The sequence below is a fragment of the Eleutherodactylus coqui genome, chromosome 3 (genome assembly GCF_035609145.1).
Source record: "Eleutherodactylus coqui strain aEleCoq1 chromosome 3, aEleCoq1.hap1, whole genome shotgun sequence".
Lineage (NCBI taxonomy): Eukaryota > Metazoa > Chordata > Amphibia > Anura > Eleutherodactylidae > Eleutherodactylus > Eleutherodactylus coqui.
Genome location: NC_089839.1, coordinates 254,110,580 through 254,217,340, shown reverse-complemented (window position 1 = coordinate 254,217,340; position 106,761 = coordinate 254,110,580). Strand labels below are relative to the sequence as shown.

Sequence of the window (106,761 nt, the reverse complement as noted above, 5' to 3'; positions counted from 1 at the left end):
AAACACATGAGCTGGATCCACCAAGAGAGCAGTTAGTTTACAAAACTCTTCTGAACTGTCACCTGAGGTCTCAACCCGTACCGATCCATCTGGTGAGAATTTGATGGATGCAGATAAGGCTTGTAAGATATCAGTACAAATAACAGAGACATGAATTACAACAAGGCAGAATAATCCACAAACATCTATCCACATTGGAATATTATATTCTTTGAGCAAATTCATTATTAATCTGATCCTGCCTGCAATGTCTCATTAAATTTGAGAAGAAAAAACTTTTACTAACTGCCCAAGCTTCTCACCCCCCCCTCCTTTCGGAGAAGAGAGGGATGAAGCATGGCGTACTTTTACATCATCTAGCTCCACCCCTTCGATGCTGGTCGTTTGCATGTCTCTCCTACAGAACATTCTCTCAGAGACAGTACAATACTAACAGCATTTAGCAGTGATACAGACGTCCAACCAATCACAGAACTGACATTTACCCAGAAAGCAAAAATATACCTTAAAATCCTTATATGTTTTCTATTTTTAAGACCGTATAATTCACGTAGTTCATTACAAGTTTCTTATTTAATCGTTTGTCTTCCTTTCTATGACACTGAATTTTATCTCTCTATGAAACAGAACAATAGCTAAGATTTTAGAAAGCAGCCAGAACATTCAGACTTTAAACAGCATTAATCATTAGTAATTATAAGAGGTATATTTCTCTAAGGATATAAATAGTTAAACACATAGAAAAGAAAACATGCTAAGCGCTTCTAACAGCGCAACATTTTCCGCATTTTTAACCCTTGTATTCTTAAAAGCCCCCACAGATGTGAGTGGGGTATAACTCCCTTACACTTGTATGAAGAAGACTAAGACGTACAACAAAGATTAGATTACATAACGTCAAGACATACAAGACAAACAATAATGGTTATTTGTCACATAATTGTCCACAGATTCTGCATGAACTTACTTCATGTCACAGGGGGACATAGACTATAAAATTCTGACAGACTGATAACCCATTACTACCGTATCCACACTTGCCTTAATCCATCTGTTTAACATACTTTTATCCAACCTTTTGTCTATCTCTGAATCTTTCCCAAACTTCTGGTCTTAGACTCTATTCTCCCAAAAATTCTAAACACCTTACTACATTCTTTTTTCACAGCTAACATGCCTTCTCTGTCTTCTACTATTTCTCTAGCTGATTTCCATATAGGCATACTCTTAGAGCCCTCTTATCCCTTCCCTGACTCTATTTTTCCTCTTCTACAAAAGAAGATTTCCCCAGGAGTTACTATTTAAAGTTAGTCCTGTTCTACCCAGGCTTCTCGCAACCTAAAAGTTGTACCTGTATAGAGGTCAGTAGGGGGATTCCAGGGCTCACTACTGCCCCTTTAGACGCTTTCTGCAAACCTGTCCCTCTTTCTAAACCGGTGTCTCTGATATCTCCTTCCAATTTTTATCATGATACTGAGACCAAAATTCATAATTAAATGTTCCTGCCTTTTTAAGGCCTATTTGTTTGTATATCTTATACGCTTGTCTGCATATATCTCCCCCTTCCCTCTCCTTAATTATCTCTATAGGGGTCAGGTAAGCTTTAGACTGTTCAGACCCCATTTCCAAACCACGAAGGTAATCTACTCCCACTATTCATCACTAAGTATACAGGACCTTATTTCACACAGTTGCACTAAGGACACTTAGTCCCTGGTCCTGGAATAGTTTTACGGAACTACTACAGCAATCACTTAGACTACTTAGGGGGGTTCAGGGGAGACCAGACCTCTCTTCTAAGGGAACTTTTGGTGATATTATAACAGATTCAGTATAAGTAAATTATGGCTAAAATGACACAGACTATTAAAGGGGTTGTCCCGCGCCGAAACGGGTTTTTTTTTTTTTCAACCCCCCCCCCGTTCGGCGCGAGACAACCCCGATGCAGGGAGGTAAAGAAAGCTCACCGGAGCGCTTACCTTAATCCCCGCGCTCCGGTGACTTCTCTACTCACCGCTGAAGATGGCCTCTTCCTCCGTGGACCGCAGCTCTTCTGTGCGGTCCATTGCCGATTCCAGCCTCCTGATTGGCTGGAATCGGCACGTGACGGGGCGGAGCTACACGGAGCTACACGGAGCCCCATAGAAGACTGCAGAAGACCCGGACTGCGCAAGCGCGGCTAATTTGGCCATCGGAGGCCGAAAATTAGTCGGCACCATGGAGACGAGGACGCCAGCAACGGAGCAGGTAAGTATAAAACTTTTGATAACTTCTGCATGGCTCATAATTAATGCACAATGTACATTACAAAGTGCATTATTATGGCCATGCAGAAGTGTATAGACCCACTTGCTGCCTCGGGACATCTCCTTTAACGTACAGATTTCAACAATTACTACAGGCAACATGGCATGAAAATATCCCAGTAGTGAGTTCTTCCGTCTAATACAGTTTCATGAACAAACTACACAAAGAGGCGGGGAACCTGAAAGTAACACATGCAGCCACTAACCTTCTGTCAACAGTAGACACAAGGCAGGGGAGCCCAGAGCTGAAAATGGCAAGTCAAAGGCTTGCCATACACCGGTGTTTTGTAGATCTGGGGTCCCGTGATCCTGGTCCTGGATTGTTGGCAGTTGGTGTCGTCAGGTATTGGCTGCAGGTGAAGAGGAGTCCCCGCCCCACAATGGGCGCCAAGTAACTGTAGGGGGTCTTCAATGGAGACCAGTGCTGATGTTGCCTGAGTCCAAATTCAAAGGAAAGTTATAACGAGTACCCGGAGAACCATGAGAACCCACTACACACACAACATAGTGGGTCAAAATGAATTCTGCTTTATTAGGAGAAACACACAGCTTATATAGGCCGTCGCCCGCACAGGGTGTAACGTTGAAGAATTACTTAATCAGGTGATTAGTTTGAAAACAGGAATATTAGCACATTTCATTCTTGCAAAAACAACTTACCTTAAAAAAGCACTACTGCTGCGTTCGGGTGCAGTTCGGGCGTATCCGGCCACAACCTTGAAATATCAGTAGAAAACTTATCTATTTAGTTCCTTGTGACTTATCACAATGTCTGTAATGCAAGGTCCGGACAAAATGAGCAACTTCTAAGTTCCTTATTTTTCTTATGTCATGTCAGCATTAGGAGTTACTTTAGAAACAAGATTAACCCTTAACAATATGCACATTGAGGTCAGTTATATTCTCCTCAGTATATACACATACAAGTCAGTTATATTCTCCTCAGTATATACACATAGAGGTTAGTTAGACTGTTCTCAGTATATACACATAGAGGTCAGTTAGATTGTTCTCAGTATATACACATAGAGGTCAGTTAGATTGTTCACAGTATATACACAAAGAGTTCAGTTAGATTGTTCTCAGTATATACACATTGAGGTCAGTTAGATTGTTCTCAGTATATACACATAGAGGTCAGTTAGATTGTTTTCAGTATATACACATAGAGGTCAGTTAGATTCTCTTCAGTATATACACATAGAGGTTGGTTAGATTGCTCTCAGTATACACACATAGAGGTCAGTTAGATTGTTCTCAGTATATACACATTGAGGTCAGTTATATTCTCAGTATATAAACATAGAGGTCAGTTAGATTGTTCTCAATATATACGCATAGAGGTCAGTTAGATTCTCAGTATATAAACATAGAGGTCAGTTAGATTGTTCTCAGTATATACACATTGAGGTCAGTTATATTCTCAGTATATACACATAGAGGTCAGTTAGATTGTTCTCAGTGTATACACATAGAGGTCAGTTAGATTGTTCTCAGTATATACACATAGAGGTCAGTTAGATTGTTCTCAGTATATACACATAGAGGTCAGTTAGATTGTTCTCAGTATATACACATAGAGCTCAGTTAGATTGTTCTCAGTATATACACATAGAGGTCAGTTATATTCTCAGTATATACACATAGAGGTCAGTTAGATTGTTCTCAGTATATACACATAGAGGTCAGTTAGATTGTTCTCAGTATATACACATAGAGGTCAGTTAGATTGTTCTCAGTATATAAACATAGAGGTCAGTTAGATTGTTTGCAGTATATACACATAGAGGTCAGTTAGATTGTTTTCAGTACATACACATAGAGGTCAGTTAGATTGTTCTCAGTATATAAACATAGAGGTCAGTTAGATTGTTTGCAGTATATACACATAGAGGTCAGTTAGATTGTTTTCAGTACATACACATAGAGGTCAGTTAGATTGTTCTCAGTATATAAACATAGAGGTCAGTTAGATTGTTCTCAGTATATACACATAGAGGTCAGTTATATTCTCAGTATATAAACATAGAGGTCAGTTAGATTGTTCTCAGTATATACACAGAGGTCAGTTAGATTGTTCTCAGTATATACACATAGAGGTCAGTTATATTCTCAGTATATACACATAGAGGTCAGTTAGATTGTTCTCATTAAATACACATTGAGGTCAGTTAGATTGTTCTCAGTATATACACATAGAGGTCAGTTAGATTGTTCTCAGTATATACACATAGAGGTGAGGTATTACTTCTATATTTTATTTTGGCCAAAAATTCTGGAGAATAATATAACTTGTTTTATATTAAATTGAAGTAAATCGGAGGTAGCTGCAATATCAAACTGGGCAACTGCGCTACAGACAGCGGTTTAAGTCATTCGTAGCAGAATGTCAACAGCTGATAGGCTAGTGTCCAAAGCTGCAGACCCTCACTGATCTGCTACCTGAGAATAGGTCACCAATGCTTATGTTCCTGGAAAACCTGTTTGATACTATTACTGAAATCTTTCTTTAACCCTTTCCCATCCAGTGCCGGACCTCTCTCCTGCATACTGTATACATATGCAGAAGACAGGCTGGATGTCGGACCTATCTCCTGCATACTGTAATATGCATATATAATAATAATATACATACATATTAACTCACCTTTAATTTTCAAAACATTGCTAACCATCCTGAGACATCATTTTTATGTGTTTCTGTTGAGTAAATTCAAGTAATCCACAACAGGCTTTCCCACACAAAATAAATAAGAGCTGGGGAGTGTGCAGGTGGCAGGGAAATTGGATTGGGAAGGGTTAAATGGTGGAGCTATTGCTCACTTACCCCATCTTGTGGTCAAGAGATAGTATTAAAGACTGTGGTAATACAAATGGACAGTGAGGACCTCTAGTGTCAAAACATGGAAACAGTGACCTTTAACATAAGTGGAGGTTTTTGATGGTTAACAGTAGTATCAATAAATCAAGGTAATACAGAAAGGGAGACCTCTAGTGGCAGTTCTTATTATTGATGTAGGAAAATAATAAGAAAAAGATTTGCTTTCCTAGGGCTGAGTGTTTTAGGTTTCCATAGTTATGAAAACAAAAGACCTGGAGTTTTTGTATTACATTTTAACAAGATTGTATTCCTATTTATGTAATTATTTATGGCACTGATTTGTCTAGGCCTTTTTTCAGGTAAATTGCTTTTTATTAACATACATTTTAACATCAGAAACATTATACAAGTATAAATTCCACCAAAGAAAAAGTACAAAAGAACTCAGCTGATGAGTACTGGAAGTCTGCCTGCACTCAATTACAGCAAGGTACAAACTGCAACCAGTGGCAGATTAAGTGGACCGCACAACTTTCCACCCTCCCACCCCCATGCGACACACAACTCTCCCTCCTCAATAGAATAGTTTCCTGAAAAAAAAAAATGCAGAAGAGAATCTCATAAAAACACCTCAGCTGCTTCGGAACGTCATGATACATAGCATAGCTACTACAAAAACACATAAGCACATTTTTACTGCTGCAAACTCTCATAATACACACTTCCGCCGTGGCTGTCCATTGTAATACACACTCCTGCAGCTGCAGACTATCATACTACACAGCTCTGTTGTAGATTTATGTGTCAAATAAAAAATGTTATATTTCTCTACTGAGGAAAAGGTCCTGTTGTGTTCCAATTCCAATTGAGCAATGAAGGGTCTGTGTGATCCTATGAGCCTTCATTGGCATTTTTGTTTTAAATGTCCTGTTGTGCGATAAGTGTATGCAACAACTTAGCTGAGGAAGGCTCACGTACTGATCTGAAACATGTTGTCCTGTTGTCTTCTGTACTGCTGAGTGTAAATCAAAGTTATTTGTATGTTTTTACTGTTCTAGATCTTATGGGAAGCACTACTTGCAGAGGTGAGTTTTACCATTTGCATACTGTTCACAAGTGAGAATATAGATTGTGAGAATATGTTTCACCAGGGCAGCCTGATGGCACTATATCCGGATCAGGTACATTAGGCTGCCTGTCCACGGGCGAGCCGCCGCCTGGGAGCAGGGGAGAGCTGACGGTTCTCCGAACTGAGCCTATCTGACAGATAGGCTCACCGCAGAGAATCACGGCAAATCACATTCTGCGATTTGCCGCCCGCGAGCGGAGAATCACGATGATTCTCCACTCGTGGACAGGGGGGCTGCGCTTTCCATAGCGACGCTATGGAAAGCATTCACTGCGTTTCCTGCGGCCTGATTATCGCCGCGGGGCAGGCAATGAAAATCCGCCCGTGGACAGGCAGCCTTAGAGTTGTATTATATGTGGCAGAACCCACTGAAGTGAGCACATTATGATCTGGTACTTTCCCATTCGTTTTGACGATCCTGCACATCATGATCTGTTTTGATTTCCATTTACAAGTGTATATATTCAACAAATCCATTAAAGTCCTCTTATGTGCCTGACCAGACAGAAATATTGACCACAAAGAAGGGGGTTCTTTACTGTAAGAGAAGTGAGCCTATGGAACTCGCTGCCTGAGGACGTGGTGATGGCAAACGCACTAAAAGAGGTTGAGACCTGGATGCCTTTCTTCAGTGTTACAATATTATATGTTGCAGTCACTGATTAGTTTAGAAGGGTCGGTGATCCAGGGATTATTCTGATTGCCAGATTGGAGTTGGGAAGAAATATTTTTCCTTAAAATGAGGAAAATTGGCTTCTAGCTCATGGAGTTTTTTGCCTTCCTATGAATCAGCGTTGCAGGATAATAGGCTGAACAGACTGAACATGTGTCTTTTTTCTGCCTTAGATATTATGTTGTTATGCTACACTACCGTTCAAAAGTTTGGGGTCACCCAAACAATTTTGTGTTTTCCATGAAAAGTCACACTTATTCACCACCATGCGTTGTGAAATGAATAGAAAATAGAGTCAAGACATTGACAAGGTTAGAAATAATTTGTATTTGAAATAACATTGTTTTTGCATCAAACTTTGCTTTCGTCAAAGAATCCTCCTTTTGCAGCAATTACAGCATTGCACACCTTTGACATTCTAGCTGTTAATTTGTTGAGGTAAGCTTGTGAAATTGCACCCCACGCTTCTAGAAGCATCTCCCACAAGTTGGATTGGTTGGATGGGCACTTCTGGCGTACCATACGGTCAAGCTGCTCCCACAACAGCTCAATGGGGTTCAGATCTGGTGACTGTGCTGGCCACTCCATTACCGATAGAATACCAGCTGCCTGCTTCTGCTGTAAATAGTTCTTGCACAATTTGGAGGTGTGTTTAGGGTCATTGTCCTGTTGTAGGATGAAATTGATTCCAATCAAGCGCTGTCCACTGGGTATGGCATGGCGTTGCAAAATGGAGTGATAGCCTTCCTTATTCAGAATCCCTTTTACCCTGTACAAATCTCCCACCTTACCAGCACCAAAGCAACCCCAGACCATCACATTACCTCCACCATGCTTAACAGATGGCGTCAGGCATTCTTCCAGCATCTTTTCATTTGTTCTGCGTCTCACAAACGTTCTTCTTTGTGATCCAAACACCTCAAACTTGGATTCATCCGTCCACAACACTTTTTTCCAGTCTTCCTCTGTCCAATGTCTGTGTTCTTTTGCCCAACTTAATCTTTTTCTTTTATTGGCCAGTCTCAGATATGGCTTTTTCTTTGCCACTCTGCCCTGAAGCCCAAAATCCCGCAGCCGCCTCTTCACTGTAGATGTTGACACTGGTGTTTTGCGGGTAATATTTAATGAAGATGCCAGTTGGGTACCTGTGAGGCGTCTGTTTCTCAAACTAGAGACTCTAATGTGCTTATCTTCTTGCTTAGTTTTGCAACGCGGCCTCCCACTTCTTTTTCTACTCTGGTTAGAGCCTGTTTGTGCTGTCCTCTGAAGGGAGTAGTACACACCGTTGTAGGAAATCTTCAATTTCTTAGCAATTTCTCGCATGGAATAGCCTTCATTTCTAAGAACAAGAATAGACTGTCGAGTTTCAGATGAAAGTTCTCTTTTTCTGGCCATTTTGAGCGTTTAATTGAACCCACAAATGTGATGCTCCAGAAACTCAATCTGCTCACAGGAAGGTCAGTTTTGTAGCTTCTGTAACAAGCTAGACTGTTTTCAGATGTGTGAACATGATTGCACAAGGGTTTTCTAATCATCAATTAGCCTTCTGAGCCAATGAGCAAACACATTGTACCATTAGAACACTGGAGTGATAGTTGCTGGAAATGGGCCTCTATTCACCTTTGTAGATATTGCACAAAAAAACAGGCATTTGCAGCTAGAATAGTCATTTACCACATTAGCAATGTATAGAGTGCATTTGTTTAAAGTTAGGACTAGTTTAAAGTTATCTTCATTGAAAAGTACAGTGCTTTTCCTTCAAAAATAAGGACATTTCAATGTGACCCCAAACTTTTGAACGGTAGTGTATGTTATGTCTTAAAAATAATTTTATATAAGAGTGAAAGGATTGTTCACAGTAGAAAAAAACTGGTGTCGTAGTCTATGTTGTCTCTTGTCCATGCGGACGTTTCTACATAGGTAAGACCATACATTGCCTGCATGTAAGCCGTGTACAGGGGTGGGCTCCCCAGGATACAGCGAAGTCACAGACAAGGAAAACGTCTCTGACACCAGTTCAGGGGCAAACCGAATTTTACTAAAGCACTGTGGCCCACGTGACCACAAACAATGGGTAACCCACCAACCTCACACACACTCAGCCAGATGGCTGAGGCCCTTGTGCTGTACAGCGCTGGACTCCCCAAAGGGTGCTACTATAATAGACTATGCTTTTACCTAATGGGCAGGCCTAAATAAACCGGCCCCTTGTTACCTATTAATACCGCTTCTAAGGAACAAAGGAAAGGGAGAGTGATCTGAGTACCGGCCGTGCAGCACAACAGCTTACAAACTTACCCACACTGACTCTATCCCCCCAGACCCAATACAATATGGAACATGTATAAAGAACAGCGGCTATATAGCCAGGTGAATGTTCTCCAGAAGGTTCTTACTGACGGCTGGATGTGGTCTGCCAGCCACTATGCCGATCCCGCTGAAGTGTGGCCTGACACGGTCCATAACCCTACCTAATCTAACTATAGGCCAAAACGCAGTCCCAAGTAACTTGGCACCAAAATATGGTATCTTGCGTGCACGTAGACCAGTCTGCTGTATGATCAGCCACAAAGTCTAGACAGATGAGGGGCTCCTCCAGAAAAGTGTGCGGTACCGCAAAATAGCCGTTACTCACTTCCTCAGCGGCATCCAGTATTGTACACACAATAGCCAGTGTCGCTCCGGTTGTTCAGCAACATCCCCGGCACCCAGTCTTCTCCTATCCAGCGGGCATCTGGTCAAAATCTGAATCCGCTGCAGCTCCGGTCCCTACAGGATACAACCTCCTTCGCTCTTTCGGAGCTCCACTCAGATGGCTCCCTCGACCAACTGTCCCCTCACAGTGTACGCACGCTTTTTATTTTTTCTCTTCCCATACGCACGCTGTAACCAGGCAACAGGTGCTCCAATCACAGGCTACCATGGTCCTGTCACCTCACAGCTTGACCAAAATCTTTTCTGTAGAACAGCGACCTCTTGTGGACAAATAATAAAACACAGTGGTGGACTACATACAGTAACAAGAACAATGTACACATATTGGAGGCTGCCTCACCCTCTCACATGTATAAGGGATTCCATTAGCACTGCAGAACTATTGAGACAGGCATCAGTTCACCCACACTGATTGAACATATCAGAGAAGAGCATGTAGCCAATACAGATGTCTTGCGCTTGAACACATGGGCTTCCTGAAAGCTGGGGACAATAGACATCAATCCCTTTTACAAAAGGAAGCAAGGTAGTTTATGTTTACAAATGCCTTAGGTCCATTGGGTCTCAATGACCGCTACAATTTAAGGGCAGCTTTAGACGAGTGGGGTTCTCAATACGCTCACTCCTGCGCAATTATTTGCGCAGTGAACGAGTGTATTTGTATGCGTGCTTGAACAAATAATTAGTGTATTTGTGCTGACACTGCTCGTTCCCACACGTAGGGGAATCACCCCACGCCCTGATTTAAAAGGCTAATTAGGTGCAGGTATATGCAGCGTTTTTCTCGTACCCGCGCTTGCAGACATGCATGTTTGCTCACCTCCTGTAAACCTTTATGGAGATCTTTGGAGTCGCAAAACACAGAAAGATAGGTCAGTACCTGTAATATAGAGAATGGTGGCTTATCAGCCATTTTGCTGTACATATCAGCCATTTTGTGTGTAATTAGATTGCATTTGTAGTTTTAGTTCACCCTTTTCACCCATTTCCTCATTCCTGCCTGTTAAATATTCGCATTTAGAAAGGCAACTGGGCTCACCTTACCTTGGATAAGAGCTGTGATGTAAATAAGCCCTTCCTTTCTTCTTTGCTCCTATCTCCAGCTGTCTGTTTGGTTTAGTATTAGCATGAGGAAACCACATGGTGTGAGCATTTACTTGTGAAAGTCTAAGGAAAATTATTCAATTAGGAGCTGGATTCTCATAGACATGCTGGTTCAAATTGGGGAAAAATCTTTTGATGAGGATTATTGGTCGTGTGAAGCTCCTAGCCCAATATGAATTATATTTTCAGAATTGGGCAGGCCAGCTGAACAAAATGCATCTAAACTCATCCGCATACCTGGTAATAATTTATGTGTCACATTTCATATTGCTGATTAGATAAAATCATGACCGGAAATATGCCAGCTATATATTCCCGATCTGAGGATCTCCTGCGGAGATATGGCTGAAATAGGGAATTGTGTTTTTTCACAGGTATGGATAATGTCAGAGGGGGATGTGTTCTGGGAAAACTTTTAAAACTAGGGGCTCAGAGAAGCTGGATGTCAGACCTTTCGGAGATATGCCACAGCGTAAGGACTTTCCCGTTAACTTCCTGTGACTCTGCACAAACAGAACCTTGGGCCAAACATTCCAAATCTGGTACCTTTATTTTATTTTCTCCATGTTTTATTTTAAGTACTGCCTGTTGTGAATACCTGTAAACCTTATCTCCACTGTAAAAGACTATAAGCAAAATAGTCCTGCGCTCCTGGATTGTGAAGCATAAACCATAAGTGTACTCGGAAGGAGGGGGTTAGGACAAGCAAAAAGCCCCCTCCTGGAAGTGTCAACTCCTTGTGTCAATTGATAGTAATCACATCCCAAGTGCATCAGCATAGATAAACACAAGTCCTTTATTCCAGTGATATTGGACGGTACAGTGGCAACGTTTTTCTGTGCTCCAGAGCACCTTCTTCTAGCCAATACAGCCAAAATAGAGCTTATTGCATATTTCAAGTTGCTATGTTCTAAAAGGTGTGACTCAGCATGCAGGTAGCAAACTGCCAAATGGAGGGGAAGATTACACCTGTGAGGGACACCAATCTCCCTGTTCTCAGAGGATGTGATTTGTTCAGCAGACAACCGATTGGTGAACCCTGAGGCACTCTCTGATCTTTATCCCTGTTTTAATTATCTCCACTGTAGCATTCTTTTCTGTATATTTTATGTGTGTGTGTGTGTATATATATATATATGAGTATATGTGTATATATATATATATATATATATATATATATATATATATATATATATATATATAAAATGTAGCACTGCTAGTCTTTTTTTAGAATAAATCTGCAATTTATTAGTCAAAACGTATCCGTTTTAAAATAAACCATAGCTCCAAAAGATTGTGTTAATAATTCATAATTGTGGGTTCCAGCTTACCTGTAATATAAAAGCTGGTGGTGGCAGCCAGTGTGTGTGGGTATTGTAGAGTGTTGGAGCCATTATACTGGATCAGGTGGTGATTTGAGCTTTCAGTTTGCATGTGTGCAGAAGCCTGGGAAAGCTGGGTACAAATCTGCCTGTATTCTAACAACTCCATGCTTGCAATTACGCTAGAGTGAACAATCTAGGCTTTGCCGTGACATGTGTTTGCATTCGGTGATAGAGGTGGGATCTGTCAGGTCCCCCTATCCATGACAAATTGGTGGCAGCAGTTGGATTTAAAACGATTAAAGCAGTGGGTTATTAAAATGATTGTGCCATAATTAAGCAATTAATCCTTGTACAAAGAAAGTTAGACTCTCTGCGAAGACCACCGCAAAACGTTTACAAGGTTTTGACTCTGTGCTCATACATAATTTTTCTTTGGAGTAAGGATATACTGTGTGTACCTTTAAACAGCCCCCCCCCCCCCCCTATTGCTTTTCTATTATATTTTTTTTTTGGCAAGCGACTGTGGAGATAGCAGCCACTTATAAGATGCAGCACAAGGAGGTGCTGATGACCCACTGTTCGGATAGAGGTCTGCATGAGAACGGAAAGTTGCTGGTGGAGGATGATGCCTGGCAGCAACTTGCAGCAATTCCCATGCAAGGGATGGATGTCTCCCCAGCAGAGGCAGTGGCACAACAAGCCCTAGTAGTCCCAGGCAACACCAGCTCTCAGCAGGACTTGGATTTCTTTACCCAGAGGGCCCTACAGCAGTACCATGGACCCTAATTGGTACGTGCAGCTCCTTCTCCAACTGCGAGAGGCCGTAGCATGCAAGGCTGAGCACCAGGCTGAGCAAGAGTCTGCAGAGCACTGGGCTGAACGAGAGTCTGCAGAGCACTGGGCTGAACGAGAGGCTGCAGAGCGCTGGGCTGAACAAGAGGCTGCAGAGCGCTGTTCTGAGCGAGAGGCTGCAGAGCGTTGGGCTGAGCGAGAGGCTGCAGAGCGCTGGGCTGAGCGAAAGGGCTGCAGAGCACTGGGCTGAGTTAGAGGCTGCAGAGCGCTGGGCTGAGCGTGAGGCTGCAGAGCGCTAGGCTGAGCATGAGGCTGCAGAGCGCTGGGCTGAGCGTGAGGCTGCAGAGCGTTGGGCTGAGCGTGAGGCTGCAGAGCGCTGGGCTGAGCGAGAGGCTGCAGAGCGCTGGGCTGAGCGAGAGGCTGCAGAGCGCTGGGCTGAGCAAGAGGCTGCAGAGCGCTGGGCTGAGCGAGAGGCTGCAGAGCGCTGGGCTGAGCGAGAGGCTGCAGAGCCCGGGCTGAGCGAGAGGCTGCGGAACGCTGGGCTGAGCGAGAGGCTGCAGAGTGCTGGGCTGAGCGTGAGGCTGCAGAGCGCTGGGCTGAGCGTGAGGCTGCAGAGCGCTGGGCTGAGCGTGAGGCTGCAGAGCGCTGGGCTGAGCGTGAGGCTGCAGAGCGCTGGGCTGAGCGTGAGGCTGCAGACCACTAGGCTGAGCATGAAGCTGCAGAGCGCTAGGCTGAGCGTGAGGCTGCAGATCACCAGGCTGAGCGTGAGGCTGCAGAGCCCCAGGCTGAGCGTGAGCACCAACTGCAAATCGAGAGCCAGGCCTCCTCTTCACAGATCCGTGGGTCCCATGACACGACCTCCTTGGAACCCCAAGTCAAATGACTTCCCTGTGATGGAGCCAGACGGAGACCTGGACACTTTTTTGGGGCTATTTGAAAAGGCGTGCGCCAGTGCCAGATACCCCCCCTCTCTTTTCCCCAGGGAAATGGGCTAAGTTCCTAACCCTAAGGCAGAATAGCAACGACAAGGCCCTCAAAGCAGCCTCACTCTGGAGGTGTATCGCCAAAAGTTCTGGGCTCTATGGCTCAGACTCAAAGACAGTCATACCACTACGCGAAGTGACTTGGCTACCTCCTTCTAGCAATGGTCCCAAGGACTATCCATCACTACATTGGAGTATATGAAGGACTTAATGATAAAAGAACAGTTGCTAGAGATCTGCTCAGAGGATGCACAACAGTTTGTCAAGGACCGTGAGCCTGAGATTTCGGTTGAGGCAGCTGAGATCGGCGACGAGTACATTGCCAACAGGACAGCAATAGCATGGAAGGCTGTGAACAGCTAGAGAGGGGGTAAGCTGAAACTTGACTCTTCCAGCTCCTCTTCCCCAGCCAACAGATCCTCCAGAGGGTCTTTTCCCTCTCTCCCCTCCATGGATACCTGCAGATGTTTTTTTCTGCAACAAAGTGGGCCAAGTCAGCACCACCTGCCTTGACAGGAAGAAGAAGGTTCCTTTCTTCAAGCCCCATGGGTCTGCTGCAGGTATTCTCCTGGTGGATGTGGGTGGTCGAAGGAAACTGACAACCTGCAGGCAGTCACTGTGGGAAAGACTGTGACTGTGGGGTTGTGTGACACTGATGCAGAAATGACCCTCATCTGCCTTGAACTTGTGTTCCCTGAGGATATCATCCCTGGGAAACCCCAGACCATTAAAGGAGTGGGGGGGTCCATCCCTGCTCTGCCCATGGGGGTGCAGGGAGGGGTTTTTGGGAGGTGGGGGTATATGATGACCTGTCTACAAATGTATTGTTGGGGACGGATCTTGGGCGTTTAGTAGCTCAATATGATTCAGCTGACTGCCCAAGATCTGATGAAGTGTACAAGGGTAATGTCACTGTTGAAAGTGTTAAGAATGTCATATGCGTTCCTGTGGTGGTGGGTGGTGCTTTGGAAAGGTAAAGCAGTGACAGCGATGATGCGGTGTGCACCCCTCTCAAGTTCACTGGACTGATGCAGCCTGAGAATGGTAAGACAACCCGTGACTTGGTGGAGCTCAGTGATGGCACTCCCGTTAGTGATGTCACTGAGGACCTTCCAATGCCTCCGATGGCTAGGGCTGACACACAAGCAGCATGTGGTGATGATGTGGGGTTCACAGCAGCAAAGCCTGTTCGTATTACCGCAGGGGGTGGTGTAAAAGGCAGAGGCCCACCAGTACTGAACCCCAGTCTAGAAGAATGTCTGACTGGATAGGGAGAGGTGGTATCTCCCCACGGTCCAGCTGGCATACTGGCTGTCACCTGCAGCCAGTGTGTCCGGAACACAACCCTCTGCCTTCCGGACCCACTCTCTTCCCATCCAGGGGGCAAGTGATACAGGGGACAGCTTAGAGCTGGGGTCCCAGCTTTAACCCCCCTCCTGGCTGCCCCTAGCCAGGAGTTCCAAGTGGCTGTGCATTCTGATGCCAGCCTGGGGATGTTAAGGGACCGCACAGAAGAACCCCCCCCCCCCCCCCTCTGCGTCTGACAAAGAAAGTTTCTTCTGGGACCAGGGGAGGTTATACCGGGTAACCCTGGGCAGGAATATCTGAGAGAGCAGCATCTGGTAGTGCCCTACCCATTCAGAGAGGAGCTGCTACGGGTGGCTCATGAGATCCTGCTGACAAAACACTTAGGGGTTGGTAAGACCAAAGCCCAGCTAGCCCACCATTTCTACCGGCCTAAGATGGGTACTGACGTAGCCAATTACTGTCGGTCCTGCGTGACCTACCAAAGGATGGGGAAGTCTGGGCCTGGCCCAAAGCCTCCCATAGTTGCTTTGCCAATCTTTGAGGAGCCTTTCCAGAGGGTCACTGTGGTCCTGATCGTGCCTCTGGCCATTCCAAGCAGCTTTAGGAAATGCTACATCTTGACCGTAGTTGACAATGCCACCCGATACCCTGAGGCCATGGCCTTGTCCTCCATGTGGGCCGAGAAGGTGGCTGATGCCCTGATAGCCAAATTTACCTGTGTAACATTTCCCAGGGAGATGCTTACCGATCAGGACTCCAGTTTATGTCCAGCCTTATGCAGTGCCTCTGTAACATCTGGTAGCCAGCCCGTAAGAACCCCAGACTAATGGTCTGTGTGAGTGGTTTAATGGCACCCTAAAGCAGATGCTTAAGATGTTGGTCAAGTCCCACGGACGCGACTGGGAGCAGTTTCTCCCACACCTGTTATTTGCTTACAGAGAGGCACCTCACGCCTCAATGGGGTTCTTCCCCTTCGAGCTTCTGTACAGGAGGACTCTTGGCATTAGTAAGAGAATCCTGGGAAGGAGAACTGGGAAGTGTCGGTCATCGAGTATGTCATGCGGCTCTGTGACAAGATGCAGACATTGACACAGCTGGTGCGTGGGAACATGGAGCAGGCCCAAGCCAGCCAAAGGCAATGGAACGACCGTAATGTGAGAGAAAGGACTTATGAGGTTAGTCAAAAGATGTAGGTCCTAGTCCCACTGACCTAGAATAAGCTTCAGGCTGCTTGGGAGAGCCCATTTCGCATTCACCAGCGGCTCAATGATGTCAACCACATTGTCACGATCTACCACGCCGCGGAAGAGACAAAGGGGCTTCCATGTGAACATGATGAAGACTCATGTGCCTTGCAAGTGTGTAGCCTTCTTAAAGAAGGCAAGGCAGCCATCCCAGTGGATCTGCTAGCCACCGCTCAGGCGAATGGATCTATTGAGGATGCAGATTTCAACCTGCAACTCTCTGGGAAGGAGAGGTCCCAGCTGCAGGAGGTCCTGCTTCCCTTCCTACCCATCTTCACTGGGAAACCAGAGAAAACACAGTTGAGAGTTCACCTGGTGACCACTGGGAGCCAATCCCCAGTTAGGTAGTTGACCTACAGAGTCTCCCTAGAAGTGCAGGCGGATATGAAGTGGGAGATTGAGGAGATGTTGCATCTGGGAGTCATCCAAAAGTCCCAGAGTACATGGGCTTCTCCTGTAGTCCTCGTGCCCAAGAAGGACCGGACTAATAGCTCATTGATGCCTTGCATCGATGAGCTATTAGACAGGCTAGCCAATGCCCAGTACATCACCATTATAGATCTGAGTTAGGGGTATTGGCAGATCCTGACCAAGGAGGCACAAGAGAGGTCTGCTTTCAACACCCCCTTCAGACTTTATTAGTCCAGGATGATGCCTTTCGGCATGAAAAATGCTTTGATCACCTTCCAGTGCTTGGTGAATCTTTGAGGAGCTTGAAGAGTGTACAGTAGCATACTTGGATGACACTGCCATCTTCAGCTCCACTTGGCAGGAACACCTGAAACACCTACCAAAGGTGCTAGGGCAGATACAGGCTCCGACCCAGGGAGGTGGCCTATGCCACCATAGAAAAGGAATGCCTGGCCATTGCATGGGCTCGACAGAAGCTGCAGCCATATCTCAACAGGCGCAACTTCACTTATGACGGATCACAAATCCCTCAGCTGGTTACACCAGGTTGCGGGGCAAAATGGCAAACTCCACCGATGGAGTCTGGCCCTTCAATAATATGATTTTTCCATTCGGCACCGAAAAGGGACTGAGCATGGAAATGCAGACAGACTATTTCGTCAGGGGGAGGCAGCGGAGAGGGAGTAGTAGGTGCCATGGGGGACCAACCTACAATGCCCATTCAAAAGGGGAAGGTGTGATATAGAGACTGGTGGGTCATCAGCCATTTTGCTGTATGAATCATCCATTGTGTGTGTAATTAGATTGCATTTGTAGTTTTAGTCGACCTTTTCCACCCATTTCCTCACTCCTGCCTGTTGAATATTTGCATTTAGAAAGGCAACTGGGCTCACCTTTCCTTGGACAAGAGCTGTAATGTAAATAAGCCCTTCCTTTCTTCTTTGCTCCTGTCTCCACCTGTCTGTTTAGTATTAGCATGAGAAAACCACATGGTGTGATCATTTACTTGTGAAAGTCTAAGGAAAATTATTCAATTAGGAGCTGGATTTTGGCAGACAGACTGGCACTGACATTCAAATGAAGGAAACATCTTTTAATAAGGATTATTGGTCGTGTGAAATTCCTATTCCAATATGGATTATATTTTCTGAATCGGTCGGACCAGCTGAACACATCTAAACTCATTGGGGTGCGGTGCTCAGAACAACCCCAACTGGCATATCCACATACCTGGTAATAATTTATGTGCCGTGTGTGATATCGTTGATTAGATAAAATCATGTCTGGAAATATCCTGCAGAGATATGGCCGAAATGGGGAATTGTGTTTTTTCACAGGCACGATACATTTACCCCTCTCTTCTCTGAATGACCTCAGAGGGGGCGGGGGGAGGTTTGTTTTGGGGAAACTTATAAAGTGGCTCAGAGAGGCAGGGCGTCAGACCTTCGGAGATATGCCACAGCATAAGGACTTTCCCGTTTGCTTCCCATGACTCCGCACAAACAGAACCTCGCGCTGAACATCCCAAATCTGATATCTTTATTTTCTCCTTGTTTTATTTTAAGTACTGCCTGTTGTATATACCTGTAAACCTCCACTGTAGCATCCTTTTCTGTATATATATATACATACATACATACTAACTCTGCCAGTCTTTTTTTAGAATAAGGCCCCCTGCACAAGGGCGGAAATTTGCATGCGTGCAGAAGCCTGGGAGAGCTGGGTACACATCCGCCTGTATTCTAATGACTCCACTCTTGCAATTCTGCTAGGGTGATCGATCGAGGCTCTGCTGTGACATGTGTTTGCAGCGGTGAGAGCGCTTGGAATAGTCGATCTGTGACAAATCTGTGATAGAGGTGGGATCTGTCAGGTCCCCCCTTTCCCATCCGTGACAGTACCTTTTTTTTGTGCCTGCGAAAACAGGCACAAAAAAGTGAGATTGAAACCGTCCTAAGTGTTTTTTTTGTAACTTTTTAGTTACAGGCACTGCACTGTTTATATGTTGTTATGGAGACCACGCCTGATTCATTTAAATGGGCGGGATGACGTGACCTTTGTATGTAGGAGTAGAGGAAGCATGCATGGCTCTGCATGACTCCACCTGAAATGGCTGTTGTTTTTTTCTTCCACTTGTATTCACCTGCCATGTGAATATGGATTAAAGCAAGTCTTTAAGGAACAGTGAGTGCTGTTTGGTTCTTCTTTTCCTTTTTATGAACTCTCTTTAGGCCTCCTGCACACGGGCGGACTCCGCAGCAAATACATTCCCATAGCATTCAATGGCAAAACGCCATTTCATCTCCACGAGCAGAAATCAATTGCGATTTTCCCCTCACGGAGAAGAAATCGCAGCATGCTGCGATTTTGTGCAGGTTACGCATGGTCGGTTTCCATTGAAGTCAATGGAAGTCGTCCGTCCCATGGCACTTCCGCAGTGAGCACTGCGAAAGTATTGCAGGATACACGTCACCCCCCAGCGCCGGTGGCTACTGCGTATGCTCGCAGACGCCGCCGGACAGGTACGTAGGGGTCACCGGCCAGGCACCGGGTCGAACTCCGCTATGGGAATCCCACATGCGGGGTCCGACCCGCCCATGTGCAGGAGGCCTTAGTTGTATCTTTTCTCTCCATACTCCTGATCTCACAAGCTCTCCTCCTCTCTGTTTTGCTCTGTTCCATAGGAGAAAGGTACTCCTACATCTGAATTCACACGCCTCTGCTAAGTTGATTTTGTTCCTTCAGGAAATACAGGAAATCTGCACTTCATAAAAATTGTGACAAACACTGAAACATGACAGAGCATGTGAAGATAGCATTAGGTCGGTCTCAGACAACCCGGATTTGAATTGCGGATTCCACGAATGGTGTTTGTGCGGACGATGTGCGGTACGGTGAATGCCGTAAAATTATTTATCTTACATGGTGAATGCTGTAAAAATAATTTTTAAACGTAATGTAAGAATTGCTATTTTTCTTTTGTTTGCCTCCCAAAAAACGTAATAAAAAGCAATCCAGAATCACATGTAGCCTAAAATCGCACCGATAAAAATTACAACTCTTCCAGACCTCACAGAGCTCTGTTGCTGAAAAAATAAAACTGCTAAGAATCTTAGAATGTGGCGATGCAGATTCAATTGTTTTTCTTTAAAACATGCTTTTATTGTGCTAAAGTAGTCAAAATTTTAAAAAAATCTATATAAGCTCAGTATTGCAGCAATCGTGCTGATCCAGATAGGAAAGTTATTGTGCTGTTTTTACCAAATGGTGAACACTGTAAAAACAAAACCCAAAGAACAGTGGCAAAATTTCTGGACGTTTTTGCCGTCAGCACCCCCCAAAATGTAATAAAAGTTATATAACACATTGTATATACCCCAGAGTGGTGCCATTAAAAAATACAAGTTATCAAAAAAACACCACCAGCCCTCATATGTCATGGCTCTTGCAATGTGACAATGAAAATTGCTTTGTCCTGTCAGCAAAAAAAAATAAAATTATACTTGCCTCCATCCTGCCCTGCATCACTTTATAGTCTAACCTGTGGAAACAGAGAAGTTAAAAAAAACAAAGCATACTCACCTAATCCCGTTGTATTTCTTCCCTTTCTTGTTTACTTGCCGTGTGAGGGGTCAACTCCTATGGCACCTGCACGCCGAACCTTCTATCTGTCTGGTCTCTCAGCGCTGACATACTTCCTGGTCTCCGAGCGATGTAGCCCCGCCCACAGCAAGTCAGTGTAGCGGGGCGCATATTAGTAGTTTACACTGCGGTTATTCCTGCTGCCGATTCCAGCCAATGAGGTGGCTGGAATCGGCACCATGTGACCTCCCATTGTGCACGAGCAGTACAGTTCAGCTGCTGTGCACGATGAGAGCTGTGCCCGCGCCTCACGTGACCGGTGACGTCACCGGTACTTGAATTTGCCCGCGAATTCCGAGCCTACAGAGGAAGCTGATGGTTGGAGCCTTTTATACTACTTTCAACGTGGGAGAGGAAGATTTCTGCGCTGTGTGGTGAGTACCTACCTGAGATTAATGCGCTGTGTGCTGAGTACCTACCTGAGATTAATGCGCTGTGTGCTGAGTACCTACCTGAGATTAATGCGCTGTGTGCTGAGTACCTACCTGAGATTAATGCGCTGTGTGCTGAGTACCTACCTGAGATTAATGCGCTGTGTGCTGAGTACCTACCTGTGATTAATGCGCTGTGTGGTGAGTACCTACCTGAGATTTCTGCGCTGTGTGGTGAGTACCTACCTGAGATTAATGCGCTGTGTGCTGAGTACCTACCTGAGATTAATGCGCTGTGTGCTGAGTACCTACCTGAGATTAATGCGCTGTGTGGTGAGTACCTACCTGAGATTAATGCGCTGTGTGCTGAGTACCTACCTGAGATTAATGCGCTGTGTGCTGAGTACCTACCTGAGATTAATGCGCTGTGTGGTGAGTACCTACCTGAGATTAATGCGCTGTGTGGTGAGTACCTACCTGAGATTAATGCGCTGTGTGGTGAGTACCTACCTGAGATTAATGCGCTGTGTGGTGAGTACCTACCTGAGATTAATGCGCTGTGTGTGGTGAGTACCTACCTGAGATTAATGCGCTGTGTGTGGTGAGTACCTACCTGAGATTAATGCGCTGTGTGCTACGTGTGGTGAGTACCTACCTGAGATTAATGCGCTGTGTGGTGAGTACCTACCTGAGATTAATGCGCTGTGCGCTACGTGTGGTGAGTACGTCACCTGAGATTTGCGCGACGCCACCTGACGCAACCTGTCTTTTTTGCAGATTTGTGCGCTACGTGGGGAGACGCGGCCACCCGAGATTTGTGCGCTTTTTTTTGCAAACTTACGTGTGGAGATGATCCTGACGTTTGGACGCGTTTTGAGAAGAATTTCGCTTCGCTTGCACACAAGCTGACATAACTCGTCGAGGTAAGCTGCTGCATCTGCTAAAATTTTCATTGCGTGCATCTGCTCATACGTGCTTATTTTGCGCATATTTGCAGGTTTTCGTGTGTACGTGTAGATATAATATATGATTCTTCTGACCAGGTTGGGGGAGTAGTGGTCAATGTAAGTGGGTAGAGCGGATCTAGGGATCAGTAATACTGGTGTGATGTGACTGTTAACCTGCTGATTTTTCGTTATTTCCTGCAGATCTGACGTCCTTGAGAATGGGAAGGCTGGCGGACAGTGAAGAGACCCTCAACGTTCAGCAATCTTGAAACCCTTCGTTTTATGGACTACTTTTTGCCGGTGACTCACCTTTTTTTTTTTTTTTGGTATTTTTGGATAGACTAAGCTTTTATTTATTTTCTTGCAAACTTTTTTCCTTCTTCTTTACAGGTGAGCTGATAAGTAATTTCAAGATTAGCACACTGGGTTTGCTCACAATCGTTGTTGAAGCAACAGAGAGACTGACGGTCCTAGATGTTGGCTCAGTAGGACGCTTTCAAGATGGGCATGTTTGCAAATCGAAGTGATTCTTACATTGTATTTTCTGTGCCTTGTTGTACTTCGTTTAAGTGGTAAAAATGGGCAGTTAGAAGTTGTGTATATTAATTAAAATTAAGAATATTGACAGTTTTGAAGACATTGTAATTTTTTAACATTTGCAAATGTTATATCTCATATGTGCAAGCATACTCTACAAATCCTTGCCAACATATTTCCATCTGTTCACTTTATTCTGGACGCACATTTGCAAAAACATCTTTTGTTTGGAACCATTTTGGAGACATTCAAGTTGAACCTCATTTTTCCTCATTTTGCTAAATCCTTTTTCCTCCACCGAGCCAAGATTGCAAAGGCTCGTGGGTGTCAGAATACATACCCCCTAAAATGACCCTATTTTACAAAGTACACCCCTTAATGTGTTCACTGAGTGGTGTGAGGAGTATTTAGATCCCACATTTTCAGGAATTAATGGAATTATGATAAAAAAAAATTATAATAAGGCTTTATTTCGGCTAATGTGCTATTCTAAATTTTTTTCCACCAAAAATCATCATTTTCATGTGCACTGACACCCCAAAATGGATACCCCTGTTTGTATTGTTTTCAGAAATGTACCCATTGTGGCCCTAATGTTATGTTAGTATGCACAAATGGGACCCAAAATGTAATCAGTACTATGTGGCTTTCTGAACAGACTGTTATGATCGTGTGGGCAGATTTAGCAGACTGCCAACACCATCGTGACCAAAGGACTAGTAGTCTAGTAGTATATATGCACACAGGAAACACAGGAGATACACATGGAATGCATGCAACTAACCCTGTGCTAAAGAGGGGGGGGGGGGGTGTCGAGAGTGGCCCAACCTAAGCATATACATCCCCAAATAAGAGGGCGGCCCAGCGGTCTTCGGAACTGGGCCATAGCTGATCCTAGGAGCCACAGAACAGGACACACGCATGGCATATAACAGAGACGGAACAGAATACACAGAGATAGAAAACACTGCATACAGAAGCCAAAAATGCAACCACTACTAACAGGCTGATTATAAAGAACAGGTATTACTTGACATTGTAGACAAAACGTGAAGCTAGCGGGCGAACTTCTAAGCTCCTGGTTATACCGCTAGTCCCTACACTAACCATGAGTCCAGGAGACCCGGACAATACTGCCCACTTGGCCTGTAGCAGCAGCCACAATGCATACTCGAGTATAGCCGATCCCAGTGTTAGCCGAGGTACCTAATATTACCCCTTGCCTTATACTCAAGTCAATAATTGACCCCAGGTTTTTGGGGTAAAAGTTGGTACCTTGGCTTATACTCAGGTTGGCTTAGACTGAAGTATATCTGATTTACATACAAAAACCTAATGAAATAAGAGCAATCGTTGCATGCAAAGCATTAACCCTTTCCAATCCACTTATTATTTCTCACCCATTCTCCCCAGCTCCAAATAAATTGGTTCTGGGGAGAATGGGTGAGAAAAAATACACTTTCCCTGCACCCTCCTGAGCTGACAGAGTTCAGGAGGGTGCAGGGAGGGACCTGCTTACCTGTCCGGCGTCTTCAGTACTCTCCTTCTGCCTCCCGGTTCGGCGATCATGTGACTGCTGGGGTCAGGTAACACCGGCGGTCACATGATCGCCGGCCAGAATCTATGCATTACATAGCGCTAAGTAATGTGTAAAGGAGAAGGCAGAAAGGATTAAAATCCCTTTCTGCCTTCTCCTCGGGGGTCTTCGATGAGGACCAGTGCAGGAGTGCATCTGCACCCGATGTGCCTGACGATCGGTTGCAGATCCACTCCTGCACTGCAGTGTCGGGCCTGCCCCGACATTGGAGGGAAATTATGATGTCGGGGCAGGCCCGACATTGGACTGGAAAGGGTTAACAGCGGGAATCTGTTGTCTCACCCATCCCCTCTGTGGCTGCGGGAGGCCAACTGTCATTAGCAACAGTCTTCAGCAGTAGATGGTGTGGGCTCAGATCTGTAGGATGTAGATGCAAGTCCATCCCAGAAAACTGCTTCCTAACATATACATACATTCACGTGCTGCGGTGGCAAGGGGTTAAAAGTGTTCCCTGGGACTCCAGTACTGATGATCTATGCGCAGTGAAGTGGTGATCTGCCTCCCAGAATCCCTGCCAATCAGCTGATGACGAGTGCGCACCGCTGCCACTTCAGTCTATGCCAGACGCAGCACCGTACATTTCCGGCTGTACACGCCTGCATAGGATTGCATTTCAATACGCAATCCTATGCAGAAGGCCGTGGTTTGTCTACGCAAAATCACGCGCAGAAAACAAACCGCGCCATGCTCTGATTCTGTGCGGGGTTCGCAGAGCCCCGTACAGAAACGCCACTCGCTGGCTGCCGGCTCTGCGCATGTGGCGTCTGCTGGCACATGAGACAGAGCTGCGGAAGCGGGCGAATTCCGCACTGCTCTCTGCAGGCGCTCAGGTCGGGTCCCGTTGCGAGCAGCTGGATGCGACACGGCCGTCTGCAGGCGGACTTAGGCCTCATGTCCACTGGAAAAATACAATCCGCGTAGAATCAGCTTTCAATTGTATAATTTTCATGCAGATATCCGCACACATTGCTGTCAATGTGATAGCAATGTGGCCGATCCGCGGTAAAATGGAGCATGCCGGGTTTTTTCTCCCACGCATGAAAAACGCAATTCTATTAAAATTCCATCCGCGGGTGCAAAAATCAGTTTAATGGACGGGATGGCCAATGATTCCCTAGGGGCAAATCTGCTGCGGAAACCGCAATTCCATTTTGCTAGTGGACATGAGGCCTTAAGGCTCCTTCCCACAGACGGATCTACCGTGTTTCCCCGAAAGTAAGACCGTGTCTTACTTTCTTTTTATCCCCAAAAGCCCCACTATGTCTTACTTTCGGGGTATGTCTTATATTGGAAAATGGAGCATGAAAAAATCTGGACCATGCTCCATTTTCATGCGGGTCTCCCGGGACACAAAAATCAAATTGTACTCACACGCTCTGGTTCTTCTCTTCGCTGCGGCGCCATCTTCTCTCAGTCGCAGCCGGATCATTTTGCTTCGGCCCGGCGCATGTGCGGGGCACGTCACCGACGTCATCATGCACATCCGCCGAGCCGAAGAAAGAAGATCCGGCCGCGACGAGAGAAGATGACGCCGCAGCGAAGGAAGTATCCGGAGCGTGTGAGAGGTAAGTTAATTCTGATTTATTCCTATTTTCAGCGCTCATGTCCGCGGGGCAGGAGGGACCCGCTGCAGATTCTACATGGAGAATCCGTAGCGGGCCTGATTTTCCCCGTGGACATGAGGCCAAAGGCGGCAGACGCGGTGACGTATGGAGGGGGGGGGCGGCGCGGAAGTGGGCAGGAGGCGGCGCGCAGCTACCGTAGATGAGAGGGAGGCGGCAATACCCCCGTGTTTCCCCGAAAGTAAGACATATGTCTTACTTTCGGGGTACGGCTTACATTGGCCGACCCCCCTGAAACCCCCGAAACGTCTTACAATCGGGGGGTGTCTTACTATCGGGGAAACACGGTATTCAACCTAATAGCTCAATGCTTACGGTGCGTAATTTCACAGCGGAATTCCGCACCGTAAAATGCCGCGGGTATACGCGCGGACGGCTTCCATTGCAGTCTGTGGAAGCCGTCCATTCACGCTATTTTCCGCTGTAGCACAGCGGAAAATAGCGTGAAACCGCCTCTACGCCTACCGCCAGCCGCGTCACATGCCGCTGCGGTGCGTCTCACGCTCTATTACCCACGCGCACTGAGGCGTCATGCGGGACTCTGGAACCAGAGTTAAGTATTGGGGTCTCTTGGGGCTGCCGTGATGGGCTCCGCCCCGGAATTCCATGGCGGAGCTCGTCGCAGCCAGCTTTACAGCGTGGGTAATCAGGAGTTAAAAACATAAATAAGGTAAAACAAAAAAACAAATTCAAATCACGTTTTATTATTTATTAAAAATGTGGATTTTACACCAAGTGTCATTCCCTGATAAACCAAAGGCCGCTGTGTTTGGGGATCTTTTCTGTTTACTCAATCGGTGTAAAATATTGCGCAGTTTTTCAGGATACTCCAAAAAGCTTATAAAAAAAAAAAAAAAAAAGGTGAGTCACCGGCAAAAAGTAGTCCATAAAACGAAGGGTTTCAAGATTGCTGAACGTCGAGGGTCTCTTCACTGTCGGACAGCCTTCCCATTCTCAAGGACGTCAGATCTGCAGGAAATAACGAAAAATCAGCAGGTTAACAGTCACATCACACCAGTATTACTGATCCCTAGATCCGCTCCACCCACTTACATTGACCACTACTCCCCCAACCTGGTCAGAAGAATCATATATTATATATACGTACACACACGCGCGTGCGTGCGTACACACACACGCAAGCGAAAACCTGCAAATATGCGCAAAATAAGCACGTATGAGCAGATGCACGCAATGAAAATTTTAGCAGATGCAGCAGCTTACCTCGACGAGTTATGTCAGCTTGTGTGCAAGCGAAGCGAAATTCTTCTCAAAACGCGTCCAAACGTCAGGATCATCTCCACACGTAAGTTTGCAAAAAAAAGCGCACAAATCTCGGGTGGCCGCGTCTCCCCACGTAGCGCACAAATCTGCAAAAAAAGACAGGTTGCGTCAGGTGGCGTCGAGCAAATTTCAGGTGACGTACTCACCAGACGTAGCGCACAGCGAATTAATCTCAGGTAGGTACTCACCAGACGTAGCGCACAGCGAATTAATCTCAGGTAGGTACTCGCCACACGTAGCGCACAGCGCATTAATCTCAGGTAGGTACTCACCACACACAGCGCATTAATCTCAGGTAGGTACTCACCACACACAGCGCATTAATCTCAGGTAGGTACTCACCACACACAGCGCATTAATCTCAGGTAGGTACTCACCACACACAGCGCATTAATCTCAGGTAGGTACTCACCACACACAGCGCATTAATCTCAGGTAGGTACTCACCACACACAGCGCATTAATCTCAGGTAGGTACTCACCACACACAGCGCATTAATCTCAGGTAGGTACTCACCACACACAGCGCATTAATCTCAGGTAGGTACTCACCACACACAGCGCATTAATCTCAGGTAGGTACTCACCACACAGCGCATTAATCTCAGGTAGGTACTCAGCACACAGCGCATTAATCTCAGGTAGGTACTCAGCACACAGCGCATTAATCACAGGTAGGTACTCAGCACACAGCGCATTAATCACAGGTAGGTACTCAGCACACAGCGCATTAATCTCAGGTAGGTACTCAGCACACAGCGCATTAATCTCAGGTAGGTACTCAGCACACAGCGCATTAATCTCAGGTAGGTACTCAGCACACAGCGCATTAATCTCAGGTAGGTACTCACCACACAGCGCAGAAATCTTCCTCTCCCACGTTGAAAGTAGTATAAAAGGCTCCAACCATCAGCTTCCTCTGTAGGCTCGGAATTCGCGGGCAAATTCAAGTACCGGTGACGTCACCGGTCACGTGAGGCGCGGGCACAGCTCTCATCGTGCACGGCAGCTGAACTGTACTGCTCGTGCACAATGGGAGGTCACATGGTGCCGATTCCAGCCACCTCATTGGCTGGAATCGGCAGCAGGAATAACCGCAGTGTAAACTACTAATATGCTAGCGGGGCTGCATAGCCTTACCTCACATGAAGACAGGGAGAACTACAGTATCAAAATTTACTAAAGAAATGGTAAAAAATAGACATCTTCTTATAAGTATACTCATATGTATATGTGTGTATGTATATAGGTGTGAGTGCATTTATATATATCTATATATATATATCTATATATATAAAATTGAATGTATGTCTGTCTGCGTGCGTGCGTGCGTGTCTGCGTGCGTGTCTGTTTGTCCTTTATGCGCTACTACACCATTCATCCGATCGCCATGAAACTTTGGGAAGTTGTTAAGTACACTCCTGGGAAGATTATAGGCATAGTACAAATATCCTACGATAAATGGCGCGCGAGCTTCGTCGAAAGTTACGCCCCCCCCCCCACGTAGATCGAATAAGTAAGCCACCTGCTATTGTGATGTCATCACTGATGTCATCAACATCGGACGCCCTTGAACATGCCCCAACATGTTCTATAAAGCTGCATTGTGATGTCATTAAGGCTGTCAGTTCTATGGCGACATGTAAAGAAATTGACTTTGAAAACCAATATGCGTGTTCAACTACAAAATGATGCATCCGCCGAACGCTTCGCAAAACAATTGCTGGATATTGGAAATGGGAAAATGCCTATCGACAGATCTACACAATGTATCACATTGCCAACAAACTTTGGAAAGATGACATCAACCAAAGACGAATTGATCCAAAAGGTGTTCCCAAATATTGCGCGGAATTACCAAAATCATCAGTGGCTCAGCGCATGTGCTATATTAGCAGCTACCAACAACGATGTCAATGCCATCAATTTCAGCATTCAAAACGGAATACCAGGCGAAGCGACAACGTAGAAGTCCATCGATACTGTGATGAATCAAGATGAAGCTGTCAATTACCCAATGGAATTCTTGAATTCACTCGATTTTCCAGGTATGCCACCGCATATTTTAACATTGAAAATAGGCGTGCCTATCATTCTTCTCCGAAACATCCATCCACCAGACTTTGCAACGGTACAAGACTTTCAGTGAAAAAGATGATGAACAATGTCACCGAAGCTACAATTCTGAATGGGAAATTCAAGGGGAAGATGTTCTGTTGCCACGGATTCCAATCATCCCAACAGATATGCCATTTGAATTCAAACGTTTACCGTTTCCGGTGCGACTCACTTTTGCAATGACCATCAACAGAGCACAAGGACAATCGCTGCAAGTGTGTGGGCTAGATTTGGAGAGTCTTCGCAGCAACGCGCGACGGGTACGCTATTATGACACGTACAGCTTGGAACCACTAGAGCACGCCAGCCAATTACCATTGGAGTTGGAAGTGGGTAAACAAGTACTAGGATATCTTCCTAAGAAGCCACAGTAGCTGGATAAATTGGATGTTCCACCCAATGGCTATTTTATTCAGCCCGCAAGGGGGAAGCAGCGGCCTACAAAATCTCATTCAGGTAGGTAGGTTCAGTTCTTGGAGGTTGGGGAATGCTTATGGGCAAGGCCTTATGTCTCATCCCAACTCGATTATTCAATTCTAAGCGCAAAAGAATTAGCATCCAAATTTTATGTACGGAATTTAATTCTCTCATTTCCTGATGTCATAGATAGATAGACTGTATGCAATAACCCTGATAGATAGATAGATAGATAGATAGATAGATAGATAGATAGATAGATAGACTGTATGCAATAACCTAGATAGATAGATAGATAGATAGATAGATAGATAGATAGATAGATAGATAGATAGATAGATAGATAGATAGATAGATAGACTGTATGCAATAACCCTGATAGATAGATAGATAGATAGATAGATAGATAGATAGATAGATAGATAGATAGATAGATAGATAGACTGTATGCAATAACCCTGATAGATAAATAGATAGATAGATAGATAGACTGTATGCAATAACCCTGATAGATAGATAGATAGATAGATAGATAGATAGATAGACTGTATGCAATAACCCAGACAGATAGATAGATAGATAGATAGACTGTATGCAATAACCCTGATAGATAGATAGATAGATAGATAGATAGACTGTATGCAATAACCCTGATAGATAGATAGATAGATAGATAGATAGATAGATAGATAGATAGATAGATAGATAGATAGATAGATAGACTGTATGCAATGACACGTACAGCTTGGAACCATAAATACTAGAGCACGCCAGCCATTTACAGTCAGTCTCCATTGGAGTTGGAAGTGGGCAAACATGTACTAGGCTATCTTCCCAAGAAGCCACAGCAGCCGGATAAATTGGATGTTCCACACAACGGCTATTTTATTCAGCCTGCAAGGGGGAAGCAGCGGCCTACAAAACCTCAGTGGTCGCTGCTGCCGTCATCTAGATATATAAAAACGAATGTATGTATGTATGTCTGTCTTCGCAGCAACGCGCGACGGGTACGCTAGTATATATATATAGACACATGCATACATATGTATGTATATTTATATATATGTGTATATATATATGGAAACGCAGCTATATGCTACTGTATACATATATACACGCAGCCAGGCATGCATATATATATATATATATATATATATATATATATATATATATATATATATATATATATATATATTTATATGTACTTAGACACATGTTTATAAAGTGGTATGCCTGTACATATGCATATACATAAATTTAGATATGCATATATATATAACAAACACACATACATATGTATATAAACATGTATGTGTGTGTGTGTGTGTGTGTATACGCTCCCAGCATCTTCCTTCTCTTCACTATGTGCCAGAGCCGGCCCGTCACTAGTGACGTTTCTGTGCGGGCCTCAGCGATTAATAGATTAATTCAAATATAGATTCACATATGCATATATGTATATAAATGCATGTACGTATTCATATATATATGTGTATATATATATATATATATATATATATATATATATATATACATGTATATATATGCATACATATATATCTGCTTATTTTTTTCTGTTTATTTTACACTTGGTTCTACAATACAAACCTTTTAAAGTAGGTAAAAAAAAGTTGCAAGTTTAAAATTTATTGTTTGACGGCTTACCTAGCAGCAAGCGTACATTTATATTGGCACTTCTTTTTTAAATGTGCCCGCCTCTTCCCAGCGTGCATGCGCATTCCAGCCAGGCAATTCTGCGTCACCAGTGATGTCTCTCGCATTGCCCCGAGTCGATAGCGAGTGCGCATGCGCGACGGGAAGGGGAACGCATGCGCACGCGGCAGCGGCTCCTGAGGTTAGATACGGCCGGTGTAGAAGTGACGCATTACGTGTCACATGCTAACCGCTGACCTGGGCGGAATTGTTTGCCGGTCGGCATGGTCGAGGCAGTTGCAGAAGCTGGAACTTTGCCAGCTTGCACACTGCCTTATACAGCCTGCAGAGGGACATCGGAAGAAGAGGAGGTTTCTGGTGCACAGCCCGGCAAGGTTCAGGTGAGTATAGAATTTTTTTTTTGCTGACAGAACCCCTTTAAGGCTGGTCACCTAGGTGTTAATAAATATACCAATGCAGAGGAGTGAGGGTGTTAGTGTAATATAGCGCTACAGGAATATTATTGTGTCCCAAATTAAGGATTAAAATTCGAGCAGCTAGGAGAATGACTGACACTTAAAACAGCACTTGTGTAAAAGGCCCATTTACACAGGACAAGTGTCGGGCATCGTTTGCCCGACACTCGTCCTGTGTAAATGGGCCTTAAGTCACAAATTATTCCCTTTATCAGCTAAACAGCTAAAGAATTTATAGTCCTTCAGGAAAAATACATTGGGAGCGAGACTAAGGCCTCATGCACAAAGGTGGATTTGATTTGCGGAACCTGCAGAGCAGGAAGACATGGGCACCCGCAGAACAGCTAAAGGCATGCGGATGTGTTTTTTTTCTCGGCGTGGGGATCGCACGCACGAGAAGAAATTGCAGAATGCTCTATTTTTCTGCGAATCCAATAGGGACTGCTTCCATTGAAGTCAATGGAAGCCATCCAATTCGCGGCACACCCGCAGCTGTCACTGCAAACATACCATAGATCTGCGGGAAAGCAGGAGATAAAAAAAAGAAAAAAAACATTGCGCATGAGCCAGGCGCGTCAGCTGGCGTGTCCAGACACATCCACCATGCTGAAGAAAGAAGATGCGGCCACGCTGGATCCGGAGGGGTAAGAAACTGTATTTTAATGCCTATGTGTGAGGGCATGGGCGGACTCCGCTGCGGGATTCAGCAGTGGAATCCGTTCATGCCCGTGTGCATGAGGCCTGAAGGTCACCTGATTTATCGTATACATAACTTGTTACACCTCTTTATTGCTGATTAGTAAACTCAGCATGTGCAGTGATGGCGGTCTCTAGGTCTTTTAGTCACGCACTGTCTGATATTATTAATTGATAATCTATAAGTATTCTTAAGGTTTATATATGTATAGAAGATTAAATAAAGTAAAACGGAGGATAAAGAATTCTATTTGCTATTACATTTCTAAAGGCCCATTTACATGGCCTGATAATCGCTCAAAGATCGCTCAAATGACAGTTTGAGTGACAGCATTGAACGATCATTTTGCATAAACTATTAAGTAGCTACTCAGCTACTTAAGAGCAATTAAATGTGCAAATTAAGCCTTAGTTTAAAGCAGTTAATAGCCGTAGGGCTCTTATCTGCTTTCAGTTATTTTGTTCTCAAGCAGGAAACTATGCTATCAGCTGATAAGGCTGAACGATGATTTTTAGGTTGGACTTAATTTAACGATCAGCTAGCAGTGCCCGAAAAGTGCACGATGGCCGCGCATTTAAATGCAACGATTATCACTAAAACAATCGCCTTTTAGCGATTTTTGTTTTTTAGCGATCATTGCTCCATGTAAATGGGCCTTAAGACAAAGTCCATATTAAGTCAGCTGTCTGGCTGCACATTTGTGTGAGTGAAGGGTAATTGCAGCTTTTTCTTTTTCAGATCTTGCAATCTTCTGAACCAAAATATCTAAATAGTGTGTCCAGTAAGTTAGGAAATGAAAGGGAAACAAGATGGTGCTCAACTGACATTATGCTTTCTCTCACAAGGGTAGTGCCTTAAGTTGTCGTAAACTGCATGTGGCCAAAACTACCCACTTGTCTAGGCCAATGGCTGGATGCTTTTGCTAGTAATGCTGGCCTTTTACTGGCAAAATCTTTTAACTATTGGCTACAACAGGGGGCGGGGCTTATACACATGCGGTTTACCGCAGCCAGGAACCTTATCCTGAAGTTATATATCCATTGGACACTTCGATCAACACTACCACCAAAAACACGCCTATAATGTTTAACAATGGTGAAATGTGAACCAGCTGCTCTGCATGTACAGTTATATTTAACCAAAGGAATAAAAGCAAATTTTTTGCATGGTTCCACCCACTGCTATAAACATTTAGAATAAGCATTTTTTTGGAGGTTTTATAATAAAAATGATGGAATTCAAATAACTTCTCTTTTAAGAAAGTGATATTTAAATTGGATGAAACCAGATATAGGCAAACTTGGAGAAGTAGAAATACACTGTGGTAAAAATGTCCAGATTCCACACAGAAGAGAAGCAACCATCTTTAGCTCACAGACTGCAATTCTACAAGGTGCTCACCATTCGAAAGTTTTTTGGCTTTAAAAAAAAAACAATTTTTGCACTATTTTTCACAGAGAAAGGAAGACATCTATGGGATATTAAATATTGTATAAAAAAAGAAAGTGGGATTATAGAGGTGAAACCTGCATCGGCTAACCACAAAAATTATGTTTGCAGGCTTTGTAGGGCTCAGTCAGACAGGCGTTTATTCACGTGTAAGAAAGATCGCACTGCGCGCATAGAAAAAAAATGTGTGACCACGTCCATTGCCACCCATACGTTCTATCTTTTGTAGCTGCAAATTTTATGCGCATGTAAAAATCGGACCTGTGACCGCTGCCATTGAAAAGCATTGATTCTACATAAATGCGGATCACAAAAACAGGTAACATGCACACATAAAAACGCCCGTCTGACTGAGCCCTTATGGGTCATAAAACCAGGCATTAAAGGGCCCCTCTGGCAAAAAAAGCATTTTTTCATCCCTACCCCCTCACATGATCGCCTGTCATGCTCTGGATGTCTTCTCTGTGTATTGTAGCCATATCGGTGCAGTGCAGCCTCCTGTCTGATGCTACATCTTGAGGGCTTATTCAGATGGGCGTATATCAGTCAGGTTTTCATGCCTGGCCAATATGCACTGCCCCTCTCTGCATGGCTAGGAGGCGGGACGGGAGCTAGTGCACTGAGCTCCCGCCCCCTCTCCACCCCTCGCTACTGTTTGCAATGGGAAGGGCAGGATGCCCTTGCAAACAGTGGCAAGGGGGCGGGAGCTCAGTGCACTAGCTCCCATCCCGTCCCGCCTCCTCCCCTTGCAGAGAGGGCATCATATATCGGCCGGGCAGGAAAACCCGACTGGTCTACACCCGTCAGAATAATCCCTGAGAGTGAGATATTTTACTTTAATGGGATTTTCCAGTCAAATACCATTTAGGGTAGGTCAATAGTTGAACGACTGGGGTCCGCCAATCGGAACCACGACCGATCAGCTGTGCACGTGCATGCTGTCAGCGCTGCTATAACAGAGGTCAGAGCAGAAGCCTCTGCGCCAATCTCCCATGTAGTGGCGGGCGCTTGTAACTGCAGGCACAGCTCCCATTGATTTCAATGAGAAATCAATGGGAGCCGTGCCTGCAGTTAGGTCACCATGTATCTAAGTACCTCTGAGCTGTTTTTAATGCAAGTTAAAGGAAAAAAAGAAGGTAAAAGACAAAGGAGAAATAGGAAGGCAAAAATAGTAAAAAGAAGGAAAAAGGAGAAGGAAAAGGGAAAATATTTTGCTTTTGTCTGTCTCCTTTTGTTTTTTTCTTTTCCCCTCTTTTTAAAAAAGAAGAAGGAAAAAGAAGAATTTTCATTTTGTGCCAAACTGAACTTAAAGCAAAATTGCAGCCAGAACAAGATTTTACTGTTCCGGTTTGCTCAGCGCTATCCATAATGACTGATTTTAACCACTTGTTGCTGTCAGTCACCTTTTTTATGTAGCACAAAAGACTGTGCTAGGTACTGACCAGAAGACAGACATGTGAAAAATCTGATCCCACGTGTTGGATTAGAAAAAAAAACGCATTCCAAATTTTAGGTATTATGATCTACTTAGGACTTATCATAGATTTACCAGTAGACCCAAATCTAACAGTTGCCTAGATAAGAGTTAAACAATGCAAAATATGTAGGTTGATACTGACACTTGGTGGTAGAATCACTTTTACAGCTTCATATTCTCTTTTTTTTGCACAGTTTTTCTGTTCATCAACTTTTTAAAAGCTAATAATAACAAAATTGAACTTTTCATTAAAATGCTCAGTATTTATTTACACTGAATTATTCTACATTTTTGTACAAATTATTATATTTCACATGGTTTCCTTGCTATTTGACCCAGTTAAATCTGTGCCACTGAAAAACAGCAGCGCCGGCCCCATTGAAATCAATGAGAGAGGATCACTGGAGAAATCCCCTGCTGCAGCTGTCACAGTCGCAGCAGAAGAGCATGATGTTCTCTCATTGGTTTCAATGGGGCCAGTGCAACATATCGCCAAAAGAACGAACACGCTGCGATTTGTTTTCTGCATCGCAATGCGGTGCAATGCAAGAAAACATCACAAATGTGAATGAATGGGTTTTATATTCGTGCGAAATTTGTTTCTTCTCGCAACGCACAAATCTTGCGCAATTTTATCGCCAGTGTGAAGGAGCCCTTACATGAGTGTATGCATAATACTCATTGCAGCGTATTTGAACATGAGCAAGGTTTAAAGAGGTAATCTGTGTTTTGCGCGCTTGTCTGTGCATAGTATTGTAATTGTTGCACACACAAGACCAGTTCATAAATTGACATTTTAACACACAAATAGCGGTAGTTTTCCATTTACACTCTCACTTGTAGATTACTTTTGTTTCTTTTACAGCAGACAATGCAGACAGTAATACTTATAATGATGCAGATAATGATTACTGTTATGCATACTATCAGTGTAATAGTAGTGGGGCTCAGTCCATTAGAACCGTCATTAGCTGGGGGAACAGTGGTAGCCCGTTCAGTTGTAGCCCGTTTAGTGGTAGCCCGTTCAGTTGTAGCCCGTTCAGTGGTAGCCCGTTCAGTTGTTGGTTCAGGTGTGGGAGCCGGTCTTGGTGGAATAATGAGAGCAGCCTGGGCTATGTTAGACACATCTGATCGTTGAGAGACTTTATCAACCGCTACTAAAGCAAAGTAAAGAATAGTCCCATTTTTTATAACAATGTTTTCGGGCACAAATGAGAATGTTTCTGTTGATCCAGCTGGCGAGGGAGGAAGAACAGCAATGTTGATCTGTGTTGATCCACTAAAGTTGGTTCTGAGGTCACTGGGGTTGATGTTCATTCTTAAGTCATAGTTTGAGGCTGGAGAAGAAGTGAAATATATAACATCACATCATTGACTCATGTTCATATATATCTGTAGTTTTTATACTTGAAACATTTTGTTTTATTCTTTCTGTGCTAAAATAATCTACATCATATCTATCTATCTATCTATCTATCTATCTATCTATCTATCTATCTATCTATCTATCTATCTATCATATGTTTGATACACAGTTGCAATTGAAATTATGTAACTCCCATTGAAAATTGGGTTTATTTGTGAAACTTAAAAACTTTAAATAACAATGTAAATAGCTCAACACAACTAGTATAACAGACAGTTTCTCTAAATGCAGTGACACTAAATGTCACTTCTAATGACTACTATAGTCTCAAACGTATTCAATCTCTTCATGACAAGCGTCTCTAGGACTTAAGGCTGGTTTAGACACAACGATTCTCACTCAAAAATCGCCCAAAGCCGTCTTTTGAGTGAGAACTGTTGGATCTAACTGCACTAACATCGTGCAGTTTTCGTTAACCAGTCACTGATCATTCTTTTTCAGCGTGCTGAAAGAGAACGATCAACCTTATCAGAGGTTCACAGCGGGAAACCGCTGATACTATTGTTTCAGCTGGTATCCCGCTCTGCGAACACAGCTGGGGTATGGAGAACACAGCGCTCCATCTGTGTTCTGCATACCCCGCTCCTATACCCAGCTGTATATCCGCTGAGCGCTCCGAGAACCGCTGGATGCAGAAGACAAGCGGCCCCACTTGTCTTCTGCATACCCCACTCGGAGCAGTCAGCTGTATACCAGCTGAGCACTCCGAGAAGAGAACAGCTGGATGCAGAAGACAAGCGGCCCCGCTTGTCTTCTGCATACCCCACTCGGCAGAAAATTGATTGCTCAAAACTGTCAATCAAACTGCCATTTGAGCGATCACCTTGCCCTGTAAATGCACACAATAATTCGTGCTTAAAAGATGTCTTTTAAGAAGTAGTAGTACAGCAAAAAAAAAAAAGTAAATTTGGTATTGTAGTAATCGTACTGACCGATGAAATCAAGTTGTTATGTCATGTTTGCTGCAGTGTATACACCGTAGAAACAAAAACCCCATCCCCCCCAAGATGGCAGAATTTAATTTTTTTCCATTCCATTTATAATTTTATATAAGTTCTTCAGTAAATTATATGGTACATAACGTAGTAGCATTGAAAAACACAATTCATCATGCAAAAAGCCTGCCCTCAGACATCTACGTTGGCGTGTAAATAAGAAAGTTATGATTTTTTAAAAGTGGGGAAATAAAAATTTAAAAAAATATATTCACCAGCTCCCTGGTCCAGATCATCACCAGTGGCCGTCCAAGATAACACAATCGTATCATTAACAATGTTTGCCTTTAAATCGGATATTTTGTCAGGCTTATAGATATCTTGTGGAGGAGTGCCGGCTGCAGGGACATTAGACACCACAAAAGAACCTCCTGAAGCCGTCCGGCTGAACTCTCCAACAGTAAGATCTTCATCTGGAATCTCCGGGCGTGGAGGGTTCAAGGTGACAGTATCTACAAAGAGATTACCAGTAAGAGTATTAGATTATTTTAAATAATATGGAAGTGAAAGGATCATTGAAGTGCTTGGATGAACAAATCTATGTAGATTAACCCATTGCTGCCTGTCCCATATAAATTAACCAGCTGATGACATGTAGACTGTGCTGATGGCCTGTTAATTTATGTGCTGCCTTTGAAGACTCTGTGGTCTCTCACACTTAAAATGGAGCGTTGCTTCTAGGAAGAACTGCATCTGACATACAGTGCTGTAAGGACCAGCATACAGAGGTATGAACAGGGCAGAAAGATGGCCAGGCACCAGCATCATCATAGATTAGTTAGTGGGGCCTAAATTGAAAATGTTTGAGAAGCCCTGCTCTACATTTCATGTCAGATGTTCTCTGTAACTGAAGGTACATCTTCCTACTAGTTACTTGATATTTGCTGAAAAAAAGTTAAATTGCTGTAAAATGATTTTTCTGAGCTGATCTGTATTTTATTAAAGTGACTTAAATGTCTCTTACCATTTATGATGTATCCTGGAATGTAGAGCGCACGGTTCTTGGGGAGGACCAAATGACTTTTAGCCTTTTTATTGTTTTCAACTCGTACTTTTAAACCATATCTTCCGTTTGCTGAGAACTGCATGAAGTATCTTGAATATATTCCATCATTCTTCATAATATCAGGGCCTGAAATCAGCATTTCATCAAGAAATTTACCTTCTTAGAATATAGAATAATAGAATAGTAGAGTTGGAAGGGACCTCCAGGGTCATCGAGTCCAACCCCCTGCTCAATGCAGGATTTACTAAATCATCCCAGTCAGATATTTGTCCAGCCTCTGTTTGAAGACTTCCATTGAAGGAGAACTCACAATCTCCAATGGCAACCTGTTCCACTCATTGATCACCCTTACTAACAGAAAGTTTTTTCTAATATTCAATTTGTGTCTCCTTTCTTTCAGTTTCATCCCATTGCTTCTAGTTTTTTCCTTGTACAAATGAGAATAGGGCTGATCCCTCTGCACCATGACAGCCCTTCAGATAATTGTAGAAGCCATTAAGTCTCCTCTCAGCCTTCTTTTTTGCAAGCTAAACATTCCCAGATCCTTTAACCGTTCTTCATAGGACATAATGTGCACATTATTAGTTTTACATCCTTTGTGTGGTTTTACATAAAAGTACATCCTCAGACAGGCTAGCGATTGTTAACAAAGATGAGAAATATTAGCTGTGATCTAGGACATTGCAATGTGGGCCCAAGGATGGATATTATTAATGTGCTGTTACTACTATTTGCCTACATTTCTGTATAGGCGCTGCAGTGTGGAGTATCTCCAAGGTGTCACTATTATCTCTAGTGTTGGGTGAACGCTATATTGTAGATTAATTCAGGTGTATTAATTTTAAGGTCAGACTGGCCCACTATATTACTAGACGATTCTCTGGTGGCCTAGTCTCTCTCGCATTAATTGACCCCTAAAAGAACAAGGTACCGAAGGTCCAGCAGAAGTAACCTCATTTGAAGCTGACTTTGGAGACATCTTTTGCTACCAGGGTCCATTCACATTCTTTTCAGATAACCTAATAGAAATTATTGATAGTATCTCTAGTGTATGTGATATTAGCAATGTAAGCTTAGCATGCAACTAAAAGTGTATGTGCACATGTTTTGAATACATGAAGGGTAAACCCTCAAAATCATTTCTTCTGATAGTACCAGGAGAACCTTAGTCGGACAATGGTCAGTAGGCCTGGATGATACAGTATTGATCTTATATAGTAATGCTCATAAGAGGCGAATCACAGGCCTTAGTGTGGGTATCATTGATTGGCTGCAGCCAACATGTGCTTAGATGGCACATGATCAGCTGCCGAGAGTCTGGTGGGGTCCAGAAGGGACTTCGACTGGACTGGAGGGAAGACCGAACAGATGAGAATAATCTTCCTTACTATTTTACTGCTTTCTCCATCTTTATAAATAATGGTTAAGTCACTGGAAAACCCCTTTTAATTATTTAGCTGTATAAGTAGTAAAGTAGTATAACTATGTGTTTCTCGTTGAAGATATAAAATACATGCAGTTAAAAACTAGCAGATTTATCCAATTGGCCAAACTCAGTAAAAGTGCTGCAACTATTACAAAAATGGAGCAATTATAGCAGCACTTGGTAAACACATACAGTATAATTACCTGCTCCATTGTCCAGAAGTTCTAGGGTCACTATTGATCCAGTGACAGGTTCAATTATTGCGGTGACTTTTGCTCCGCTGACAGGTATCAGTCCTTGACTTACTGAGGCGTAGATAACCATAGGGTTGGGATACTGGTTTGTGTCTTGGCTCATATGAGCATTTACAACAATTGGAGGAACGTTTGCATCTGAAGCCTTAGAATTCACAACTAAACCTAAAGTTTCAACTGAAGTGCGTGAATTGCAGAGATTGTAATTCCAGGGTCCTCTCTAAAATAGAAGGGAAACCATCATCATCATCATTATTAAATTTACCACAATATGGAAGATAACTACAAAATAATTGATATGTTCAATTCGCTACATTTTGGCAGGGGTAAGTTGTTGTCAGCTAATAATTTCCATTGCAGCAGAAATGTGGCATTACATGATGGTCATTCTAGTAACACACTGGACATCTTGAGTTGTCAGCTTGTTAGCAGCTCTCCTTTGTGACTCCTATGGAGAGCCTGAGCAGGGAATTCCCCTCTATGATGTTCTTATGGGGAAAACCCTGTAAATGGGACCTGTAAGAAGATACTCTAGGTTTGTTTACATTTGCTTCGCATATAGGTTATCATGCTGTTCTATGTTCAAACACCTTCTGTTTGTATTCGGCCCTATACAAGGAAACACAGTTGCAGGCCTACACCAATTTAGAGATCAGAGCTCCGTCTTTTTCTGATACGAAGCTTCAAATCTATTGAACAGACGCAGAGTTAAATCATAACTAGAGATGAGCAAGCACCAAAATGCTCGGGTGCTCGTTACTCGGGACGAAATTATCGCGATGCTCTGAAAAGCCCTCATTAGCAATGCATACCTTAGCTAAGCACCACACTACCTCCAACAAAGCACAATCACTGCCTGCATGACACTCCGCTGCCACTTCTCCTGGGTTACATGCTGCCCAACCCCCCCCCCCCCCCCCGCATGACCCAGTGTCCACAGCACACACCAAAGTGTCCCTGCGCAGCCTTCAGCTGCACTCATGCCACACCACCCTCATGTCTATTTATAAGTGCGTCTGCCATGAGGAGGAACCGCAGGCACACACTGCAGAGGGTTGGCACGGCTAGGCAGCGACCCTCTTTAAAAGGGGCGGGGCGATAGCCCACAATGCTGTACAGAAGCAATGAGAAATATAATCCTGTGCCACCGCCATCAGGAGCTGCACACGTGGGCATAGCAATGGGGAACCTATGTACCACACACTATTCATTCTGTCAAGGTGTCTGCATGCCCCAGTCAGACCGCTTTTTTTTATAAATAGTCACAGGCAGGTACAACTCCGCAATGGGAATTCCGTGTGCACCCACAGCATGGGTGGCTCCCTGGAACCCACCGGCTGTACATAAATGTATCCCATTGCAGTGCCCATCACAGCTGAGGTAACATCCGATTAAATGCAGGTGGGCTTCGGCCCACACTGCATGCCCCAGTCAGACTGGGGTTCTTTAGAAGAATACACATGCATTTACAACTCCCTGTGGACCCACAGCATGGGTGGCTCCCTGGAACCCACCGGCGGTACATAAATATATCCCATTGCAGTGCCCAACACAGCTGATGTAACGTCAGCTTTAATGCAGGTGGGCAAAAAATGAATTGGATTACACTGTAGGCGAGGGCCCCAAAAAATTGGTGTACCAACAGTACTAATGTACGTCAGAAAAATTGCCCATGCCCAACCAAGAGGGCAGGTGAAACCCATTAATCGCTTTGGTTAATGTGGCTTAATTTGTAACTAGGCCTGAAGGCAGCCCAGTTAAAATAAAAATTGGTTCAGGTGAAAGTTTAAACGCTTTAATGAGCATTGAAACGTATAAAAATTGTTTACAAAATTATATGACTGAGACTTGTGGTCCTAAGAAAAATTGCCCGTTCGGCGTGATTACGTCAGGTTTCAGGAGGAGGAGCAGGAGCAGGAGGATGAATATTATACACAGATTGATGAAGCTAAAAGGTCCACGTTTTTGATGGTGATAGAGAACGATGCTTCCATCCGCGGGTGCAGCCTACGTATTGTTTAGGTATCGCTGCTGTCCGCTGGTGGAGAAGAGAAGTCTGGGGAAATCCAGGCTTTGTTCATCTTGATGAGTGTAAGCCTGTCGGCACTGTCGGTTGACAGGCGGGTACGCTTATCTGTGATGATTCCCCCAGCCGCACTAAACACCCTCTCTGACAAGACGCTAGCCGCAGGACAAGCAAGCACCTCCAGGGCATACAGCGCAAGTTCAGGCCACGTTTCCAGCTTCGACACCCAGTAGTTGTAGGGGGCAGAGGCGTCACGGAGGACGGTCGTGCGATTGGCTACGTACTCCCTCACCATCCTTTTACAGTGCTCCCGCCGACTCAGCCTTGACTGGGGAGCGGTGACACAGTCTTGCTGGGGAGCCAAAGGCCTTAGAGAGTGTTCCCCTGCCTGTGCTGTACATGCTGCCTGATCTCTGCGCCTCCCCTGCTACCTGGCCCTCGGAACTGCGCCTTCGGCCACTAGCGCTGTCGGATGGGAATTTTACCATCAGTTTGTCCGCTAGGGTCCTGTGGTATAGCATCACTCTTGAACCCCTTTCCTCTTCGGGTATGAGAGTGGAAAGGTTCTCCATATACCGTGGGTCGAGCAGTGTGTACACCCAGTAATCCGTAGTGGCCAGAATGCGTGTAACGCGAGGGTCACGAGAAAGGCATCCTAACATGAAGTCAGCCATGTGTGCTAGGGTACCTGTACGCAACACATGGCTGTCCTCATTAGGAAGATCACTTTCAGGATCCTCCTCCTCCTCAGGCCATACACGCTGAAAGGATGACAGGCAAGCAGCATGGGTACCCTCAGCAGTGGGACAAGCTGTCTCTTCCCCCTCCCCCTCATCCTCCTCATGCTCCTCCTCCTCCTCAACGCGCTGAGATATAGACAGGAGGGTGCTCTGACTTTCCAGCAACATACTGTCTTCCCCCGTCTCTGTTTCCGAGCGCAGAGCGTCTGCCTTTATGCTTTGCAGGGAACTTCTCAAGAGGCATAGCAGAGGAATGGTGACGCTAATGATTGCAGCATCGCCGCTCACCATCTGGGTAGACTCCTCAAAGTTTCCAATGACCTGGCAGATGTCTGCCAACCAGGCCCACTCTTCTGTAAAGAATTGAGGAGGCTGACTCCCACTACGCCGCCCATGTTGGAGTTGGTAATCCACTATAGCTCTACGCTGCTCATAGAGCCTGGCCAACATGTGGAGCGTAGAGTTCCACCGTGTGGGCACGTCACACAGCAGTCGGTGCACTGGCAGATGAAACCGATGTTGCAGGGTGCGCAGGGTGGCAGCGTCCGTGTGGGACTTGCGGAAATGTGCGCAGAGCCGGCGCACCTTTCCGAGCAGGTCTGACAAGCGTGGGTAGCTTTTCAGAAAGCGCTGAACCACCAAATTAAAGACGTGGGCCAGGCATGGCACGTGCGTGAGGCTGCCGAGCTGCAGAGCCGCCACCAGGTTACGGCCGTTGTCACACACGACCATGCCCGGTTGGAGGCTCAGCGGCGCAAGCCAGCGGTCAGTCTGCTCTGTCAGACCCTGCAGCAGTTCGTGGGCCGTGTGCCTCTTATCTCCTAAGCTGAGTAGTTTCAGCACGGCCTGCTGACGCTTGCCCACAGCTGTGCTGCCACGCCGCGCGACACCGACTGCTGCTGACGTGCTGCTGCTGACACATCTTGATTGCGAGACAGAGGTTGCGTAGGAGGAGGAGGAGGGTGGTTTAGTGGAGGAAGCATACACCGCCGCAGATACCACCACCGAGCTGGGGCCCGCAATTCTGGGGGTGGGTAGGACGTGAGCGGTCCCAGGCTCTGACTCTGTCCCAGCCTCCACTAAATACACCCAATGTGCCGTCAGGGAGATATAGTGGCCCTGCCCGCCTGTGCTTGTCCACGTGTCTGTTGTTAAGTGGACTTTGGCAGTAACCGCGTTGGTGAGGGCGCGTACAATGTTGCGGGAGACGTGGTTGTGCAAGGCTGGGACGGCACATCGGGAAAAGTAGTGGCGACTGGGAACTGAGTAGCGCGGGGCCGCCGCCACCATCATACTATTGAAAGCCTCCGTTTCCACAACGCTATACGGCAGCATCTCCAGGCTGATAAATTTGGCTATGTGCACGTTTAACGCTTGAGCATGGAGGTGCGTGGCGGCGTGCTTGCGCTCCAACACTTGCGCTAGCGACGGCTGGACGGTGCGCTGACAGACATTGGTGGATGGGGCCAAGGACAGCGGAGGTGAGGGTGTGGGTGCAGGCCAGGAGACGGTAGTGCCTGTCCCCTGAGAGGGGGGTTGGATCTCAGTGGCAGGTTGGGACACAGGGGGAGAGGCAGCGGTGCAAACCGGAGGCAGTGAACGGCCTTCGTCTCACCTTGTGGGGTGCTTGGCCATCATAAGTCTGCGCATGCTGGTGGTGGTGAGGCTGGTGGTGGTGGCTCCCCGGCTGCTTTTGGCGCGACACAGGTTGCACACCACTGTTCGTCGGTCGTCTGCACTCTCAGTGAAAAACTGCCAGACCTTTGAGCACCTCGGCCTCTGCAGGGTGGCATGGCGCGAGGGGGCGCTTTGGGAAACAGTTGGTGGATTATTCGGTCTGGCCCTGCCTCTACCCCTGGACACCGCACTGCCTCTTGCAACCTGCCCTGCTGCTGCCCTTGCCTCCCCCTCTGAAGACCTGTCCTCAGTAGGCGTAGCAAACCAGGTGGGGTCAGTCACCTCATCGTCCTGCTGCTCTTCCTCCGAATCCTCTGTGCGCTCCTCCCTCGGACTTACTGCCCTTACTACTACCTCACTGATAGACAACTGTGTCTCATCGTCATCGTCCTCCTCACCCACTGAAAGGTCTTGAGACAGTTGCCGGAAGTCCCCAGCCTCATCCCCCGGACCCCGGGAACTTTCAAAAGGTTGGGCATCGGTCACGACAAACTCCTCCAGTTGGAGAGGATTCGGAACCCTTGCTGCCCATTCTGGGCAGGGGCCCGGGAACAGTTCCTGGGAGTCTGCCTGCTCCTCAGAATGTGTCATTGTAATGGAGTGAGGAGGCTGGGAGGAAGGAGGAGTAGCAGCCAGAGGATTCAGAGTTGCAGCAGTGGACGGCGCAGAACGCTGGGTGTTCGATAGATTGCTGGATGCACTTTCTGCCATCCACGACAGGACCTGCTCACACTGCTCATTTTCTAATAAAGGTCTACCGCGTGGAACCATTAATTGTGAGATGAATGTGGGGACGCCAGAAACGTGCCTCTCTCCTAATCCCGCAGCAGTCGGCTGCAATACACCTGGATCAGGAGCTCAGCCTGTGCCCATACCCTGACTTGGGCCTCTGCGTCCTCGCCCGCGTCCACGTCCTCTAGGCCTACCCCTACCCCTCAGCATGTTGTATTACCAGTAGTGCAGAAACAGAACGCTGTAATTAAATGTGCCGCTTATTGGCCTGTGGTTGGAGGCTGACTTCGCTTACGGAACGCACAGCAGAGCCAGGAAATAATTTTGCGCAAGCCTGCTGTAACACTTAGCTGGCTGCGTATGAATTAGGAGGACAACTACCCCCAGCACAGACCCAGTACACTGAGGACAGTCACAGGCAGGCCAAATAGATTTTTTTTCCCAAATGTTTTTGGAAAGGCCCACTGCCTATATTCAATAAATATGTCTTCTGTCCCTGCCTTACCACTACTGGCCCTGGAGTATGTAAAATAACTGCAGACTGTTGCACTGTGGACTGGAATACAGCGGCGATGTAACAGCCAACACAGAGCCAGGAAATAATTTTGCGCAAGCCTGCTGTAACACTTAGCTGGCTGCGTATGAATTAGGAGGACAACTACCCCCAGCACAGACCCAGTACACTGAGGACAGTCACAGGCAGCCCAAATAGATTTTTTTTCCCAAATGTTTTTGGAAAGGCCCACTGCCTATATTCAATAAATATGTCTTCTGTCCCTGCCTCACCACTACTGGCCCTGGAGTATGTAAAATAACTGCAGGGCGCAATGCTCTGCACGGCCGATATACAAAAAAAAAAAAGTGCAACACTGCAGAAAGCAGCCTCCACACTACTGCACACGGTTAGATGTGGCCCTAAGAAGGACCGTTGGGGTTCTTGAAGCCTAAAATACTCCTAACACTCTCCCTATAGCAGCTCCGGCACCAGCAGCACTTTCCCTGAACTAGGTCAGAACGCATCTGTGGCGAGCCGCGGGAGGGGCCGATTTATATACTCGGGTGACACCTGATCTCGCCAGCCACTCACTGCAGGGGGGTGGTATAGGGCTTGAACGTCGCAGGGGGAAGTTGTAATGCCTTCCCTGTCTTTCTATTGGCCAGAAAAGCGCGCTAACGTCTCAGAGATGAAAGTGAAAGTAACTCGAACATCGCGTGGTACTCGTCACGAGTAACGAGCATCTCGAACACGCTAATACTCGAACGAGTATCAAGCTCGGACGAGTACGTTCGCTCATCTCTAATCATAACGTTCTGACTGGCTGCCACCACTACAAGGGCCCATTAGCATCTTACTGCATACTGTTGGTACATTGGACTAGATAATAGCACAGTATGCAATAAGTTACTATGCTCCCCCTACTGGTGACTGCAGTCATACAGTATTTTATCATTTAACCACATGTCTATGCAGAAGATTTGGAGCTCTGTAGCAGCAAAAATGTAACAATAACTAATAAAAATATATTGAGAAATGAATCCACTCAAAAAGGATATGCTCTTAAAATGAATATCTACCTCAGGTTGGTTTCACAGAGGCAATCGCGATATAGCCATGAGTAAATCGCATCTTTGTTCATGTGATTTTTGAGCACCAATGCTGCTTTTTCTTGCAAAAACATCACCGCCGCTTGTGACTTTCTTGTGTGTTTTTTCATGCGATTTTCTCATGAGAAAGACAATAGGGCTTTCTAATGTTAAAAACGCATTGGATGAAAATCAGAAGTCCGTGCATTGCGATGCAATAAAACAAAGGCTCCATAGGGAAACATGGGCAATAAAAAAATGGCAGAAAGATAGAACATGCTGCAATTTTTTTTCTTGCACATCGCATAAGTGAAAATATTGCAAATGTAAAGGAAACCATTGAAAAGCATTGGTTTCAGAATTCTGCATTTTCACATGGTCTCGCATCGCCGGGAAATAGTGCGATTTTCTTGCCCGTGTGAAACTAGCCTTAGGACTCTTTTGGTTCAAAAAACATAGTTTCCTTTCATAATAATAATCTTTATTTGAATAGCGCCAGCGTATTATATATAAATGACAAATAGGAGAATGTTACCTCTGCTGTTCCTGGGATTGCCAGCCTTGATGATTTTGCTGTGTTGTCACTAACAAATTCTGCCGAAGTATACGTCTTCCCTTTAGGATCTTGCAAATTAATATTTGGTACTGCAGTTTGCCAAGTTACTAGGAAGAAAGTCTCATTCCCCACTGTGGTATCAATGAAAACGGTGCCTTTCAAACATCCAGCTGGTTGGAGACTTAAGGCGGTGCTTTCCAGCTGTTGATATAACATTAATATCATTGAGTTCTAATGTTATTTGCATCTGCACTGTAGTTAAAGGGATTCTATAATCAAGTTCATACTGCCAGAACCACAGACAGCCTGAATCCAGGGATTGGACTGGACTGAATACAATACCAAGTTTTACTCTGAGCTAAACTTCAACTCACAGGGGCTCCTCCCCACCCGCTGCATGAAGACTGACAGTTCTCTTCCATTTAGTGTATACGAGAAAGCTGTCAGTCTACATATTGTGGGCAAGGAGAATTCGATGCACCCTGCCCCTGCGACTCGGAGCTCAGTTTCAAGTCAAATTTCTTCTATGGAGACGATAGGCATTCCTGAATCACTGCCATAACTATAGGGAATGTAGGGGATGCGGTCGCATCTGAGCCCAAGAGCCTTAGGGGCCCCATAAGGCCTCTCTTCTCTATAAAGGGAACCCAGTACTATAAATAAAGCATTATAGTTAGGGTCCCTGTTACAGGTTTTGCATTGGGGCCCAGGAGGTTCAAGTTACGCCTCTGCGTTAAGGGGTTAAGAAAAGTTGGGGGGCCCCAAGATAAACTTTTGCACTCGGGCCTGTGAGCCTTTAGCTACGCCCCTGCCTGAAGTGGGTTGGGCAGCATGAACCTGATGACAGAATTCCTTTAAGCTAGATAGAGCAGAATGAAACAAGCTTTTACCTGTATAGACTGCTTGGTAATGTCTCCATCATTAGCTGAAACTGCACTGAACGCATTAATTAAACCATTTCCATCCACTTTATCTGATGCTAGATAAATTGTTCCACCTGGAAGAAATCATGAAATTTTAATTTATTTTCTGTATCAAAAGATCATCTGTCAATTAATAGCTTTATGAAATCACTATATTCATAAATAAACGGGGTTGTCAGAGATTTAAAAAAAACAAAAAAAAACCTATAACCTCTGGTAATGGTATTAAATTGAGAAAAAACCCTATACTCACCTTTTGATCCCCCTCTACCTCAGCACCCCATCTCCAGTCCCTACTACTCCAGTCCAGAAAGTTTCTGCAGCTGTCTCAGGCCATTCATCGTTCTTCACGTGGCCCCTCAGCTAATCCACTGAGACCCGTACTTGGCTAAGAGGTCACGTGAATGATAAATGGCATGTGACAACTGCAGCAATTTCTTTATCCAGAGTGGCGGCGACTAGAGAAACGGCGCTGAACTGGAGGGGGAGAGGCCAATCAAAAGGTGTATAAAATGTTTTATCTCTATTTTATACCATCACCAGCTGTCTGTATTATTTTTCTTATGTTGAACAACTCTTGTAATTGCTTTTATTTGTATTATTAGCAGTATAAGTACGTGAGGTCCAGTACATGTGCAGGAGGGTGTGGGAGATACGTGCCACTTCTTTGGTACAGGCCACTTTCACCAATCTCTCACAAATATAAACCCCATTCTTTTGAATGCAGACATATATATATAAGCAATGACCTATGTCTTTGTGTTCCTCAATCAATCACCCATTGATTTCAATAGGACCTTTAATGCCTCACATGGCTCTCGCATGCTGTGTGATGTGCATGTGAGTGCGATGCCAGGTTTCCCATTGAAATCAATGGGGAACACTTCTGATCCTCTTTCACACCTAAAACGTGTGTGAGAGGATCAGAATTTCACAAATGTGATGCGAGGTATTTTTGCCTGAAAATTGCCTTGCATCTGCAGGTAAATCGCACATTTACAAGCGCAATACTGACCCGAGTTTCTCGGACTGATATTGTACTCTCCTGGTGTAGGTAGTCTTACAGAGGTATTCTCTGTAGAATGTCTCTAATATGGTGTCTGATGGAGTAATAACAGTAATAATATAGCTGAATGCCCTTCAAAATTTATATATATTGAAAGTTGGCATATTTCTTGGTGCTTGTAACGTTCCGTTACACTCGTTATGTTTGCATTGTTGCATTACAGTCACAGTAATGTTGTGTTTATATCAGCATTAGAGATGAGCGAGCATACTCGCTAAGGCAAACCACTCGAGCGAGTAGTGCCTTATTCGAGTACTTGCCCGCTCGTCTCTAAAGATTCGGCTGCCGGCGCGGGTGAGTGGTGAGTTGCGGGAGTGAGTAGGGGGGAGCGGGGGGGGGGGGGGGAGAGAGAGAGAGAGATCTCCCCTCCATTCCTCCCCGCTCTCCCCCGCCGCTCCCCGCCCCCCGCCGGCAGCCGAATCTTTAGAAACGAGCAGGCAGGTACTCGAATAAGTCACTACTCGCTCTAATAGTTTGCCTTAGTGAGTATACTCTCTCATCTCTAACCAGCATTGCAGGTTCGGTTCTGAGTTTCCATCATTGATTTATGTGAAAATCTCATATCATTTTGGAAATGCTGGACGGAAACTGAACAGACCCCATTATAGTCAACAGGGTGCATTCGAACTGTTGGGTTTCATCATTAGCAGGTTCTATTCAGCCAGCAAGTTCTGTTCTCCTTCCCTCATAACAGAGCAGGAGAACAGAGTCCATAGCGCAACTGTGAGCGAGCCCTTACATGCCCAACATGTATTTATTTCACTTTTAAGGTACGGTTTAACTTTGTTTTTTTTGCATTGCACATTTAGTGGTATGGTTTTCTCCATTTTGGACATGAAGTCCTCCCTATCGTCTGAGGCGGATTTTAACTAGAAGCTATGATACTACATGACCAGAGTTTATAGGCTTAGGCTCAAAGAGAGACAATGTGTTTGTGTAGGGTTCCATCGGAAGAGGTTACTTTGTCAGTGGCAGATGAGAGCGCACAATGTCATCAAAATGTGTCCTAATAACTCATACTGTAAATAGTAAGTATAGCAATAGTAGCGCCCATAGATTTGCATGGGTGCTATATTACGGCTGTTTATACCTCATAGAGTTGTGTAATCATGTTACAGTAGTGTGAATAAGGCCTACAAGCGGGTACACGAAGATTTGCCACAGAATTTCTGTGCAGACCCTCCGAATGGAAATTCTGTGGCATTTCCAGTAGCAGCAAAGTGGACAAGATTTTGAAAATCTCATCCACAAGCTGCAGAAAAGATCTGCACAAAACCCATGTGGAAATTGACATATGGTGGGGAATTTATTTCCACAGCATGTCAATTGTATTGCCATGTCTGCTGCGGAGTTCACCTCTTCTTCATGAGGGATTGAATTCTACAGAGAATTCCGCGATCGAAGCCGTATCATAATCCGTACTAAACGGTGCGGGTTTAGAGGCAGACGTTCCATTGCCAATCTGTTGCAGAATGTCTTCTGCGGATATTCCACAGCTAATCAGCCCCGTGTGGACCCAGCCTTGGGGTATTTCACTGAGTGGAGGCGGAGCTCTCTGGAGATGTCTTCAAGCCGCTAGCTTCCATTCAAAGTAAACAGGAAGACATTCACAGACTGCCTGTTTAAATAAGTCTACAGTTGCTTGGATTTTAGGAGAGTTAACAACCCACCATCTCCTACAAATTGGCGATTCTCACTTACTGGCCCTGTTGGGTCCTGTGTTTACATCTGACGACCGTCGCTCGTAATTGTTCTTTTGAGTGATAACTTGAGTGACTATCAACGCGTGAAAAAGTAACTTAATACCCAGATTTATGATAAGGAGACATCTAAGTGCTGACCTGTAGCTTTTGCAATCGCTGTAAGTCGTTTTTCTTCAGCAGTTCCGAGGAATATAACATGAACTATAGCGCCACTCTGTATAACTTTTTGGGCACAAAGGTTGGTATCAAGATTATCTTCTCCATCTGATAGTAATAAGACTTCTGTTCCATCAGATGATCCAGATTGTAAATTTACCTGTACAGTAACATGATATATGGATAAAAATAATACATATAAAGCATATACTGTAGATATTTAGAAAACCTATTTCTGTTCATCTTCACATTCCCCATCAATTCCAGATTCCTCTAAGCCACAAGTGTCAAACACAAGGCCCACGGGCTGAATCCGGCCCGCCTCCTCATTTTCTGTGGCCCGCCGGCTGTGCAGCAAGTTCCCTCACTCCTCCGTGCTGCTGTCAGTAGGCAGTCTTCTCTCGGCTTGTTCTGTCTAGTGCAGACAGTAATAGAGAAGTGCCGATAGCAGACTGACAATGGCCGCGGAGGAGGGAAGGGAGTGCAGAGAACATGATCTCTGCAGCAAAAAGAGCGACGCTGAGGAGGAGCAGCTGCAGGGTGGGATCCTTTGTGTGTGTGTGTCTGTGTGTCTGTATATATGTGTGTGTGTCTGTATATATGTGTGTGTGTCAGTATATATGTGTGTGTGTCTGTACGTATATGTGCAGAATGGTGTGCGGGTGTATGCACAGAATCCTGTGCGTCTGTATGCGCAGAATCCTGTGCGTCTGTATGCGCAGAATCCTGTGCGTCTGTATGCGCAGAATGGTGTGCGTCTGTGCGGGTGTATGCGCAGAATGGTGTGCGTCTGTGCGGGTGTATGCGCAGAATGGTGTGCGTCTGTGCGGGTGTATGCGCAGAATGGTGTGCGTCTGTGCGGGTGTATGCGCAGAATGGTGTGCGTCTGTGCGGGTGTATGCGCAGAATGGTGTGCGTCTGTGCGGGTGTATGCGCAGAATGGTGTGCGTCTGTGTGGGTGTATCCGCAGAATGGTGTGCATCTGTGCGGGTGTATCCGCAGAATGGCGTGCAGGTGTATGCGCAGAATGGTGTGCCTCTGTATGCGGACAATGGCATGCGTCTATAGGCGCAGAATGGTGTGCGACTGTAGGCGCAGAATGGTGTGCGTCTGTAGGCGCAGAATGGTGTGCATCTGTAGGTGCTGAATTGTGTGCGTCTATGTGCTGAATGGTGTGCGTCTATGCGCTGAATGGTGTGCGTCTGTATGTGCAGAATGGTGTGCGTCTGTATGCGCAGAATGGTGTGTGTGTGTATGCGCAGAATGGTGTGCGTGACTGGCCACTATGGAGGACCTTATTACCAATCGGGCCACTGTGGTGTTTACTTTTACTTTACTGTCTTACAATTAGAATCGGCCCTTTGAAGGCAACTATAAGGCTTATGTGGCCCTCAGTGAAAATGAGTTTGACACCCCTGCTCTAAGCTGATGTTAGAATTTTAGAATTTTCAAAAAATCACAAAGAAGGCCGTACTTAGTGATATTCAGATACAAGGAAAGGATGAACAGTTATTCCCAGAAGAATGCAGAAAAGGCATAATGTCATATAAGGGAGGTTACACAGGTGCAAAGTACTGATGAACAGCCACGCACATGCCTACTATACATCGGGGGTCTATTTAGTTTTATACTTACACATAGATAGGGCCTGTATATGGTGCCAGTCACACAGATATGTGCAGTGCACAAAGCAGGCCTTTATATCCCTCGTCATGTTACAAGACCTGTTACAAGGTTGGACATTGACTTATAAGGAGGCTGCCTTCCAATAGGTAGCACTGCAGAGGCATTGTACCAGCTCTCATTTCCATACCAAATTTTCCACTGGAGTATTGCATGGCTTGTAAGTCTCCTAACACCTACTTGGCTCTCTCGACCAGGAAAAAAAGTACCTCTCCTGAAACATATCAAAGGCCTCTCACATAATCAACCAAAAACCTAAGTATACACTGATGAGGGGCAAACATCCTGACACAGCTGTCTGTACATGGTGAACTCTGCCTTCTGGAGAAGAGTCTGATTTGGCTTATACCCCTGGTCATGTTACAAGGTCAGATAAAAGGTGGGATATTAACATATAGGGAGGTTACCTTCCAATAGGTTGCACTGCGGAGGCATTGTACTTTTCCCATTGGCTTACAGCCTAATAATGATACCCATACTATTAGATCAGGTGGGCTGTCCCGCACCTTCTAAGTGAACTATACAATGTATTGACACCACAGGCCCCCCAGCATTTTATTAACAAAGAGTAGTACTTAAAACGACCCATCAGGCCTGGAGAAACAAAGATGGCCACACTAGCTTCTCTGACTATCTGGTTTACACTGTGCATTAGTTTGCATCATTAGGCCAGTCAGAGCAGCATATAGGGTCTTAGACTACCAATACATATTATGCACAGTGTTCATCAGATAATCAGAGAAGCAGTTCGGCCATACCCATTTCTCCAGGCCTGGAGGGTTGCTTTAATTTTCGCTTAGGTGTACTGTATAGAAAGGTTCCTATTAGCAGTAGTGCCAGAGGCAGATGCATTGTGTTTTTCAGGGTGAACGTCTTGTTCCCTTGGGCCTTAAAGCTGTTGTCTGGCTAGAATTAACGTTTTAAGGTCAGAGCCAAAAAGGTTAAAACAATAGCACAAATGGTACTTGACCATCTTCAACTATGGCGATCCTGTTTACTGGTGGTCTGTTGAGGGCATCCTGAACTTGATCTCCTTGTATGCATGCCCTCCCTAATCCACTGGTCCCAACACCTTCTAACATTCTGGTCAGAACGGCCCAGGTGGTGAACAATTCGATGATATGTCCATCCAGCTTCTTACATTACAATTATGCGGCCCCTCTCAAACTCTACTAACTGGCAAAATCTCTTTGATTGCAATGTAGACCATCCACACGCTGCACAGCACGGCCAGTCACATGACTGTCACTCAAGTCAGGGGAGGTCCTGTAGGCCACAGAAGTGGCGGTGCACCAGAGTCTTTCACCCTATCTGGAGCAATGTGTATGTGCTGCAATATGTATATTGCAGCGAAAGACGTTGTATGTAATTCTGCTTGGGCTATTTCTTAGGTTCCTAAATTGATAGTTTCTCAAACATTAAGTTCAGTCATAAAACTTTATAATAGATAGGTTATTAGTGTCTCACTTTGTAAGTAAGCCACAGAAAATCTATCTGCGGCCCCAAGAGACTTGCTGATTGTAATGTTGGCCCCTACCTACTGCCAAGTTGAGCTGCAGGTCTGTTCTCAGTAGATCTAATGTCTTTTGGGTGGATTGTCTTTGTGCTGCAATGGTGGGTCAGAGTTGGGGCTGGGGCATTTGGGACAACAGATTTAAGGACAAAATACACAAGAACTTGCTCCCAGTCTTTTAAGGAGACAGGCTGTTGACAAAGGCCTGAGAGAGCTACTCTGTGAAGGTATGCAACCAAACCTGTGGGGATTTTCTGTGGCATTAGGTTTGGTAGCAAAGGTGATGTATGATGTTTTGTTAGAGGCCAGACGGCCAGGTTTTTGTTTGACTATTATGCAGTTTGAAATATGGTATACAGTGTGAATACTACTGTGCTGTACAGAAGCAATAAATACTGGTGAAGCCAGATTTTTAAGAAAACATTACAATGTGGAGTTTTCCTGAATGTGACGCCATCCATGTTATGAGGAAAAGATGGCGATCCGAGTGTGACTAATCCCCAGTTTGTCACAATACTTAAAGGGTCACAACTAGAGATGAGTGAGTATACTCGCTAAAGGCAATTGCTCGAGCGAGCATTGCCTTTAGCGAGTATCTCCCCCGCTCGAGACTGCAGGTTTGGGTGCCGGTGCAGGGGAGCGGTGAGTAGCGTCTGTCAGCAGGAGGGGGCGGGGGGGGGGGAGAGGGAGAGAGATCTCCCCTCTGTTCCGCCCCGCTCTCCCCCGCAGCTCAGTGCCCGCTGCCGGCACCCGAACCTGCAGTCTCGAGCGGGGGAGATACTCGCTAAAGGCAATGCTCGCTCGAGCAATTGCCTTTAGCGAGTATACTCGCTCATCTATAGTCACAACTCATGTAAGTATGTGGGCCATGGGACAGTCCTGCACTCAGAACCCCTAGCAAAAGCTGACTTAATAATAATCTTTAATAATAATCTTTATTTATATAGTGCCAACATATTCTGCAGTGCTTACAATACAGGGAAAATAAAACAAGACAACGGTTACATGAAGTAATCAATTAATGGAAACAGTAGGGGTGAGGGTCCTGCTTCAATGAGCTTACATACTACAGATAATGGGGTGATACTGAAGGTAAAGGGGCTGGAGATGTGCATGGTATGGCGAGGTGGAGAATGAGGGATGCTATACACACAGACAATGGTCAGGCCCTATAGTGGCGAAATCGGGATGACTGCAGGTGCTGGTTGATTACAGCTAGCAGGGATTGCAGTCTGTGGGACAGGGAGCATGTTATCAGGTGGAGTACTGAGGGGTTTGGTTTAGGGGATATGGTATGCCTCCCTGAAGAGGTGCGTTTTTAGAGCACGCCTGAAATTTAGTGTGTCACTGATTGCCCGGATATTTTTTGGTAGCGCGTTCCAGAGGACAGGTGCTGCTCTTAAGAAGTCTTGGAGGTGGGAATGAGAGGTTCAAATTAAAGGGGCACTCAGTCTGATTTTATTAGCAGAGCGGAGGGCTGGCTGGAGAATTGAGATGAGGGAAGCAATGTAGGGCGGGCGGTGCTGTGGAGCACTTTGTGGATGAGGGTAGTGAGTTTAAATTGTATTCTGTATTTGACGGGCAGCCAGTGCAGTGACTGGCACTGGGCAGAGGCGTCCGAGTAGCAGCTAGAAAGGGAGATGAGCCTGGCTGCCGCATTCAGGATGGATTGCAGAGGGTAGAGTCTGGAGCAGGGGAGGCCTATTATTAGAGAGTTGCAATAATTGAGCCAAGAGTGGATGAGGGCAACAGTGAGCGTTTTTAGCATGTTCACGATGAGAAAAGGGCATATTCTAGCGATGTTCTTGAGGTGCAGATGACATATTCAGGACAGAGATTGGATGTAGGGGGTGAAGAAGAGATCTGAGTCAAATATGACCCCAAGGCAGCGAGCATGCTGTCTGGGAGTTATGGTGGTGCCACACACTTAGATGGAGATGTCAGGATGAGGTCAGTTAGTAGAGGGCGGGAACACCTGTAGGTCAGTTTTTGAGAGGTTCAGTTTTAGTTAGAGAGAGGACATAGTGCAGGACACAGCAGACAGACAGTCGGTGGCGTTCTGGAGGAATGTTGCTGTGATATCCCGGGAGGAGGTATATAGCTGGGTATCATCAGCATAGAGATGGTACTGGAAACCAAATCTCCTGATGGTCTGTCCAATGGGGTCTGTGTAGATGGAGAAGAGGAGGGGGCCAAGGACCGAGCCGTGGGGGAACCCAACAGCAAGGGTAAGAGGAAGGGAGGTAGAGCCAGCAAAGCAGACACTGAAGGAGCGGTCGGATAGGTAGGAGGAGAACCAGGAGAGGGCAGTGTCTTTTAGTCCAATGGAATGAAGCATAGAGAGGGGAAGTTTGTGGTCGACAGTGTGGAATGCTGCAGAGAGGTTGAGGAGGATGAGTAGGGAGTAGTCGCCTCTAGATTTGGAAGTCAGGAGGTCGTTTGACACTTTAGTCAGGGCGGTTTCTGTCGAGTGTACGGGCGGAAGCCAGACTGTAAAGGGTCAAGAAGAGAGTTTTCTGAGAGATAGCTTATACCAGAGATAGCTTAAACTACTAGTAAACCAGGCGTTCTAGTAGTTTCAAGATAAAGGGGAGGTTTGAGATGGGTCGATAGTTGGCAGCATCGATCGAGTCAAGAGTCGGTTTCTTTAGCAGCGGGAAAATGATAGCATGTTTGAATGAGGAGGGGAAAATGCCAGAGGTCAGAGAAAAATTGAATATAGTGGTGAGGTGGGAGATGACCACCGGGGAGAGGGAGCGCAGGAGGTGTGAGGGAAAAGGGTCGCTAGCGCAGGTGGTGGGGCGAGCGGAGGAGAGCAGTCTGGAGACTTGTTCCTCTATTGATGGTCTAAGTACAGTGAGTGAACAGGAGCTAGATGCAGTACTGACGGGACTAGGGTCGGGGCTAGTCTGGGATTGGAAGGTTATTTCCTGCCGGATGTCATCAATTTTCTTTTTGAAGTATGCAGCCAGCTTTTCTGCACTGAGATTGTCACAGTGGGCTGTGATTTTGGGCTGAGAAGGCAGTGGAAAGTGTCAAAGAGTCTTTTAGGGTTATGGGATAGTGAGGAGACGAAAGGGCAAGGTTGTATGTTCTGAGCATGAATTTAAAGTGGAGAAAGTCTGCAGCCTTTTGAGACTTTCTCCACAGCCGTTTAGCACACCTAGAGCACCGCTGGATGAATTGCATTTGAGGCGTGAGCCAGGGTTGCCGCGGTCTATATCGGATGGCTTGGGTTACGGGGGCGCCGCTTCATCCTATGCATGTTTGAGAGTGGTGTTGTAATGTGTGGCAGCCAGGTTGGGGCAGGAGAGGGGAGAGATAGGGGACAGAGAAGACTTTTTTGGTGTGAATGGCCTGAAGGTTCCTGTACGGGAGGTAGGAGGGTCTGCAGAAATGTTAGGGCGCGTGACAGAGAAAGAGAGAAGGTTATGGTCCGAGTGTGGGAGACGGAGTTAGTGAAGTTGGAAGCAGAGCAGAGATGGAAGAAGACCAGAACCAGAGTATTGCCATCCCTGTGAGTGGGAGAGGCTGTGAGTTGTGAGAGACCAAAGGAGGAGGTGAGAGATAGAAGCTGAGAGGCAGATGGGGAGATAGGGTCATTATTGGGGATGTTGAAGTCTCCTAGGATGAGGGTTGGGATTTCGCAGGAGAGAAAGTGTGGGAGCCAGGTGGCAAAGTAGTCCAGAAACAAGCGAGGAGCACCTGGGGGGCGGTAGATAACTGCTACTCGCATGGACAGTGGACGGAAAAGCCGTAGGACATGTACCTCAAATCATGGGAAAGTAAGTGAGGGTACTGGGGGTATGGCCATGAAACTGCATTGTGAGGAGAGAAGCGCACCTACTCCTCCCCCTCATCTGTCTTCCGGTCTTGGGTTATGGGAGAACTGCAGGCCGTTGTAAGACAGTGCAGTAGAGGAGGCCATGTCAGATTGCTGTATCCATGTTTCTGTTAGAGCTAGCAGGCTTAGGGATTTAGCAGTGAAAAGGTCATAGATGGTGGGGAGTTTGTACATGCTGACTGGCAATTCCAGAGCGCACATTGAAAGGAAACCAGGGAGGATATGCATGGACTAGTGGTTGGGCTAGAAGGATGTCTCAGTGGGGCAGATGGGGAGTAATAGTTAGGGGCACTAGAGGGTGAGCCAGGATTGGGAGAGATGTCCACTGCTGCAAGTAGCAGTAGTATAGCGAGCGTGAGCAGGTGGTTAGGGGATTTATGAAGGCGATAGTTATGTTTCACTGTGGCTTCAGAGGGATTGAGACGTTTAAGGAAAGTAAACACGTTTTCACATAAATAGTGGTCCTGTCATAACAGTATGGTAGAAGGTCTGCCCGAGCAGGGCACTCCACTCAATGAAATCCATATGCCCTAATGGGTCATATGAACATGGTATGCCATCTTGACAAAACCCCTTTAAATATAGAGAGAAGATATCTTATTGTACATTACCTGAATTCCAGCCTCAAGTCCAGAACATATATTTGTTCCTCCACTTGCTACTGTTGGAAGAAGGGTTCTTAGATTCAGACGTTGTGCATTGCTTTTTATTTGGACTAAATTTGATTTTACAGAGGAACTGCTTGAAAATGTCACCATTCCAACGTAAGAATCAATCTCAATGATTTGCATGAGGAAAATTTCTGCAGCCTGGTATAAACGCCCAATACGATTACTCTGAAAAACAAAGAAACAAATACGCAAATGTTTTCAAGTTTTATGTGAATAACACATATTTAGCCAGTTACTTAGACATCATGAAGAAGAGTACAAGATATAGTAGAAAGTAGTATACATTTTCATTATTGAATATTCAATTGTTATTTGCAGGAAATAGCAAACAAAACTTCGTTAGAGTACATTCACACATGGAAACGAAGCAAAACCACAAATTAGAGCAGAAAATCTGCAGCGTTTTTTTTCCCTCCACACGTGAATAGGATTTGCTCAGGATTTGCGATCGCTTACTATATAAGCAACTCTAGTTTACATGTAGAGGAAAACGAATGCTGTGGATTTTGTGCTGTAACTCTAACCTGCGGTTTTTCCGTGGATCCACTGGGGAAAGTCTGCAACAGAAATGCAACCTTTTTCACAATGTGTGAACACACACTTACTGTAAGTACAAGTCAATATAGCCTATATTCACCCAAATCTTTCCAAATATTACTGAGAAAATATATAATTTATAAATGCTAGATCTGGTGATATGCTACTAGGTCATAAACCAGTTTTGGAGCATATTGTCACATTAAGGGTGCATTCACACGAGCGTGTGTGCCGTACATAGGGGTGCGCACAAAAGCACGTACCCACGTACGTGCACAAACACGCGTTAATGCAGATTAATGCAACATAAGCCCTTCCCTGAAAATCATCCCTAGAATGTGTAAAAAAAAAATATATATATATTTACTCATCTCTCTGCAACTGCCGGGACTCAGGCGCGTCCAGCCTGTTTTTTTTTCTCCCTGCACTGCTCTGACTGTGTTTCAGCAGGCGGGGATTTAAAATTCCCGCCTGCTGAAAGGGTTGTATCTGATTGGCTGAGAGCTCAGTCAATCAGATACAGCTCTCAGCCATTCATTGACTGACAGCTAAATGCTGCCTGTGATTGGTCACAGCACTCAGCCAATCACAGGCAGCTCTTGGCCATTCATAGAATTCTATGGATAAGATACAGCCCTTTCAGCAGACGGGGATTTTAAATCTCTGCCTGTTGAAACACAGTCAGAGAAGTGCAGGGAGAAGACAGGCTGGACGCGCCTGAGCAACGGCAGCTGCGGAAAGGTGAGTGTATATGTGTGTATATATATATATATATATATATATATATATATATATATATATATATATATATATATATATATATATATGAATGTCTGTCTGTCTGTCTGTTTGTCCTCTATGCATTACTACACCGTTCATCCGATCGCCATGAAACTTTGGGAAGTTGTTGAGTACACTCTCGCGAAGGGCTCTGGCATAGTACATCTATCCTATGATAGGTGGCACTGGCAATTGCATCTTGCAACACTTTTGGATGGTGGCCGAACAACGCATTCAGCACTGAAATTGCCGGTGAATTTGCAAACCACTGAGACGCCAACATGCAATATCACCAAAAATTCCAGAATGGGCAAAGTTCTCCAAACATGTGAACTTATCATATGGGACGAATGCACAATAGCTCACAAAAAAGCATTGGAAGCGCTTGATCGCACACTGCAAGATTTGAGGGCAAATGCACAGCCCTTCGGTGGAGCACTCCTTTTATTGTCTGGTGATTTTCGACAAACTCTGCCAGTTATATCACGTTCAACACCCGCTGATGAACTTAATGCATGTCTCAAATCATCAGTTTTATGGCGACATGTAAAGAAATTGACTTTGAAAACCAATATGCGCGTTCAACTACAAAATGATGCATCCGACGAACGTTTCGCAAAACAATTACTGGATATTGGGAATGGGAAGATGGCAATCGACAGATCTACACAATGTATCACATTGCCCACAAACTTCAACATCAACCAAAGACGAATTGATTCAAGGTTTTTCCAAATTTTGCGCAGAATAACAAAAATCATCAGTGGCTCAGCGCACGGGCTATATTTGCAGCTACCAACAACGATGTCAATGCCATCAATTTCAGCATTCAAAATGGAATACCTGGCGAAGCGACAATGTATAAGTCTATTGATACTGTGATGAATCAAGGCGAAGTTGTCAATTACCCAACAGAATTCTAGAATCCACCCAATTTTCCAGGTATGCCACCGCACATTTTAACAGTGAAAATCGGCATGCCTGTGATTCTTCTCCGAAACATCAATCCACCACGGCTTTGCAACGGTACAAGACTTTCCGTGAAAAAGATGATGAACAATGTCATCGAAGCTACAATTTTTTGAATGGTAAATTCAAGGGGGAAGATGTTCTCTTGCCACGTATTCCAATGATCCCAACAGATAAGCCATTTGAATTCAAATGTTTAACAGTTTCTGGTGCAACTCGCTTTTGCAATAACCATCAACAAAGCACAATGACAATCGCTGCAAGTGTGTGGGCTAGATTTGGAGAATCCGTGCTTCTCACATAGACAACTGTATGTGGCCCGCTCATGCGTCGGAAAACCTTCTGATTTATTCCTGTACACACCAGACGGAAAAACAAAAAATACCGTGGATCCACAAGCACTCGAATAAATACTTTGAAATGTTTTACATATGCAAATGAATAAGTTTAAATAAAAATGACACAATGTAAATTCAATGTTATCATAACCAATTTCCTTTCTTCTGAGATCGCAGCAACGCGCAATGGGTAAGCTGGTATATAATATATTTTTTTACACAGTCTAGGGATGATTTTCAGAAAATCCCCGCAGGGCTTGCCGGTAGCCTATTGCTTTTAATGGGACTGCAGAACTGCCGATCCCATTGAAAGCAATGGGAGAACATTGCGATCCTCTGCCACAGCTGTCACAGCAGTACAGCTGTTGCAGGAGATTCTTTACTCCCCGAGGGGAGTCCTCTTGGCACTGATCACTGTGAAAGTGCTGTCACAGTGTTCAGTGGTAAGGGGATTCCCCGCTTGGAAATATTGACGCGCACCACAGACCTACGGTGCATGCATGTCCTAGGTTTTGCAGGTACATGCGTTTCCACGCTTGTAAAACATTGACATGTGAACACACCTTAGGGAACCAGTGGTTCTAATAGGCGCGTGTTTTTGTGCACACGTATGTACACACATAAACACGCTCATGTGAATCCACCCTTAAGCTATATCCCCTTTCCAACTAAACCACACCCCTTTTCCACTGAGCCACGCACCTTTGTAAAGTGAAGCACAGTAGATTATTCTTTTTGGTAAATTTGTTTCATAAGAACGTTTAAGACTTGATGCGACATTAAGCACCAGAAATGTGCAAAATGTTGGCACATTGTATGGCAAGATCTAGGTGCAATCACATCAATAAATCTGTCCTATAATTTTCCAAAAAGACAACAGGAGTAAAATGGGCCAGGCACTCTGAGCAATGCAGCCCAGTTGTCCTATAGTTTGGTGGGGTTTCATGCACCCAGAACCCTACTTTATTGTCTTTATAAAAATTGGAATATCTGTTCACTTACACTTAACTTTGCTCTTAGTCTGAATTAAGAACAATGTTTAATCACCGAGACATTAGCTGTTATAGGGAACACTTACAGTAGCCATGCTTCCAGACACATCCATCACTAACGTCATCACTCTCTCCGTAAACCGTAAAACTGTGAAGGTGGGATCCGGTATAGTGAGGCCAGGAGTGGGCTGTGTGGACTTTATATCAGCGGAGCTCGCAATCACATCCCAAGTGCTACGGAAATTGCATTTTTCATTTTGCAGGTTTGGAGCTTCAATGTTATGGTTGCTGTCAGTGCAGAAATCAATAACCTAAAACAGTAATCACAGTGTTAATTTATTTCAAAAGACAACACCAACCAATATACAACTGTCTGACCGAATGTCAGAGTTTACTTATACTTACAGGAGGAATAGACTGCATGTACATTAAGGATGCTGTGACCGGCTGAAACTGCTTAGGCACGAAAAGACAGCCTTCTTCATAGAGCCCAGTGTTAGGATCAATTTTACAAGTATCAACATTACAAGACGTTCCCTGACATCTCCGTATTCTGTACGCACCTTCAATGTCAGCAGAACACCTGGAAATTACAATGTGAGATTTATTATTGATTCTAATTATTATGTCTGATAACCATTACGATATTAAAGCAATTATTCAGCTACAACACAGAAAAATATGCTGTATGCACAAAAGAAGCTAAAGTGCATATAATAGGGCTAATATAATGGAACAAAGAGAAAGATAAATAGCTGAAGGGAAAGGGACTTATAAATAACTAATACTGAAAATATAAAGAAGAAATACATCGGAAGCAAGATCAACACTTTCTGTATCACACGTATTGCCACACCCTGTATCACCTGTATTGCCACACTCTGTATCACGCGTATTGCCACACTCTGTATTGCACGTATTGCCACACTCTGTATCACACGAATCGCCACACCCGGTATCACACGTATTTCAACACTGTGTATCACACATATTTCCACACTGTGTATCACACGTATCGCCACACCCTGTATCAAACGTATTGCCACACTCTGTATCACACGTATCGCCACACCCTGTATCAAACGTATTGCCACACTCTGTATCACACGTAACGCCACACTCTGTATCAACATATATCACCACACCCTGTATCAACATATATCGCCATACTCTGTATCACACGTGTCACCACACTCTGTATCACACGTAGCACCACACTCTGTATCACACGCATCACCACACTCGGTGTCTCTTGTATCGCCACTGTCTGTATCAACACGTATGGCCACACTCTGTATCACACGTATCACCACACTCTGTTTCACAAGTACCGCCACACTCTGTATCACACATATCACCATACTCTGTTTCACACGTATCGCCACACTCTGTATCACACGTATCACCACACTTTGTTTCACATGTACCGCCACACTCTGTATCACACGTATCACCACACTCTGTTTCTCACATACCGCCACACTCTGTATCTCACGTATTGCCAAACTCTGTATCACATGCATCGTCACACTCTGCGGCTTCCTTAGGCTATGTCCACTTATAGTATATGTTCTGTTGTGGATTTTGTTGCAGCTGGTTGATATTTGATTCATATATTTCAAAGATGGGAAGTATACTGGAGTATCTTTAGATAGAGCTTGGTTAGGGCGATTGCTACTTGTGTTTACTAAAGTGTTTTTAACTGTTTGTCTTCTGTTTTGGGGATATACTAATATATATAGATATATATATCTATATACACTATCGTTCAAAAGTTTGGGGTCACATTGAAATGTCCTTATTTTTGAAGGAAAAGCACTGTACTTTTCAATGAAGATAACTTTAAACTAGTCCTAACTTTAAACAAATGCACTCTATACATGGCTAATGTGGTAAATGACTATTCTAGCTGCAAATGCCTGTTTTTTTGTGCAATATCTACAAAGGTGAATAGAGGCCCATTTCCAGCAACTATCACTCCAGTGTTCTAATGGTACAATGTGTTTGCTCATTGGCTCAGAAGGCTAATTGATGATTAGAAAACCCTTGTGCAATCATGTTCACACATCTGAAAACAATCTAGCTCGTTACAGAAGCTACAAAACTGACCTTCCTGTGAGCAGATTGAGTTTCTGGAGCATCACATTTGTGGGGTCAATTAAACGCTCAAAATGGCCAGAAATAGAGAACTTTCATCTGAAACTCGACAGTCTATTCTTGTTCTTAGAAATGAAGGCTATTCCATGCGAGAAATTGCTAAGAAATTGAAGATTTCCTACAACGGTGTGTACTACTCCCTTCAGAGGACAGCACAAACAGGCTCTAACCAGAGTAGAAAAAGAAGTGGGAGGCCGCGTTGCACAACTAAGCAAGAAGATAAGCACATTAGAGTCTCTAGTTTGAGAAACAGACGCCTCACAGGTACCCAACTGGCATCTTCATTAAATAGTACCCGCAAAACACCAGTGTCAACATCTACAGTGAAGAGGCAGCTGCGGGATTTTGGGCTTCAGGGCAGAGTGGCAAAGAAAAAGCCATATCTGAGACTGGCCAATAAAAGAAAAAGATTAAGATGGGCAAAAGAACACAGACATTGGACAGAGGAAGACTGGAAAAAAGTGTTGTGGACGGATGAATCCAAGTTTGAGGTGTTTGGATCACAAAGAAGAACGTTTGTGAGACGCAGAACAAATGAAAAGATGCTGGAAGAATGCCTGACGCCATCTGTTAAGCATGGTGGAGGTAATGCGATGGTCTGGGGTTGCTTTGGTGCTGGTAAGGTGGGAGATTTGTACAAGGTAAAAGGGATTCTGAATAAGGAAGGCTATCACTCCATTTTGCAACGCCATGCCATACCCAGTGGATAGCGCTTGATTGGAACCAATTTCATCCTACAACAGGACAATGACCCTAAACACACCTCCAAATTGTGCAAGAACTATTTACAGCAGAAGCAGGCAGCTGGTATTCTATCGGTAATGGAGTGGCCAGCGCAGTCACCAGATCTGAACCCCATTGAGCTGTTGTGGGAGCAGCTTGACCGTATGGTACGCCAGAAGTGCCCATCCAACCAATCCAACTTGTGGGAGATGCTTCTAGAAGCGTGGGGTGCAATTTCACAAGCTTACCTCAACATATTAACAGCTAGAATGTCAAAGGTGTGCAATGCTGTAATTGCTGCAAAAGGAGGATTCTTTGACGAAAGCAAAGTTTGATGTAAAAACAATGTTATTTCAAATACAAATCATTATTTCTAACCTTGTCAATGTCTTGACTCTATTTTCTATTCATTTCACAACGCATGGTGGTGAATAAGTGTGACTTTTCATGGAAAACACAAAATTGTTTGGGTGACCCCAAACTTTTGAACGGTAGTGTATATATATCCTCTTTATAGTTTGATATTTGGTTCTATGCTCACCTGCTTTTTCACACATACTCAAAATACTCACCTAGCTGGCGGCATCTGGGTCTCTGCCGCTGCTCTCTAGAGCTTCAGGCAGGCTTGTGGGCACTTGTCAGCCATTCTATAAATGGCTGTGATTGGTGCATCCAGCACTGGCTCTAATTGGCTGAGCTAGCGCTTAGCCAATGAGAGCAATCTCTTACTAGAGGGTCTTTAAACCCTCTCACTAGCAAAAGATGTTCTATCAGGGCTGACAAGTAGCTGGCAGCCGGCCCGGAGCTCTGGAGAGCAGCAGCAGAGACCTGGATGGCGTCAGCTAGGTGAGTAGTCATGTTTTTTTTTTCAGTTTCCTTGGCTGCGCTTTCAGCTGTGCTGAAAACATAACCAAAATGCTGGCAAAATTCATGCCAGCACTGCTGAAATCGCAGTAAATGCAGCATTGAAAAACGCTGCATTTCTGCAAACGCTGTGTGTAAGGAAGGCCTAAACATTTTACATGCCATGGTCAGCAATGACTGCAGTATCTACAAGGTTAAACAGTGTGGAGGAATGATTAGATGAGCAAGTCTTCATCTTTTTACTAATTTTATGAGAAAAAAAGACCCCGATATGTGGCAATGAATACGAATATGCTCTCTGATTGATGGGGAGTGATAACATGTAGATAAGTCCATGTCATCCTTCCCCCTAAGATATACAGAGGAATCACATGTTTTGCATGTTGCCTGCTCACCCATCTTTCCCTCCCTTGAAGCTCGATGCTGACCGAAAAGTAACATCTGTAAATTCAGTATTCCCAGCCCCACTTTAAGCGGCTGTAAGTCCGATTATGTAAGTACTACAGGCATGATTCGAGTATCTTGGCTTTAAAATGGCACCACTGGAGCTACAGCCGTATGAAGTAGGACAAGCTCTGTTCAATCAAAACTGTAATGTCCCTTTCCTGCAGAAGCAACTGAGCTTGTCCTAAACTGAAGGGGGTCAATAAGTATCTGACCATATCTATGAATATAATGATAATGATATCCACCATATAATGAATTCACAGAGTTCTTCTATATAAAGCCACTATATATATATCTGAAAATCAAGAACAGACACAGCGAAATCCTAGGGTAAACTGGAATCAAGGCTCAACAAACTTCATAAATGCTGTTCTAAATATTTTATAGGGTGGCTTATATGGGGTTTAAATCTAAAGTACCCTTGAAGCCACTACAGAACTGAATTGGATCCTAATAAATGTTTTGGAATTTTTCTTGAAAATGTATAAAATCGCTATTAGGCATCTTTCACACAGTCAACAACAATATCACCACAAGAAAATCGCAGCGATATCCCAGCTGGGTTCTCTGCGATATCGCTGCGTTTTCTCGTGCTGATATCCTGATTTTGTGACGCTACAAAGTCGCACGACTTTGTTGAACTCTTTTGCCGTGATTTTCAGGGAGGGGGCTTGGAATATAAGCCCCACCCCAAAAATAACCCCTATCTGCCTTTAAAAACAAAAAAAACTCGAATACATTACCTATCAGGTGTTGTCAGTTTCAGCGCACTGAATGGTTGTGATTGGTTTATCAAGTGCTGCAGTGATTGGCTGAGCCGTGGTGCTCGAGAACCAATCAGACCCAGCGCTTTCTGGAGGTGAGGTTTTTGAACATCTGACTTGGTAGCGTTGGCTGAAAACTGCACAGAAGTGTGACAGAGTTGTGGAGATGAAGTGCGGCAGTGCAAACAGTGCCTGTTAGGTGATGTATTGTTTTTTTTGTGTTTTTAAAGGCAGATAGGATTTATTTTAGGGCTCAAACAGTAAAACCTCCTACTGTAAAAGTTGCATCGCATCGCATGAAAATGCAGTTGCAATGCAACACAAAGGAAGGTTTCATAGGGAAACATGGGCTACAAAACACCACAAATCCCGGCAATATTCAGCATGCTGTGTTTGTTTGTTTTTTTTTGCAATGTAGCAACCTACAAAACATTGCTAATGTGAAGCAAATCATTGGAAAGCACAGGCTTTACATAAATGGGATTTGTAGCACTACTCGCATCCTGAAAAAATTGCGCTATTTTGTGACCTGCGTGAAAGTGGCATGTAAACCTATAAGCGTTTTAAGGGCCTAAAAAAACTAAAGATTAAAAAACCAATACCTATAAAAGACCTCATTCAGTGGAGCGCTCTTTTCGCCATGCTAAACAGCGAGAAAACAGCGCTCCTATAGGAACTAATAGGTTCCTATAGAAGTGTTCAAATGGGCGATTTTTAGACACACTGATTCAGCGCATCTAAAATGGATAGGACATGCGAGTGCAAATGCCAGGGCATATCCTTTCTTAGCTGCAAGCTTTCTATAGGCTCCTATGAGAGCCTTAAAAAGCACACAGCACACGCCTCGAATCCTGTGAATGGGCGACTTCACAGAGCTTGAAGCTGCCCGTTCACGCAATCAGTGGTATGACGAAGGCTCTGTGCAGCCGATACGTGTCTAGTCCAGAGATGTGTATACCTGGTAATTTTAAATATGTCTAAATAAAGGAAGATTATATATTTTATTCTGCAAGCAAGCGTGGATGACACTTTTTCCTGCATGGAATTTTCTGCTGTTTAAGCCCAATCACCACCAGTCTGCTGCATGTAGATGCCAGCCCCTCTTGCTAGAGGGTGCTGGTCATTTATCCTTCTACTCATTTCTCTCAGGACCCTGGTGTTTGGAGTCATTCATGTCTTGCTTGGTGGGATTCTGTTGTCTGTTGGTGAGAATAGTGTCCTGTTCTGCTTGTATGCCGTTTACCATCTATGGCAATCCAATATTCCAAATGAATATATGTATGGACAGCAGCACAACCAGTATATCAAATTAAAGTAGCATGCAAGGCAGGTGCACGATCCCACAATGCTCCTGGACTCAAGGATCCATATGTAAGACAATATAAGTTACCAATGAATGGATTAGCATACAGAGGATTCTTCACAAGTTATTCATCTTTATTCCTCAACACAAGACAAGGCTAAAATGTTTCGACCCGTGCTGGGTCTTTTTCAAGCGTGGGGCTGTTCCTATTGGGATGATCAGCCCTTTTGCAGGCAGGACTCCCTGGGGTTTGAGTTGTCTTGTTAGAGTAGGGACTCATGAGACAACAAGGACCCTAATATGTACTTTAGCTATTCTATCTGCTTATGTGAGTAGGTATTTTAGGTAAGTGTTTTTGTGTTTGTCATTTGTTGTTGGATGCCCACTCGCAAGTCCCATTTACTGTTCAGTCTGTTTCAGTGTCTGTTTGTGTGCATTCCCCTTCTATTCGTGTTCGTCCTGGCTGTGGTGTGCATTGCACTTAGGACGAATTTGACACCATCATTGTGTAAAAGGTGTCCTACCACTTCATCGTTAGGGCTTACCCACCTGGGCATGCCCTTGTTGGCTGCACAGAAATCGAATGTAAAAAAACATTTGTGTTCCCCCCTTACCCCTCCCACCCCCCCAAATTTCAAGAACCTCCTACTTTGAATGGACAATTCTTGCCCATGAAAATGAACCAAAATAGCAAACACCGCAATTTTTTGCACACAGACCATTGGTCCATGTAAAAAATCACCTATGAATATCCTAATTGTCTATTATGGGTCTGCATGCTGTCGGACACAGACGGCACATGGACAGGAACTACACCAATGTGAAGAAGCGCTTAGCCCTCAACTAAATGACATTAGCGTTCAGTCTGCTTCTGATTTCTCACAAAGCCTCAACAGGGCGGTGCTGGAGAGAATGGGGAGGAAAATTATAACGCCAGCTGGTTGTATAAAAGTGGCATGAGTGCAAGTAGTGAGATTAATTTATTCTTGGGTTAAACAAAAAAATCTAATTGTTTATAAGGACTGAGGGGGTTATAGATGAGTGAACATTAGATCTTCTAGTGCACATTTATATGTTGCAACGTCATCACAAGATTTGGTTTCTTAAACCGTGAGGTACATTCCTAATAGTTTAGTCTGTTATGAGTGCCCGGCTTTGACATTTCATACAATATGCATAATTTAAATGTCTCACCTCGTAGCCTCAATTTTACCATTCCCTGAAATATAGAAGGGTTTATCCGAGTTGTATTCATCAAAAACACCCCATCTGAGATGAACCCACTCATGAACAAACACTCGACCTGAAAGTAAAAAGTAACTATTTTGAAATCTTTTATTTTTAATTGTAGGAAATAAAATAAATCATTACAAATATAGCAGTTAATTTAAGAAGATTTTTTTAACCCCTTAAGGACCAAGCTGTTTTGTAACTTAAGGACCAGACACTTTTTAGGGATTTTACCCATGTGGCGGTTTTAGGCCTCCTTCCCACGAACGGATTTACGCCGCGTAAATTCGCGGCAAAAATCCGCTGCGTTGCACCATGCTATTAGGTTCTATTGAACCTAATAGCACAATGCTCACGATGCGTAATTCCACCGCGGAATTACGCACCGCGATTTCTCCCGTCCTCACCCGCAGCATGCTCTATTTTCTGCGGGTGAGGACGGGCTGTACGCGCTGACGGCTTCCATTGCAGTCAATGGGAGCCGTCCGTTCACGCTATCTCCCGCTGTAACCAGTGGGAGATAGTGTGAAAAAACGCTTTCCCGCCCACCGCCGCGCGTCATATGACGCCATATGACGCGGCCGGCCGCGTCACGTGACACGGCCGGCCGTGCACGTGACACGGCCGGTGACGCGGCGGCGGTGGGCGGTGACGGGCGGTGACGCGGCGGCGGTGGGCGGGGAAGCGATTTCACGCTATCTCCCGCAGGTAAGTATAGGGGCTCTGGGGGGCGCCGTGACGGGCTTCACTGCGTAATATTACGCGGCGGAGCCCGTCACGCTCGTGGGAAGGAGGCCTTACTGCTCTATTTTTTTTCCTTTAGCTACCAAAATTATTTTTGCTGCAATTTTTTTTGCGTGACATATAGGACTATTTTTTATATCTTTTTCACTGACTTTTTTTCCGTTTTTAGTTTTATTGGGGGTAAGAAGCTATAAAAAATCATTTTTTTTTACATTTATAATTTTGTAAAAAATATTTTTATATTTACACTAAAATAAAGTACGGGAATAGGTTCCTCTATTTGTTTCAGACATTTTGATATATAGTATGTATGGTTTTGATTTACAGGGCGCATACGGCAATGGTTTTTGTTGGCGTCTGCTTTGTGTTATTCTCTTTTTTATGTATGTATTGTTGTTTTATTCTGTAATTTTGTTCTACTTATTTATGTAATTGTGTTTTTTACTATCTATGTCCCCCATAACGTCATGTAAGACCTCTGGGGGACATTCACATATTTTTGTTTTCTTTATTTGACACTTTCCCACTGTAGCTGGGGCATCCATAGGAGCCCTAGTTACAGGGGAAAGCAACCCCTGTGGTGACATTAGTCACCTGCAGAGCTGCCAGGATCTAGTCCAGGGGTGGGCAATTAATTTTCCCATGGGGCCACATGAGAAATTGGAATGGTTTTAGAGGGCCAGACCAACAAATTCCCCGCTATGTCTTCGACCCGTCTCGTTATAGTTCGCCTGGAGAGGGGCACATTTGCGAATGCTTCTTTTTTTTCAGGACAAATTAGCGCTGCAGAGTCCACCAAACATTCTTTGACAAACTCCCCATCAGAGAATGGCTTACTGTTTCTTGCAATTTTGTAGGATACTACAAAGCAGGTCTTTACGGCTGCATCCCTGGATGAGTGAAGCTTTTTAAAAAATCCTTGCTGACTTTGCAGTTTTGCTAGCAAATCTTCAGATACCCGTGCCCGCTCTGCCTCCGTCAAGTTCTTGTATTTCTCTCCGTGTTTAGTCTCATAATGGCGATGCAAATTGTAATCTTTAAATACAGCTATCTGCTCTCCACAAACTAAACACACAGCTTTACCTTTGGTTTCAGTAAATAGATATTTAGAAGTCCATTCTTTGTTAAAAACTCGGCATTCTGCATCAATTTTTCTTTTTTTAATGTTAGCCGCCATATTTAAGGGTTAACAGCTAACCTCGGAAAATAGATTTTATTAATACACAGTAGTATGCTCCTAGGAGAGGGCACAGAGAGCTGCCCCAAGAAGAGAGATTAAAAAGTGAATATTATTAGTATTATTATTCTAATTACAATGCAAAGGGAAAAGTCCTGACACTTACCAATGACGAGCGTGGAACGATTGTCCTGGCACTCCCCAAGGTCCGCAACGAGCATCCTGGCACTCAGAAGTTACAGTGGCATCACTTACTCAGCATCGGGAAGCAGTGAAACTACAAACTCCGAAGCCTTGTCCATTTTGTTAACTTATGTGCTGTTTAATAAAGTTATTCAAGCCTACGTCATTGGTAGAGGTGCTTGAATAAGTAAGGCCTGAATAACTATTAGCACAGCACAGAAGTGAACAAAATGGACAAGGCTTCGGAGTGCATAGTTTCGCTGCTTCCCGTTGCTGACACCGGACTCATTGGTGAGTCACCAGGACACTCTTTGCGGGCCGGTCCGAGCTATTCAGCGGGCCGGATGTGGCCCGCGGGCCGTGCTTTGCCCAGGTCTGCTTTAAAGGGAACTTGTCACCACCTATGAGCACTATAAACTAAGCTATGGTGCTCATAGGCCAGATCCCAAGGAGTCCAGGATGTATTTTTTTAATACTCACTGGACTCAAACTCCCTGTCCCTGTGCTGTCACCCACTAAAGTGAGCACCAGCGAACTAATCTCTCTTGGCTGTATATGTAAACTCCCATAGAGAACAGTGTGTATGTGCATGCAGCCTGCAGAGATGAGTCTGCTGATGGATGCATACACATAATGTTCTCTATAGGACACACGCACAACCCGGAGAGATGAGTGCGCTGGCACCGAATTGAGCGGGTACGGGGAACTGGGGGAGTATAAAAAATGCATCCCTGGACTTCCCAGGAGTTGGCCTGTGTTGTTTACAGGCTGCAGCAGCTTGTAGACAGGTCATCACAGCTGACACAGCCAATGACAAACTATAATTATGACAAGGGGGCATCCACTATGTCTTTACTGTAAGAGCAGTGAAGTTGTCTTGGTTAAAGGGGTTGTACTAAAATTGCAAGTTATTATCTATCCCCTGTGGGGATGACTTCAGCATGAAGGGAGCTTCTGGCTGAGCATGCCCAATCAGCGCTCCATTCATTTCAATGGTGCTAACAGAAATACCTGAGCGGGTAACTCGGGTATTACCACAGCCCCATTGAAAGTGATACATTTCCTTTTATCACAGTAAGCATTTGTTAATTAGCACACAAGTTCAGTATTAACATTTCAAGCATCAGAACTTCACACTCCATAATATTAGAAGAACAAGATATTGTATAATACAACTATCAACAAAAAAAGAAACAAAAAGCTTCTCCTTTTACCTCGGGGTCCATAGTTTTGGATGACACTGTCATCAGTTACAAATTTTTGGGTAAGGTGAATGAATTGTCCTGGATCTCCACACTGTCCATACTGTTGTGTATAAGGATCATCTCCATACTTCAGGTTAGGATTGTCGATGACAATATCTGCCTATCATTATAAACACAGGAATACGTTATCATTATGGAAGCAATCATGATTGCAAGCCATTAACCCCTTCATGAAATGTAACGTTAATTACCATTGGATCTATACAGGGTTAGTATGGAAGGGGCTTGGGAGCTGAGCACACTTCATACACAGCAGGTGCCAGCTATCAATTACAGCTGATAACCAGCCAAAGTGGTCAGGATCGAAAATAACTCAGATCCTATCTGTTAACTTTGTAAATGCTATGGTGAGTGCTGACTGCGGAATTTAAATGGATTGAAAGAGGAAGGAGCTCTTTCTTTTTCCCTAACGGCCCTTCTGCAATGACTTCGCAGGGTGCTGTAATTGAGCTTAGCCTATTAAGCTGTGCCTGTAGCAGGGCTTACAGGTATGCTGACAAACATTTAATATACTGCTATACTTAAGTTCAAATCCCATAGTGCGACTAAAATTAAAGAAAAAAAAGCCAAAATAAGTTTAACCCCTTAGTGACCAAGCCTGTTTGCGCCTTAATGGCCAGGCCAAATTTTGGAAATCTGACATGTGTACTTTAACATAGAATAGCTCCGTAAAGGTTTTGCATATCCAAGCGATTCTGACATTGTTTTTTCGCCACATGTTGTACTTCATTTAGGTGGTGAAAATAGTCCAATATAACTTGTGTATATTTATTAAAAGTGCCCATATTGGGAAAATTTTGACAAAAATATCGGTTTTTTACATTTTCAACTGTAATATATCAAATATGTGCAAACATACTGTACAAACTTTTGCTAAGATATATATTTCCATCTATTTACTTTATTCTGAATGCACATTTGAAAAGCTTTTATGTTTTTTTAACCATTTAGGAGATGTACAAATTTAACATTACTTTTTAGCATTGTGAGGAACACTTTATTTTTCTGCACCAAGCCAAGATAGCAAAGGCTCATAGGTGTCAGAATAATAGATACCCCCACAAATGACCCTATTTTAAAAACTACACCCCTTAATGTATTCACTGAGGGGTGTCATGAGTATTTTGACCCCACCATTTTTTTTCAGGAATTCAATTTAGAGGAGAAAAATTAAAATTTCATATTTTTGCGAATATGTCATTTTAAAGACATTTTTTTTTTCTATAGTTTACATGAAAATGAGGATTTACACCCCAAAATGGATCCCCCTGTTTGTCCTGTGTTCAAAAATATACCCAATGTGGCCCTAATCTTATATCTGAGTGCACAACGGGGCCCAAAATGAAAGGAGTAGTCAGTGTCTTTCAGAACAGCAATTTTGCTTGAAGGCGTTTTAGGCCCCATAGCACATGTAAAGTTCTTGAGCACCCAAAACCATAGCAAACCCCCACAAATGACCCCATTTTGAAAACTAGACCCCTTAACGAATTTATCTAGGGGTGTACTGCCCATTTGGACCCCACGGTTTTTGAATGAATTCAAGCAAAGCAAAAGGAAAAAATTGTGATTTTTGTTTTTTTGGCAATTCTGTCATTTTAAAACAGCTTTTTTTTGTACAGCACACATATAAATGAAGACTTGCACCCCAAAATGGATACCCCTGTTTGTGCTGTTTTCAGAAATATACCCATTGTGGCCCTAATCTTATGTCCGCATGCACAACAGGTCCCAAAATGAAAGGAGTAATCGGTGGTTTGCAGAACATAGATTTTGCTTGAAGAACTTTTAGGCCCCATAGCACACTTGTAGAGTTCTTGAGCACCCAAAACAATAGAGAACCCCCACAAATGACCCCATTTTGAAAACTAGACCCCTTAACGAATTTATCTAGGGGTGTACTACCTATTTTAATGCCACAGTTTTTGAATGAATTCAAGCAAAGCAAAAGGAAAAAAATTGTGATTTTCATTTTTTGGCAATTCTGTCATTTTAAAAACAGCTTCTTTTGCACACATATAAATGAAGACTTGCACCCCAAAATGGATACCCCTGTTTGTGCTATTTTCAGAAATATACCCATTGTGGTCCTAATCCTATGTCTGGATGCACAACAGGGCCCAAAATGAAAGGAGCAGTCGGTGGCTTTTAGAACATAGATTTTGCTTGAAGGCCTTTTATGCCCCATAGCACACTTGTAGAGTTCTAGAGCGCCCCAAACAATAGAGGACCCCCACAAATGACCTGATTTTGAAAACTGGACCCCTTAATGCGTTCATCTAGGGGTGTACTGTGTATTTTAACCATACAATTTTTGAATACATCTAAGCAAAGCAGAAGGAAAAAATTACGATTTTCATTTTTTGGTCAATTGCGTCAATTTAAAAACAGGGTTTTTTTTTGTACAGCACACATATAAATGAAGACTTTCACCCCAAAATGGATACCCGTTTTTGTCCCGTGTTCAGAAACATACCCATTGTGGCCCTAATAGACTTACAGGACACATGTCTAGGCCTATAATTAAAGGAACACCCGTTGGATTTCAGGGTACAACTGAATAAATTCTAGGTCCCATTGCCCACTTATAGAGCCATTGAGCGGCTAAAACGATTAGGTACCCCCTCAAATGACCCCATTTTGAAAACTAGACCCCTTAGCAAATTCATCTAGGGTTATAATGTGTATTTTGACCCCACAGTATTTGACTAAATCTTATCAAAGCAGAAGGAAAAAATTACGATTTTCAATTTTTTTGAGAATTTTTTCAATTTAAAAACAGTCTTTTTGTACAGTGTACATAGGAATGAAGACGTTCACCCCAAAATGGATACCCCCGTTTGTCCTGAGTTCAGAAACATACCCATTGTGGCCCTAATCTACTTATAGGACACATAGCTAGGCCTATAATCAAAGGAACACCCGTTGGATTTCAGGGTACAACTGAATAAATTCAAGGCCCCATCGCCCACTTATAGAGCCATTGGGCGGCCAAAACGATAAGGAACCCCCTCAAATGACCCCATTTTGAAAACTAGACCCCTTAACGAATTCATCTAGCGGTGTACTGCATATTTTGACCCCACAGTATTTGAATGAATCTAAGCAAAGCAGAAGGAAAAAATTACGATTTTCAATTTTTGGGCAATTTTTTCAATTTAAAAACAGTTTTTTTTGTACAGCGTACATAGGAATGAAGATGTTCACCCCAAAATGGATACTCCCATTTGTCCCGAGTTCAGAAACATACCCATTGTGGCCCTAATCTACTTACAGGGCCCATGGCAAGGCCTATAATGGAGGGAACACCCGTTGGATTGCAGGGCACAACTGAATAAATTCAAGGCCCCATTGATCATTTGTACGGAATAAAAATTGACTCCCTAAAAATACACACACCCCCCTCCGCGCCCTTTTCGTCTTTCCCCAAATCTTAGATAAAAGTAATAATGTGAACTGTGTGTTATTTCCGAAGACATGGGGTAATTACGGAGGCTGGTTGGAATGGGCACATGGGGCAATAAAACCGTGTATCCCCCCTCCTCTCATGCTTTTTGGGGGTCATTTCTTGACCTCAGTGGCGGGTATGGGGTGTAAAAAGTAGCATTTCGTGAGTCTTCGTAAGCTTGCGGAGGTGCGGCGGTCTCGCACAGAAGATGCTCAACAAGCTGCTCCTGGAACTGCAGATAGGCAAGCGTTCCTGGGGCTTCTTGTAAAATACGTATTACAGGTAGTGGTCTGAATAACGCCGGGCTCATGCAGCCGTAGGCGGAATCCGCTTGCAGAGGCCCGCAGCGGATCCCATCTGTGAGCCCGGCTGTGACCCAGTGTACGGCCGCGTAATGTACTGCGCATAACTGTCTACTCACACAGGCGGTCATTCGCGTATGGGCAGCGGGTATATCCACGACCATGGAGCACAATAGGCTCTATGTTGCTGATAGCCGCGGTAAAATAGAACCTGCTGCGTTCTCTTTTCTGCGAGTGGATTACACAATTCCAACCCACTAATTTGAGCGGAATTGTGTAATCCAATGCGATTGATCTGCGTAATACCGCGGATCAGACGCATGCGGAATCAGTAATTCCTATCCGGTCATGTGAGACCGGCCTAAGGTAGATCGCTACCTTTTTATTACGTGACCGGGGACCGCTCAACGAGGCCACCCGTCACTGCTCCAGGCTCTTGGCGACCGTTGGTCGCTGAGAGCAAGGAGATTTTAAGTTTCTTGGGCTCCCCGACTCCTGCGCATGTGTCCAGCATTTTGCTGGCAGTCGCATGTGCAGAATCCGAGAAAGTTCATGGAGGAGGATCGCGCCGGGGTACAAATACGGAGGCCTCCGGGAAAAAGTTTCATCTCCTCTCACTGATCGCATTGGTGAGGGGAGATGAAACTTCAATTTTTTTAAAACTTTTACGTGATCGCCATTATCCATTGGATAACGGCGAACACGTGATCAGGAACCGCTCACTGCGGCCCCCTGTGAAATTTACAGGCTCTTGGCTAAGTTTTGTAGCCAGGAGCAGGGAGAATTTAAATTATCCTGGCAATCCACAGCTTTTGCGCATGCGTCTGCCGCTTTGGCGACGGCTGCGTGCGCAGAAGCTGTGGTAAGGTCCGCGGATAAATCCGGGGGCCTTAGGTACGTACTTTCTTCCTCCCTCATGGATATGATCCGTGAGGGGAGATGAAATGTAAGCGTTTTAAACTCTTTTTTTTACTTTTTCAAACTTTTTTAAAAACTTTTTTACACTTTTTTTTTAATTACTTTTTTACACTTTTTTTTACTTTAAATGATCACTGTTATCCATTGGATAACAGTGATCATCTCTGCAGTGACATCCCTCTGCTCCTGGCTACACATGGCAGCCAGGAGCAGAGGGATTTTAAATTTCCCGGGTCCTGAGCCCCTCTGTGCACGCGCCCGATGTCAATCATCGGGCGCGCATGCACAGAAGGGGACTCAGGTCCCGGAAGACCGGGACACCGCTGAGGACCGGGGGTGAGTATTTTCACCTCCCCTCATGGATCCGATCCATGAGGGGAGGTGAAATTAACATTATTTTTACTTTTTAAAAACTTTTTCATGATCGCCGCTATCCACTGGATAGCGGCATTCACGGGCCTGGGGACCACTCGCTGCAGTCCCCGGGGACATCTCCTGGTTCCCGGCTACCTTCAGGAACCGCGAACCAAGAGATTTTAAACTCACCGGGGTCCCCAGTCTTCTGCGCATGCGCGTGACGTCATTCATCTGGTGCGCATGCGCAGAAGAGCCACGCTGGGTCCCGGAGGACCCTTTCACCGTGACAGACAATGAGGAAGCCGGGTGAGTACTTTCAGCTGCCCTGATGGATCCCATCCATTAGGGCAGCTGAATGTTTAGTTTTTTAAACTTTTTTTTTTTACTTTATTGCGATCGGCGCTATCCAATGGATAGCGCCGTTCGCAATGATGGGGAGGAAATGCCCGCAGCCCGCGATGACAGCTCTATGCTGTCGGCTACCTGCGGACACTGACAGCATGGAGCTGTCACGTCCAGAGCCCACGGGGCTTTATTCTCTGTAGGACGCATGTTTTTACGTCCTCAGAGAATAAAGCCCACTTGGGCAGGACGTAAAAAGGCAATGGGCTGGTCGTAAAGGGGTTAAAAAGGTTAAAGGGGTTATGCTATAATCTATAGGATTGGTGATAAAAGTCTGATTGTGTGGGTCTTTATGAAGGTTGCCAGTGCTGAGACTCCTACTGATCCCAAAATCTAAGGTCTTGTGTCCCCTTCTCCACATTGTGGGCTCATAGCATCTCCTCTACAGTGAGAAGGAAGAGACTGAATGAAGTGTCGGTTGCGGATGGGCGGTATCACTTTCTTCATTATTTTTCCTGTACAGTGAATACCATAATAAAAAATGCCAGAATTGTGCTTTTTTAGTCACCTGATCTCCCTAAAAATATTGAAAAAGCAGTGATCAAAAAATTGTATGCTACCCTAAATGGTACAAATGGAAACTATACCTCATCCCGAAACAGACAAGCCCTCATTCAGGCCCGTCAACGGAAATGTAAATAATAACTTTATATCTTGGCACAATCCCTTTAAGTCATCCTGCATTTTACTATACCGTATTATATTTTTCTGTTTTGGGTTTTCCATAGTTATTTGCAGACCAGGATTTGGGAAGCAAAATCTTCACACTTCGTATGTAGAGCCTTTTGCCTGTAGCATCAAATAGAAAACTTGTAGCTTCCTTCACCATTTCCTTTGGGAAACAAAAAAATGTAAATACAATAAAAACTAATTGCTAATTTGGTATTTAAACTATCATGACAGTGTTTAAAGAAGATACCACGGAGCGCCATTTTTCAGTTTACATTGGATTACTTACAAGAATCTTGCCTTGATCCCGAGTCAGTCTTTACTGTAGAGCTGCATACCCAATACAGCAGGCTTCTGAGCTAACATCGCTCCACATTCTTTACTGATAGACATTCTGTATAGAACGTCCACGCAGTAACCTGATGTAGGGAAAACTAAAAATCTAAAAACTATACCACTAAATAGGTTGCAACAAAAATCCACAATAAAGCACACTCTGTACTGCGGTTCATGTTTGCCTATTGACTTACAACTAATATGTATACAGTGTTTAAAAAACACAGCAAAAAGCAGTGCTTTTCTGAAAAACACTGTGGGGATAATTTAAAAACTGGTATCCTAAACGCCAGTCTTAGGCGTCTTTCATACGAGCGTTTGCATTTTTACGCTCACCACATCGTGAGCAAAATTCACGTGAATGAAGAATATCTGCAATCAAGTGCTGATCTTAATTTGCGTTTTCTTGTCCATTCACACGGTTGGCATATTAGGAAAAATATACCATGCAGCGCGGAAATGCTCAGAATTACTTCTAACACTTAAATAGACTCAGGAGTAAACTTCTTCCGTCAGCCAAACTCTCTCCCCCTCCTTTTTTTTCAGCTCCAATTGAAGCCTATGGGAGCCTCTGGTGTATCTAGTCAAAAGATAGTGCAAGACTAGAGATGAGCGAACACCAAAATGTTCGGGTGTTCGTTATTCGGAACGAACTTCCCGCGATGCTCGAGGGTTCGTTTCGAACAACGAACCCCATTGAAGTCAATGGGCGACCAGAGCATTTTTGTATTTCGCCGATGCTCGCTAAGGTTTTCATGTGTGAAAATCTGGGCAATTCAACAAAGTGATGGGAATGACACAGAAACGGATAGGGCAGGCGAGGGGCTACATGTTGGGCTGCATCTCAAGTTCACAGGTCCCACTATTAAGCCACAATACCGGCAAGAGTGCCCCCCCCCTCCCAACAACTTTTACTTCTGAAAAGCCCTCATTAGCATGGCATACCTTTGCCAAGCACCACACTAGCTACAACAAAGCACAATCACTGCCTGGATGACACTCCGCTGCCACTTCTCCTGGGTTACATGCTGCCCAACCGCCCCCCCTCCCCCCCACAGCGCACACCAAAGTGTCCCTGCGCAGCCTTCAGCTGCCCTCATGCCACGCCACACTCATGTCTATTTAGAAGTGCGTCTGCCATGAGGAGAAACCGCAGGCACACACTGCAGAGGGTTGGCACGGTTAGGCAGCGACCCTCTTTAATAGGGGCGGGGCGATAGCCCACAATGCTGTACAGAAGCAATGAGAAATAGAATCCTGTGCCACCGCCATCAGGAGCTGCACACGTGGGCATAGCAATGGGGAAGCTATGTGCCACACACTATTCATTCTGTCAAGGTGTCTGCATGCCCCAGTCAGACTGGTTATATGCACCTTAACAGTAACCGCGTTGGTGGTAATGTGGTGGTGACTGCGGACCTAGTAGCACGGTTGTATTTTGTTGGTTTTCGGAATGTGGCCAGGATTAAGTGGGCCGTGGCGGGGGGATGGTGTGGGGGCTCTCTTGTTGTGTCGGTAAAGGTGAAATTCTTGGACTGCCACCAGACGAACCAATGCAAAGGCATTTGCCAACAATGTTTTCCCTGTTGGAGGGGGATGTTTTTGAGGCACTACGTGTCCTCTCCACGTGTCCGTGGTTATATGCACCTTAACAGTAACCGCGTTGGTGGTAATGTGGTGGTGACTGCGGACCTAGTAGCACGGTTGTATTTTGTTGGTTTTCGGAATGTGGCCAGGATTAAGTGGGCCGTGGCGGGGGGATGGTGTGGGGGCTCTCTTGTTGTGTCGGTAAAGGTGAAATTCTTGGACTGCCACCAGACGAACCAATGCAAAGGCATTTGCCAACAATGTTTTCCCTGTTGGAGGGGGATGTTTTTGAGGCACTACGTGTCCTCTCCACGTGTCCGTGGTTATATGCACCTTAACAGTAACCGCGTTGGTGGTAATGTGGTGGTGACTGCGGACCTAGTAGCACGGTTGTATTTTGTTGGTTTTCGGAATGTGGCCAGGATTAAGTGGGCCGTGGCGGGGGGATGGTGTGGGGGCTCTCTTGTTGTGTCGGTAAAGGTGAAATTCTTGGACTGCCACCAGACGAACCAATGCAAAGGCATTTGCCAACAATGTTTTCCCTGTTTGAGGGGGATGTTTTTGAGGCACTACGTGTCCTCTCCACGTGTCCGTTCCATGTCAGCAATAGTAGCACTCAGGACAGGCCCCATTAACAATTCTGAAGCAGCAGTATAGCGGGAGCGCAGTCTTCGTTCCATGTAAGCAATAGTAGCACTCAGGACAGGCCCCATTAACAATTCTGAAGCAGCAGTATAGCGGGAGCGCAGTCTTCGTTCCATGTAAGCAATAGTAGCACTCAGGACAGGCCCCATTAACAATTCTGAAGCAGCAGTATAGCGGGAGCGCAGTCTTCGTTCCATGTAAGCAATAGTAGCACTCAGGACAGGCCCCATTAACAATTCTGAAGCAGCAGTATAGCGGGAGCGCAGTCTTCGTTCCATTTCAGTAGCCTTAGTATAGCCAAGGCACAAGTTACATTTATGTAGCTAAACTGTAGGCCAACCCCACACACCTTTCTGTACCATGAGTGCAGGCGAAGAACATAGAAATTACTATGATTACACTGTAGGTGAGGGCCCCAAAAAATTGGTGTACCAACAGTACTAATGTACCTCAGTAAAAATTGGCCATGCCCAACCAAGATGGCAGGTGAATCGCTTTGGTTAATGTGGCTTAAGTGGTAACTAGGCCTGGAGGCAGCCCAGTGTAACGAAAAATTGGTTCAAGTTAAAGTTCCAACGCTTTTAAGCGCATTGAAACTTATAAAAATTGTTCTGAAAAATTATTTGAGTGAGCCTTGTGGCCCTAAGAAAAATTGCCCGTTCAGCGTGATTACGTGAGGTTTCAGGAGGAGGAGCAGGAGGAGGAGGAGGAGGAATATTAGACACAGATTGATGAAACAGAAATGTCCCCGTTTTGGATGGTGAGAGAGAACGTAGCTTCCATCCGCGGGTGCAGCCTACGTATTGCTTACGTATCGCTGCTGTCCGCTGGTGGAGAACAGAAGTCTGGGGAAATCCAGCCTTTGTTCATCTTAATGAGTGTTAGCCTGTCGGCACTGTCGGTTGACAAGCGGCTACGCTTATCTGTGATGATTCCCCCAGCCGCACTAAACACCCTCTCCGACAAGACGCTAGCCGCAGGACAAGCAAGCACCTCCAGGGCATACAGCGCTAGTTCAGGCCACGTGTCCAGCTTCGACACCCAGTAGTTGTAGGGGGCAGAGGCGTCACCAAGGATGGTCGTGCGATCCGCTACGTACTCCCTCACCATCCTTTTACAGTGCTCCCGCCGACTCAGCCTTGACTGGGGAGCGGTGACACAGTCTTGGTGGGGAGCCATAAAGCTGGCCAGGCCCTTAAAGACTGTTGCACTGCCTGGGATGTACATGCTGCTCGATCTACGCACATCCCCTGCTACCTTGCCCTCGGTACTGCGCCTTCTGCCACTAGCGCTGTCGGCTGGGAATTTTACCATCAGCTTGTCCGCAAGGGTCCTGTGGTATAGCAACACTCTCGAACCCCTTTCCTCTTCGGGAATCAGAGTGGGCAGGTTCTCCTTATACCGTGGATCGAGCAGTGTGTACACCCAGTAATCCGTCGTGGCCAGAATGCGTGCAACGCGAGGGTCACGAGAAAGGCATCCTAACATGAAGTCAGCCATGTGTGCCAGGGTACCTGTACGCAACACATGGCTGTCGTCACTAGGAAGATCACTTTCAGGATCCTCCTCCTCCTCCTCAGGCCATACACGCTGAAAGGATGACAGGCAATCAGCCGGTGTACCGTCAGCAGCGGCCCAAGCTGTCTCTTCCCCCTCCTCCTCATCCTCCTCATGCTCCTCCTCCTCCTCCTGTACGCGCTGAGAAATAGACAGGAGGGTGCCCTGACTATCCAGCGGCATACTGTCTTCCCCCGCCCCCGTTTCCGAGCGCAAAGCAGCTGCCTTTATGGTTTGCAGGGAATTTCTCAAGATGCATAGCAGAGGAATGGTGACGCTAATGATTGTAGCATCGCCGCTCACCACCTGGGTAGACTCCTCAAAATTACCAAGGACATGGCAGATGTCTGCCAACCAGGCCCACTCTTCTGAAAGGAATTGAGGAGGCTGACTCCCACTGCGCCGCCCATGTTGGAGTTGGTATTCGACTATAGCTCTACGTTGTTCATAGAGCCTGGCCAACATGTGGAGCGTAGAGTTCCACCGTGTGGGCACGTCGCACAGCAGTCGGTGCACTGGCAGCTTAAAGTGATGTTGCAGGGTGCGCAGGGTGGCAGCGTCCGTGTGGGACTTGCGGAAATGTGCGCAGAGCCGGCGCGCCTTTACGAGCAGGTCTGACAAGCGTGGGTAGCTTTTCAGAAAGCGCTGAACCACCAAATTAAAGACGTGGGCCAGGCATGGCACGTGCGTGAGGCTGCCGAGCTGCAGAGCCGCCACCAGGTTACGCCCGTTGTCACACACGACCATGCCCGGTTGGAGGCTCAGCGGCGCAAGCCAGCGGTCGGTCTGCTGTGTCAGACCCTGCAGCAGTTCGTGGGCCGTGTGCCTCTTATCGCCTAAGCTGAGTAGTTTCAGCACGGCTTGCTGACGCTTGCCCACCGCTGTGCTGCCACACCGCGCGACACCGACTGCTGGCGACATGCTGCTGCTAACACATCTTGATTGCGAGACAGAGGAGGAGGAGGAGGAGGAGGGTGCTTTAGTGGAGGAAGCATACACCTCCGCAGATACCAGCACCGAGCTGGGGCCCGCAATTCTGGGGGTGGGTAGGACGTGAGCGGTCCCAGGCTCTGACTCTGTCCCAGCCTCCACTAAGTTCACCCAATGTGCCGTCAGGGAGATGTAGTGGCCCTGCCCGCCTGTGCTTGTCCACGTGTCCGTAGTTAAGTGGACCGTGGCAGTAACCGCGTTGGTGAGGGCGCGCACAATGTTGCGGGAGACGTGGTCGTGCAGGGCTGGGACGGCACATCGGGAAAAGTAGTGGCGACTGGGAACTGAGTAGCGCGGGGCCGCCGCCTCCATGATACTTTTGAAGGACTCCGTTTCCACAACCCTATACGGCAGCATCTCAAGGCTGATGAATTTTGCTATGCGGACGGTTAACGTTTGAGCGTGCGGGTGCGTGGCGGCGTACTTGCGCTTGCGCTCCAACAGTTGCGCAAGCGACGGCTGGACGGTGCGCTGAACTACACTGCTGGATGGGGCCGAGGACAGCGGAGGTGAGGGTGTGGGTGCAGGCCAGGAGACGGTAGTGCCTGTGTCCTGAGAGGGGGGTTGCATCTCAGTGGCAGGTTGGGGCACAGGGGGAGAGGCAGGGGTGCAAACCGGAGGCGCTGAACGGCCTTCGTCCCCCCTTGCGGGGTGCTTGGCCATCATATGTCTGCGCATGGTGGTGGTGGTGAGGCTGTTGGTGTTGGCTCCCCGGCTGAGCTTTGCGCGACAAAGGTTGCACACCACTGTTCGTCGGTCGTCAGGCGTCTCTGTGAAAAACTGCCAGACCTTAGAGCACCTCGGCCTCTGCATGGTGGCATGGCGCGAGGGGGCGCTTTGGGAAACACTTGGTGGATTATTCGGTCTGGCCCTGCCTCTACCCCTGGCCACCGCACTGCCTCTTGCAACCTGCCCTGCTGATGCCCTTGACTCCCCCTCTGAAGACCTGTCCTCCTGAGTAAGCGTTGCACACCAGGTGGGGTCAGTCACCTCATCGTCCTGCTGCTCTTCCTCCGAATCCTCTGTGCGCTGCTCCCTCGGACTTACTGCCCTTACTACTACCTCACTGCAAGACAACTGTGTCTGATCGTCATCGTCCTCCTCACCCACAGACAGTTGTTGAGACAGTTGGCGGAAGTCCCCAGCCTCTTCCCCCAGACCCCGGGAACTTTCGAATGGTTGGGCATCAGTGACGATAAACTCCTCTGGTGGGAGAGGAACCGCTGCTGCCCAATCTAAGCAGGGGCCCGAGAACAGTTCCTGGGAGTGTTCCCGCTCCTGAGCAGGTGTTATTGTAGTGGAGTGAGGAGGCTGGGAGGAAGGAGGAGCAGCAGACAGAGGATTCGGATTGGCAGCAGTGGACGGCGCAGAACTGCGGGTAGACGATAGGTTGCTCGAAGCACTTTCTGCCATCCAGGACAGGACCTGCTCACACTGCTCATTTTCTAATAACCGTCTCCCGCGTGGACCCATTAATTGGGCGATGAATGTGGGGACGCCAGAAACGTGCCTCTCTCCTAATCGCGCAGCAGTCGGCTGCGACACACCGGGATCAGGAGCTCGGGCTGTGCCCACACCCTGACTTGGCCCTCCGCGTCCTCGGCCGCGTCCACGTCCTCTAGGCCTACCCCTACCCCTCAGCATGCTGTATTACCAGTGATTTGATTTCACAGGCAGGAAATAAATTGGCGCAAGACTGCAGGCCAAATATAATTTTTGCCCTTTTTGGAAAACGAAAGGCCCCACTGCCTCTAGTGAATGAATTATCTAAGTTTAATAACTGTGCTGTGTCCCTGCTAATGTGTCACAGAACGTGAAGGTAGCAGAGTTATTATAACTCTTGGAGAGCAGGTATTTTTTTCCCAATTAAGGAAAGCAAATGGCGACGCCAGCAGTAAAGCGTAGCTGGGTGCGTCTGATTTAGCAATGTTGTTCACGCAGCTCACACGTGTCCACCGCCCTTAGGACGGACAGAGGCTGGACAAATAGATTTGTTTTCAGTTTTTTTCCACCAAAAGGCAGCACTGCGTATATTCAATGAACATGAGAAGTTTAATAACTGTGCTGTGTCCCTACTTATGTGTCACAGAACGTGAGGGTAGCAGAGTTATTATAACTCTTGGAGAGCAGGTATTTTTTTCCCAATTAAGGAAAGCAAATGGCGAAGCCAGCAGTAAAGCGTAGCTGGGTGCGTCTGATTTAGCAATGTTGTTCACGCAGCTCACACGTGTCCACAGCCCTTAGGACGGACAGAGGCTGGACAAATAGATTTGTTTTCAGTTTTTTGGCACCAAAAGGCAGCACTGCGTATATTCAATGAATAACAACTGTGTTGTCGCCCTGCCTATACAATTCTTTCCCTGCAGTATCAATGGAGGGTGCAATGGTCTGCAGAGGCGATTTTGAGAAGCAAAAAAAAATGCAGCACAGCTAACAGCAGCCTGGACAGTACTGCACACGGATAAATATGGCCCTAGAAAGGACCGTTGAGGTTCTTGAAGGCTACACTCACTCCTAACACTCTCCCTGCCTATGCAGCACTTCTGTCCCTAATGCCAGGTGCAACGGTCTGCAGAGGCGATTTTGAGAAAAAAAAATTTGCCACTGCTAACAGCAGCCAACACACAGCTATCAGTGGCCCTAATAAGGACCTTTGGGGGGTCTTGAAGCCTACACTAACTACCAATTCTTTCCCTACAGCAGCTCCGGTACAAACAGCACTGTCCCTCATCTAACTCACACCGCATCTGAGGCGAACCGCGGGAGGGGCCGACTTTTATGTTCGGGTGACACCTGATCTTCCCAGCCACTCACAGCAGGGGGGTGGTATAGGGCTTGAACGTCACAGGGGGAAGTTGTAATGCCTTCCCTGTCTTTCAATTGGCCAGAAAAGCGCGCTAACGTCTCAGGGAAGGAAGTGAAAATAACCAGAACACCGCATGGTGTTCGTTACGAATAACGAACATCCCGAACACCCTAATATTCGCACGAATATCAAGCTCGGAAGAACACGTTCGCTCATCTCTATGCAAGACCTATCTTTTCCAGCAGCGTATAAAATCATTCGCCGTTTTTGGTTGCCGATGTCCTATTTTTTTATGTGGCTAAAATTCACTCATCTCAATGAATAGATTTATATCCAATGCTTACTACTGGAAAGAGAAAAAAATAGGATTCTTTTAAGGGTGACTACCCACTACAGTTTTTTTTTTCCCTGCGAAATTCGCATTTTCTTTTCATCAGGGGTCTATGGGGCGATCGCGATTTTAACATTACAAGCCCCATAGACCCCTGCAGAAAAAAAAATGCGAATTTCGCAGGGAAAAAAAACTGTAGTGGGTAGTCACTTAGAATTCATAAACATAGGCAAATAAGCTGATGGGATTCATCAGAAAGGACATAGGGATGAATTAATGCTTGCCTGTACATCACAATTGCGTTGTAAGAAAAGTTGCAGTATTTTGCACAGATCACATTTGCTCAAAAAATGACCTCACCCTTTCTGTAGAAAGTGGACGTGGCAAGCGGGAACGTAGGTAGCAGCCCCATCTATGCCAGCTATAATAAATTATAGCTGGCATAGATTTATTGTGGTGCATGGTCATCTTCAGGATGTACCAAATGTATGAAGAGACTATTGCCTCTTCATACATTGGTTGCACTTCAGTACAATGCAATCTTTACTTAAATTGGCGTAAAGCAATGCCAGTCTAGGTAAATCTCCCCCACAGTTTTATCACCCTACAAATCAGTATTCAGACTGCACATTCAAAATTCTGTACAGTTTTAGGCACCAGGGCACAGGAAAGACGAAGTACAGCTTGAGTGGTGGACACACAAAGTAATAAATAAAATAGGTTGACAACAGAGTCCAGAAAAATTAGCAGAATTAAGGTTATTTAGTTTAGCAAAAAGACGGCTGATGGGCGACCTAATGAATATAAATAAATATGTTACAGACCAATACAGAAATCTCTGTTATGATCTATTTATACCAAGGACTGTATCTATAACAAAGAGACATCCTCTACGTCTGGAGGAAAGAAGATTTTTATTCCGAAATAGAAGGGGATTCTTTACTGTAAGAGCAGTAAGACTATGAAACTCTCTGCCTTAAGAAGTTGTCATAAAATCAAAAGGAGCCTGGGATAAGTAACAATTATTGCCCAACACCCCCTCCCCCGAACCCATCCCTCGCGTGTTATCCTCCCCCTCCCCCCCCCCCCACTGTCTCCCTTCCCCCATTTTGTTTGAACCCATGCTTCTTTGTAGCGGACAATGTTAACATGGCAACAGAATTTAAAACTTAATTCAAGAAATCTGTTACACAACTTTATTGTAATTTCTTATGATCTTGTAACCCCCCGATTTAAAACATGATTGCAATGTTGAAATCGTTCGAATGATATAACATTCTCAAAATCAAAACCTTTGTTAACCAAAAGAGGCTTGGATGCCTTTCTGTAGCGTAATAATATTACAAGTTACAGTTACTGTTTTTTTTTTTAGAAATGGGTCATTATTCAAGGGATCAGTTCTAATGTCCAGATTTGGAATCCCTTAGGAATTTTTCCATGAGATAAAGAAAATTGTCTTTTCTTCTATGGATAAAAGGCTTAACTAGATGGATGGAAATATTAATATACTACATCTTTATCATACACTAAAGCTTAATATAAATATAATTCTTACCTTAATTTTCTCAATGATCTTGAGATCTTCCTTGATATTAGGATTGACAGCGATAACTATATCCTCATATCCTCCATTAGTCAGTTTTACCATGGAACCCTCACTTTTGGCAAAGATGTGAATAACTAAAACTAATGCAAAAATACTTTTTGGTGTCATTGCTAATGATTACGCCAACTGTATCAGCATGCTACTGTATATGAATATAGTTTCCTCAAGTGCAACATTTATATACCCCAATACCTTGTAAAAATTGTGTTTGGACTTTGCTTATTACGTATTAGGCTGAAAATGAATCTCTTTACAAGGTAGTAAATTGAGATGAGTCATCATTGGCTTAACGGAGAAAAGCTAAAGAAGTTTCTGTGCTTTTCCCTCACGTACATTACAGGTAGTAATTAGAGATGAGCGAGACCAAAATGCTCGGGTGCTCGTTGCTCGAGTCGAACTTTCCGCGATGCTCGAGGGTTCGTTTCGAGTAACGAACCCCATTAAAGTCAATGGGCGACTCAAGCATTTTTGTATATCGCCGATGCTCTTCAGTTCAGGTTCCCAGGTCCCACTATTAAGCCACAATAGCGGCAAGAGTGCCCCCCCCCCCAACAATTTTTACTTTGGACAAACCCTCATTAGTAAGCCACACCTTAGCTAAGCACCACACTACCTCCAACTAAGCACAAGCACTGCCTGTGGGACACACCGCTGCTTTTCCCCTGGGTTACATGCTGCCCAACCCCCCCGCATGACCCAGTGTCCACAGCGCACACCAAAGTGTCCCTGCGCAGCCTTCAGCTGCCCTCATGCCACACGCTGGCCCCATAGCCACACCACCCTCATGTCTATTTATAAGTGCGTCTGCCATGAGGAGGAACCAGAGGCACACACTGCAGAGGGTTGGCAGGGCCAGGCAGCGATCCCCTTTAAAAGGTGTAAATTGCTGTACAGAAGCAATGAGAAATCCAAACCTCTGTCAGGAGCTGCAAACGTGGGCATAGCAATGGGGAATCCATGTGCCACACACTATTCATTCTGTCAAGGTGTCGCATAGCTCAATCGACACTGCAAGGGGAAAGCCGTCTGCGCTCTGCCCCCTACCCAAGTCAGTCAGTGTCTTTGTGCCAGACAGGTCAAACACCGCGATGGGAACTAAGTTTGCACCAACAGCATAGGTGGGTTCTAGGAAACCCAAGACATGAACAAAAAATTGATCTGAGCGGCCAAGCATGGCAGACTTGCACCGCGCCCACGGCATAGGCCTCGGCCCACAGATTCAGCAATCCTAGGCAGGAAGCGGACTTTCACTGCACCCAGGACATAGGCCTCTGCACAGACCCTCAGCAATCCCGGGCCTACAGCGGACTCCAATGCTAGCGTAGCTGTGCACGTCTCATTAGCGCTGTATTGCTCCTGTAGTTTGTCCTAATGCAGTGCCACGGATACTAGAGCTAACGTCAGATTAAATACAGGTGGGCTTCGGCTCACACTGCATGACCCAGTCAGACTGGGTTTTTTTATAAGTATACACAGGCAGGTACAACTCCCTAATGTGAAGTCCGTGTGGACCAACAACATGGGTGCGTCCCAGGAAGCCACCGGCGGTACATAAATAAATCCCATTGTATTGCCCAGCACAGCTGAGGTAACGTCAGATTAAATACAGGTGCGCTTTGGCCCACACTGTATGCCCCAGTCTGACTGGGGTTCTTTATAAGTAGACACATGCAGTTACAACTCCGTGTGGACCGACAGCATGGGTGGGTCCCAGGAAGCCACCGACGGTACATAAATAAATCCCATTGCATTGCCCAGCACAGCTGAGGTAACGTCACATTAAATGCAGGTGGGCTTCGGCCCACACTACATGCCCCAGTCTGACCGGGGTTTTTAATACATAGACACAGGCAGGTACAACTCAATAATGTGAAGTCCGTGTGGACCAACAGCATGGGTGGCTCCCTGAAACCCACCGGCGGTACATATATAAATCACATTGCATTGCCCAGCACAGCTGAGGTAACGTCAGATTAAATGCAGGTGGGCTTCGGCCCACACTGCTTGCCCCAGTCAGACTGGGGTTCTTTATAAGTATACACATGCAGTTACAACTCCGTGTGGTCCGACAGCATGGGTGGGTCCCAGGACGCCACCGGCGGTACATAAATAAATCCCATAGCATTGCCCAGCACAGCTGAGGTAACGTCACATTAAATGCAGGTGGGCTTCAGCCCACACTGCATGCCCCAGTCTGACCGGGGTTTTTAATGCATAGACACAGGCAGGTACAACTCAATAATGTGAAGTCCGTGTGGACCAACAGCATGGGTGGCTGCCTGGAACTCACCGGCGGTACATAAATAAATCCCATCGCGGTGCCCTGGACAGCAGAGCTAACGTCAGATTAAATACAGGTGGGCTTCGGCCAAGAATGTTTTCATTGTTGGAGGAGGAGGACGGGGAATTTTTGAGGCAGTACGTGTCCTGTCCCCATGTCCGTGGTTATATGCACCTTCCCAGTGACCGCGTCGCTGAAAAGTTGTCGCGCCTGGGGAACCTAGTAGCGCGGCTTCGCCACCATCATGTCTTTGGGAAGCCTCCATTTCCACTACCCTGTAACATTGCAGTAGCAGCAGTATAGGCAGAGCTGAGAATTAGTAACATTTCAGCGGTAAGAGTATGCACAAACCCCTGTAACATTTCATTGGCAGCAGTGACAACAGACCCCACTAACATTTCATTTGCAGCAGTATACACAGACCCCAGTAACATTTCAGTAGTATCTGTCTAGACAGACCCCAGTAACATTTCAGTTCCAGCAGTATTGACAGACCCCAGTAACATTTCAGTAGTATCAGTTGCGACATGCCCCAGTCACATTTCAGTTCCAGCAGTGCAGACAGACCCCAGTAACAGTAACGTAGAAGCAGTATGGGCAAAGCAGCAGATAAACATTTCCCTGGCAGCAGTGTAGGGAGACCAAAGTATTTGTAACATTTCAGTAGTAGCAGTATAGTCAGACCCCAGTAACATTAACGTAGAAGCAGTATGGGCAGAGCCCACTATTAGTTATATTTCTGTTATAGCAGTATAGACCTGCCCCAGTAACATTTCCGTTGAAGCATTATGGGCAGAGCCCAGTATTAATAAAATTACAGTAGTAACAGTATACACCAACCAAGATAACATTTCAGGAGCAGAAGTATCGGCAGACCGAAGTAACATTTCTGTTGCTGAAGTATAGTCAGACCCCTGTAGCATTACTGTGGCAGAAGTATAGGTAGGCAGAACAGAGTTACATTTCTGTAGCAAAAGTGTAGGCCAACCCCAGACACAGTGGTGTACCATGAGTGCAGGCGAAGCCCATAAAAATTACTTGGATTACATTGTAGGCGAGAGCCCGAAAAATTGGTGTACCAACAGTACAAATGTACCCGAGAAAAATTGCCCATGCCCAACCCAGAGGGCAGGTGAAAGCCATTAATCGCTTAGCGTACTGTGGCTTAATTTTTAACTAGGCCTGGAGGCAGCCCAGTCTAAAAAACAATTGGTTCAGGTGGAAGTTTCAATGCTTTAATGAGAATTGAAACAGATTAATATTATTTAGAAAAGTTATATGAGCCTTTTGGCCCACAGAAAAAGCCAGAGGAGGAGGACGAATATCATACACAGATTGACAAAGCTCTTTAGGTAGCGCTGCTGTCCGCTGGTGGAGAACAGAAGTCTGGTGAAATCCAGGCTTTGTTCATCTTTATGAGTGTAAGCCTGTCGGCGCTGTCAGTTGACAGGCGGGTACGCTTGTCCGTGATGATTCCCCCAGCTGCACTAAACACCCTCTCTGACAAGACGCTAACCGCAGGGCAAGCCAACACCTCCAGGGCATACAGCGCGAGTTCAGGCCATGTGTCCAGCTTTGACACCCAGTAGTTGTACGGAGCAGAGACATCACTGAGGACGGTGGTACGATCGGCTGCGTACTCCCTCACCATCTTCTTACAGTGCTCCCTCCGACTCAGCCTGGACTGGGGAGGTGTGAGACAGTCCTGCTGGGGAGCCATAAAGCTGGCAAAGAGTGTTCCCCTGCCTGCGCTGAACATGCTGCCTGATCTCCACGCCTCCCCTTCTTCTTGGCCCTCGGAACTGCGCCTTCTGCCACTAGCGCTGTCAGATGGGAAGTTTATCATCAGTTTGTCCACCAGGGCCCTGTGGTATTGCATCACTCTCAAACCCCTTTCCTCTTCAGGAAGGAGAGTGGAAAGGTTCTCCTTATACCGTGGGTCAAGCAGTGTGTACACCCAGTAATCCGTAGTGGCCAGAATGCGTCTATCCAGCCATGTGTGCCAGGGTACCTGTAAGCAACATATGGCTGTCCTCACTAGGAAGATCACTTTGAGTATCCTCCTCCTCCTCCTCAGGCCATACACGTTGAATGGATGAGAGGCAAGCAGCATGGGTACCCTCTGCAGTCGGCCCAGCTGTCTCTTCCTCCTCAGGCTCCTCCCCCTCCTCCTCCTCCGCCTCCTATTCCACGCGCTGAGTAGAAAAAAGAGGTTCCCAGCAGCACAGCATATATCCTCACATAGAGCCAGGCAAAACAGTGTGCAAAAGCCAGTCAGGAAGCCTAAACCAGAGAGGCTCCAAGGGTGCAGTCAGGAATAAGGAAATAGTGACTGGCAGCATTCAGCAATGTAGAAAAATACAAGATTTATTTCCCCATTACAAAAATTACGGCAACGTTTCGGTCGTAATAGACCTTCCTCAAGCCAATACATATCATACAAAGTGCACCATATATATAGGAAATGTGAACACCATTAACCAATGACATACAAACATGCACAGGAGTGTCTCATCACTGATTACCTCTCTCCACACGTCTCAGCTGTTATCCGGCGCATCGTTGATGATGTCATATGAGCCTCGTGTGGTGCAGAGTGTAAGTTCTCGCCTACGACCTGGAGGTCGCAAGTTCGATCCCCACATGAATCAGGTAGCCGGCTCAAGGTCGACCCAGCCCTCCATCCCTCCGAGGCAGGCAAAATGAGAACCCAGCCTGGTGGGGGGCAACAAGCAATAACTACCCGAAAGCGCCGCGGAACAAGTTGGCGCCACGCAAACACCATGATTTGATTTTTTTGATGTCATCTTTAGTTGACCTCCTCACACATTGGTGCGTCCATCTAAGTTGAACCGCACCCTCTGCGTATGTGTCGAGCTACAACTATCGCGAGAACACGCTCTAAGCCACAGTAGGGCACAGCGGCCATATCAGAAATGGGCAAACCGCACTAAAGGTGCGTCTGCGCATGCGCCGGTCGTCGGGCCCAGCGGCCACGTCAGAAATGGGCAAACCGCACTGATAGTGCGTCTGCGCATGCGCCGGTCATCTGTCATCACAGAGGCCGCGCCATCACCGCGGCCCATCACCGCGCCACAACCTTACTTCCGCATTCCACCTATATATTATATTATCTACTCGGATACCTCCTCAGTGCATTGGTCACCCGTAGTGATGCAATGCAAAGTGTCAGGATCGCCGATCATGCGTTACCACAACTGACACTGACCGCATAACCTGCAGCATCTACTGAGAGGATCCCGATGTATATATCTATTAATGTCACATATCAGATAGATAAATATGAGGATAAAGAGTAAGTAAATTCTTTCTCCATCATACCTATCACAGGGAGAATATATCTATCCAATATAATATAGATGACCTTTTATCATTACTGTGATGTTCTATATCTAATAAAAAAGGGGTATATCAACAACCTACTGGTATTATCAAGTAATGTCCCCATATTCATCTAGAAAGTCATCCCTTCCAGGTCTATTCACGTTGACAAAGGCTATCTTGTCTAATAATATACATTCTCACCCATAGAGTATGAATAGTCCAATGTTAACCCATTGTATAAACCAATAAAAAAGAACAGAACACCAACTGTTAACTGCCTAGTCAAATTGTGATTTTATTGATACTATACATCACTATGCATGAATCTATATTTTTTTTCTTCAAGATAAAATAATGGACCGTCATATCTCAGACGTGTGGCGAGGGAACCAGCGAGAGACCAACAACCTGTGTAAACAAAACAAAAAGAATACAATTACACATATACCCATAAAAAATTCATTAATAAAACATATGTACAATTCATATACTGATGTGTGTAACAAGATTTACAAGAACGGCTGAAAAATGTACTCCTGATTAAGCCCTTTTGGGTGCATGGTGTCCAACTCGTATATCCATTTTAACTCACGCTTTTTTAATAAAAATTCTCTATCACCCCCCCGTGGAAGTACGGGGACATGATCAATGACCCTAAATTTGAACTGGCTGATGTTGTGTTTAGCCTCCAAAAAATGTCGCGATACAGGTAATTGTAGATTTTCCGTCCGAATTGTACTCTTGTGCTTCACCATACGTGATCTCACCTCCATAGTGGTTTCACCCACATACCCAAGGCCACATGGGCAGGTGATGAGGTAGATCACGTATGGTGAAGCACAAGTATATCTCCCCTGTATCTTGTACCTATTGCCCCTGAGAGGATGCCGAAATTCGTCACCCCTCACCAAATTGTTACAACAACTACAGGCAAGGCATGGGAAGTTCCCCTTTCTAGGGGGTTTAAAGAAACTCTGGACGGCTGATTTGTGTGAAGCAAAGTGTGAGTGGACCAGTTGGTCACCTATGTTTCTACCTCTTCTATATGCATTTATAGGCTTATTTTTAAATTCAGGTATTACAGCCCCATCTAATGTCAGCAGTGGCCAATGTTTTTTGATAATGTTACCAACGGTTCCACTAAGACTATTAAAGGTACTGACAAACGGAATCCTGTCCATTGTCTGTTTCTTTAATTTAGGTGTCAAAAGATCTTGTTGTGGTATTGCCCTAGCTCGTATGGCAGCTTTTGTGATGATTGGTGCAGGGTATCCCCTATCTAGGAACCTCCTACACATCTCATCCAATCTTAAATCAATGGTTTGATCGTGTGCTATTCTTCGCACTCGTAAAAGTTGACTCCATGGTAGTGAGTCCTTCATGGCGACCGGATGGTTGCTACTATAGAGCAATAAACTGTTCCGATCTGTCTTTTTTGTGTAAAGATCCGTTACCAATCCCATTCCTTGTCTTTTAATCAAAACGTCAAGGAATTGGATTTCCACAATAGAGTAAGACATAGTGAACTGAAGTTCTGGGTAAATAGCGTTTAAAAAGGTATGGAATTCCTGTAATGTTTGGAGCGAACCCTTCCATAGAGCAAACACGTCGTCGATGTACCGACCCCAGTACACCAACGACGCCGCATATATGGAGGTATAGATATACTTCTCCTCAAATTGGCGCACAAAAATGTTGGCGTATGTTGGCGCCACATTAGAGCCCATAGCAGTGCCCTGTCGCTGTCTGTAGTACACCCCCCCAAACAAAAAATAATTGTTGCGGAGGATGTACTCCAGCAGCGACAGGGCAAACTGCATGCACTCAGAGGACATATCCGATGCCATCAGAAATTGTCTGACGGCATCTATCCCTTTATCGTGACTAATAGAGGTGTATAGCGCAGTCACATCAAAGGTGACCAGAATAACATCTTCGGTCATATCAAACGATGCAATTTTTTTCAAAAAGTCAGATGTATCCCTGATGTGTGAATCCGCCTCATCTGCAAAACGCCTCAGGACCTTGTCCAAAAATCGTGCGATATTGCAGAAGAGTGAGTTTCTGCCTGAAACAATCGGTCTCCCAGGGGGATTCTGGGGATCCTTGTGGACCTTTGGGAGGGTGTATAAAGTGGGAACAATGGGGTGCTGGATATCAAGGAATTTCAACAGCTTTTTATCGATCAAACCTGCCCATAGTGCCTCATTCAACATTCCCCTTAATTGTAATTGAAACCGTATGGTAGGGTCCGATCGCAATTTTTCATAAACATTTTCATCATTTAATTGTCTGAACACTTCTGTTGTGTACATACTGGTATCCATCACGACTATTGCTCCACCCTTATCGGCTGGTTTAACCACAATCGCATCATCCTGCGCAAGAGAATTGAGGGCTTTCCTTTCCCTCATATTAAGGTTATTCTTAAGCCTCCTCTTGTTACCCAATGTTTTGGATCTCAGTTTTTCAATATCTTTTAATACTAATTTAGCAAATACTTCAATTTGAGGATTTGATGTAGGTGGTTGATACGTACTTTTGTTGCGAAGACCAGTTCCAACCAGGGAAAAAGACCCCGGTGTAGTGGTCTGTGCAACCGTACGTGATGGTTGTGAGGAAAATTGATTTTTAAGCCTTAAATTTCTGAATAAACGCTGTACATCAAGATTAAGATCAAACCAATTCATAGAAGTTACACAGCAAAATGATAGACCCTTGCCCAATACAGTCGTCTCATCTGATGTCAATACCCTGGAAGAAATGTTGATTACAATACCGTCACTGGTAGGTTCACAAGCTCCAACATCCACTATTTCCTGAAGTCCATCAGCGGTGGTCGTTTCGTGGATCGGGTCATCACCCCGTCGGGATCTCTTGTATGCCCTGTGATGTTTTCGTCCGCCTCGGCGGCACCGGAAGGTCCCTCTTTTCTCTTCATCCTGTTTGGATTGCCACGGCCTAAAAAAGAAGAAGAGGATGTGGAGGCACCCACATGATCATTCTTGGCCGAATCATCCGTTGAAATCGAACCACGAGATGAGAACCCAAATTGGTTTCTATTCCTGGGTTGACGGCGTCGTTGTCGTCTTTGTTTGGTATTCGATTCAAAGGGATCTGTGACTTTATTCTTTGATGTCTGCCAACAAAATACACGACCATAAGCATAATCGTCGACATCCCTAAACCACTTGGTTTTTTTTATACTCTCCAATTCCTCCTGATGTCGTTTGAGATATGTTGTTTTTTTCTCCTTATGTTTATTCCAGTCCTCTGGTGTCAAGATCTCTAGAATATTCTTTTCCAAGGAGGATATGCGAGCTGTGCTCTCAGCAATCTCCAACTGTAAGAACTCAACATTCAAGACAATCATGTCAAACGAAAATTTATTCACTATGCCTTCAAATTTTGAACAAAATGTCTTGTTATCTGCCATTAAGGTCGGGCGCACATGTGGGCGTAGCCCTCTCGGAATGCGTTTTACCTTAAAATATTCACATAGTGTGGACATGTGCAAAGATAGGGAGATGTTCTTTTTATTTTCCATCTCCCACTTCCGTAGTAACATATCCACTGTTGGCATTTCTAGATAGCTATTCTTGCGTGTAGCTCCTGCAATAATCTTGTTAACATCCACATCCGAATACGAAAAAATAACAGGGTTACCTGGTCTGTCAGAGTCCGGGTATTTTTCCATTTTGTGCCTGTATCAGGTGCAAGCTGGATCTGGTTTGTGGATATCACTGAGTAGAAAAAAGAGGTTCCCAGCAGCACAGCATATATCCTCACATAGAGCCAGGCAAAACAGTGTGCAAAAGCCAGTCAGGAAGCCTAAACCAGAGAGGCTCCAAGGGTGCAGTCAGGAATAAGGAAATAGTGACTGGCAGCATTCAGCAATGTAGAAAAATACAAGATTTATTTCCCCATTACAAAAATTACGGCAACGTTTCGGTCGTAATAGACCTTCCTCAAGCCAATACATATCATACAAAGTGCACCATATATATAGGAAATGTGAACACCATTAACCAATGACATACAAACATGCACAGGAGTGTCTCATCACTGATTACCTCTCTCCACACGTCTCAGCTGTTATCCGGCGCATCGTTGATGATGTCATATGAGCCTCGTGTGGTGCAGAGTGTAAGTTCTCGCCTACGACCTGGAGGTCGCAAGTTCGATCCCCACATGAATCAGGTAGCCGGCTCAAGGTCGACCCAGCCCTCCATCCCTCCGAGGCAGGCAAAATGAGAACCCAGCCTGGTGGGGGGCAACAAGCAATAACTACCCGAAAGCGCCGCGGAACAAGTTGGCGCCACGCAAACACCATGATTTGATTTTTTTGATGTCATCTTTAGTTGACCTCCTCACACATTGGTGCGTCCATCTAAGTTGAACCGCACCCTCTGCGTATGTGTCGAGCTACAACTATCGCGAGAACACGCTCTAAGCCACAGTAGGGCACAGCGGCCATATCAGAAATGGGCAAACCGCACTAAAGGTGCGTCTGCGCATGCGCCGGTCGTCGGGCCCAGCGGCCACGTCAGAAATGGGCAAACCGCACTGATAGTGCGTCTGCGCATGCGCCGGTCATCTGTCATCACAGAGGCCGCGCCATCACCGCGGCCCATCACCGCGCCACAACCTTACTTCCGCATTCCACCTATATATTATATTATCTACTCGGATACCTCCTCAGTGCATTGGTCACCCGTAGTGATGCAATGCAAAGTGTCAGGATCGCCGATCATGCGTTACCACAACTGACACTGACCGCATAACCTGCAGCATCTACTGAGAGGATCCCGATGTATATATCTATTAATGTCACATATCAGATAGATAAATATGAGGATAAAGAGTAAGTAAATTCTTTCTCCATCATACCTATCACAGGGAGAATATATCTATCCAATATAATATAGATGACCTTTTATCATTACTGTGATGTTCTATATCTAATAAAAAAGGGGTATATCAACAACCTACTGGTATTATCAAGTAATGTCCCCATATTCATCTAGAAAGTCATCCCTTCCAGGTCTATTCACGTTGACAAAGGCTATCTTGTCTAATAATATACATTCTCACCCATAGAGTATGAATAGTCCAATGTTAACCCATTGTATAAACCAATAAAAAAGAACAGAACACCAACTGTTAACTGCCTAGTCAAATTGTGATTTTATTGATACTATACATCACTATGCATGAATCTATATTTTTTTTCTTCAAGATAAAATAATGGACCGTCATATCTCAGACGTGTGGCGAGGGAACCAGCGAGAGACCAACAACCTGTGTAAACAAAACAAAAAGAATACAATTACACATATACCCATAAAAAATTCATTAATAAAACATATGTACAATTCATATACTGATGTGTGTAACAAGATTTACAAGAACGGCTGAAAAATGTACTCCTGATTAAGCCCTTTTGGGTGCATGGTGTCCAACTCGTATATCCATTTTAACTCACGCTTTTTTAATAAAAATTCTCTATCACCCCCCCGTGGAAGTACGGGGACATGATCAATGACCCTAAATTTGAACTGGCTGATGTTGTGTTTAGCCTCCAAAAAATGTCGCGATACAGGTAATTGTAGATTTTCCGTCCGAATTGTACTCTTGTGCTTCACCATACGTGATCTCACCTCCATAGTGGTTTCACCCACATACCCAAGGCCACATGGGCAGGTGATGAGGTAGATCACGTATGGTGAAGCACAAGTATATCTCCCCTGTATCTTGTACCTATTGCCCCTGAGAGGATGCCGAAATTCGTCACCCCTCACCAAATTGTTACAACAACTACAGGCAAGGCATGGGAAGTTCCCCTTTCTAGGGGGTTTAAAGAAACTCTGGACGGCTGATTTGTGTGAAGCAAAGTGTGAGTGGACCAGTTGGTCACCTATGTTTCTACCTCTTCTATATGCATCCACTATGGAGGTGAGATCACGTATGGTGAAGCACAAGAGTACAATTCGGACGGAAAATCTACAATTACCTGTATCGCGACATTTTTTGGAGGCTAAACACAACATCAGCCAGTTCAAATTTAGGGTCATTGATCATGTCCCCGTACTTCCACGGGGGGGTGATAGAGAATTTTTATTAAAAAAGCGTGAGTTAAAATGGATATACGAGTTGGACACCATGCACCCAAAAGGGCTTAATCAGGAGTACATTTTTCAGCCGTTCTTGTAAATCTTGTTACACACATCAGTATATGAATTGTACATATGTTTTATTAATGAATTTTTTATGGGTATATGTGTAATTGTATTCTTTTTGTTTTGTTTACACAGGTTGTTGGTCTCTCGCTGGTTCCCTCGCCACACGTCTGAGATATGACGGTCCATTATTTTATCTTGAAGAAAAAAAATATAGATTCATGCATAGTGATGTATAGTATCAATAAAATCACAATTTGACTAGGCAGTTAACAGTTGGTGTTCTGTTCTTTTTTATTGGTTTATACAATGGGTTAACATTGGACTATTCATACTCTATGGGTGAGAATGTATATTATTAGACAAGATAGCCTTTGTCAACGTGAATAGACCTGGAAGGGATGACTTTCTAGATGAATATGGGGACATTACTTGATAATACCAGTAGGTTGTTGATATACCCCTTTTTTATTAGATATAGAACATCACAGTAATGATAAAAGGTCATCTATATTATATTGGATAGATATATTCTCCCTGTGATAGGTATGATGGAGAAAGAATTTACTTACTCTTTATCCTCATATTTATCTATCTGATATGTGACATTAATAGATATATACATCGGGATCCTCTCAGTAGATGCTGCAGGTTATGCGGTCAGTGTCAGTTGTGGTAACGCATGATCGGCGATCCTGACACTTTGCATTGCATCACTACGGGTGACCAATGCACTGAGGAGGTATCCGAGTAGATAATATAATATATAGGTGGAATGCGGAAGTAAGGTTGTGGCGCGGTGATGGGCCGCGGTGATGGCGCGGCCTCTGTGATGACAGATGACCGGCGCATGCGCAGACGCACTATCAGTGCGGTTTGCCCATTTCTGACGTGGCCGCTGGGCCCGACGACCGGCGCATGCGCAGACGCACCTTTAGTGCGGTTTGCCCATTTCTGATATGGCCGCTGTGCCCTACTGTGGCTTAGAGCGTGTTCTCGCGATAGTTGTAGCTCGACACATACGCAGAGGGTGCGGTTCAACTTAGATGGACGCACCAATGTGTGAGGAGGTCAACTAAAGATGACATCAAAAAAATCAAATCATGGTGTTTGCGTGGCGCCAACTTGTTCCGCGGCGCTTTCGGGTAGTTATTGCTTGTTGCCCCCCACCAGGCTGGGTTCTCATTTTGCCTGCCTCGGAGGGATGGAGGGCTGGGTCGACCTTGAGCCGGCTACCTGATTCATGTGGGGATCGAACTTGCGACCTCCAGGTCGTAGGCGAGAACTTACACTCTGCACCACACGAGGCTCATATGACATCATCAACGATGCGCCGGATAACAGCTGAGACGTGTGGAGAGAGGTAATCAGTGATGAGACACTCCTGTGCATGTTTGTATGTCATTGGTTAATGGTGTTCACATTTCCTATATATATGGTGCACTTTGTATGATATGTATTGGCTTGAGGAAGGTCTATTACGACCGAAACGTTGCCGTAATTTTTGTAATGGGGAAATAAATCTTGTATTTTTCTACATTGCTGAATGCTGCCAGTCACTATTTCCTTATTCCTGACTGCACCCTTGGAGCCTCTCTGGTTTAGGCTTCCTGACTGGCTTTTGCACACTGTTTTGCCTGGCTCTATGTGAGGATATATGCTGTGCTGCTGGGAACCTCTTTTTTCTACTCAGTGATATCCACAAACCAGATCCAGCTTGCACCTGATACAGGCACAAAATGGAAAAATACCCGGACTCTGACAGACCAGGTAACCCTGTTATTTTTTCGTATTCGGATGTGGATGTTAACAAGATTATTGCAGGAGCTACACGCAAGAATAGCTATCTAGAAATGCCAACAGTGGATATGTTACTACGGAAGTGGGAGATGGAAAATAAAAAGAACATCTCCCTATCTTTGCACATGTCCACACTATGTGAATATTTTAAGGTAAAACGCATTCCGAGAGGGCTACGCCCACATGTGCGCCCGACCTTAATGGCAGATAACAAGACATTTTGTTCAAAATTTGAAGGCATAGTGAATAAATTTTCGTTTGACATGATTGTCTTGAATGTTGAGTTCTTACAGTTGGAGATTGCTGAGAGCACAGCTCGCATATCCTCCTTGGAAAAGAATATTCTAGAGATCTTGACACCAGAGGACTGGAATAAACATAAGGAGAAAAAAACAACATATCTCAAACGACATCAGGAGGAATTGGAGAGTATAAAAAAAACCAAGTGGTTTAGGGATGTCGACGATTATGCTTATGGTCGTGTATTTTGTTGGCAGACATCAAAGAATAAAGTCACAGATCCCTTTGAATCGAATACCAAACAAAGACGACAACGACGCCGTCAACCCAGGAATAGAAACCAATTTGGGTTCTCATCTCGTGGTTCGATTTCAACGGATGATTCGGCCAAGAATGATCATGTGGGTGCCTCCACATCCTCTTCTTCTTTTTTAGGCCGTGGCAATCCAAACAGGATGAAGAGAAAAGAGGGACCTTCCGGTGCCGCCGAGGCGGACGAAAACATCACAGGGCATACAAGAGATCCCGACGGGGTGATGACCCGATCCACGAAACGACCACCGCTGATGGACTTCAGGAAATAGTGGATGTTGGAGCTTGTGAACCTACCAGTGACGGTATTGTAATCAACATTTCTTCCAGGGTATTGACATCAGATGAGACGACTGTATTGGGCAAGGGTCTATCATTTTGCTGTGTAACTTCTATGAATTGGTTTGATCTTAATCTTGATGTACAGCGTTTATTCAGAAATTTAAGGCTTAAAAATCAATTTTCCTCACAACCATCACGTACGGTTGCACAGACCACTACACCGGGGTCTTTTTCCCTGGTTGGAACTGGTCTTCGCAACAAAAGTACGTATCAACCACCTACATCAAATCCTCAAATTGAAGTATTTGCTAAATTAGTATTAAAAGATATTGAAAAACTGAGATCCAAAACATTGGGTAACAAGAGGAGGCTTAAGAATAACCTTAATATGAGGGAAAGGAAAGCCCTCAATTCTCTTGCGCAGGATGATGCGATTGTGGTTAAACCAGCCGATAAGGGTGGAGCAATAGTCGTGATGGATACCAGTATGTACACAACAGAAGTGTTCAGACAATTAAATGATGAAAATGTTTATGAAAAATTGCGATCGGACCCTACCATACGGTTTCAATTACAATTAAGGGGAATGTTGAATGAGGCACTATGGGCAGGTTTGATCGATAAAAAGCTGTTGAAATTCCTTGATATCCAGCACCCCATTGTTCCCACTTTATACACCCTCCCAAAGGTCCACAAGGATCCCCAGAATCCCCCTGGGAGACCGATTGTTTCAGGCAGAAACTCACTCTTCTGCAATATCGCACGATTTTTGGACAAGGTCCTGAGGCGTTTTGCAGATGAGGCGGATTCACACATCAGGGATACATCTGACTTTTTGAAAAAAATTGCATCGTTTGATATGACCGAAGATGTTATTCTGGTCACCTTTGATGTGACTGCGCTATACACCTCTATTAGTCACGATAAAGGGATAGATGCCGTCAGACAATTTCTGATGGCATCGGATATGTCCTCTGAGTGCATGCAGTTTGCCCTGTCGCTGCTGGAGTACATCCTCCGCAACAATTATTTTTTGTTTGGGGGGGTGTACTACAGACAGCGACAGGGCACTGCTATGGGCTCTAATGTGGCGCCAACATACGCCAACATTTTTGTGCGCCAATTTGAGGAGAAGTATATCTATACCTCCATATATGCGGCGTCGTTGGTGTACTGGGGTCGGTACATCGACGACGTGTTTGCTCTATGGAAGGGTTCGCTCCAAACATTACAGGAATTCCATACCTTTTTAAACGCTATTTACCCAGAACTTCAGTTCACTATGTCTTACTCTATTGTGGAAATCCAATTCCTTGACGTTTTGATTAAAAGACAAGGAATGGGATTGGTAACGGATCTTTACACAAAAAAGACAGATCGGAACAGTTTATTGCTCTATAGTAGCAACCATCCGGTCGCCATGAAGGACTCACTACCATGGAGTCAACTTTTACGAGTGCGAAGAATAGCACACGATCAAACCATTGATTTAAGATTGGATGAGATGTGTAGGAGGTTCCTAGATAGGGGATACCCTGCACCAATCATCACAAAAGCTGCCATACGAGCTAGGGCAATACCACAACAAGATCTTTTGACACCTAAATTAAAGAAACAGACAATGGACAGGATTCCGTTTGTCAGTACCTTTAATAGTCTTAGTGGAACCGTTGGTAACATTATCAAAAAACATTGGCCACTGCTGACATTAGATGGGGCTGTAATACCTGAATTTAAAAATAAGCCTATAAATGCATATAGAAGAGGTAGAAACATAGGTGACCAACTGGTCCACTCACACTTTGCTTCACACAAATCAGCCGTCCAGAGTTTCTTTAAACCCCCTAGAAAGGGGAACTTCCCATGCCTTGCCTGTAGTTGTTGTAACAATTTGGTGAGGGGTGACGAATTTCGGCATCCTCTCAGGGGCAATAGGTACAAGATACAGGGGAGATATACTTGTGCTTCACCATACGTGATCTACCTCATCACCTGCCCATGTGGCCTTGGGTATGTGGGTGAAACCACTATGGAGGTGAGATCACGTATGGTGAAGCACAAGAGTACAATTCGGACGGAAAATCTACAATTACCTGTATCGCGACATTTTTTGGAGGCTAAACACAACATCAGCCAGTTCAAATTTAGGGTCATTGATCATGTCCCCGTACTTCCACGGGGGGGGTGATAGAGAATTTTTATTAAAAAAGCGTGAGTTAAAATGGATATACGAGTTGGACACCATGCACCCAAAAGGGCTTAATCAGGAGTACATTTTTCAGCCGTTCTTGTAAATCTTGTTACACACATCAGTATATGAATTGTACATATGTTTTATTAATGAATTTTTTATGGGTATATGTGTAATTGTATTCTTTTTGTTTTGTTTACACAGGTTGTTGGTCTCTCGCTGGTTCCCTCGCCACACGTCTGAGATATGACGGTCCATTATTTTATCTTGAAGAAAAAAAATATAGATTCATGCATAGTGATGTATAGTATCAATAAAATCACAATTTGACTAGGCAGTTAACAGTTGGTGTTCTGTTCTTTTTTATTGGTTTATACAATGGGTTAACATTGGACTATTCATACTCTATGGGTGAGAATGTATATTATTAGACAAGATAGCCTTTGTCAACGTGAATAGACCTGGAAGGGATGACTTTCTAGATGAATATGGGGACATTACTTGATAATACCAGTAGGTTGTTGATATACCCCTTTTTTATTAGATATAGAACATCACAGTAATGATAAAAGGTCATCTATATTATATTGGATAGATATATTCTCCCTGTGATAGGTATGATGGAGAA

At 45.0% G+C, this 106,761-nt stretch overlaps 2 protein-coding genes and 2 long non-coding RNA genes across 4 annotated transcripts; 1 reads left to right on the top strand and 3 right to left on the bottom strand.

Moving 5' to 3' along the window:
* Positions 1–20,662: 20,662 nt before the first annotated feature.
* On the top strand, positions 20,663–22,406 carry LOC136620010 (uncharacterized). Its single transcript, XR_010791108.1, has 4 exons — positions 20,663–20,827; positions 21,602–21,747; positions 21,973–22,071; positions 22,162–22,406. It is a non-coding gene; the product is annotated as an uncharacterized lncRNA (long non-coding RNA).
* A 3,805-nt stretch (positions 22,407–26,211) lies between these two features.
* LOC136620009 (uncharacterized) lies at positions 26,212–27,914 on the bottom strand. The gene is made up of 3 exons (XR_010791107.1): positions 27,663–27,914; positions 26,752–26,897; positions 26,212–26,496 (listed from the first exon to the last, which is right to left on the bottom strand). It is a non-coding gene; the product is annotated as an uncharacterized lncRNA (long non-coding RNA).
* Positions 27,915–35,923: 8,009 nt separating this feature from the next.
* On the bottom strand, positions 35,924–89,611 carry LOC136620008 (calcium-activated chloride channel regulator 1-like). The gene is made up of 15 exons (XM_066594741.1): positions 89,453–89,611; positions 79,671–79,808; positions 73,502–73,652; positions 70,148–70,256; positions 63,101–63,278; positions 62,782–63,006; positions 59,020–59,244; positions 51,351–51,528; positions 48,411–48,517; positions 47,500–47,721; positions 40,155–40,425; positions 38,484–38,651; positions 37,735–37,971; positions 36,151–36,435; positions 35,924–36,087 (listed from the first exon to the last, which is right to left on the bottom strand). The coding sequence occupies exons 1-15, from the start codon at positions 89,609–89,611 to the stop codon at positions 35,924–35,926; spliced, it is 2,817 nt and encodes a 938-aa protein (XP_066450838.1).
* Positions 89,612–93,967: 4,356 nt separating this feature from the next.
* LOC136620298 (uncharacterized) lies at positions 93,968–99,270 on the bottom strand. The gene is made up of 3 exons (XM_066594997.1): positions 99,203–99,270; positions 96,584–98,090; positions 93,968–93,979 (listed from the first exon to the last, which is right to left on the bottom strand). The coding sequence occupies exons 1-3, from the start codon at positions 99,250–99,252 to the stop codon at positions 93,968–93,970; spliced, it is 1,569 nt and encodes a 522-aa protein (XP_066451094.1). The 5' UTR covers positions 99,253–99,270.
* Between the last annotated feature and the right edge of the window lie 7,491 nt (positions 99,271–106,761).

Coding starts and splice junctions, on each gene's coding strand:
- LOC136620008 (XM_066594741.1), bottom strand. CDS start 89,611: ATGACACCAAAAAGTATTTTTGCATTAGTTTTAGTTATTCACATCTTT. Junction 79,809..89,452: donor AGATCATTGAGAAAATTAAG/GTAAGAATTATA, acceptor TGTTTCCCAAAG/GAAATGGTGAAGGAAGCTAC. Junction 47,722..48,410: donor TTACCAAGCAGTCTATACAG/GTAAAAGCTTGT, acceptor TTATATCAACAG/CTGGAAAGCACCGCCTTAAG.
- LOC136620298 (XM_066594997.1), bottom strand. CDS start 99,252: ATGACATCATCAACGATGCGCCGGATAACAGCTGAGACGTGTGGAGAG. Junction 98,091..99,202: donor GCTGAGACGTGTGGAGAGAG/GTAATCAGTGAT, acceptor CTTCTTTTTTAG/GCCGTGGCAATCCAAACAGG.